This window comes from Manis javanica, chromosome X (assembly GCF_040802235.1).
Source record: "Manis javanica isolate MJ-LG chromosome X, MJ_LKY, whole genome shotgun sequence".
NCBI classification, from domain to species: domain Eukaryota; kingdom Metazoa; phylum Chordata; class Mammalia; order Pholidota; family Manidae; genus Manis; species Manis javanica.
This window is the reverse complement of record NC_133174.1, coordinates 97943757-98055122: the sequence shown is the minus strand read 5'-3', so window position 1 is coordinate 98055122 and position 111366 is coordinate 97943757. Positions and strand designations below refer to the sequence as shown.

The 111366-nt window shown below is 37.0% G+C and overlaps 1 protein-coding gene across 5 annotated transcripts; it reads right to left on the bottom strand.

Moving 5' to 3' along the window:
• Positions 1 to 29220: 29220 nt before the first annotated feature.
• Positions 29221 to 110242, bottom strand: TBC1D8B (TBC1 domain family member 8B). Of its 5 annotated transcripts, none has more exons than XM_036991435.2 (21): positions 109940 to 110242; positions 89711 to 89821; positions 87544 to 87662; positions 86805 to 87030; positions 85913 to 86153; positions 80055 to 80262; positions 79274 to 79441; positions 72262 to 72411; positions 71333 to 71483; positions 70632 to 70846; positions 56728 to 56845; positions 55052 to 55337; positions 53996 to 54125; positions 52872 to 52970; positions 39031 to 39099; positions 38627 to 38867; positions 37816 to 37881; positions 36280 to 36363; positions 35034 to 35090; positions 33562 to 33659; positions 29221 to 32116 (listed from the first exon to the last, which is right to left on the bottom strand). In XM_036991435.2, the coding sequence occupies exons 1-21, from the start codon at positions 110067 to 110069 to the stop codon at positions 31739 to 31741; spliced, it is 3345 nt and encodes a 1114-aa protein (XP_036847330.1). In that variant the 5' UTR covers positions 110070 to 110242; the 3' UTR covers positions 29221 to 31738. The 5 variants fall into 5 exon arrangements, 4 of the variants coding, with proteins under 4 accessions (XP_036847330.1, XP_073083443.1, XP_073083445.1 ...); XM_073227342.1 differs by lacking the exon at positions 109940 to 110242 and adding an exon at positions 100885 to 101105; XR_005053905.2 differs by lacking the exons at positions 29221 to 32116; positions 33562 to 33659; positions 35034 to 35090 and having other exon boundaries at positions 36309 to 36363; positions 38580 to 38867.
• Positions 110243 to 111366: the final 1124 nt, after the last annotated feature.

Below are 111366 nucleotides of genomic sequence, written 5' to 3'. Positions count from 1 at the left end.
TATGGCCAGCAATTTAGTGCCTGGTGGTTATGCAGACAGGCACTGGACTCAACACAAGGTTGCCAAGAGTCACGACTGGATCCCAAAATCTTGTGTTGAACCATGTGCTTTTCTACCAACCCTTACAATCGTATAGGGCCCTGAGCTCTGGCTAAGAATAAAGCATCTATAACCCCAGAACATGGTTCATTATTTGGAGGCCACATCACTGCACTCTAACAACAAGTTTTCTGCTTCTACTGAGGCTAAAGTTGTATCCCCAGTAAGCTATTACACTACCATTCTTCTCCTAAAAGAAATGACAGCAGTTACTAGGACTGGTAACTCAAGACAGCCACATCTCCAACATGTGTCAAGAATACAATTAAATGCTAGATGACAGGTTTGAGGAGAGATGAACATTATATCCCCAGCCAAGCTGCATGCACTGCTGAGAAATTAACTGCTGTCCTGTACTCATAGCCAGCTTGATTTAGCCCCTCATCTCATGTTGGACATACCCCTCAGGGGCTCAAAATGACAACTCTGTCCTTAGTCAGTACAAAGATTGGGAGGTGGTGTGTGTCATCAGCATGGTCCTAAGGGCAGCATCTGTTTGCAGGCACTGAGGGAAGCAGCATGACAATAGCTCTCTGTGTCACGTGATATGACTCTCGGGGTAGAGAATGCAGGCTTCACTGTCAGTACCAGAGGCTGGACTCCTCACACTCCAGCACACGCACTGCGAAGATGACAAGTCACTGAGCCCAGAGAGCCTCTCCTTATCTCCTTAGCCCCCGTGTGACATGGAAGCAAGGGTAAACTTGGTTTTGCCAAGAGGGGAAAATTAGTACTTCCTCCAGGAGCACTGACTGTCTGGGTGACACTGAGTTTCTCTTTCTGCTGTCACTTGATCTTCACTCTCTCCTCACTATGGCAGCTAAAGAGAGAGAGCCAGCACTGAAATCAACTCTTCCCCAGCAGACATATGTGGAACAGCCAAGGTACTCTCTCTCTAATATTAGAGAAGGGGAACATTTTTAACTCCTTCTCCATGCATCAGCCTTGGTCCGTGGTGGAGAGCCAATACTTTCATCTGCAATTCCAGGTGTTTTGATATTCCTCTTTATTAGATCTTCTTGCAAAGGAGCTACTAATTTGATTGTCTAATATCAATTTTAGGATACATCTCACCAGTGAGCAGGGTCATCATAGCAAAAAGTGATACACATCTGTGACTAGTCTGTTCCACCTGCTCTGGATAATTAGGTCAGGCCAAATTTGTTATGAAGACTTTAGCTTCTCAGATTCAGACAGAAAGGAGTAGCTTAAGTTGTTTTCCAACCCATTTTATTTTGTAAAATAATTTATTTAAGGGAGGTTTTAAAATCAAGTGTACACCACAGTGGTTCAACAGTTCCCCCTGCCTCTCCCATCTCCAGTCTTTCATTGTTTTTCTTTAAATGAGAGAACCCTGCAACAGAAAGGTTGAAGGAAGGCTTGTGGGGTTACCAAGCACATACTGAATTCTTGAATCAAGATCTCATTAGTAAATGACATTTTGCTTGCTATTCTACTTGTTCCTTGAACATACAGCTTTCTCAGCAGAAAGCCTTGAGGAGAATAAGGGTAAGTGATAAAATTGAAGCATGGAAAATCCTCCTGGAACCCACACCGCAGAAGGTTTGCTCAGGGTCAGTCTTGTCCCAGCCCATGTCTACACTGGGCAGAGAAGGTACACGCCTTCAATTTCCTCATCTTCCCCTGATCTCTTGAGAATCTGAGGAGCAAATTCAATTTAAATGCAAATTTCATATTGAGGTTCCTGTTGCCTGTAACCCTTTCATGGACACCCAGAAGTGACCTGACTTTTGGTGCAGTGAGATTGTTAGCCTGGGAGTTGGGACTTTGCCTTGGGTTAACAGTGAAAATTTCCTATGTTCAAACAGATGTTGAAAACTTGTTTAATTATTGAAGCACTTTTGGAAAATTGATGTAATTTTCCATAGGTAAGGAAAGTTTAAAATAAAAATCCATTCTTTGTAAACTTCTCAGATTTTATTGATGGCTATTTAATATATTTTAGAGGTGGGAGCAATGTTGCGGGAAGGAAAGAAACCCAGTATTAGGAGGCTTGACTTAGGTACTTGTTCAGGTTCTGTCACCTATTATCTCTACTGTCTTGGACAATTGGCTTGGTTCCTCATCTCTAAAATGGGGACAGTCTTTACCCTATCAACCTCTTAGCTTTGTTGAAAATGAGGTTTGAGTGGATAGTTATATGATGAAACCACTCTGAAAACTGTAAAATGTTACACACAGTTGTGTTTTAATAAGCACTGTGAAAGGAACTTCAGTATAATAATCTGCCTTTCAAAATGCAGGCACAAGCCCCAGAAATTCCTGGGAAAAACTGTTAGAGATCTGGTATAAAAGCCCTTCAGGTAAATTACTAGAGAAGCTAATGCTTGTGGCTTCACTCCTAGCCATAGCTGAAATATTTCTGTTTTTCTGTCTGCCCACCTTTCTTGGATACTGTTTCCTAATCAAACATGGGGAAGTTGTCCAAGAGGTTCTGTATACAAAACTGTGAATATGGGAGCAGTAGCTTTCCTTGAATTTCTAGGAGAGGTGAATTTTGGTAGTTGCCATTGGCAATGGCTTACAAAATCCTCAGTTCATGTTATTTTTCCGGAACTAGGCTGCCTGAGCATTTGGGCAAAATGAACATATTATTGCATTCTGAAGGCACTCAGCATGTTAGGAAAATGTTTTCTTTTTCCTAGGAACCACTTTAAGGATTCATACTATCTAAATTACAAAAAGATACTGGAAATTAAAATTTTTTTCTCTAAAATGGTGGGAAATTTTACAAATAATCTATAAAAGAATTACCACAGGCATAAGAACAATACAAAAAAATGGTAGGAGAAATCCCAACTGACCAAAACATTTGCTGAAATATAAAAAGTAAAATGAGGGCAGAGTCATGAAAATAAAAATAAAGTTATTAAAAGTAAGAGAGTTTTATTTTACCTTTAAAAAAGGGTGAATATACTAGTCTTTATGTAATGTATTATACAATTTTGTGCACTCCTCCCCTCTTAGGCATATATAAAACCATAAGTAGGTACATAAGGAGTTAGTAGAAAGGAAAATGTTTTTCTGACTATTGAATAGAAGGTAAGAATTATAAATGTAGATGTTTGGAAGGCATCCTTCTATATATTTTTGTGAATGCAAGAATATTACATTTGGTTGGAGACACCATGACTGAAAACAGATAGAAGAAAGTATGATTAAAAAGAGAAATAGGCAGAGGACTAAAGAATTAACCATCTTAAAAATGCTTGCAGAAAATAGTATCCAAAAGTACAAGCTTGTGGTTTACTGTGGTAACATTAGATGTGATTTTACTCATTTTCTCTTTTTTCCAAATGCTCCTTAAAAGAACATACATTGTTTTTAGACTTTTAAGTTAAGGATTAAGGCAGTTAGAAAAAAAAAGGAAAGATTAACTTCAAAAGAGCAATAAAACTGACAGCTTAACAGAAACAGGAGAAGTTAAAAGACAATGTGATTGATACTGTCAAATTTCTGGAAAACACAAAAACAAAAACAAAAAAGCACTCTACAATTTCATATCCAGCAAAAATATCTTTCACAAATGAAAGTGAACACACTCACACAAATATGTTCAAGTGATTTTTGACAAAGGTGCAAAAGCAATTTGAGGGAGAAAGCCAGACTTTTCAAAAAATGGTGCTGGAAGAATTGCACACACTGAAGCAAAAAAATGAACCTTGACCTAAACCTCACACTTTATACAGAAATTAAGTCAAAATGGATAACAGAAAAATGTTAAACATAAGTGATAAAATGCTTACAGAAAACCTTAGCAGTAAATCTTTGGGATCTACAAATATTTAAATAATCTTTAGACCTGACACCAAAATCACCATACTATAAAGGAAAAATTGATAAATTGGGCCTCATCAAAATCCTGTGAATTACATGAAAAGAGAATCTACATACTGGAAGCAAATATTTGCAAACCATGTTACTGACAAAGGACTATCTAGAATATAAGAAGAACTTGAAAAAAAAAGAATTCAGTGTGGGGGTGAGGGATGAATAGGCAGAGGACAGAGGAGTTTTAGGGCCATGAAAATACTTTGTATACTATTATAATGCTGGATACATGTCATTAGACATGTATCCATATAGAATGTGAACCAAATAACACCAAATATGAAGCCTAAGGTAAACTATGGACTTTGGGTGATTATAGTATGTCAATGTAGGTTCATCCTTGTTAAAAAAACATGCCATTCTGGTAAGTGATGTTGATAATGGGAGAGGCCATGTATGAGTTGAGGCAGAGAGTACATGGGAAACCTCTGTATCTTACTGTTAGTTTTGCTGTGAACCAAAAACTGCTCTAAATAAAGTCTAAAAGAAGTCTTAAAATAACTCCAGTAAAAAATATCCAATTAGAAAATTGGCAAAAATATGGTCATTTCACTGAAGACTATGCACATGAAAAGATGTTCAACATCATTACCTATATTGGTTTGCTAGGGCTGCTGTAACAAAATACCACAGACTAGCTTAAACAAATGACATTTATTTTTTCACAGTGATGGAGGCCAGAAGTCCAACATTAATGTGTTGGCAGGGCTGGTTTCTTTTGAAGCCTTACTCCTCGGCTTGCTGATGGCTGCTGTCTTCTGGTCCCTTTACATGGTTGTCCCTTTATGCATGCAATGCCCCTGGTGTCTCTTTCTCTTCTTATAAGGACACTACTCATATTGGATTAGGTTTCTATCCTAATAGCCTCATTTTAACTTAATCACTTCTTCAAAGACCTTATCTCCAAATACAGTTACATTCTGAGGTACTAAAGATTGAGATTTCCACATGTACATTTTGGGGGAACATAATTCAGGCTATAACATTAATCATCATGGAATGCAAATTAAAGCCACAATGAGATACCAATACATGCTTATCAGAACAATAAAAGATAGTTTGTTGGTAAATCTAGTATTGACTATATAAATCAACAACAATAATGTCATATAAGGTCAACAATATACAGAGAATTAAGTTATGTATCAACAACAGCAAATACATCCAAGAAGAATAAATTTAAAGGGTTCATGCAAGAAGCGTAAACTAGAGATAACAAGGATCATTTCAATAATGACAAGACTCAATCCACCAGGATGGGATGAGATTTAAAAAATTTTAAGGTACACAATACCCTAAGACTCAAAAATTTTTAAACACCACTTGATAGATATGAAAGTCAATACATAGGACACTTATACCATACTTCTTTCTGTAAATGACAGAACAAGTAGACAAAAATTGGTGAAGCTATTGAACTGTGCTGTCCAATACAGTAGCCACTGGCCACATGTGACAATTTGAGTACTTGAAATGTGGCTAGTCCAAGTTAAGATTTTTCTGTAAGTGTGAATATACACTGGAATTTGATGATATAGTATGAAGAAAAGAGTGGACAGTGAGAAGTAGAGATGGGTGAACTGGGGTGAGGGGTCAGGGGCAGGCAGCAAATCCTGTCCTACAGAGACCCAGAATCCTCTTCACGGTTGCCAGTGGCCTGGCCCAGGCCCAGAACCAGCAGCAAACCCCAGCCCCTTCTATGATCTGGTGGCAGTGATGGTAGCCACTCTGAGCTGGACTGGTCAGCCTCAGGGTCTCCAGGCAAAACACTGCCAGGCCTTAGGGAAGCCCTCCCCAAGCTACTGAGGACACTGACTGGTGTGGTAGGGTAGAAAGAATGATGGCTACATAAATATCATGGAAGGTAATTCAAGGCTTCAAGGGCCCAAAAAGGAGGGTCTAGTTGGACATAAGCTCAGCTACTTCCTCAGGCCAGAGCCGTGCAGATCCTGCACCTCGGGTGACTGCTATGTTTCAACTGAACAAGACTCTACCTCATGAATTTTGGGGGGTACACAATTCATCCCATAACAGCTAGTAAGAACAGAAAAATGCTCAAATTATTAGCACCAGGGAAATACAAATCAAAACCACAATGAGATACCTCTTCACATCAACTATGGTGACACAAAAGGTAAGTCTTGGCAAACATGTGGAGAAATTGAAAAACTTATACATTGCTGGTGGAAATGTAAATCAGTGCAGCCACTTTGGAAAACAATCTGGCATTTCCTCAAAATGTTAAACACAGAGTTACCATATGACCCAGCAGTCCACTCCTGTATATATACTCAAGAGAAATGAAAACTTATGACCACACAAAAACTTGTACCACATGTTCATAGTAGCATTACTGTTAACAGCCAAAAGTGGAAACAATCCAAATGCACAATTGTTAAATATACAGATTGTGATATTTCTATACAATAGATACTACTCAAAAATGAAAAGGAACTAACTCCTGATAGTTGGTTTTCACATGAATGAACCTTAAACATTTTATAAGTGAAAGTAGCCAGATGCGAAAGACCAAATATTTTATGATTCTATTTATATGAGATGACCAGAAAAGACAAATGGAGAAATAAGCAGTAGATTAGTTGTTACTTGAGCTGGGAGGGTGAATGAAGATTGATGACTCTGGGACGATGGAAATGCTTTAAAACTGTATTGTGCTGATGGTTATACTACTCTGTAAATTTACTTAAAACTTGTTATATTCTATGTTTAAGATGGGTGAATTTCACAGTCTGTAAATTGTATCCCAGTAAAGCTGTTTTTAAAAGCATATAAAAATTAAGAATAAAATCATATAAAATGAAAAAGGCTATAAACTGTATGATAAAATTTATATGAAATTCTAGAAAAAGCAGTTAAAACTAAAACCATAATGATAGAAAGAAAATCAGTGTTGCCAAGAGCAAGAAGTGGAGGGAGGGTATTGTTTCAAAGGGGCGTAGGGAACTTTTAAGGCTGATGGAAATGTTCCGTATCTTGACAAGAATAGTGGTTATATGGGCTTAAACTTTTTTCCAAAACTCCTTAAACTGTTTGAAATCAGTAGGTTTTATTGTATATGATTTAAACCCCAATAAAGCTGATTTTAATTTTTCCAAAATCAGTAAAAGATCCTGTGGGGTAAATGGCAAATTTCCAGAAACTCCCACCTAACCTTAATCCATTTGTGTATCAATGGATGATTCAGAGCCTCTGGTCAATCTGGGGCAAGGGGTTGAGAGAAAATGGACAATCTCTCTTCCCCTCCATTCCTGGTACCTAACTGGTCTGGTGCCACTCAGTCACCACGGCTCCACCCATGGAGTTCCTGCTGGAAGGGGCAGGCATGGGGGAGAGCACGAACCATGGCTGGAGGGGACAGATGGAGCCTGCCCTGGTTAGTTACTATAAGAAATAAAAGCCTTTCTCCCAACCTGACCTTTTACCTTGACTGACTTCAGTTTCACCAGATTCATTGGTGACTCAACCCAGGCCAGGAACACCCTTCCCAGCCGAAGCCACACCTGGCATAGAATTGGCAAGATCTGGTGAACCCAAAATCTGTCCTCATGGGTGCAATGTTTGAGCATATTGCTCCTATAGACTGTGGAAAAATACCCTTGGATCCCCCTAGAGGTGGTGGGAAGACACCTGGGGATACCCACGTGGGGATGTGGTCTGGCGTAAAGTGCTTCCTAGAGCAGTGGGCCCTGCCCCAGAATTGGGGAAGGGTGGGGATGCTGGAGGCAGTGGAGTTGGCCCTCTGCAAAATCGAGGACTCCATAGGGGAACTGAGTGGCCATGAGGCAGCAGGAAAAGTGCAGTGGTGTTTCTCGTGGCATTAGAAAGGGTTACTAATGAGGGAAATGCCTTTTGGTGGCAAGTGTCAGAACAGGAAGATGATTTGTGGTGTGTTCTGAAAAAGGAACAAAAGCTATTAAAAACTGAGGCCACACTACTAAGAAACATACTAGTAGTGTGGGAAGGGGCAGCAGAAAAATGTGAGCTGCAAGAGGCTGTGGAGATGAAGGAAGGGGTGATGTCTTTAGCTCCATAAATGGTAGAGGAGACATCAGGGGAGGAGAAACCCGGGAGAGAGCTAGGGGGTGGGGCCAAGGGTGGAACTGTTGCCAAGGCCACCGCCTGAGGCACCAGCCCCTCCTGTATTGAAAGCCTGCCCAGTTGTAGTTAAGAAAATAAAGACACAGCAACCACAAGTTCCTTAGGGATAGGAGGAGCCCCTCCCCAGGTTGTGGAGTACTCCAGGCCAAGCTGGTAGATTTGAGCACCCAGTTTTAGCAGAAGCCCTCGGAGCCTCTGCCCACATGGCTTTTGCTTTGCATCTTTGGGATTTAGTAGAGGGCATTGTTCTGTCTGGGTCAGATATGGGTAAACTGGTTTCCCTGATGACTCACCCCTCTCTCTGGAATTGGTTACAAAATGCCCATCAGACCCCAAGGAATCATGCGCTTTTGTATTGGCTGACAGTAGCCCTCAGGGAAGTTTGGCCTAATCTGGGTTATTTGCCACACTTCCCCACTAGCTGGCAAACATATGCAGAACTCAAGCAGGTTTTACAGGAGTTGGGCATGTAGAATATTATCTATAACATGGACCCTCAGGGCCCCAACGAGGAATTGTTCACCATGGGGATTAGAAACCTGGTGTTCCATACTCCTCCCGAATCGCTCTGTGGGTCCCTACTAACTATTCTTGCCTCCCACGTAGGGCAACCCATAAGTGAGGTTCCTCATACTATAGCAGATCTGGGGGAGGTTGAAACAAGAAGAGCATGGAAGGAAATACGGTCTGCTACTGAGAGGAGATGTTCAAATGGCTCTGTGAAGGTCTCAAGGACCCAGATATGGGGTGATTTGATAAAGGAGGGGTCAGTGAAAGAAAAACTTGATGGGCAGCCCAATAGAATCTTGTTAGAGCTATGGCAGCAATTAAAGCCAGAGCAGCAGTTCCAGCCACTGAGGTCCAAGACACGTAAGCCAGAGGCAAAGCCCTATGTCCAGACCGTGTGCCTGCAGGACTTCCTGGGGAAGAGTACTTAGACCCTGACTCAGCAACTGCCCCCACAGGAAGGCAACTGGATGTTGCACTTTGAAGAGGTTGTCAAAGCCCTCACCTTGGGGGATGTAGTGGGAACCAGAGGCGACATGTAGAATTAGCAATTCATTGATTCCCAGTGAATGTACAATATGTCTTGGTACTGGTGGACACAGGAGCTGAATATTCTCTGATCCCCTGCTGTGATAAATGGTTATGGAGGTAAGGCAATTAGAGTGAAAAAAGCCCAAATCCCACTGGAAATAGTGTGTTTACCCCCAAAGGAGTATACTGTGTATATTTCTCCCATCTCTGAATATATTTTGGGGGTAGATATCCTGCAGGGCCTGTGGTTACAGACCACTGCAGGTGAGTTCAGACTGAGGGTACATGTGGTAAATGCAGTTCTGAGAGGACATGCTAAATACTCACCTGTAGCTCTGCCTGTACTTCGGTGGGTGACGAAGCAATATAAATTGCCTGGGGGCACAAAAAAATTGGAGAAACTTTACAGGAGTTGGAGAAGGTGGGCATCATAAAGCCCACTCATATTCCTTTTAATTGCCCAGTGTGGCCAGTGAAAAAGCTGGACAGCTCCTGGCATATGACTCTGGGCTACAGAGAATTGAATAAAATCATACCCTTTCTGCATGCTGCTGTCCCCTCTATAGCAGCCCTTATGGACACCGTCAGTCATGAACTAGGGACATATCATTATGTTATGGACCTTGCTAAAGCTTTCTTCTCTACTGACATAGCACAGGAAAGTCAGAAACAGTTTGCCTTTATGTGGGAAGGCTGGCAGTGGACATTCACTGTCCTTCCACAGGGATATCTCTACAGTTCTACCACGTGTCACAGACTTGTAGCCCAGGACTTGGCAGCATAGGAGAAACTGCCAATTGTGTGGCTGTATCATTATATTGATGACATTATGCTCATGTCTGATTCTCTTCCAGATCTAGAAGGTACAGCACCTATACTGCTGCAACATCTACAAGAGAAAGGATGGATTGTGAACAACACCAAAGTTCAGCAAACTGGTTTGTCAGTAAAGTTTGTGGGGGTTGTCTGGTTGGGTAAAACTAAAGTTATTCCTGAAGCAGTCATAGACAAGGTCCAGGCTTTCCCTACCCCTACAAACTGTGGTAGTGTTACAGGAGTTTTGGGGTCTTTTGGGCTACTGGAGAGTGTTTATCTCACACTTGACACAAATTCTGAGGTCTTTATATCACTTGGTATAAAAGGGCATCAGGTGGGACTGGGATGAAACATGTGCAGTTGCTTCCACTGCTGCTAAGTTAGGCAGTCAAGGCCTTACAGGCCTAGAGTGTAATGGACTCAACAAGGCCCTGTGAGCTAGATGTTCAGGTAACCAAAGATGGTTATGGATGGGGCCTTTAGCAGCAGCTTGAAGAGACTGCCAACCTATTGGATTCTGGTTACAACTCTGAAAAGGAGTAGAGGTCCAGTACACCTTGGTAGAGAAGCAAACTGGCTGCTCTGTACCATGCCTTCCTGGCTATGGAGCCCATCACTGGAATAGCTCCAACCAAGGTAATAACCACATATCCCATCATGGGGTGGGTGCAAGACTGGACCCACAGGCCACAGAGTGGCATGACACAGATGCCTACATTGGCCAAATGGAGCACATATTTACAGCAGCATAGCGCTGTCTCCACTAGCCTTGTAAGTGGAGAACTCCAACACTTACTGGGGCCAGTGACATAAAACAGTGGAAAGCAGAAAACCTTGCTTTGGAGCCATTGGTAGCTGAGAGTCCTTATTAGGATGGAAAAGCCCCTATACCTGAAGATGCTTGGTATACAGATGGCTCCAGTCATGGGCAGCCCCCAAAGTGGAGGCCTGTGGCTTTCCATCCTGACTTAACAATATGGATGGAGAATGGGGAGTGGATGAACAGTCAATGGGCAGAGTTGCAGATAGTATGGCTAGTGATCACCCAGAAGCCCTCCCAGTAGTTGTCTGCATGGATAGCTGAGCCATCTATTGGAGCTTGACCTGTGGTTACCAATGTGGTACCATGCCAACTGGATGGTTGGTCATCAGCCCCTTTGGGGGCAAGAGTTGTGGCAAGACCTATGGGCCTCTGGTCAGACTAAGACTGTGACTGTATATCATGTGACTGGCCATTTGCCTTTGGCATCCCCAGGGAATGATGAGGCAGACACATTGGCTCAGGTGCACTGGCTAGACAGAAAGCCTGCGTCTGATGTGACCCAATGGTTAGTTTGAGATTTGTTGTATGTGGGGCAAAAGATAACGTGCGCTGTAGCCCATCGGTGGGGCTTGCCATTGATTGACTTTTGAAGAAGTCAGCAGAGCCCAGAAGGAGTCCCTTGCGTGCTCTAAGAGGGAGCTACACCGAGTTCTGCAGCAACATGGGACAATAGTTAAGAAGCCAATACCCCTTGTCAGGTGACAGACAGACTAATTGGGCCTCTGCCCATATCAGAAGGGTACTGGTATGCCATGACTTGTGTGGACACAGTTACTGGACCGTTGGTTGCCTTGCTATGGAGTCAATCTGAGTAGGACTTTGAACCTAGCTGGATCCTCAGGTTTGAGGATTGTCATGATTTTATTGCTATCTGTATCATAATTTATGTTGCTATCATGTTATTAGTTAGTTTCAGTGCTCCAGCTTTCTCCCACACAGGTCATTGTGGAAGATTCAGGGCATGTAGACTGTAATGTGAGAATTCTGGAGGGGTGGGTTGTGAGGTAAATAGCAGAATTTCCAGAATCTACTGCCTGGTCTTAGTCCATTTATGTATCAATGGATGTTTCAGAGCCTCTGGTCGATCCAGGGCAATGGGTTGAGAGAAAATGGCCATACTCTCCTCCCCTCCATTCCTGGTATCTAATTGGTCTGCTGTCACTCAGTCACCATGGCCCCACCCATGGAGTTCCTGCCAGAAGGGATGGAAATGGGTAGGTATAGTGAGAGCTGCAGCTGGAGGGAACTGACAGAGCCTGGCCTGGTGACTGTAAGAAATAAAAGCCTTTCTCCCAACCTGCCATTTTCCCTTGACTTATTTTGTTTCCCTGGATTCACAGGAGACTCACCCAGGCTAGGAACACTCTTCCCCCAGAGCTACAGATTGTAACAGACTCTTTACAAAACATGTAAGAATGGCCCATAAGTTCATTAAATGATACTGAACTTCATTAGTCATAGTGAAATGCTAATTAAAACTGCAATATGAAATACTACTACATACTCTCTAGAATGGCCAAAATTAAAAAAGCAAAATTTAAGAATGCCAGTGCTGGCAAGAATGTGGAGCAATTAAGGCTGTCATATATTGCTAGTAGAAATGGTAGTTAATCTGGAAAATGATTTGCAAGTTCATTATAAGGTTAAAAATATATTTTATGTCCCATTTATCCCATTTCTGGGTATTTAACCTAGAAGAACAAACATGTTCATAAGAAGACCTGTATGCAAATGTTTCTAGCAACATATTTCTAATAGCCAAAAACTGGATGCAATTCAAATGATGATGAACAGGTGAATGGTTGTACAAATTGTGGTATGTTCATACTAATGGAATACTAAAAAAAGAATAAACTTCAGATATAGGCAACAGCATGTGCAAATCTTATAGACATGCTAAGCAAGAACTGACAGACATAAAAGAGAGCTTACTGTATGACTCAATTTCTATGATACTCTAGTAAAGATAAATTTAATATATGACAGAAAACAGTCCAAAGGTTGTCTGGGCCTGAGGGCAGGGAGGACAGTGTGACTGGGAAATAAGGGAACTTTTAAGGGTGGTGAAAATATTCTATACTTTGGGTATGGTGTAGTTGGTTACTCAAGTGTATAAATTTGTCAAACTTGTCAAAATGTACACTTAAATCAGTGCATTAATTTGTATGAAAATTATACCTCAATAGAGTTTATTTTAAAAAGTAATTAGGAAAATGTAAATTAGAACTGCAACAAGACACTATTATACACCCACCAGAATGGCTAAGATGAAAAAAGGCAGACCACTCCAAGTGCTGGTGAAGATACAGAGCTACCAGAACTCTTATTCACGACTGATTGAAGTTAACTGATAAAGCCACTTGAAGCATTGTTTGGTGTCTCCCAAAGATGAACATAAATATACTCTAGTGACACAATAGTTCCACTCCTAGATATGTAAATATATACCCCAAAGAAATACATAAATATGGATACAAAAAGACAAACACAAGAATACTTGAAACCACATTATTTATAATATTCCAAAATTGGAATCAAGCCAAATGTCCATCAATGGTAGAATGGATTTTAAAAAATGTAATATAGCCATACAATGTAATACCACACCACAAAGTCAATGAACTGTTGATATACTATATTAATGCATTCTACAATGTTGAACAAAAGGAGCTAAACACAAAAGAATGCATATTGTATGATTCCATCTACATAAATATTTTAAAGAAGCAAATCAAATCTGTGGTCTTAGAAGTCAGGATTGTGGTTTTCCCTGGGAAGAAGGGAAAGAGATAATGACTGGGAGGGATAAGGAGGGATCAGGAGGGAGCCTCCTGGGGTGCTGGCAATATTCTAAAACCACCCTGGGTGGTGGTTGCATGAGCATGCTCACTTGGTGACAGTTCATCTGAATGTATAATTATGTTACATTTTAATAATGTTTTATAAAAATTCAATACATAATAAGGTGAACAAAGAATAAGAATGTTTCTTCATTTATCAGATTGCCTTTCTGAGGAAATCACTGCATCTTATGTACTTTCTAGACATGTTCTGTGCAGTACAAAAAAAATTTTTTTTTGACAATTTTTATTTTTAAATCACCATACTGTAAAACTGACTTTTTCATTTGCTGCAGTTCTACTAGTTTTAACACATGTATAGAATCAAGATACAGAATAGTTCCATCAGTTCCTCCAAATTCCCTTTATTAATTGCTCCCTCCCTTGCCACTAACCCCAGCAGCCACTGATGTACTCCCCATCAATATAGCTTTGTCTTCTCAAGAATATTTGTTTGTTTTTATTATTTTAAAAAATCTAATAAATTTGAAGAAAAAGAAAAGGTTGGGCAATACTATATTTTTGTCTTCTTAAGTCAGAACAAGATCTTACACTGGAAGTTAGAAGTTGGAAGTATCTAACTTTTGGACAGAAGAAACTAGTCCACTGAAATATAAACCAAAGGAAATTGTGATAGTTCTTTACTTAAAGAAGCTGGTCAAAGAGGTCATGTCCTTTTGTTATTATTTTGGTATCATTAATCTACAATTACATGAGGAACATTGTTTACTAGGTTCTCACTTCACCAAGTCCCCCCCACATACCCCATTAGTCACTGTCTATCAGTGTAGTAAGATGCTATAGAATCATTACTTGTCTTCTCTGTATATACTGCCTTCCCCATGCCCCCACCCCTACATTATGTGTGCTAATCGTAATGCCCCTTTGTCCCCCTTATCCCTCCCTTCCCACCCATCCTGCCCAGTCCCTTTCCCTTTGGTGACTGTTAGTCCATTCTTGGGTTCTGTGAGTCTGCTGCTGTTTTGTTCCTTCAGTTTTTCCTTTGTTCTTATATTCCACATATGAGTGAAATCATTTGGTACTTGTCTTTCTCCACCTGGCTTATTTCACTGAGCATAATACCCTCTAGCTCCATCCATGTTGTTGCAAATGGTAGGATTTGTTTTCTTCTTATGGCTGAATAATATTGCATATTGAATAATATTGCATTGTGTATATGTACCACATCTTCTTTATCCATTCATCTACTGATGGACACTTAGGTTGCTTCCATTTCTTGGCTATTGTAAATAGTGCTTCAATAAACATAGGGCTGCATCTGTCTTTTTCAAATTGGTCTGCTGCATTCTTAGGGTAAATTCCTAGAAGTGGGATTCCTGGGTCAAATGGTATTTCTATTTTGAGCTTTTTGAGGAACCTCCACACTGCTTTGCACAATGGTTGAACTAATTTACATTCCACCAGCAGTTTAGGAGGGTTCCCCTTTCTTCACATCCTTGCCAACATTTGTTGTTGTTTGAAAGAGGTCATGTCTTTTGTAAATAGTTAAAGTGATAATGAAAAAGTGTGATTACTGAAGAGAGAAGGAATAGAAAATTTGTGGATGACAATTTCAGTCCTGCTGTATTTTTTCACTTTTCTTTGTTTCTCTACAAACTGGTGATCAGACAAAAGTCATATCTTTGATTTGGGTCTTGGCTTAGGAAAGGAACAATTATCTTGGACATTGAAAATTACTAAACAGGAAAAAGAGAGCCATAGCTAATGACAAATTTCAATTTTAATCATGTGAAGAGATTCCTCCAGGAGTGGTGAGCAAGAAAATGAGAAAGTCTCACTAGTTTAATGGATATGCTTAGGATACCATTAATCAGTAATTAAGGAATAGGTAGCAACTCTTCAGAAGTTCCTGAAATAACAGATATGAAAAAAGCCAATTCCCTTAGGTGGGGATGAACAAAGTATTTCTTATGTCTTGTATAAAGTGATTGGTATTTGTCTCCTCCTTTTCTTACTCCTTTTGCAGACACAAGAAAACTAGCTACTTGAGAATTGGATTAAAGATGGCAGAATAGGAAGGCAAGGCAGAAACCTCCTCCCAAAAACACATAAAAGAAGACAATACAGCAAATACAACTAAACCTGAAAATAACCTGAAGACTGCAGAACAGATCACCTACACCTGAGGAGGAAGAGCACACAGAAAAGCATAAAGTGGCAAAGCGAAGACTGAGTGGGACCCAAGCCCTTCCCCCACCCCAGCCCACAGGCAGGAGGAAGAGGAATGGAGCAGGGAGGGAGTAGGAGCCCAAGAACACTGTACACCTGGCCCTGGAGATCTTCCCCGGGATCATGGGCTCACATTACTTTGGGTTCTGGTGAGTAGTGGGGCTGGACACCAGGGACAGGTGGAACACTCTGGGAGGCTGAGACTCCAGCCAGTGTGGAGGGCAGACACACTCTGCCAGTCCTGAGACTCAAAGCAGAGGTAGCAGTTTGAAAGACTTGCCAGCAGTACAAGGGGTACCAGAGGGTCAAGGATTGGATGGAACTCTCTCCTCAGGAGAAAAGGCAGGTAGACCACACCTCCCCAGCCCTCCCTAGGCACAACATATTGGGAACTCTCAGGAGCCCCAGATGGTCCACCCCCTTCCTGGCAACGCAGCCCCAAGGCTCCTCCCTATACACCCCGTTGAAAGACAACCCACTTGGCCCAGTGACAACATCAGACTTCATTGCTTAGCAGGCAGAGGAAGACCTTCCAGCTTGCCTGGCTCCATTTCAGTCCAACCAGGAGGTGCCTTCAGGAGCCAGCCCGGAGAGCTCCTTCCTCCCTGAGGGTGTCCAAACCCAGTGCTACATGTTTGGCTGAGGCAGAGCCACACATCACTCCACCCAACCCATTAACCCTGCAGCCCTGCCTTTGCTGCAGGCCAGGCAGAGGACATCCCCACCCACAGTGAGCTCAACAGAAACTCTGACCCAGACTTAGACCAGTACAGAAGCCAGACAGAAAGGTGGCCCCACCCATGGCATGCCAAAAGCTGTGGCCCCCACAAAATAGAACCAGGCACTAGAGAGTAAAGAATCTTGAGTTTCTGGGCACCACAGGATGCCTTCTTCATAAAGCTATTACTCTATAGGCTGAAAAGCATAGCAGAGACATCTAACACAAAGGAAGAAACACAGAAACCCTGATAAAATGAGCAGGCAGAGGAATATGTTCCAAACAAAACTATAAGACAGAACCCCAGAAAGAGGGCTAAATGAAACAGAGATCACCAATCTTCTTGATAAAGATTTCAAAATAAAAGTCATAAACATGCTCATGAATTTACAGAAAAGTATTCAAGAGCTCAGAGAGGACTTTAACAAAGAGATAGAAAACCTGAAAAAGAGCCAATCAGAGCTGAAGAATATAGTGTCTGAAATGAAACATACAATGGAGAGATTTAATAGTAGATTAGTACAGGTAGAGGAGACAGTGAAAGAGATGGAAATTAGAGAATAGAAAAACAAAGAAGTTGAAAAACAGAGAAAAAAGGATCTCTAGGAATGAAAATATGATAAGAGAGCTATGTGACCAATCCAAATGAAACAATATTTGTATAACAGGGGTACAAGAAGGAGAAGAGAAAGACAAAGGGATAGAAAGTCTCTTTAAGGAAATAATTGTTGAAAACTTCCCCAATCTGGGGAAGGAAAGATATGCAGGTCACGGAAGTTCAGAGATACCCTAACAAAAGGAACCCAAGGAAGCCAACATCAAGACATATGATAATTAAAATGATAAAGATCAAGGATACGGAGACTGTTGAAAGCAGCCAGAGAGAGAAAAAAAGATTACTTATAAAGAAAATCCCATCAGGCTATCAGCAGAGTTCTCAACAGAAACTCTACAGGCCAGAAGGGAGTGACATGATATATTTAATGTACTGAAACAGAAGGACCTCCAATCAAGAATCTTCTATCTGGCAAGAGTATCATTTAAATTTGTAGCAGGGATTAAACAATTTCCATTCGAGATAAACAAAAGTTGAAGGAATTTGCCACCATTAAGTTAGCCCTACAGGTTATGTTAAAGGGACTGCTGTAGATGGAAATGACCCTTAGGCAAAATAGCTGTTGCCAGTGAAAATAAACCCACAGGAAAAGTAAAACAACTATTTACCAAACAAGAATGAAATTAGAACAAAACAAAAGAAGCAAAAGCAACTTACACAAAACCAGTCAAGGATACACAAAAAGTGCAGATTATGCCATCAAATATGATAAATGTGGAGGAGAAAGAAGGAAAAAATACCTTTAGATTGTGTTTGAAATCTAGAGTAATCAGCAATTTAAGATAGACTATTATATAGTAAGGAAGCTATCCTTGAACCTGTGGTAACCACCAAACTAAAGCCTACAATAAATACACACACACAAAAATACATAAATTTTAAAAAGACAAATCCAATTACAACACTAAAGAAAACCATCAATAACATGATAAAAGAATAAGAGGAAGAAAGGAACAGGGAAGAGATATAAAAACAGCCAGTAAACAATTAATAAAATGTCAAAAAGTACATATTTATAAATAATCACTGTAAATGAAAATGGACTGAATGCTCCAGTCAAAAGACAGAGTGGCAGAATGAACAAGGAAACAAGACCCATCTATATGCTGCCTACAAGAGACTCATTTCAGACCCAAAGAGATACACAGAAAGTAAATGAAGGAAAGTGAAGGAAGGAAAACGTTATTCCATGCAACTAATAGGGAGAAAAAAGCAGGAGTAGCAGTACTTATATCAGACAAAATTGATTTCAAAACAAAGAAAGTAACAAGCAACAAAGAAAGACATTATATAATAATAAAGGGATTAATCCAACAAGAGGATATAACCATTATAAATATCTATGCACCCAACATAGGAGCACCTAAATATGTGAAACAAATACTAACAGAATTAAAGGGGAAAACGGATTGCAACACAATCATTTTACAAGACTTAAACACACCACTCACATGAAAAGACAGATCAACGAGACAGAAAATAAATAAGGAAACAGAGGAACAGATCAATACATAAATCAAATGGACTTTAACAGGTATCTACAAAACACACCATCTAAAAGCAGCAGGATACACATTTTTCTCAAGTGTACATGGAATGGTCTCTCGAATAGATCACATACTAGGCCATAAGAAGAGCCTCAAAAAATTCAAAAAGACTGAAATTCTACTAAGCAGCTTCTCAGACCACAATGGTATGAAACTAGAAATAAATTACACACACACACAAAAAACAAAAAGACCTACAAATACATGGAGGCTAAACAACATGTTTCTAAATAATCAGTGGATCAAAGACCAAATTAAAACCGAAATCAAGCAATACATGGAGACAAATGAAAACAAAAACACAACAGCCCAAAATCTGCAGGAGGTGGCAAAGGCAGTTCTAAGAGGAAAGAACATAACAATACAGGTTTACCTTGAGAAACAAGATCAATCCACAATAGATGGTCTAAAATCACAATGAAAGAAACTAGAAAAAGAAGAACAAATGAAGTCTAAAGTCAGTAGAAGGAGGGACATAATAAAGATCAGAGCAGAAATAAATAAAATAGAGAAGAATAAAACAATAAAAAGAATCAATGAAAGTAGGAGCTGATTCTTTGAGAAAAGAAACAAAATAGATAACCCCCTAGACAGACTTATCAAGAAAAAAAGAGAATGTACACACATAAACAGTCAGAAACAAAGAAGGAATAATCACAATGGATACCACAAAAATACAAAGAATTATTAGAGAATACTATGAAAAATTATACACCAATAAATTGGACAACCTAGAAGAAATAGACAACTTCCTAGAAAAATAAAACCTCCCAAGATTGACTCAGGAAGAAACAAAATCTGAACAGACCAATTGCAAGCAATAGAATCAAAGTGGCAATCAAAATAGTTCCAAAAAACAAAACACCAGATCCAGATGGCTTCACAGCCAAATTCTACCAAACATGTAAACAAGAGCTAATACCCACCCTTCTTAAAGTATTCCAAATCATAGAAGATGAGGAAATATTTCCAAACTCATTCTATGAGGCCAGTATCACTCTAATACAAAAACCAGAGAGACACCACAAAGAAAATTACAGACCAATATCCCTGGTGAACATACATGCAAAAATTCTCAAGAAAATATTAGCCAACTGAATACAAAAATACATAAAAAAGATCATCCATTATGACCAAGTGGGATTTATTCCAGGGATGCAAGGATGATACGGTATTCATAAATCAATCAATATCATCTACCATATTAATAAAAAGAAGGATCAAAACCACATGTTCATCTCAATAGATGCTGGAAAAGCAATTGGCAAAATTCAACATCCATTCATGATAAAAACTCTTAAAAAATGGGTATAGAGAACTAAGATACGATATGAGGAGGAGCTTCCGGCATCAGCACTCTCTGGAGGACTCGGGCGGGGGGATGATCATCAAAAAGCCTCCACAGGGATCCGGGCGATGCTGCGGTTGTGGCTGCATCCACCCCACCATTTCCTGGACTTGCCATTGGAATGAGGAGGGAGATGTCTAGGCTAGCATGTGCATACAGTGAGACAACGAATTTGACCAGATCTGTACTGTTGGAACTCAACCAGGAGTTGGGAGGGGTGCAAGTTGTAGCACTCCAAAATCTTATGACTATAGACTATCTACGGTTAAAAGAACATATGGGATGTGAACAGATCCCAGAAATGGGCTGCTTTAATTTGTCTGATTTTTCTCAGACTGTTCATGTACAGTAGGACAATATCCATCATATCATAGACAAATTTTCACAAATGCCTAGGGTGCCTAAATGGTTTTCTTGGCTTCACTGGAGATGGATGGTAATTATAGATTTGCTTTGTTTATGTCACTGTATTCCTATTATGTTAATATGTGTGTGCAAATTAGTTAGTAGTTTAAAATCTATACATACTTAAGGTACTCTACAAGAAGATATGTCAAAGTAATAATCAATCCTCCCATGTTTCCTTCCATATGCTACCTCTATAGCTTTTCTTCTTCCTTCCTAATTACAACCCTTAAATAGAATTCATGCCTCATATCGAATTTACCGAGTATCATAATTTCTCCAGGTGGTAAAGATACCTTGAGACAAGTGCTGGGCATAGAAGCCACAGGGCATAAATCTGCAAAGAAGTAAAAAGCTAACCTTTTCAAACAATATGGCTTCTCTCTCACTTACCAACTTTACATTTCCCTGTATGGCCCGGGAAGATGACTGGTTAGCCAGAGACGGGTAAGATTCCTCAAGGGAGGAACAACCTAAGACAGGCACAGTCGCAGGGGGGCCATCAGGTGAGAAATTGGGGATCAACAGAGGTGAGGCTCAGAACCTCAACCCCCCTGCTTTGAGAGAAATCTTCTGCATCCATGGATGTTTCGCTGCCCTTGTCTAGCTTGGATTAATACTTAGTCCATAGGCACACACCTGATCATCTACACTTGCCCTCTTACAGCACGAAACTATGTTTTCTACCTTTATCTTGCATCTACCTACCACTTCAGCATTTTATTAAAAATAAAAATAATAATAATAATAAAGGGAGAAATGTGGGACCAACATATAAATCAAGTATAAAAATAAAACGAATATTCATATTTGACCTGATTGTTTATAGTTCATAATGCGCGATCAAAACCGAAAGTTTCTGTGATGACTGCCCTTGTACTGTTCACCATGTAAGAATTTATTCACTATGTGAGAATTCGTTCACCATGTAAGAACTTGTTCGTTATGCTTCAGAAGATTGGAGACTGACGAGAATTAGGCTTGAGATGGATTAATGATTGTACATTGAGCATTGACCCCCCTATACTGAATTTTATTGTTGTTAACAACCATTTGATCAATAAATATGAGAGATGCCCTCTCAAAAAAAAAATGGGTATAGAGAGTACGTACTTCAACATAATAAGGGCCATATACATCAAACCCACAGCCAACATCGTACTTAATAATGAAAAGCTGAAACTTTTCCTCTAAGATTGGGAACAAGACATGGATGCCCACTCTCCCCACTTTATTCAACATAGTACTGGAGGTTCTAGCCATGGCAATCAGACAACACAAAGAAATAAAATGCATCCAGATTGGTAAAGAAGAAGTTAAACTCTATTTGCAGATGACATGATATTACACACAGAAAACCCTAAAGAATCCAAAAAACTTCTAGAACTAGTAACTGAATTCAGCAAAGTTGCAGGATACAAAATTAATACACAGATATCTGTTGCACTCCTGTATACCAACAACAAACTAGCAGAAAGAGAAATCAGAAAAATAACTCCATTTACAATTGCATCCAAAATTATAAATTACCTAGGAATAAACCTATCCAAGGAAGTGAAAGACCTTTACCCTGAAAACTACAAGACACTCATGAGAGAAATTAAAGACACCAATAAATGGAAATCTATCCCATGCTCTTGGATAGGAAGAATTAATATTGTCAAAATGACCATCCTACCCAAAGCAATCTACAGATTCAATGTAATCCCTATTAAAATACCAGCAGCATTCTTCAGTGGACTAGAGCAAATAGTTCTAAACATGGAACCACAAAAGACCCCTAATAGCCAAAGCAATCCTGAGAAGGAAGAATAAAGCTGGGGAGATTATGCTCCCAGACTTTAAGCTCTACTACAAAGCCACAGTAATCATGACAATTTGGTACTGGCACAAGAACAGACCCATAGACCAGTGGAACAGGCTAGAGAGCCCAGATATTAACCCAAACATATATGGTCAATTCATATATGATAAAGGAGCCATGGATATACAATGGGGAAATGACAGCCTCTTCAACAACTGGTGTTGGCAAAACTGGACAGCTACATGTAAGAGAATGAAACTGGATTACTGTCTAACTCCATACACAAAAGTAGACTCAAAATGGATCAAAGTCCTGAATGTAAGTCATAAAACCATAAAACTCTTTGAAGAAAATATAGGCAATAATCTCTTGAATATAAGCATGAGCAAATTTTTCCTGGACACATCTCCTCAGGCAATGGAAACAAAATAAAAATGAACAAGTGGAACTACATCAAACTAAAAAGTTTCTGTATAGCAAAGGACACCATTAGCAGAACAAAATGGCATCCAACAGTATGGGAGAATATATTTGTAAATGACTCATGTGATAAGGGGTTAACACCCAAAATACATAAAGAACTCATATGCCTCAACACCCAAAAACAACCCAATTAGAAAATGGGCAGCGGACCTGAACAGACACTTGTCTAAAAAAGAAATACGAATAGCCAACAGGCACATGAAAAGACGTTCCACATTACTAATCATCAGGGAAATGCAAATTAAAACCACAATCAGATATCACCTCACACCAGTTAGAATGGCCACTATCCCAAAGACAAGAAACAACAAATCCTGGCACAGATGTAGAGAAACAGGAATTCTCCTACACTGTTGGTGGGAATGCAAATTGGTGCAACTGTTGTGGAAAGCAGTACAGAGGGCCCTCAAAAAACTAAAAATAGAAATACAATTTGATCCAGTAATTCCACTCCTAGGAATTTACCCAGAGAAAACAAATCCCTGATTGGAAAAGATATATGCATCCCTATGTTTATCACCATACTATTTGTAATAGCCAAGATATGGAAGCAACCTAAGTATCCTTCAATAGATTAATGGAAAAAGATGTGGTACACAATATTATTCAGCCATAAAAAGAAAATAAATCCTGCCATTTGTAACAACATGGATGGATCTAGAGGGTATTATGCTTAGTGAAATAAGCTAGTCAGAGAAAAACACATACCATATGATTTCACTTATATGTGGAATATAAAAACAAAGCAAAACAGAAGGAACAAAGCAGCATTAGCCCCTTAGATCCTGAGAAGTGACTAGTGATTATCAAGGGGGAGGGGAGGGGGCAGTAAGGGTAGGGGGATAAAAGGGCACAATAATTTGCAGTCACCGTATCAGTTGATCATGGGGACTGTTGAACCACTGTGATGTACATTTGAAACCAACATAATATTATATTTTTATACTTTAATAAAAAACAATAATTAAAAAAGACACTTTATAAGATACATTAACAAATTAAGTGAATTATACACAAAATTGGAAATACATGCATATAATGAAATGAAAAAAAAATTCATTGGAATTCCAGAATAGCCTGAAAAAAATGTACATAGGACTGGTTGGCTTCACCATACAAGAAATATAGCCTAGAGCAGAGGGAGTGGGTACCATGCTTCTCTGTCATCATATGGCAGGGAGAGTCATCCATGGAGAGTGTGGACTTGTGGAAAGACATTAACTTGAGGAAGCTTCTTCAAAAGAAAGTGAGGAAAAAGACTAGGGACAAGTGAGATGGCAGATGGCCATGGGCTCTGTGATATGTCCTTTCTTCCATATAACCTCAGAAATCTTGAGGAAAAATAAAAAATTCATCATATGCTTAGTGAGTTTTGATTTCTTTTAGAAGATGGTGAGAGGGGTGGAGTGTTTGGCCAGGTTTTGACTAGAGGCCTTAGAAAGCCTGTGTGCATTTGGAAGCAGAGAATGATTGAGAGAAACACATGAAAACAGAGACAAGATCACAGGAAAACCTGAGCTTCCTGTGATCTTTGAATTGGAGTTCAAACTAAACATACTCACACACACACACACACACACACACACACACACACCCCTTTCCAGACTTCTTGTGGCTGAGGTTCTGACTGATTTGGGTTCAACGAAGCACTGGCATGAGGTTTGGAAGTTGTAATATGGCTTCACTTCATTTCTGCTACCTCTACTGACAAATACAGTCGTTGAGATGTTTGCTTCTTCTTCAGGAGGGTTAGGAGAGGTCCAAGAGTCCAGTCATTAACTCCATGAGAGTCCACTGGCAGTGCATGGGGCACCCATTCTGTGGTGCAGATTGTACTTTACATGATATGTTTTTGGAGCTGTTAGCAGTAATAATGGTTTCTTGGTTGTGGCAATAGTAACATGGTTCTGGAACCAGAAATTTCCTGACAGAATGGCTTGGTTTTGTGATATGGCTTTGAGAGTCATTCTTGAAGGTTCAACTTAGCATGTTTCTATAAGCCATTTGATATCCTGTAGTAAATTATTTCTTCCTTAAACTAGCTAGAGTGGCTTCTATCCTGTGAAACAGTCCTGACCGATAAAGGACATAGTACCAGGAGTGTGCAAAGGCAATAGTATTTCAAGAAAATGGGAAACTGAGATTGATTAGATAGCCTGATTGGATTTGAAAGCAGTGATAATTCTGTTAGTATTAGAAGATGGGGTGTTGTTAGCCCACGGCACATAATGGCAAACTAATCAAATTATCACCAGTGGGCAGCTTTAATGAAGTGCCTGTTAAAAGCAAGGCTTGATGGACCAAGTAGCTGTGACTAGATTATTTTTGGCCGTTGTAATGACCCAAGAACTGCGGAGTGGGATGACTTCTAACTATTCTAGAAGTTTAAGAAAAAATAAATGGTAATTTCAAAATTTAAATTTAAATTCTGCTTAAGGAACAGAGGATGATGAAATTGTATTCGCTTACCTCTTGTTGACATACAGCTGACATAGTTGAAAATTATTCAGTCTGATCCTATGGGTTGTTAAATTAAACATACAATGTATATCACAGCCATGTATGGTCACTTTTGTGAAAGTGAGGGCATTTATTCGGTTGGAGTGAGACCCCTAGAATAGAAATGGGGGTATATGGGTACATTCAATGACTCAAGTACTTCACCAATGAGCCTTTCTTGCCAGTAGAAGCATCCTGCTTGGTAAGACTGGTCCTGCCATGCTTCAACATCCTGAAGTTACTTGCAAGGGAATGCCAATTTTCCTCATGTACCCCTACCACCACTCATTGTTTCCAGGCCTTTAACTAGATTTAGATCACAGTATGCTCCAAGGATACAAATATAAGTTGGACTTGGGAGGAGATAATTGCAAAATTTTGCTAATTTATAATGGCAGAAATCTGGAGAATACTTATGAGAATGTATTTTGAAGATGTTATACCATGGAGAAAGGAATGTAATTTTATATTGGGCCGATTATATCAACACCTGAATACTTACCATAGATTCCAGATCTACTTACTAGTTTGCCCAGTTAGAAGTGGTTCTATTTGCTCAGTTGACTAAAGGCAAGGCTGAAAGTTAGCCCATATTAAATGAAGTTGATATGCTAGATATTCCCTGGTATAATGTAGGGGGTGTACTCCAAAGACTTAATGAAACAGAAACACTGGAGTACATTTATGATATGCAAACTACTCACCTACATTCTAACCAGGTTCCCCAATGGGACCCAGGGAAATGTACTCTTCTCCAAAGTATTGAAAAATACATTGAGAGGACAAGTGTTACTATTCTTGAAAACTTCTACAATGGTAGTCTAGTAGGCCAGTTCCTTGCCACTGAAGGAACTCATTTCATTGAGGACGATGGGATCCTAGAATGGCAGAGACCAAGCAGCAGTACCTAATAACCAGAGATGGGGAAAACATACTTAACATGATAGAAACATGACTAGAGAAGTAATCTGAATGTTTTGACCTATAGAGAAGTTTGGTAGTGGCTAATTTTCTTCAGGTCCCTTAGATGGAAATAAATGAACAGCCTACTAATTTCTACCTGGTCTGTGTAGCCAAAGTATTTCTGCCTGGTGAGGAGAGATCTAATTTGGGTTGTTATGATGGAGATTGATGGCTTCTCACCCAATTTGCAGGCCTGAGTCATTTCACGCACCCAGAGGCCCTTGAAAGGAAAGCCAGGTACCTTGAGGAAGGATTCTGTAATACCATAAGCATATGCTATAAATTTTCTCTCTAGCTTTCCTTTTTCTTTATAGCCAGAGGGGCCTGTGGCCATTTAACAGGGTAACTATGCAATGGGCAACTGGAAATTCTCATATTTTTCAGAGATTACTGGATCCTGACTCTGAATTCATACTCATCCAGGGCTGAGGGTGGAAGGGCGTTTAGAACACAATGGTCATCCACTGTTAAGAGTCATGGCTTATGGAGTCAAGAGACCACATTTTATCCTGGATATATCTACAATGGATTCAATGAATCCAGGATTTAAAAAAAGATACATAAATCCTAAGAAACCATAGAACATTGGAAAGACCAATATCTTAAAAGCAGCCACACAGAAATGGCAAATTCCCTGCAAAGTAAAACAAGTAGAATTAGAAGCTAGGAAACCTATTGCTGAATGCTTCTGGGATGAGGGAAATACACAGTTCTGATGACAGAAATGGAAGCTGCAGGATAATGTGAGATGAGGATAAAATGCCCTTCTACTGTGATTTTAAGCTTAAGAATGTAGCTACCAGTATAATTTGCTTGCATTGTCTTGAGGGATCCAGAGCTACAGGGCTCTCAGTATCACATGCATCAATCTTACTTTAAATAGCAAAAGAAACCAATTCTGGCTGGTAAAAGCAGAAGATCCCCAGAAGGGGAAAATAAAGTCTGGACATCCAAAAGCACTTGAAATCTTACCTCAGAACAAGAGTATTAATATGAAGATACCACCACTGCCTCTAGAATGTATTCTCCACTTACCCTCCTGCTTTTCTATAAAGGTTGAAGAATTCCAGGCAAAAGCATCTGATGAACCTAATCCTAGTTCATGTGGCTACAAGGGGCAAGGATTCTGGGAAAGCAAACATCTCATCTTTTACATGGTGGGCAGAAAACTGATGAGTGGTTGTTAGGGGCGGGGAGTGTGATTGTAAAGGAGTATGAGGGAATGTTTGCAGGGTGATAGAGCTGTTCTGTATTCTAATCGTGGTGGTGATAATCTAATCTAAGATGGTGATATAGGCCTGTGTTAAAATTCATAGAAGTGTACACCAAAAAGAAGTTAATTTATTGTATGATAATTTAAAATATAATAAAACACAATTATAGCCTCATGAACAGTTGCAGAAATGAGGACTGTAGTAACTACCCATAGTTTTGCCCTTTCTCTTTAGGTACATAATTATATATCACAGTTTATTTTCCTACTTTTCCTCTACTGTTTTATATAAGGTAAGTTTATGGTAATTAACTTTTTTTAGTCCACATGTTATAGGATATCAAAATGGGATAGAGATTGAATTAGGACTGGATAGCACCAATTGGTGGATCCATGTAACCAACAGATACTTGGACCCAAGCCCTTAGGAGAGAGGGTTAGTACAGTTTTGTTTGTAGGAGAGAGATTTATGTTATGATAGGCAGCAGCATGCTACTGACACTATTAGCTGTGATGCAGAAGTATGGTAAGAAGGATGTGTTGCATGGTAAAAGGGGTGAACAACATGGCTAGGTACTTGTGGTGGACATACTCTATGGTGCACCCACTATGATCCCTGTCTTTTGATGTTCATGTCTTTGTGTAATTCTCTCCCCTGAGACTGGGCACGACCTGTGACTTGCCCTTAACCAATAGAATATGGCAGAAAGAGGATGAGATCTCACCACTGTGAGATCCTGTTACATTATATAAGACACTCTCTTGCTAGCAGACTTGCTCTGGAGACTCTCCTTGCTGGATTGATTAAGTAGCGACTTTGGGGAAGTCCACTTGGTAAGGAACCATGCATAGCCTGAAGAAGTTGAGGGCAACCACTGGGAACTGAGTGAAGCCTCTAGTAGCTGAAGGTGGCCTCCAGCCAACTACCAGCAAGAAGCTGGGGCCTCCAGACTTGTAACTATAAGGAAATTAATTCTGCCAACAGCTTGACTGAGTATGGAAATGGATTCGTCCCCAGTTGAGCCTCTACCTGAAAACCAGGTTGGCTGACACCTTGGTCCCTTGGTCACAGCCTTCTGAGATCCTAAGCAGAGGACCTGGCTAAGCTGAGGCCAAGGTCCTGACCCACTGAAATGGTAAGATAATAAATGTGTGTTATAATTTGCTACACAGGAATAGGAAAAAAATACAGTGCTCAATGTTCATTCCAGCCTCTTAGTGTGCCTTCCTATACTGAAAAGGTTAAAAAGTTGAAAGAACATTTCCTAAATCACCTTGCAACTAGGATTCTGGATATATCATAGGCCAATCAGATGCCTCATTTAAAACAATTTAAATGAGGGAGAAGGGAAATGTCAGAAGGAAAGTAGAGGCTATGCTTCTGCCATTTCTGCTGGCACACATGGTTGTAAAGATGTTTGATTGCTCTGCAATTTAGTCACTAACCTGTGGGTGGTGAGATGCAGAATACTTGGCATCTATTTGGCTGGTATAAATCAACAGGTGAAGCGGTTCTGGAAGTAGCAGCTGCACTGCTGGGTTTTCATCATGGCGGGGGAAGTTTCCTAATCATAGAGATTTAGCAACTCCCTTGGTGGCCTGGTTCTATGGTATACCTTTGGAAGTTCTTGAAAGTTCAACTTAAGAGTCTGTCCTACTGATAATTCTGTAAGCCATTTAATGTCTGGTAATAAATCTTTTCCCTGCCTAAACTTAATGAATTCTGTTCTCTGCAAATGAAACAATTAAAATTGGAGGGAAGCCCTCAAGTGATAACTTAGTTAAGTGTAAATAAAACCTCATTGTGATAAATAACAGTAATATCCTTAAGTAAACCATTCTTCATGTTTACTATAATAGACTTATAATATTTATTTTTATAAAGACAAGTAAAGCCCTCTTACAACATAATTTCATGTATAAGGTGTAATGCATTGGTTCAGTTTGACACAATTACATATTAAGAAGAACCCATTGCTTAACAAGTAGTAACTATAAAATTATGTGGTTAGCGTATTTCTCCTAAAGACTGAGAAAATAAATGTCTTTTTAACTTGCATTTATAATCTTTTTGCAACTCAAAAATCTAAATATTCAATTTTAATTAACCTAAGCCAAAATATAATACTAAGTAATCTCCAATATCCTGATTTAAAAATCCTATCAAATATTAATAACATTTGCTCTTCAGAAAACATCTTATTTGTTAATACAATTGACAAAATATTCAATAAATTATGTGCAATAGTGCCTTTGTATATAAGCATAGAATCTGTGTCTTTCTAGAGCTAGTTTAGTATAATTTAACAATCATTGCTAATAGCAGATGTGTGATAGCTTATAAATAAACTGTTAACTAAACTTTAAAATTTGGACATGTTTCAGTAAATCGTTTCTGAGAAAAGGCATAGGTGCTTATTTACCAACTATCTCCTTTATCTCCTTTAACTGGTAATTCCCTTTTAAAGACAAGGTCGACCAAATTATTTTAAAGACACTACTAGTTAAGTGTTCGGCCAAGCACAATTTATGAAAATTTCAAAGGGTGAACTTGAAAATACTTGAATCTCTCTGAAAATACCATATTCTATTTGGTGATGAAGTCCTCTGTGTTAGGCATTGTTCACAGTGGATTCTTGTCAAAAGCTGACTATACCAATTCCTTTCTAGAAAGGGAGACTTCTTGAGTCACTCTAAAGGATGTCTGCCCTTTCATTGTTTCATATCTGAAAAGTCAAAAGGGTTACAACCAAAGTCTTGTGAAAGTAAGAATCCCCAATGGATGAGTTCTCTCTAAAATTTTCTAAGTCAATTGATTATTAAGTTGCTTTTGTCAAAAATAGCACTGAAGATTGGACAAGTGTCGTTTGTTGTTTCTTTAAAGTGCTAAAAAAAGCGCCAATTATCTCCAAATGGACTCTCATTGTAATGTCTGAAATATAAGCAGCATAAAGTATATAGAAATTACAAATCTAAGTCAGATAGATGTCAGCAATTCTTTCTATACATTACCTTAACAATCATTACACACAAGTATACTTTATGAACTTGCCAGACTAATACAATAACTTAGTCTATCTAATGTAACTTAAATGTGACTGGTGAAAATCCAAAATCTTAAGTTAGAACCTAAGCAGTCACAAGCTACTCTGAGACAAATGCCACAAAAAGCAAGGCTTAGGAGAATTTTAAGTAATTTCTCAGACTAATGAGAGACCTATATATTTAACTGAACTGTTTCTTAACCCCTCTGAAGAGGTTGGCTTTATCCAGCTTAAATCCAAATCCAATATTGTAGTTCCTTATATCAGCCCAGGGTTTTGAGTTCTTGATTTGTTTTTATCAGTAACAGAGTTAAAAGTGAGTCAGCACAGAGGTTTTCTTAAAAGCTGGAGCCCAGTGCTGGGGAGAATGTGGGAAAACAGTACTTTTCTGCACTGCAGGTACATATAAATAAAAAGATTGTACATTAATGTGACTTTCTTGGAAGGCGATTGGCCTGGTCACATCTTTGACCCAGCAGTCTCACTTTTTGGGGCTTATCCCAACAAAAGAATAATGGATGCAATCTAATGGCAGAGACGGAGCAATAAGAGGATGTACCGCAGCATTCTTTGTAGCATCAAATAAGTGAATGTAATGTGGAAGTCCAATAATGAGCAATTGGTTTTATAAACTATGCTATCTACCTAATGGATTACCATGAGACAATTAAAATGAAGTTGTAAAGTAAAAAAAAAAAAAAAAAAAGTGAGTCAGCAGCTTCTGAACTGCTCTGGTAGGAAGAATTGCATAAATTACTAAAAAACCCTTTGTTATTAGAAGACTAAATGAAATTAACTTTAAAAAGATTATTTCAGTTAGATGACTTGAAAAATGAGGCCCCCTTACGGTAATCTTCTAGATAATTAAGGCTATATATCTAAGAGCCTGGTTTCTAAAGTATTCTAACAGGACCGAGGCAGTTTGGAAAACAGTGTTTATCGATATGACATGTCAGCATTACTAATACTCAAACATAACACATTTTCAAAATCACCAGTAATTCATATGTAAATAGCAGCACAAACTGGTAATTTCCTTACTAAAAGTGATACAGTAGTGCCCCCTGGTGGTTCAGATTAAGAATATACCCCTGATATTGCATTATCTTGTGAAATATAAAAAGTACATTTGTATTGGAGAATATCAAAACTAGAGATTACCACAAAGAAATAAACAACTGTGCTTCCAAAAATCGTTTTTCTTAACCTTCAAACACATTGGCAACAAGATGAATCCCTGATCCCAACTCCTAGGAATCAAGTTGATAGCTCCAGGAATCTTGCTAAACTTGCCTATGATAGGCAATTCCTGTTAAGAGATTTACATCTTGGTTCTAGAACTTAACTGAGAGGTTTTTGCATTTTCTAGTTTAGCTTTTACATCTATGGGTTTCTCAAAAAACCTCACCAATGCTGGTTCATTCAACAAAGATGCAAGAATCTGTTCAAATGAAAATGACCACTGAGGTTCTTCCCTGAGAGAGGAGAGATCTTTCTCCAAGTGGCTCTCTGTATTCCCTTTACAGACTGTACCAGAGAATCCTTTGGCTGATGATGTAGGGCTATGTAGTTTCCTTCCAACTTCTTCCATCCTGAGCAAAAGGCTGGTTACAGTAGCAATGGCTTGATATAATGATTCTTCTTCAGGGTCCCCATGAAATAAGTTATATAGGGTCTTTGAAAGCTGAATAAATTGTGACTAGAAGACACAAGTTAGAAATAACACATATGATATTAGACTTCGCAAATATAAAGAGAACTCAGAAGTGAACAGTTACCTATTTAGAATTTGTACCATATAACCTTCACCATCGAAGTTATAAGAACTGATGATTAATCCAATCCCCAAATAAATCTTGGTTCTAGGAAGATGGGTATGAACCATGGAAGTTCTATTTAAGATTTCTTATTTGTTGCCTAATAGCAGTACATTATACATACAATAATTCCAGGACAATTTACCTGTCAGCATTCCTTCAAAGTTAGGTGGTACTTTTAATTAGGCAAAGTCCCATATGTCTCTACAGGTAAATCATCTATTTATTAATCAACTTTACTGAAAAGATTAAGAATGAGTTCCCTTTGGTCTCCCCAAAGAATTACAGTAGGCAGCTCAACTAGGAAGGCTTAAATTTAGGGAAGAATGTTTGGGGACCTATCTGGTAGCACAAGGTAGTTCTAAGGAGCCCATTTGGACATGTGTCTCTTTAAAGGCTGAGGGGTGCCCAAGTGGAGAAATAAACTGATTTATTTGCAAACTGTCCCTAGATAGTCCTAGACATTCCTAGAAGATATTTATCAATTAAAAAAAGATTCCAACATAAGAGTTTTGTAAGTCAACCATACCAGAAAAGTTTATCTGTATATAAAAAGCAAATACAAAAGGATATACTTTATAAAAATATATTGTATTAAACTTTTCAGTTTTCTCTTTCTTCCTTAGTCTGTTGTACTGTTCATAAAAATTTAAGAATAAAAATACTTTACTGATTCATTCTAAAAAGTATGTATTCAATGATCAAATTACCTAGCCCACTGAGAAATATTGAGTGATTTGATAGTTCTAATGTTGGTACAGTTCTGGGAATCCTCAGTATCTATATAAACAGATTAAAAAAATATATATATATAAGAACATATACAGACTGAATATTGTGTAAGGAAAAGATGGATTTAGAATTGCATCAACAACAGCCATTAGTATTATTTGAGCAGGTTCAAATACAAGATGATTAAGAACCAGGGTGTGACCTATTTTAGTGATTTCTTATTCCTAGTACCCAGCATTGGGCATGTCATCTAGTAGGCACTAAAAACATGTGTACTGAATAAGTGAACATTTCCAATAAAGCTGCAAATAGAGAACACTGAAATATATGTTATTATACATATTTTCTATGGAAAGAAATATTGTCACAGCAGAGGAGCTACAGTGAAATCCTAGATACATTTAAGTGTTTAAAGTAGAAAATCATTTAAAAATCTGCTCTCATTCTTATGTGCTCATTGGAAACTTACAAAGATGATATATAGACTTTTAACTATTTTTGTAATAATATGTTGGCTATTTTGGAGTTGGATACACCCACAGTCATAAAAAAAAAACCCCAAGAACCTAGAATTTTTTCTTTGAGAATACTATACCTGATTCATTCTTGGTAAATCTTTAATATTTTCCTCTTTTTTGAAAAGCTCATCTTGCCATTGACTTAGATATGCTTGAATATCAACTTTTCCTTTGCCTGAATGAGAGGAATGAAACCATTTCATAATGAACAGCCCACTATATTTTCTCAAGCCTCAAAAAAAATTATGATTGAAAATAATTTCACAAGATATAAGATTCCACCTTTTATAATCCAAGAAATGATTTGAATTTACCTTTTATTTTACCACCCATTCTCAGAATACATTGCCTATTTCCATTAAACTAAAACTTTCACTTTGGGATAGTTGGAGACTAGGGAAGATAGAGGGAGAGAAGAAGAATGCATTTTAGATTAAACAGTACACCTAAACTTGATGATGTACACTTCATGTAGATGTTCTCATCATAAGAGTAAATTTAAAATAGCTTCTATATGATGTTTTTAATATGCAGATACTAAAGTGGTCTATGGTGGTTCTTTTTCAAAATTTCAAAACTGTACTTATTCTTTCATTCTTCTGAAGAGTTTAATCAAGATGGTATCAATGTGACTTTATTAATAATTATTTAAGGTCCCTTGGAAAACTGGGTTGAGATATTGAACAACCTGGGGAAGTTTTCATGCTTAAACAGATCTTCAGCAATTCAATATTTGTTAACTAAATAATAATGAAAACATAAAAAAATTATGAACTTTTGGAGAGCAATCTGACAGCCTCTATCAAAATATTAAATGTGCATATTCTTTGTAATCCAGCATTCTCATACCTCTATGAATTTCTCCTATCCTAAAGATATATGTGTAAAAGTCTCCCAAAATGTATATATCAAAATGTCTGTTGCAGAACAGTTTGCAGTATAAATAACTGGATAACCTAAATGTCCATCAATATTGGTCTATTGAAATAAATTATGGTATAACTAAGCAATGGAATATTCCATACTCATTAAAAAGAATAAGATAGATTCAAATGTACTGACATGAAAAGATGTCCATGATAAATCAAAACAGCAAATTGTAGATCAGTATTTATGGACTATTTCTTTTTCAAAAAAGAGAGATGGCTATATATGTCTCTGTTTACATATAAACAGGTCTGGAAAGAATATAGATCAAAGTTTTTTCACATTTACTTCAGGGTTGGGGTTGTGTGGGGATATGAGGACTTCCATACTTTTTAAATTTTCTTTACAAGTATTATCTAATATTCTTGTAATTAAAAACAAATACTTTCAAAATAATGAAATTGAATAAATATGGGTCATTTACTGTTATATTTTTTATAACTTCTGAGACTTAAAAATCAAGAGACAAAAGAATAAATTGTTAAAGTAACACAAAGGAACTGAAAAAGCTCTCAGGACAAATCAATAGCCTTTAAAGGAAATCCACCTTTTCCCTTTGCATAGTTAACCCTATTTATAAAAATCATAACTTAAAATAAATGATAGTCCCAGATCATAGTACCTTTCTCAGGACCATTTTTTACTGATTCTCCTTCTTTCTCATCTGTAGGCTTGGAAACTAGAGGAAAAGAGGACAATTTAATTTCAAAAAATATTTTAAAAATAAATACCTTTTGGAAGTATAATATTTCATATAAAGACTTATAAGCACGTATGATTTTCTTCAATTCAGCAAATCAATTTTAGCTGACCTGACCTCCTATCATTAGAAGACAAAGTATTCAAGAACTTTTATTGTAAAAAGAACACTGATGAACAATCCACATGAAAAAAATCCTAGAGGGAAGTATACCAAATATTAAGCATTTATTTCTGAGTGGTATTTTCTTCTTTGAGGCTTTCCTCAGACTAAATTGTATTACTTTAATTATTAGGAAAAAAAACACTGGAAGTCAGAAGACTGAGAAGCTGATCCTGTTTGTGGCAATAACTCTTTGTGAAATCTTGAACAAATCACTTCTCCTTTCTGGGTCTCAGTACCCTTATTTATATAATTAGAGGTCTTGACTAGATGATTTATAAGGTCTCTTCAAACTTAATGTTCAAAAACTTAACATATAGTAACCATAAACATACATAAACATCATTGTGAAATCTTGAACAAATCACTTCTCCTTTCTGGATCTCAGTGCCCTTATTTATATAATTAGAGGTCTTGACTAGATGATTTATAAGGTCTCTTCAAACTTAATGCTCAAAAACTTAACATATAGTAACCATAAACATACATTAATAAGGATTTACCCCTCTACAAAACATTCATATTTATGCAAAAGAAGCAAAGGGCACAAAACTAAGCTCATAACACTTCCAAATTATGTCTTGAAAACAAACTCACCCCTGTCTCCTACACCTACAGTGATTTATAAAAAGTATTCAGTGTTTGAATAATAGCTATGACCTTCAATCATCAAAGATTCTATTGTCTTCACTGTATTTTAACAAGGCATGAAAATGGTCTGATACATTTTAGAAATTTCTGCAACACAAGTAGGAACAAAACGCATTTTCTTTCTAATTTTCCAATAAAAATTTCCATAAATCAAAACCTAAAATACAGCTTAGTTAGTTAAATATTTATGGGATACCTACCATGCATTTAACACTGTGCTAAGTGCTATGGTAGTACAAAAGAAGTATCTGGTATAATTAACTCAGTTGTACTAATGGTAGCTGGGTAAAGAATATTTAAGCCAGGAGATCTCTATGAGTGAAGAATCAAAACATACATTTTCAACAGTATTTACCATGGAGCTGACTAAAATGAAGTAATTCTTCCCTGGAAAGTTCATCTCCTTTTGAAGCGTCCTTAGATTTCACTTCAGTATAAGCTGAAAACAGATAACCCAAATCATATTTACTAACAATGAAGAACAGATATGGGTCCTATAATGGGACAAGAAAATCTGGAAGAAGAGAGTTAAAGGGTCTCTGTATAAGAAAGACGTATGTGAAGAAATGTGGAAGTGATACGGCTCTACTGCCTAGCACGTAAGAAGTACTTGATCACTTTGAGTTTTCTTATTTCTCCTACTTGCTTTTTTTAGTTTTCTGAGAGCCATTATAAGTTAAAATAAGAAAATATGGCATTTGGAAATCTCTGAAAATGTGACCTCAGTCATTTACAAACATCTTCAATAACAAGGAAAACATGAAATTGAGTGCTCTAGCAGATAGAGCTTTTTCTATTTGTGATCCTTCTACTGAAAGTGTATTCATTCCATGGCAATCTTAGACATTCTTTTGGCAATTTGACTTAACAATGTAAGTTCTCTCATATCTAAAATATTAGGTGGTTTGTCTTCTGTTTTTAATGCTGTGTTTGTGATTTTAGTGTGTGAGGGGTTAAAGATGGCTTTTAGATTTTTTGTCTGATAAAGAATGGTTCCTGGCTATCCTGGGAAGACTCTTTTAGATCCCAGGTGTAGTTCTAGACAAATTATGAGGCGCTATGTGCTTTTGTGAATTACTATATCTAAGCTGAAAGGTACTTTTGCAATGTTCCTTGAGTTTAAAGCCTAAAACTGCTTTTCCAAAATATGGATCAGGGCTGGGAAAGGCAGCTTAAGGTCAGTGGGAAACACTGAAGTTGACTGGAACAGTGTGGTAACACTGAAGCAGTATGATAGAATAGAAAGAAACCTGAGCTCTGGAATCAGACCTTGCTTTGAATCCCAGTTATGCAATTTATTAGCTATGTGCTTTTCAGCATATAATTTAATCTTTCTGACCCTTAGTTTCCTTATCATCAAAACTGAAAGGATAATACCATCTTTCAGGGATACTGTGAGAATTAGATAAAAGAATGCATGTAAAGTAAATACTTCAACAGAGCAAGTGCTAAATATAATATATAAAAGTACTTCCTTTTCCAAATGTTGGATATCCCTGATTGGCCTCATTTGTCTGAATAATTTGCAATATTTTACAAGTTTGGCAGTTTGTCTAAAGTTAAATTCTAACAACAATAATAAAAGTTCAACATTATACCAATATTCAAATGATAGATAGTTCTTACACACAAATGATTTATCATTAAATGGACCACTAGCAGGAAGGAAATTTGTGAACCCATCTATTACACAGGATCTCTTCCACAGATTTCACTGTAACTGTATCAGCAAAAGTACTGGTAATATGACTCATGGGCCACAATGAAGCAATGACCTTGTATCATATTGAAAACTATGTTATTTGTTAAGATGGAATTATATCTGTAATTTACATGTTAAAATGGAATCAACTTTAATGATGCATATCATTAAAAGCTGTTCAATTCTTACCTGGAGGAATATGCAGCTTAAAAAGCAGCTTAAGCTTCTCAGTAAAACTTCCATTGTACATTATGTCTGTTCAATAAAATTCAATTGCAAATAATCATGTATCCAAAGAACATTTGATCAATTCCAACAACACAGATTAATTAAGATACAGATATTAGCCAGGAATTAGGATTCAGAAACCTTCTGTTACTTAAACTAACAGTGAAACCACCCAATCAGCCAGATTCTCTTGAGTGTATAAACAAAATACCCTTTAACAGAGGGATAAAATGCTCTCCTGCTGATCTCCCTTTCCACAATCTCAATTCTTTTTTTGGAATGAGGCTTTAGCCTCATTTGAGGAGAGAACTCCTCCTCTTCAAGGGGGCAATTCCTGACAAGATAGCATCTTGGGATGTCTGGAAAAGCAAAGGAATGATAAAACTGGTGGACTATCTACAGGTACAACATGTTTGTTGGATATTTCTCTGCTACTTTTCTAGGCTATGTGGTTGAATTTTTACTGAAGGGGAAGTCCTCCTGAAGCATCCATGTGCCCAACTGTAGGAAAATTGGGACATTCTCTCTCTTCATGTTAACTATTAAAATATCCCTATCTAACAGCTTGCTTTTCTGGGAGGGTTGTGGCAAAATGAGACCAATATATTAGATTTAGCAACAAACACATTAAAAAGGTTGTTATTGTTAAAGTTGGAGAAAATCTATCACAGGGTGATAAAATCTGACTTAACTGGTAATAATAGGCAACAGTATTTTAGGGGTACCTTTATTTATTGCTTTAAGAGGAGAAAATTATTGGACATCATCCTACCAATTGCAGAGGAGAATTCTTTGAAGTTTATAAGGCAGTCAGAGTTTTCATCCAACAATCTGAATGTCCATAAAGCTAGTGAGTCTCTGTTTGCAGAATGAGCCCAGGGACTCAACAAGTGATACAACACTCTAAACTGCTGGCAGTCAATCTGATACTGTTCCAAATACGGCAGACTAGGGTCATGATGCTTCAATACTGGATGACTCAAATGCCAATAATAAGAAAAAAACAGCTCTTTCTATCAAAAACAAATGAAAAAAGGAAAATCATTAAACCAGAAAAAGTAATTTCATAAGATTTTTTTTCTTTTAAACATATCTACTAAAATAAAATATTTAAGAGTGGTTGTGATAAAATTCTATTAACAGTATTATTTTTCATTTAAAGAAGGACAACAATACCTTAAAGATGACATAGAGTTCATCCAGTTCATGAAGGCTCAATTTCACATCTTGTGATACAACACGCAGCTTTAAAAAAATTAAAAGCAATAATTTAGAATTTAATACTTCAGTATAGAAATTCTATTTGAATCCATTTAGAAAGCTCTCTGCCAAAATAAATTATTGTTCTTCTGACTTTTTAAAGGAATTACAAAGTAAATGCACCTATTTTACTCTTTCAAAAGGGTGTACATGAGCTATAGTTCAGTTTTACTCTGATACGTGGTACTTTAACCTTTGTGTCATCATACCCAAAAAACACTGCCAAAGACAGCCACTTAATGTCTATAAATATAAGCAAGTCTATTCTAAGTCTCATTCCATATATTCCTCTCCTGCCACATAAGCAACTTGTCAAGTCATCATCTGGGGTTGTCATTAAACACTTCAAAGACACTGGGAGATCTACATTTCCTCTCTGGGCCAAAAAATTAACTCCAAGAAGAATAAGTACCAATGATACAATGATTTTGGTATTTAAGAAATTTAAAAATAAGGGTAAAGATGACCCAGGAATTCTACTTCTAGAAATTTACCCTAAGAATACAGCAGCCCAGTTTGAAAAAGACAGATGCACCCCTATGTTTATCGCAGCACTATTTACAATAGCCAAGATATGGAAGCAACCTAAGTGTCTATCAGTAGATGAACAGATAAAGAAGATGTGGTACATATACACAATGGAATATTATTCAGCCATAAGAAGAAAACAGATCCTACCATTTGCAACAACATGGATGGAGCTAGAGGGTATTATGCTCAGTGAAATAAGCCAGGCAGAGAAAGACAAGTACCAAATGATTTCACTCATATGTGGAGTATAAGAACAAAGAAAAAACTGAAGGAACAAAACAGCAGCAGAATCACAGAACCCAAGAAAGGACTAACAATTACCAAAGGGAAAGGGACTGGGGAGGATGGGTGGGAAGGGAGGGATAATGGTGGGGGGTGGGAAGAAAGGGGGTATTATGATTAGCATGTATAATGTGGGGGGGAGGCACCGGGAGGGCTGTGCAACACAGAGAAGACAAGTAGTGACTCTACCGCATCTTACAACACTGATGGACAGTGACTGTAATGGGGTTTGTGGGGGGGGGACTTGGTGAAGGGGAGAGCCTAGTAAACCTAATGTTCCTCATGTAATTGTAGATTAATGATACCAAAAAAATAAATAAAAGCCTGTACCTTGCTCTCCTAAAAAAAAATAATAATAAGGGTAAAGATAAAGGATAAAATTAATGAAACAGGGGACACTTAAAAAGAAACAATGGTAGACTCAATGTAAAACAAAGAGTTGGTAATAGTATAAATAAGTAAAATAGACAAATATATATGGCAAGTGTGATAAAAGAAAGCACAAACATCACTGAGAAGTAAAAGGGTAATATAAAAACAGATATAGAGTTATTAAAAGCATCCACCAGATAGAAAGTAGCATTAAATATATGTTGAATGAATTCCCTAAACTTTATACCAACATATCTGATAGTCTAAATGAAATGGATAATTCTCTAGGAAAATATAAATGACCAAAATTAACTCAGGAAGAACAAGGTCTGAATAGACACAACTGAAAAGATCATCAAAAATCTGTCTCCCACTAAAAGGTACCAGATTCAGATGGTTTTAGAGGCTTATTCCTCAAACTTTCAGGTAATAGATAATTCCTATGTGATCTAAATGATTCCAAAGCATAGAAAAATATGATTTATTCCAAATTCCTTCTGTGATGGGAGCACAACTCTGATATAAAAACTAAAGTTAGCACATTCACCAAAAGAGAACTGTAAGCCAATGTCATTTTAACATAGATGTAAAGAACCTAACTAAACTATTTAGAAAAATTATCAAACAGAACATTACAAAATAATATAATATGACCAAATATGATTCATTGAAGAATTCAACAGAAGTCTAACATTAGGAATTCTTTCATTTATCACATTAATAAAAAAGAAAAATATATAATCTCAAGGTGTGGAAAATTAATATGCTCAAAGTTAACACAATATTGAATTTTAATAAAATGTCCAAAACCTCTTAACCTAGAAACTGAATGGAATTCACTAGTTTGGTAAAAGTCATCCCTCAGAAATCAATAGTAAATACATTGGAAAAAAGATGGCAGTGTGAGTAGTGTGGTGGAAATCTCCTCCCAAAACCACATATATTTTGAAAATACAGCAAATACAACTATTCCTAAAAGAGTGACCAGAAGTAACAGTACACCAGCCAGTCTACATCTGAGGGAAGTTAACATGTCATGGAAAAGGGTAAAGTAAAAAGCCATGACCTGGTGGAAACCAAGCACTCCCCCAACCCCAGCTCATTGGAGGGAGGAAAAGAATCAGAGCGGGGAGGGAGTGGAAGCACAGGACTGCTAAATACTGAGCCGTAGAAATCTACCCCGGGAGCACAGACCCACAGTGCATGGTGCTCTGGAGATTGGAGGGGCTGAAAAGCAAAATCTGAGATTAAGACTGCAAACAGGTTTCCACAACTGGCTGCCCTGGGACAAAAGAAAAACAGCAGCTTTAAAACTCTTAAAGGGGCAAAGGTTTAGGGAAGGAATAGTTGGACAAAATTATCCTGGCACACTCAGCCCAGCAGGCTGGGAACTTTCAGGAGCTTCAGCTGCCCTATGCCCCTGATTGGCAAGGCAGCCCCAAGGTCCCTCACCATGGTAAGAAGCCTGCCGCTCCTTGCTCCGCACCGGCACATGCGCGCAAACTGGCTGTCCCCATCATTGCTGCAGACAAGCTAGAGGGCAGCCTCGCCTATGGGAACTACATGGCTTCATGCAGAGTCTTCTCCCTGTGTGTGGCTATTCAGCCCAGACAAGAGGCTGCTTAGTGCATGCGGTGGACAGGCACAGACAGTGAAGGCAGGCACTGAAACTGGGAGGCACGAAAGGGCTTTGTTCTCATGGCAGAACCTGCACTGCTCACCCGTGACCCCTGCCAGTGCCCTGGGCCAACCTGAGTGCCGGCCCACCCTGCCCACGGCAGTTTAGGGGATTAACCCAGAGGCTGCTCCCTGTGCGCGGTTAACTAGGACGGACAGCAGAGACAGGCACTGAGACCACGAGCCACGACAGGGGTTTGTCCTCATGGCAGACACATGCACCACTCACCTGCGACCCCCATCATCATCCTAGGCCATTCCCAAGGGCCACCCTGACCATGGCAGTTTAAGCAATTAACCCAGAGGCTGCTCCCTGAGTGTGGTTAATGAGCACAGACAGCAGAGACAGGCGTGGTGACCAGCAAGCAGAAAGGGACTTTGTCCTCCCAGCTGACACCCACATCACTTGCTGGTGACCACTCCCATTGCTCCAGGATTATAAAAAGGCAAAAGAACCTTGTTCAATCCAAAATCTCTCAAATATCACAAAGAGGGCTCGGTGAGACTGAAATCACCCATCTGCCTGAAAAAGAACTCAAAATAAAAGTCATAAGCATACTGATGGAGCTATAGAAAAATATTCAAGAGCAAAGGGGCAAATTCAGGAAAGAGACAACTGTAATGGAACAAACAAAGGAGGGATTTAAAAGCAGATTAGATGAGGTGGAGGAGATTGTTAATGGAATAGAAATCAGAGAAAAGGAATACAGAGAAGCTGAGGCACAGAAAAAAAAAAGGACCTCTAGGAATGAAAGAATATTAAGAGAACTGTGTGACCAATCCAAACGGAAAAATATTAACATAGACAGTGTCACTGAGGAGGTAATTGCTGAAAACTTCCCCAATTTGGGGAAGGAGATAGTCTCTCAGGCCATGGAGGTACACAGATCTCCCAACACAAGGGACCCAAGGAGGACACCAATACATATAAGAATTAAAATGGTAAAGATCAAAGACAAGAACAGAGCATTAAAAGCAGACAGAGAGAGAAAAAAGATAATCTACAAAGGAAAACCCATCAGGCTATCATCAGATTTCTCAGCAGAAATTTTACAGGCCAGAAGGGAGTGGCATGATATATTCAATGCAATGAAACAGAAGGGCCTCAAACCAAGAATACTCTATCCATCGAGATTATCATTTACATTTGAAGAAGGGATTAAACAATTCCCAGATAAGCAAAAGTTGAGGGAATTTACCTCCCATAAACCATCTCTACAGTGTATTTTAAAGGGACCTCTCTAGACAGAAGTATGCCTAAGGCTAAATAGCTGTCACCAGAGAAAATAAAGCCACAGCAAAGAAAGTAGACCAACCAAATACTAACTAAATGCAAAATTAAATCAGCTACCCACAAAGTCAGTCAAGGGATACACAAAGAGTACAGAATATGACACCTAACATACAAAAAGTGGAGGAGGAAAAAAAAGAAGGGAGAGAAAAAAGAATCATCAGACTCTTTATAATAGTGTAATAAGTGAGCCAAGGTAGACTGCTAGATAGTAAAGAAACTGCCCTTGAATCTTTGGTAACCAAGAATCCAAAGCCATAATGGCAATAAATATATATCTACTGATAATCACCCTAAATGTAAATGGAATGAATGCACCAATCAAGACACAGAGTTTCAGAATGGATAAAAAAGCAAGACCCATCTATATGCTGCCTACAAGAGACGCACCTCAAACCCAAAGACATACACAGACTAAAAATAAAGGGACAGAAAGTAAATTTCATGCACCTAATAGGGAGAAAAAAGCAGGAGTTGCAATACTTGTATCAGACAACATAGACTGCAAAATAAAGTAAAAAGAGACAAAGAAGGACATTACATAATGATAAAGGGGGCAGTCCAATAAGAGGATATAACCATTATAAATATCTATGCAAGCAACACAGGAGCACCTACGTATGTGAAACAAATACAAACATAATTAAAGGGGGAAATAGAATGCAGTGCATTCATCTTAGGAGACTTAAAACACTCCACTCACTCCAAAGGACAGATCAATCAGACAGAAAATAAGTAAGGACACAGAGACACTGAAGAACGCATTAGAACAGATGGACCTAACAGATATCTATAGAACTCTCCACTCAAAAGCAGCAGGAAACACATTCTTCTCAAGTGCACATGGAACATTTTCCAGAATAGACCACAGACTAAGACACAAAAAGAGCCTCAGCAAATTAAGAAAGATTGAAATTGTACCAACCAACTTCTCAGATCACAAAGGTATGAAACTAGAAATAAATTGAATAAAGAAAACAAAATGGCTCACAAGCATATAGAGGCTTAACAACATGTTCCTAAATAATCAATGGATCAATGACCAAATTAAAACAGAGATCAAGCAATATATGGAGAGAAATTAAAACAACAGTGCAATGCCCCATCTTCAGTGGGATGCAGCGAAGGCAGTTCTAACAGGAAAGTATAGAGCAATCCAGACCTATTTAAAGAATGAAGACAATCCCAAATGAACAGTCTGAATTCACAGTTAATGAAACTGAAAATAGAAGAACAAATGAGGCCAAAAGTTAGTAGAAGGAGGGACATAATAAAGATCAGAGAGGAAATAAATAAAATTAAGAAGAATAAAAAAATAGAAAAAAATTAATGAAACCAAGAGCCGGTTCTTGGAGAAAAATAAACAATATAGATAAACTCCTAGCCAGATTTATCAATAAAAAAAGAGAATCCACACACATAAACAGAATCAGAAATGAGAAAGGAAAAATTACTAAGGACACCACAGAAATACAAAGAATTATTAGAGAATACTATGAAAATTTATATGCTAACAAACTGGATACCCTAGAAGAAATGGACAACTTTCTAGAAAAATACAATCTTCCAAGACTGACCCAGAAAGAAACAGAGAATCCAAACAGACTTATTACCAGCAATGAAATTGAATTGGTAATCAAAAAACTACCCAAGAACAAAACCACCATACCAGATGGATTTACCGGTGAACTTTATCAGACATTTAGAGAAGACATAGTACCCATTCTCCTTACCTTAAACTTTTCCAAAAAATAGAAGAGGAGGGATTACTTCCAAACTCATTCTATGAAGGCAGCATTACTCTAATACCAAAAGAGGCAAAGACACCACAAATAAAGAAAATTACAGACCAATATCCCTGATGAACATAGATACAAAAATACTCAACATATTGACAAACTGAAATAAAAAATACATCGAGAGGATCATACATCATGATCAAGTGGGATATATTCCAGTGATGCAAGGTTGGTACAACATTTGAAAATCCATCTATATCATCCACCACCTCAACAAAAAGGACAAAAACCACATGATCATCTCCATAGATTCTGAAAAACCATTAGACAAAACCCAACATCCATTCATGACAAAACTCTCAACAAAATGGGTATAGAGTATATAAAGACCTCATGTGCCTCAACAATCAAAAAGCAAATAATCCATTAAAAAATGGGCAGAGGATCTGAACAGACACTTCTCCAAAGAAGAAATTCAGATGGCCAACAGGCACATGAAAAAGATGCTCCACATCGCTAATCATCAGAGAAATGCAAATTAAAACCACAATGAGATATCACCTCACACCAGTAAGTATGGCCCACATCCAAAAGACAAACAATAACCAATGCTGGCAAGGATGTGGAGAAAGGGGAACCCTCCTACAGTGCTGGTGGGAATGTAAACTAGTTCAACCATTGTAGAAAGCAGTATGGAGGTTCCTTAAAAAACTAAACATAGGAATACCATTTGACCTAGGAATTCCACTCATAGGAATTTACCCTAAGAATACAGGACTGCAGACTCAAAGACATATGCACCCCTATGTTTATCATGAACAGTATTTACAATAGCCAGGATATGGAAGCAACCTAAGTGTCCATCAGCAGATGAATGTATAAAGAAGATGTGGTACATATAGTCAATGGAATATTATTCAGCCATAAGAAGAAAACAAATTCTATAATTTGCAACAACATGGATGGAGCTAGAGGGTATTATGCTCAGTGAAATAAGCCAGGCAGAGAAAGACAAATACCAAATGATTTCACTCATTTGTGGAGTATAGCAACAAAACAAAAACTAAAGGAACAAAACAGCAGCAGACTCACAGAACCCAAGAATGGACTAACAGTTACCAAAGGGAAAGGGACTGGGGAGGGTGGGTCGGAAGGGAGGGATAAAGGGATTAAGGGGAATTATGATTAGCATACATAATGTAGGGGGGGCACAGGGAAGGCAGTATAATACAGAGAAAGCAAGTAGTGACTCCATAGTATTTTACTATGCTGATGGATAGTGACGGTAATGGGGTACATGTGAGGACTTGATAATGGGTGGAATCTAGTAACCACAATGTTGGTCATGTGATTGTATAGTAATGATATCATAAAAAAAGTTTTGTATAAAACCACTGCATATACATACTAAACAATAATCCAAAATACTAGAGGCATTCCGATTAAATTCAGTAAGATAAGGAAATCTGCTTCCATTCCTATTATTTAATACCTCTGTAAAGATCCTACCCAATACAATAACACAAAAGACCTAAAAGAGGTATAAATCTTATGAAGGGCAAAAACTCTAATATTAAAAATAATATGATTGTCAGGGGTTAACATCCAAAATATATAACGAACCCACACACCTCAACAAACAAAAAGCAAATATCCCAATTAAAAAATGGGCAGAGGATATGAACAGAGAATTCTACAAAGAAGAAATTCAGATGGTCAACAGGCACATGAAAAGATGCTCCACATCGCTAATTATCAGGGAAATGCAAATTAAAACCACAATGAGATATCACCTCATACCAGTTAGGATGGCAAACATCAAAAAGACTAGGAACAACAATTGTTGGTGAGGATGTGGAGAAAGGGGAACCATCCCACACTGCTGGTGGGAATGCAAATTAGCTCAACCATTGTGGAAAGCAATATGGAGGTTCCTCATAAAACCTAAAAATAGAAATACCACTTGACTGGGGAATTCCACTCCTAGGAATTTACCCGAAGAAAACAAGTTCTCAGATCCAAAGCATCCCTATGTTTATCACAGCACAATTTACAATAGCCAAGATATGGAAGCAACCTAAGTGTTCGTCAGTAAATGAATGGATAAAAGAAGATGTGGTACATATACACAGTGGAATACTATTCAGCCATAGGAGGAAAACAAATCCTACCATTTGCAACAATATGGATGGAGCTAGAGGGTATTATGCTCAGTGAAATAAGCCAGGTGGAGAAAGACAAGTACCAAATGACTTCCCTCATTTGTGGAGTGTAACAACAAAGCAAAACTGAAGGAACAAAACAGCAGCGGACTCACAGACTTCAAGAAGGGACTAATACTTACCAAAGGGGAGGGTTGTGGGAGGTTGGGTGGGGAGGAGGGAGGTACTATGAGTAGTACACATGGTGTAAGAAGGGTCAGGGGGAAGACAATGTAGCACAGAGATGACAAATAGTGACTGTGGCATCTTACTACACATAGACAGTGACTTCAATGGAGTAGGGGGGAGGGACTTGATAATATGTGTGAATGTAATAACCACAATATTTTTCATGGGAAACCTTCCTAAGAGTGTATATCAATACCTTAATAAAGAATAAAGACTCAGAAAAAGAATAATGATTGTCTATTTACAAAACTCAACAAATGCAACTGAAAAAAAATATTAGAATCAATGTAAGTCAGTAACATAGCCACTGAATATAGCAACATATGTATATCCATAGTTTTTGTATATAGCAATTAAAAAATTAGAAAGTGTAAAGGAAAAAAGATCTCATTCATATTAGCAAGAAAACTATAAAATACATAGGATTAGATAAATCCAACAAGAATTTCATAAGATGTATATGATGAAAACTATAAATGCTTACTAAAAGACATTTATAAAACCTCAAGGAGCTAGAAAAAGAACAAAGCCTAGTTAGTAGAAAGAAATAAATAATAAAGATCAGAGTGGAAATAAGTGATTTATAAAACAATACTTGAGATCAATGAAACTAAGGGCTGGTTCACTGAAAAGATAAAATTGATGAACCCTTTAGCTAGACTAATGAAGAAAAAGAGAGGACTCAAAATCACAAATGAAAGAGAAGTTATAACTGATAGCACAGAAATACAAACTATTGTAAGAGAATCTTATGAAAAGTAATATGTCAAGAAATTGAACAACCTGAAAGAAATGGATAAGATATTAGAAACATGCAATCTTTCAAGACTGAACCAGAATGAAAAAGAAATCTGAACAGACTGATTACTAATGAAACTGAATCAGTAATGAAACAAAAAAATTGTTACCAAAAAAAGTCCAGGACCAGATGGCTTCACCGGAGAATTCTACCAAACATTTAATTCTCAAACTATTCCAAAAAATTGTTAATTCCTATACATCTCGAACTATTCCAAAAAATTGAAGAGGAAGGAGAGTTTCCAAATTCATTCTATGAGGCCAGCAACACCCTGATACCAAAACCAAAGACACTATAAAGACAAAGAAAAAAAATGAAAATTAAACACCTGTATCTTTGGTGAATGCAGATGTGAAAATCCTCAACAAAATATGAGCAAGTGGAATTCAAAAATACATGAAAAAGCATTCACCATGACCAAGTGGAATTTATTCCAGAGATGCAAGAACGGTTCAATAACCACAAATCAATGTGATACACAGCATTGAATAAATGATTAAAAACTATATGATCATGTCAACAGATGCTGAAAAAGCATTTGACAAAATTCAGTATCTACTTATGATCAGAAGTCTTAACAAAGTGGTTATAGAGGTACATTATGTCAACATAATTAAGTCCACTTATGACAAACCTACAGCTAACATACTCAATGGTGAAAAGCTGAAAGCTTTATGTCTAATATCAAGAACAAGACAAGGGCGCCAACTCTCACCACTTTTATTCAACATAGCATCAGCCATCAGACAAGAAAAAGAAAGAAAAGGCATCTAAATTCATAAGTATAAAGTAAAACTGTTACTACTTGTAGATGACATGATATTATATATAGAAATCCCTAAAGTCTCCTCCAAGAAACTATTAGAATTAGTAAATGAATTCAGTAGTCACAGGATACAAAATCAATACACAGAAATCTGTTGTATGTCTATACAAAAATAATGAACTAGCAGAAAGAGAAATTAAGAAAATAATACCATTTACAATTGCATCAAAAAGAATAAAATACCTAGGAATAAATCTAACCAAGGAAGTGAAAGACCTGTACTCTGAAAACTATAAAACATTGATGAAAGGAACTGAAGATGACATAAATAAATGGAAAGATATTCCATGCTCATGGATAGGAAGAATTAATATTGTTAAAATGGCCATAGTACCCAAAGCAATCTACATATTCAATGCAATTCCTATCAAAAGACCAATGACATTTTCCATAGAACTGAAGTAAATAATCCTAAAATTTGTATGGGACCCTGAATAGCCAAAGAAATGTTGAGAAAGATGAACTAAGCTAGAGATATCACACTCCCTGATTTCAAACTATACTACAAAGCTATGGTAATGAAAACAGTACAGTACTAGAATAAAAATAGACACATAGATCAATGGAAACAAATAGAGAACCCAGATACAAACCCACACTTATATGGTCAATTAATATATGACAAAGAAGACAAGAATATACAATGAATGGGAAAAAGATGGTCTTTTCAATAAATGGTGCTGGGAAAACTGGATATCTACATGCAAAAGAATGAAACCGGATCACTTACTGTCCTACACCATACATAAAAATAAACTTGAAATGGAGTAAAGACCTAAATATAAGTTATGAAACCATAAAACTCCTAGAAGAACACATAGGCAGTAAAGTATTAAACATGAGCATTAGCCATTTCTTTTCTGGATATGCCTGGTAAGGGAAACAAAAATAAACAAGTAAGACTACATCAGTAAAAAACTACCCAGCAAAGGAAACCATAAACAAAATAAAAAGGCAACCTACCGAATGGGAGAATATATATGCAAATGATATATCCAATAAGGGGCTAATATCCAGAATATATAAAGGACTCATACAACTCAACACCAATAAAACCACAAATAACCCAATTAAAAAATTGGCAGAGGATCTGAAAAGACATTTTTCCAAAGATGACATACAGATGGCCAACAGGCTTAAGAAAAGATGCTCAACATCACTAATCATTAGGGAAATGCAAATTAAAATTATAATGCATATCACCTCACACCAATCAAAATGGCTAGTATCAACAAGACAAGAAAACAAGTGTTGGCAAGGATGTAGAGAAAAGGGAAAATGCATACAATGTTGGTGTAAGTATAAATTGGAGCAAACACTATGGAGGTTTCTCAAAATACTAAAAATACTCTAAGACCCAGCAATTCCACTTTTGGGAATTTACCCAAAGAAAACAAAAACTCTAATTTGAGAAGCTATATGTACGCCTATGTTTATTGCAGCTTTAGAATAGCCAAGATATGGAAGCAACCTATGTTTCCATTGATAAATGAGTAGATAAAGATGTGGTACAAATATACAGTAGAATATTACTCAACCATAAAAAGAATGAAATCTTGCCATTTGCAACAACATAGACGGACCTAGAGAGTATTATGCTAGGTGAAGTAAGTCAAAGACAAATACCACATGATTCCACTTATACGTGGAATCTTAAAAACAAAACAAATGAACAAACAAAAAGGCAAAACAGAAATAGACTCAAAAACTCAGATACTGACTAGCAGTTACCAGAGGGGAAGGGGATGGAAAGATCAGCTAAATAGGTGATGGGGATAGAGAAGTACAAAAAGAGAGAGAAAGACATCATTAAAATAGATATTAGAAAATAATTTTAAAAACTTTACCAGATTAAAAATGGACTATAATGCCACAGTAATTAAAACAGTGTGCTGGTGTTGTAGCACAAAAAGACTCCAGGAATAAACCCACATATGTGTATGTGTATTTAGCATATGAAAAAGGCAGAGTACAGTAGAGTAAGGATGGATTCAATAATGGTATTCTAACAATGGGCTATTTCAGTTGTAAAACAGCAGCATTAAAATCCTATTTCATACTATAAACAAAATATATACTCTATATTAAAGATCTAAATGTTAAAAAAACCAAAGGATTACCAGTACTATAAGCCAACATAAGAAAGTATCTTTATAAGTTATATCATTTTATATAGGGGAGGCCTTGCTAAGTTTGACATGAAACCCAAACAACATGTAAGCAAAAAGATTTGACTTCATAAAAATTTGTAACATACACTCTGAAATACACCATAAAGAAAAAAGAAAGAACAAAATTGGGGGAAATATTTGCCACAAATATAACTGACAAAGAATTAATACTACTAATATACAGAGAGCTCCTAGGAATCAATAAGAAATAGACAAACCACCTCATAGAAAAATTGGCAAAGGATATGAATAGGCAGTGAAGAGAAGAAATGAAAAAGGTTAATAAACACATGCTATCAGTAAAATGAAAATGTGAGGTTTAATTTTTTAATCTATCAAATTGGCTCAAATCAATGATTTTTAATATCTGATTAAAAATATTAACTTTTTGGGTCTGAGTGGGAAAGGGCATTCTTACACACTCTAGGATTCTAATTTGGTACAAATCTTTCAGAGGATAATTTGATGGAACCTGTCAATTTGTAAATGGACACATTCTTTGATCCAGCTTACACTTCCAGGAATCTACCTTACAGAAATATTCTTACAAATGTGTAAGAATAGATCTACAAGGCTGTTTAGATAAGGTATTACTTGTAAAAGCAGAAAAACAGAAGAAACATAATAAATGTATATCAACAAGGAATAATTATAAGTTACCATATTCATAAAACAGCATTCTATTCAGTACTTGAAGAAAATGAGGTAGCTCAATGGACAGATATGCAGTGACAATGATATATTTCTGAGTGAAAAAAGTAAGTTGAAGAACAAAGTAACAGGTGTGATCTTGTTTTAAAAACTGTATTACACCCCACCCAAGTACACATACATACACACTTATGTCTATACATATACCAGAAAAAGTTTTGGGAGAATATATGCCAAACAATTTTAATATTAGTAACTCTTGGGGCAGGGAACATTTACTTTTTTACATTTCTGTAATATTCGAATTACTTACAATGAGCATGCATTACTTAAGTATTTTTTTAAAGTTAATATACAAAAACTAAAAAAGGGGGCTGTGTACTATGTCACAGTAAATCACTTTATTATTTAACTGAAATCTAAACCTGGGATTATCAGAAATGTCAATCTTCCGTGATTTGTATCTCTGAGGACTTGGTTTTTAAGCAAGTAAGTTTACAGAAACAATACATGCTTATGATAAAAGCTCTAACAGTACAGAAGGGTATACAGCAAAGTAAAACTCTTCCTCTCTGACCAGCATCTATTAATCTTATCAGAGACAACTAATTTATTAGCCATCTGAATATTAAAAAGGAGAGTATTTAAAACACACTTTTTATACCTTTTACACTTTACCTTAGGTATCTAAGGAAAATAATATATATCAGCAGCATCAACTACATTGTATGTCAGCTGTTTTAACTGATGAAGCACATCACATACATGTTATGCATAAACTCCTATGTCATAGTTTTCAATATCAAATAACAAAATATTTCAGAGAAACCAACATAATTCAACCTGAAGAAAAAAACATATTTCTTCTAAAAAATTTACAGTAAGCAAAGCTGAGGCAAGAATCTACCTCAGAAGTGTGGTTATTTTCATCTTCTTCACGCAAGAGTGACTGTTTTTTAAAGGATGTTGATGAAACAAAGTTACTCCAATTGCTTTTCCCCCATTGGGTTTGTGGGTAGGATACTCACCACATTCTGCTTTGTCGTTTCCTCTAGGGTCTGTATCACATACAACCTATTTCGACAGCGCATGCTGTATATATCTTCATAGCGAATATTGCCATATTTCTGCAAGAAATATGATTTCAGTAGATACTCATTCATGATAAACATCCATTTCTCTTACAATTGAATTTCATCAGACTCAATTCTCAGAGGCCTTGGTTCTATTTCTAGCTATTTTCCTACTGTTGTTCAGTGATTATGCAATTTTTACCTCCCACATTTCAGTTTTTCTATGTAACTGGAGAGAATTCCATCTACTATGGGTCTAGACTAAGTACAAGAACATTGTTAACATTCTCAGTCTTTACGAAGAGAATAATTTTCACCTTTCTATACAGTGACAGGTATTTAAAAGTGGCCATTATTTATGAAAGCAGGTGAATATATTTTTATTTAATGAAAAGCAAACTAAAGCAGAGGTTATAGAACCTAGGAACAATTCACAGAACTCATTTTTATACAGTGGAATATTACTTAGCCATAAAAAAGAATGAAATCTTGCCATTTGCAACATGGATGGACCTTGAGGGTATTAGGCTAAGTGAAGTAAGTCAGACAAAGACAAACTACTACATGATTTCTCTTATGTATGGAATCTGAAAAAAACAAAACAAACAAAACAAAACCCAGACTCATAGAGAACAAGAGTGGTAGTTGCCAGAGGGTTGCAGGTTATGGGAGTGAAATGGGTTAAGGGGATCAAGAGGCACAAACTTGCATCATAAAATAATATAAATTAAGTAATAAAATATAAAATAATATAAAATAAGTCATAGGGATATAAAGTACAGCATTGGGAATATAGTCAATAATATTGCATTAACTGTGTATGGTGACAAATGGTAACGAGACTTATTGCGATCAGTTCACAATGTCTATAAATGTTGAATCATGGTGTTGTACACATGAAACTAATGTAATAATGTATGTCAATTATACTTCAAAATAAATAAAAAGTGAAGATGGATTTTAAATTATATTTTTACTTGTATTATCTTACTCTTAATATACCACTAGAGATACAACTATAGTATTAATCATTTAAAATACACCGTATTCATTATATTTATGGAATAAAAAATACATACCTCATTTGATTCTCTAATCAAATCTGTAATATCCACTCTAACATGACTGCTTTTTTCATCACTCACATTTGAACCCTGCTGAACACTTGAAGGCAATGGGCTATCCTTATTAGTGACATTGTCAAAGAACCTATCCAAAAGTGAGAGTAACACAGAATTACTGGAAGTAAAATGCGCAGAAAATGACAGCTAATTTCTCCCTAGTTAGGGTTAATTCAACTGAGAGGACAAGGGATGGTCTTATGAAGAAATGGAATTTGAAGATGGTTGTGAGTTAGGAGGACACAGGAACACGTAAGGGGATGGTGAAGAAATTATTTCAGAAGTAGGAAGGGAAGCATGAGAGAAGTGAACAGGCTCAGAGAGTACTCAAGAAATACCACATAGCCCAGTAAAGATGGAATATAGGATAGGTATGTAGAAGCATGTATGAAAATATAAAAGAAGTACATTGAAGACTTAACATAGAGTTCTGAATGCCAGACTGAGGTGTTTATATTTTACACTGCACATAATGGGATTTGACACATCATTACAAAATTTACCCAAACATTCATTCATTTAACATACACATAGTGTACACATACATACACAACACACATGTGCTCCAAAACAAAACAGCATTCATAGAAAAGGCACTAGGAAAATAAAGCTCAGCCTACCTGATTAAAACCACTTGGAAACCAGAACAATCACCCCACTGGATATTTAACATTACTAACTACCTCTCCCCGCTCAACTTACTTTTACACAATGACACTAAAGTGCAAACTGGGACTATCAAAGTCCCAGCATACCGAATCAACAATATTAGTGTAAATGCATATGAAACCCAGTGGTTTACTTCAAAGTGATTTACTCTTGTTATATTCTATGTGGAAACAGAGGAATGGACTTTAGGCCTAGCTTTTTCATTCAACGAGCTTTGTGATCTTTGGCAAATTGTTTAAAGTTTCTAAGAAAGGGTTCAGTTTCCTCATTTCTAAGTAAGAGGATTGAAGAACACAGTCTCTTTAAGAGGATCTCCAGATTTAAATGTTACGCTTCTTACAGTACCTGTTTAAAGCTGTCACGGCTTCAGCATCATCTTTACATGCCAGCAGTTTGTCTAAATTATAGTCAAGTATTGCCAATCCCAGTTGTAGAATGGCCTTTATTCCATCATAGAAGAAACAGTCTACCACATTCACTGCACTTTCAATAGGTAGCACACTAATAAAAAGTGTGAGGAACCATGATAGAGAAACTGAGGAAAAGAATGTCATATCAGTCATGTGTTCTGTCAGCTGGAGAAAGTGATCCCTGATAAGTTCTTCAAAGACTGCTTGATCTACCAAGGCTCCTGGAGAATATAAAAAAATTTTTTTAAAATGAACACCTTTCAAAAGGACTTGTTTATGATACCGTTTCACGTCTTGTTAGTATGCCAATATATCTAATTTCTCATCCTTACATTATGAACTCCTGCAGTGCCTTTTCTGTATTTCACACGTTTATTTGCTAGCAGTGTCATGCATGAAGAAGCAACTGAAAAAATTCAAATTCATCTGAATATTTATTGAATCCTTATTATATGCAGAAATCTATAATAGGTGCTATAAGAGATACACCAATTAATTAAATGCTCTCAACTTTAAAGAGCTTAATATTTAGTAGAACTTGAGATAAATACACAAAAAACTGTAATGAAAGACAATACAATTAATAACCTGGCCATGATACTGAAGGTAGCAAGGAGAGACCACTTATGGGACTTAAGGTAGGGGGATCATAGATATATAAATATTTGATGACTGAAAAAATTATTTTATAATTAACAAACCAAGAACTTGATCCTACTTTCCAACCTTGCAAATATCTACAGGCATACCCTGGAGGTATTGTGGGTTTGGTTCCAGAGCACTGTATAAAGTAAATATCCCAATAAAGTTGAGTCAAATGAATTTTTTGGTTTCCCAGTGCATATCAAAGTAAGGTTTACACTATATTGTAGTAACTGCAATACCATTATATCTAATAAACAATGTATATACCTTAATTTAAAAATTATTGCTAAAAATGCTAACCATTACCTGAATTTTCAGTGACTTGTAATTACTGATCAAAGATCACCATAACAGATATAATAATAATGAAGAAGTCTGAAATACTGTGAGCATTACCATAATTTGGTAGAGACACAAAGTGAGCAAATGTTGAAAAAATTGCACCAACAGATTTGCTCGATACAGGTTTGCCACAAGTCTTCAATTTGTGAAAAACACAGTATCTGTGAAGTGCAATAAAGTGAAGCACAATAAAATGAGGTGTGCCTGTATATAATTAATGTGAATGTGGAGATTTTAAGCTGTTTAAAAATCTCTCATCAAGTAACTATTACAAATTTTCTAGTAGCTCTGGGTACTTCAGATCACCATTGTTTTAGCAATACAATTATTGCTATATAAAAAATTAGAGACCACAAATTTAAAATTTCTATTTTAATAAGAAACAGACCAGGTGCTTTATTTTTAAAGAGGCAACATATTTATCAACCTTTCCAATCATATATTCAATACAAAAAAGCTCTTTATGAGCATGTCAGTGAATATGACATTTTGATATTGCTTGTATTTTGTATATTTCAAAACATAAGTGATCAGTTCTTCCATTGGACAGACAAGAGCGCTATCAATTGTTTAGAAAAGAAATATGTGTTTGTGTATGTGTGTGTGCGTGTGTGTTTTTTTTACCAATGATTCGACGATTAAAATAATCAGGCAACATTCGTTCACATACAGCAACCAGAAGCCAAAAAGCTTCTTCCTCTTTTGCATACAAAAGCAACACTGAAGTCAAAATGTTCATTGCCTAGAATTCATAGAAAAATAAAAAAAATTAATGTTGTTCAGGAAAAACTGCATTTCTTATTCAAACATAGTAGTTTTCAGCAAAAACAACTATGAGAATAATCATAAAGGAAATGAGATCTCTGAGTCAGTCCAGAGCAAAAAGTCAGGTGAACATTTGCTAATCAGTTATACAGTAAATTCAATGAAAATGAAGCAGTAATTTGAATATAAAACACAATAAATAAAAACTCTCTGAGACTAATCTTAATGAGTAAGAAATTTTAATTATCACAAATCTGGGGCAAAAAACAAGAAATTTTCAAGAACATACTAAAATTGGAGAAACAATCTGTATTTTCAATACTTACAGAACAATCCCTTAGATGTTCATCCTCAATTGTGTCCAAAACTAAACATCTTTTTCCCCTATTAATTAGGATTCTTTTCTTTGCTATCCTAATTTTGATGATGCTAGAAATCCTTTACCTGTCACATCCAATTTGTCTTCATATCCTAGAGTTTATTCTTAACATTTGGCAGCAGGCCTTACGATAAAGGTAATAAACCCTTAATGTACAGGCATGCCTTGGGGACATTAGAGGTTTGGTTCCAGACCATTACAATAAAGCAAGTTGAACAAATTTTTTTGGTTTCTCAGTGCATATAAAAGGTTTATACTAAACTATAGTCCATTAAATGTGCAATAGCATTATGTCTAATAAAATGATGTACATACCTTAATTAAAAAATGCTTCATTGTTAAGAAATGCTAACCATTATCTGAGCTTTAAGCAGCTCATAATCACTGATTATCATAACAAATATAGTAATAATGAAATTTTGAAAAATTGTGAGAATTACCAAAATGTGACAGAGACAAGAAGTGAGCAAATGTTGGAAAAATAGCACCAACGGACTTGCTAGAAACATGGCTGCCATAAACTTAAAATCTGTACAAAAATGCAGTACCTGTAAAGCACAATAAAGCAAGGTGTGCCTGTATAGAATTTGAAAAGAATGGGAATGTGTAAAGAAAATTAAATCTCCTGTATCCTACCTACCCAGAGATCATCACTGTTAACAAGTTGACAGGTTTTTGTTGTTTTTATTTCCTTCCTTTTTCCCTTTCTAGAATTTTGAACAAACTGTACATTAAAGTTTGATTTTTTTCACTTAGCATTATATTATACATTTTCAATACCATTACATAAGTCTTCTAAAACTTTTAATGACTGTAAAATAATCTAATAAGTTGAATATACTACAAATTACTTAACTAGTCTACTATTGCTAGACATTTAGGTTAATTCCAATTTTTCACTATTACATATAACATTACGCTATATATATTTGTATATAAATCTTCATCCACATGTTTTACTGTTTTCTCAGAAAATATATATAGAAATGAAATTATTTGGTCAAAGAATATTATTTTTGTTTTGATATTTATTGAAGTATAGTTGATATACAATATTATATTGGTTTCAGTGCAATAACATACCTACAAATAGAAATTTCTACCTATTTCACTCTAAACCCCTTTCCCCTATGGGAACCACCAGTTTGTTCTATTTATGGGTCTATTTCTGTTTTGTTTGATCATTTGTTTTATTTTTCAGATTCCACATATAAGTGAAGTCATGTAGTATTTGTCTTTCTCAGTCTGACTTATTTCATTTAGCATAATACCTTCTAGGTCTATCCAGTTGCCACAAATGGCAAGATGTCACTATTTTTTATGGCTGAGTAATATTCCATCGCATGTTTGTACCACCTCTTCTTTATCCAGAGAACATTATTTTTAAATTACTTGATATTACTGCCAAATTGTATTACAGAAAGACTGCACCAACTTATATATCTGACCAACAGTGTTTGAATGTTTATTTCACTGCTTCTTTGCCAATAATAAGAATTGTAATAATTGTAATTGTCTTTGCTGACTTATTAGTGAAAATGCTATCTCATAGTTTTGATTTAAACTTCTTTAAGGTTGACCTTCCTTTCTTAGGCTTAGTTTTCAATCTGTATTTTTTGTTTTATGACATATCTTTTCATGTCCATTGCTCATTTTTACATTTTAATACTTTTATTTTATAAATAAATACTTTTTAATACAGATTTGTATATTAAGTATGGCAGTCCCTTGACAGATCTGGCACAATACGTGACCCCAAGCTCAGGTTTTTTTCCCCTCACCTTAATGTTCAAGAAGCCATCATGGATGGGGATGTCAGTGAAAATGGCAAAAATCAATCAGAACCAATTTTTCAGAACTCTGAAAGTTAACTAAAAGCTTACAGCAATTCAATAAGCATTTATTTAGTAAAATGACTGGATCTCAGTAAAACAAGTGAGGTTTGTGACATTTTAAACTGCCTTATTACCATGCTCCCTCCTCAGCTTCACAGTAGCCTTAAAAATGAACACTGAACAGTCATGGGAAACCATGAACACCAGGTGCATGGGAAAACCAGCACCTGGCAGCCACCAGCAGAAGAGATTGAGATTGCAACTACTTCAAAGACCCATTCCCAGAGAATTGTCATTATTTGACCTGTCTGGTGGTTTCCTGGATGGCCCCACTCATAAGGCTGTCTTTAGCCTGACAGCTCACCCAAGGTAAACAGCCTTTCACCCAGTGTTCTTTGAGAACAGAGGCTATTTTTTAACATGTAGCTGCCTGAGGTAGTGGGTAACAGTTGGGCCAAACAATAGGCTAATAAATGGTTAAAATGAAAGCTGGGAAAGAGATATGCATGGGAGGGGGGGGGTCTTTGGAAAACTCTGAAATATTCCCAGGAATCTAGAAGGGTCCTGTGCATGATATGGCTTCATGCATGCCCAGAGCAGTATGTATGCTCAGGAGAGAATAAAAAAGTCCCTACACTTTCATCTCTGGCTAATCTTGAGGCTTTTCACAAGCAGAAAATGACAGATATAGAGAAAAACAGGGAAAAATTAACAAAACCAAAAGCTAGTTCTTTGAAAATATTTTTTAATATTTTAAAAACCCTGAAACACATTTAGTTTAACGAAAACGATTAGAGAGAGGGCTTAAATTATTAAAATCAAGAAATAGACAACATCACCTACTAACCTTAACAGAAATAAAAGTATTATAAGGGAAAATGATGAGGAGTGGTATGTTAACAAGTTAGATAATCTAAATAAAATGGAAAACTTCCTAGAAAATCAGCAACTACTGAGACCAATTCAAGAAGAAACAGAAAAATTTGAAGAGACTTATGAAAAATTTGAAGAGACTTATAACAACTAAAGAGACTGATTTAGTAATACAAAAACTTTACACAAAGAAAACTCTAGAAACAGATGGCTCCATTGGCAAATTCTACCAACCATTTAAGGAAGAATCTTAATACCAATTATTCATAAAACTTTAAAATAGGAGAGGAGGAAACACTACCCAGCTCATTCCATGAGACCCTGATACCAAAATTGAAGACATCACAAGAAAAACTATGGGTCAAGATATTTTATGAATATAAACACCAAAACCCTAAACACAAAATGTTACTGAATCCATTAACATATAAAAAGGATTATAAACCAAGACCCAGTGAGATTTATCCTGGGAATATAAGAATGGTTCAACATAAGAAAATCAATGTAATACATGGTATTACTATAATAAAGGGAAAAAATCATGATTATCTCAAAAGATACAGAAAAGTCATTTGACAAAATCCAATATTCTTTCATGACTACAAAGAAAACCTTAACAAAATGGTATTATAAGGGAACTTCCTAACCTGGTAAAGAGAATCTAAAAAACCCCATTGCTAATGCCAAACTTAATGATGAAAGAATGATTGCATCCCCCTAAGATATGTAAGTTAGGAACATGCTTTTCTCACCGCTTTTCTTTGACATTGTACTAAAGATTCTAGCCATGCCAATTAGGCAAGAAAAGAAGAAAAGACATCCAGATTGGAATGTAAGAAGTAAAAATATCACTATTCAGATTCCATTATCTTGCATATAGAAAATCCTAAGGAATCCACAAAAAAACTACTAGAACTAGTAAGCTCAGCGATGTTGCAGGATACAAGAGATAGATATATTTTTTAAATTGTATTTCTATATTCTGGCAATAAGCAATCCAAAAATAAAATCAAGAAAACAATTCTATTTAGTATAATATCAAAAAGAAATTAACAAAGGAAGTACAAGACTAGCACACTGTAAACTACAAAACAACCTTGAATGAAACTTAAAAATAACTAAATAAATGATAAAGAAAGACATCTTGTGTTCCTGGATTGGAAGACTTAATATTGTAAAATATACAGTATTCCCCAAGTTGATCTACATACAGATTCAATGCAATGATGATCAAAATCCCAACTGGCTTTTTCTACTTTTTCCCCAAATTGACAAGTTGATCCTAAATTCATATGGAAATGCAAGGGACCCCAAAGAGCCAAAACAATCTTGAAAAAGAGTAAGTTAAAATATTCACATTTTGTGGGACTACATCAAGCTGAAAAGCTTCTGTACAGCAAAGGACACCATCAATAGAACAAAAAGGTACGCTACAGTATGGGAGAATATATTCATAAATGACAGATCCAATAAAGGCTTGACATCCAAAATATATAAAGAGCTCATGCACCTCAACAAACAAAAACCAAATAATCCAATTAAAAAATGGGCAGAGAAGAGGCAGAGCAAACATTGCGGCGTGAGTAGGACAGTGGGAATCTCCTCCCAAAAACATATATATTTTTGAAAATACAACAAATACAGGTAATCCTAAAAGAGACCAGAAGACATAGGACAACAGCCAGACTACATCCACACCTGCGAGAACCCAGTGCCTGGTGAAAGGGGTAAAATACAAGCCCCGGCCCAGCGGGACCTGAGCGCCCCTCACCCCAGCTCCCGGTGGGAGGAGAGGAGTCGGAGCAGGGAGGGAGAGGGAGCCCAGGACTGCTAAGCACCCAGCTCTAGCCATCCGCACCAGAGCGCACACACAGTGCATGCGTGGAGGGCTGGAAACTAGGGAAACAGGACAGCAAGACCTGTGAGCGGGTCCCGAAGCTGGTGCCCCTGTGACAAAGAAAAGTGAGTGCTTTTTGAAAGTCTTAAAGGGACAGGGATACCACAGCTGGATGGAAGCATCCTCGGTCACAGTCCAGCAGCTGGAAACTCCAGGGAACTCCGGGCGCACTAACCACCTGGGCAACAGCTCTGAGACCCCTCACGGAGGTAAACAGCCAAACAGCCCCCCGTCCATTACCCCTCCAGGGCCCCGCCATAGCAGAGGAGCAGCCTGCAGCTGGCCACGCCCTCATCAAGGGAGCTTCCTCCATACCGGCCGGGCAAGATACAAAGACCCAGTCTACACACAATTGCCCAACATGAGCCACTAGGGGTTGCAGTTGTCCCAGTAAAGAAAGGGCAGGAGCAAGTGAAAAGCCTTGGCCCTCCCAGCTGACAGAAAGTCAATAGCTCACCATTGCACCTATCAACATGCAAAGGCAAAAAAATTTGATCCAGACAAGACTAACCCAGACAGCTTCGACATCTGCTACATCTTCCCCTGAGAAGGAACCTGGGGAGATAGATTTAACCAGTCTTCCTGAAAAAGAATTCAAAACAAAAGTCATAACCATGCTGATGGACTTGCAGAGAAATATGCAAGAACTAAGGAGGGAGAAAAGAGAAATAAAACAAGCTCTGGAAGGACTTCAAAACAGAATGGACGAGATGCAAGAGACCATTAATGGACTAGAAAACAGAGAACAGGAACGCAGAGAAGCTGATGCAGAGAGAGATAAAAGGATCTCCAGGAATGAAAGAATTTTAAAAGAACTGAGTGACCAATCGAAACGGAACAATATCTGCATTATAGGGGTACCAGAAGAAGAAGAGAGAGAAAAAGGAATAGAAAGTGTCTTTGAAGAAATAATTGCTGAAAACTTCCCCAAACTAGGGGACGAAATGGCCTCTCAGACCACAGAGGTACACAGAACTCCCACGACAAGGGATCCAAGGAGGGCAACACCAAGACACATAATAATTAAAATGGCAAAGATCAAAGAAAAGGACAAAGTACTAAAGGCAGCCAGAGAGAATAAAAAGGTCACCTACAAAGGAAAACCCATCAGGCTATCATCAGACTTCTCAACAGAAACCCTACAGGCCAGAAGAGAATGGCATGATATACTTAATGCAATGAAACAGAAGGGCCTCGAACCAAGATTACTGTATCCAGCACGATTATCATTTAAATATGAAGTACGGATTAAATAATTCCCAGACAAGCAAAAGTTGAGGGAATTTGCCTCCCACAAACCACCTTTACAGGGCATCTTACAGGGACTGCTCTAGATGGGAGCACTCCTAAAAAGAGCACAGAACAAAACACCCAATATATGAAGAAGGGAGGGGGAGGAAAAAGATGGGAGAGAAATAAAGAATCACCAGACTGTGTTTATAATAGCTCAATAAGTGAGTTAAGTTAGTAAGACAGTAAAGAAGCTAACCTTGAACCTTTGGTAACCACAAACTTAAAGCCTGCAATGGCAATAAGTACATACCTTTCAATGATCACCCTAAATGTAAACGGACTGAATGCACCAATCAAAAGACATAGAGTAACAGAATGGATAAAAAAGCAAGACCCATCCATATGCTGCTTACAAGAGACTCACCTCAAACCCAAAGACATGCACAGACTTAAAGTCAAGGGATGGAAAAAGATATTTCATGCAAACAACAGAGAGAAAAAAGCAGGTGTTGCAATACAAGTATCAGACAAAATAGACTTCAAAATAAAGAAAGTAACAAGAGATAAAGAAGGACATTACGTAATGATAAAGGGCTCAGTCCAACAAGAGGATATAACCATTATAAATATATATGCACCCAATACAGGAGCACCAACATATCTGAAACAAATACTAACAGAATTAAAGGAAGAAATAGAATGCAATGCATTCATTCTGGGAGACTTCAACACACCACTCACTCCAAAGGACAGATCCACCAGACAGAAAATAAGTAAGGACACAGAGGCACTGAACAACACACTAGAACAGATGGACCTAATAGACATGTATAGAACTCTACATCCAAAAGCAACAGGATACACATTCTTCTCAAGTGCACATGGAACATTCTCCAGAATAGACCACATACTAGGCCACAAAAAGAGCCTCAGTAAATTCCAAAAGACTGAAATCCTACCAACCAACTTTTCAGACCACAAAGGTATAAAACTAGAACTAAATTGTACAAAGAAAGCAAAAAGGCCCACAAACATATGGGGGCTTAACAACATGCTCCTAAAGAATCAATGGATCAACGACCAAATTAAAATAGAGATCCAGCAATATATGGGAACAAATGACAACAACAACACAAAGCCCCAACTTCTGTGGGATGCAGCAAAAGCAGTCTTAAGAGGAAAGTATATAGCAATCTAGGCCTATTTAAAGAAGGAAGAACAATCCCAAATGAATGGTCTAATGTCACAACTATCAAAATTGGAAAAAGAAGAACAAATGAGGCCTAAAGTCAGCAGAAGGAGGGACATAATAAAGATCAGAGAATAAATAAAATTGAGAATAAAACAATAGCAAAAATCAATGAAACCAAGAGCTGGTTCTTCGAGAAAATAAACAACATAGATAAGCCTCAGGCCAGACTTATTAAGAGGAAAAGAGAGTCAACACAAATCAACAGAATCAGAAACACGAAAGGAAAAATCATGACAGACCCCACAGAAATACAAAGAATTATTAGAGAGTACTATGAAAACCTACATGCTAACAAGCTGGGAAACCTAGGAGAAATGGACAACTTCCTAGAAAAATACAACCTTCCAAGACTGACCCAGAAAGAAAGAGAAAATCTAAACAGACCAATTACCAGCAACGAAATTGAAGCGGTAATCAAAAAACTACCAAAGAACAAAACCCCCGGGCCAGATGGATTTACCTCGGAATTTTATCAGACATAAAGAGAAGACATAATACCCATTCTCCTTAAAGTTTTCCAAAAAATAGAAGAGGAGGGAATACTCCCAAACTCATTCTATGAAGCCAATATCACCCTAATACCAAAACCAGGCAAAGACCCCATCAAAAAAGAAAACTACAGACCAATATCCATGATGAACGTAGATGCAAAAATACTCAACAAAATATTAGCAAACCGAATTCAAAAATACATCAAAAGGATCGTACACCATAACCAAGTGGGATTCATCCCAGGGATGCAAGGATGGTACAACATTCAAAAATCCATCAACATCATCCACCACATCAACAAAAAGAAGGACAAAAACCACATGATCATCTCCATAGATGCTGAAAAAGCATTTGATAAAATTCAACATCCATTCATGATAAAAACTCTCAACAAAATGGGTATAGAGGGCAAGTACCTGAACATAATAAAGGCCATATATGATAAACCCACAGCCAACATCATACTGAACAGCGAGAAGCTGAACGCTTTTCCTCTGCGATCGGGAACAAGACAGGGATACCCACTATCCCCACTGTTATTCAATATAGTACTGGAGGTCCTAGCCATGGCAATTAGACAAAACAAAGAAATACAAGGAATCCAGATTGGTAAAGAAGAAGTTAAACTGTCACTATTTGCAGATGACATGATATTGTACATAAAAATCCCTAAAGACTCCACTCTGAAAATACTAGAGCTAATATCAGAATTCAGCAAAGTTGCAGGATACAAAATTAACAAAAATCTGTGGCTTTTCTATACACTAACAGTAGAAAGAGAAATCAGGAAGACAATTCCATTCACAATAGCATCAAAAAGAATAAAATACCTAGGAATAAACCTAACCAAGGAAGTGAAAGACCTATACCCTGAAAACTATAAGACACTCTTAAGAGAAATTAAAGAGGTCACTTACAAATGGAAACTCATCCCATGCTCTTGGCTAGGAAGAATTAATATCGTCAAAATGGCCATCCTGCCCAAAGCAATATACAGATTCGATGCAATCCCTATCAAATTACCAACAGCTTTCTTCAATGAACTGGAACAAATAGTTCAAAAATTCATATGGAAACACCAAAGACCCCGAATAGCTAAAGCAATCCTGAGAAGGAAGAATAAAGTGTGTGTGTGGGATCTCACTCCCCAACTTCAATCTCTACTACAAAGCCACAGTAATCAAGACAATTTGGTACTGGCACAAGAACAGTGCCACAGACCAATGGAACAGAATAGAGACTCCAAACATTAACCCAAACATATATGGTCAACTAATATTCGATAAAGGGGCCATGGACATACAATGGGGAAATGACAGTCTCTTCAACAGATGGTGCTGGCAAAACTGGACAGCTACATGTAAGAGAATGAAACTGGATCACTGTCTAACCCCATACACAAAAGTAAATTCAAAATGGATCAAAGACTTGAATGTAAGTCATGAAACCATTAAAGTCTTAGAAAAAAGCATAGGCAAAAATCTCATGGACATAAACATGAGTGACCTATTCTTGAACATATCTCCCCAGCAAGGGAAACAAATGCCAAAATGAACAAATAGGACTATATCAAGCTGAAAAGCTTCTGTACAGCAAAGGACACCATCAATAGAACAAAATGGTATCCTACAGTATGGGAGAATATATTCAAAAATGACAGATCCGATAAAGGGTTGACATCCAAAATATATAAAGAGCTCACACACCTCAACAAATAAAAAACAAATAATCCAATTAAAAAATGGGCAGAGGAGCTGAATAGACAGTTCTCTAAAGAAGAAATTCAGATGGCCAACAGACACATGAAAAGATGCTCCACATCGCTTGTCATCAGAGAAATGCAAATTCAAACCACAATGAGATATCATCTCACACCAGTGAGGATGGTTACCATCCAAAAGACAAACAACAACAAATATTGCCAAGGTTGTGGAGAAAGGGGAACCCTCTTACACTGCTGGTGGGAATGTAAATTAGTTCAACCATTGTGGGAAGCAGTATGGAAGTTCCTCAAAATGCTCAAAATAGAAATACCATTTGACCCAGGAATTCCTCTTCTAGGAATTTACCCTAAGAATGCAGCACCCCAGTTTGAAAAAGACAGATGCACCCCTATGTTTATCACTGCACTATTTACAATTGCCAAGATATGGAAGCCACCTAAATGTCCATCAGTAGATGAATGGATAAAGAAGATGTGGTACATATACACAATGGAGTATTACTCAGCAAAAAGAAAAAAACAAATCCTACCATTCGCAACAATATGGTTGGAGCTAGAGGGTATTATGCTCAGTGAAATAAGTCAGGCGGAGAAAGACAAGTACCAAATGATTTCACTCATATGTGGAGTATAAGAACAAAAGAAAACTGAAGGAACAAAACAGCAGCAGAAGCACAGAACCCGAGAATGGACTAATAGTTACCAAAGGGAAAGGGACTGGTGAGGATGGGTGGGAAGGGAGGGATAATGGCTGGGGGGTGGGGGGGGGAGAAGGGGGTATTACGATTAGCATGTAAACTGTGGGGGGCATGGGGAGGGCTGTGCAACACAGAGAAGAGAAGTAGTGATATTACAACATCTTACTATGGTGATGGACAGTGACTGTAATGGGGTTTGTGGGGGGGACTTGGTGAAGGGGGGACCCTAGTAAACATAATGTTCCTCATGTAATTGTAGATTAATGATAACAACAAAAAAATTCACATTTCCCAATTTCAAAACTTACTGTACAGCTGTAGTAAAAAAAAAGAAAGAAAGAAAGAATGTGACACTGGCATAAGAACAGAAATAAAAATCAAGGGAGTAGAATTATGAGTCTAAAAATACACCCTAACATTTATGATCAATTGATTTTCAACAAATGTGCCAAGGCAATTACATGAGTGAAGGAACAGTTTTTTCAACAAATGACACTGGAGCAATTTGTTATCCATAAGTAAAAGAATAAAGCTGGATCCCTTCCATATAGCATACATAAAAATTAATACAAAATAGCTCAGAGATCTGTATTTAAACATTAAAACTGCAACTCTTAGAAGAAAACGTAGGAGTAAATCTTTTTGACCTTGGATGAGTCAACAGCTTCTTTGATATGACATCAAAAGCACACACACAAAAAAGAAAAATAGACAAATTGGACTATATAAAAATTAAAGCTTTTGTGCTTCAAAAGTCACAATCAGGAAAGTAAAAAGATAACCTACAGAACTGGAGAAAAATTTTGCAAATATATCTGATAAGGGATTGGTGTCCAGAATATATAAAGAACCATTACAACTCAACAATAACGAGATAAATAACCAAACTTAAAAATGGGCAAAGGATTAGAATAGACATTTTTGCTAAGAAGATATGCAAATAGCCAATAAGCACATTAGAGAAATGCAAATAAAAACCACAATGAAAGAGCAGTTCACATTCATTAGGATGGCTATAATCAAAGAGACAGTAATTGGAACCCTCATACATTGCTGGTGGGAATTTGGAATGGTGCAGTCTTTTCGAAAAATAGTTTGGCAGTGCTCCAAAATGTTAAACATAGTTACCATATAACTCAGCAATTCTATTTCTAGTACATACCCAAAAGAGTAAAAAATGATGTCCACACAAAAAGCTGTACATGAATATACATGGTAACATTATTCATAACAGCCAAAATCTATAAATAACCAAAAATGCCTATCAACTGTTGAATGAACAAAATGTGGTATATCCATAAAATGGAATATTATTTAACCATAATAAGGAATGAAGTACTATTACATGCTGCAACATGGATGAACCTAAGTGAAAGGAGGGAGACACAAAATACCATATATTGTATTATTCCCTTTAAATAAATTGTCCGTAACAGGTAAGTCAACAGAGGCAGATAAGTATATTAGTGATTGCCCAAGGCTGGGGGAAGTGAGAATGGAGAGTAACTGCTAAAGGATATGGGGCTTTTGGGGTAACGAAAGTGTTCTGGAATTACATGGTGATGATGGTTGCCTGCCTTTGTAAATACACTAGAAAACACTAAAGGGTGGAATTTGTGGTATGTGAATTGGGAAGGGAAGGAGGAAGGAAAGAAAAAAGGAAAAAGGAAATAGAAAAGAAGAAAAGAAGGAAGAAGACAGATCAGATAGATGGAAGGAATGGAGTGAGGGAAGTGGGGAAGAAGGAAAGATAGATAAATAAAGCCGGTCAGCCAGCCAGCCATAAGTCAGTATGGCTCACATGGGTTTTTAATCAAAACCTGCTTACCATATTAAATTCAAACTTTTCCACAGGCTTGAGTGATTCTCCATGATCTTATCCCACACAGACTTATTTACTTGATTCCAACATGAATCTAGCCAGTTTCATTTCCACAGCAGGCTTATTCTTGCCTGAATGGTATTGCTCATATTGTTACCTTAACTCAGAATAACTTTCCTCTTCCCTGCCATGTTTCTTACTTCATTCTCATCTTTTAGAAGTCAAAATTAAAATTAAGTGCTGCCTACTTTGAAGTTGCCTCTGAACTACTACATATGGATAACACTGCAGGTTTTTTGAGTGTAAGCTCTTTGAGAAAAAAAAGCAGTAGTTTTCCTTTTAGAGATCCTAAAAAATGCTCAGTACTTGTAATTTAGGTGATCCATTCACTTAAATTGCTTTTCAAAAAAATTCTTTATTGTTAAGTTTCAATAGATAGATAGAATTGATATGTAATCATTACGGGTGTTCAACCCATTATAAATGATTATGTGTCAGAGTGCTGGCTATCTACCATAGTTCAATTTCCCTTCTTCCATAGTATCTGGACATATTTGTATGAAGTGATGTATGTATCTTCCAGGGCTGGCCAATAAAACCTGCCATAGTTTTTTTTTCATGCTCTCTCCCCCTTCCTTTGAGTAGTAATGGAAATGAATGAGCACCTTCGTAGCCATGTTTTGAAGATGACAGAGCCTGCTGTCAGCATAAATCCCTGAATAATCTTATGGAGGAGAGCTGCCTACTGACCTAAATACTCGCTCTTCTCTGTTTAGTCCTTTAAGTAAACTTCTATTGTATTTGAGCTATTGCCTGTTTGAGATTATTTGTGTTAGCAGTCTAGCATCCCAAATTAATATAGTGTACTCCTAAAGGATTTTTCTTTCAATGATTCCTCCACGGCCTACAAAATAAACTCAAACTCCTCACCTACTCTGATCTACCTTACTGATTTTTTGTCCTCCAACTGCTTGGCTTCATTCATCCTACATTTCTACTATACAGAACATGGTTCTATAGATATTCCACATTTACCTCTGTGTTCGCTTGGAATGTTCTTTCATTCCATCTTCATACATCCAAACTTAATCAGTTTTTAAGACCTGCAAATGCTACTTCTTCCAAATGAAGCCTTCTCTGATTCCTCCAGATAAAAATAATTTATCCCTATTATAAATCATATGATTTTATATTTCTCTCTCATAATAGGTCTCTTGTTTTTCCTTTACCAATAAATGTTTTAATATCTACTGGTCTATATACTTTTAAGGGAAGGATCCCTATCTAATTCATGTTTATATAGTCTTAAGTACCTAGTAAAGTATTTTTACAGAGCAGGAATTCAATAAATATTTATTAAATGTAAAAGAATAATGAGTTAATTGAATATCAATTCTCCTAAATATTCCTACTACCATCCAACTCAGATTAAAAATATCCACTATGAATATCAGCACAAACTGTCCTTATTATTACAATTTTCAAATTAGTAGAACTGGATTTAATGTGATTTTATCATTTGGATCATACACACAATTGGGCTCATAATAAAGTCATACCTGGCAGTATCCAATTTTGGGATTCCTATATGCATAAGCAGTGAGTACCCGCCTCAGAGCAGATATGCCAGTGTCACTCTGAAAGGCTGGGTGTTCAGGCAGGGAGCGACGCAAATCACGCTCAATTTCTTCAGTAGCCAAGTTGCAGGTCCCTAAGGACAGCTCAACCACTTCAGCATAATAGCCAGGATTAGCAGCCATGTCATTAATGGCACCTGAAAAGATGACTGCATTAATATACAAAAGAAGAGGAATATAATAAAGCTACTACTTGCATACATGCATGAAAAATTGGATTACCTTTAAGTTTAGATTTATACTTAAGTAATATTCAAGTCAACAAAAGAAAAGAAAAAGCTTTACGCTAGAATCTGTAATACCAGGATAGCAATCTTATCCAACACAATAACATTTCCATGGACTATTTTTTTCCTCTTAACTTTCCTCTGACAGTGGAGACAGAGATCACCTCCTCCCCCATTAGCCATATCTTGCCTAATAAACTAATCTGCTCAGACATGGATGTGTGGATATATAGGTGAGTACATATAACTACCATACTCTCTATCACGGTCTAAATTCATGATGAGGAAGACTTTGTCCTAGCCATCTCTGTAATTACTTTTATTTAGCTTAGTGCATAACTCCTAAAGGAGCATAGTTAACATCTGTTAAATGCATAAAGTGAATAAATGTAACACCTGAAAAAAGCATCCACAGCTCTCCTCTTAAGGTCTCTGGAATCCCTCTTACAACCAGATCTTGAGTCTTTTTGGTCCGAAACATGCTAACACCACGCCCACATTCTGCAAATAGGATGTTCCATGACTGTTCCTTCATCTTTTCTTTCAACTATAACACATATTCAAAGCAACATGGAGAGAAATTAATTTCTTTCAAATCACTTGATAACTCATCACCATGAAACAACATCTATTGTTGAAAGTCAAATTCAGGATTCACAGAGAAGCCAAATACCAGACCACTGTTACCACAAAAATCTTTTAAATCCATGTGAGCATAACAGTTTTAATTTACTATTTTAATTCTTCAGCAGCTAAACACATATAAAAATGGGAAAAGCATTACACATAGGAGGTAAAGCTTTGGAACATCATTCTCACAAAAATCACCTTGATATTAGGATTGGTTATTGGAAATCCATGCAAATAGGACCCAATGTTCAACTTTCATCTGTTGTCTTAATTCTTGATAATAGTCTTTGTGTAATGGAATCAAACAAGTCACACACTAGTTGAAAGGAAAAGAGGGGATGCAAATTCAACAGTCCAAGCAGGTGTCTCTTATAGAGTAAGTGGCTTTTTATGGCCAGGTTTTTGGTGGGCTTTTTGAGGGGAGGGATCAGGGAAAAGGTGGGTTTGTGGCTTGCTAATGTGTCCTCTGGAGAATGCTTGAAGCCTGGGTAAGATGAAATCTAGGTCTCTCTGGGATGGTGGATGGGCTTACTCAAAAAGGGGTACTCATGTCCAGATTCTATCATTAGTACCTGCTAGAAGACCTCTTCAGCTACCCCCTCAAAAATTTTTCAGTTGTGGTACCTACTAGTCTGCTCTAAGATTTTTATTTTTGACCGTTTCAGTCCACAGATTTAAACATTTTGTTTTCCTACCATTTTGGAATTAAGAGTCTCCAAATTCTGAGGGTGAAATACTGTCATTAAGGCTTCGGTGTTCACAGTTCTACTGCATTCTCTCTTACATGTCAGAGATAGGACCTCAATATTATCAGATGGGTCTGCAGAATCAGAACTAATAGGAACCTGAAAAAGAAAGAATGTAATTGGCCCAAATGTATGTTTAAAAGTTCCTGCAAGAAGAAAAAGTGCTAATGTTTTAGCTATCATTTATAAACCACAATCTATATACATAACAAATACTGAAGCAATGTCTCCTTGTTTTTCTTTGAAAATTAGAGATGTCAACAAACCAAAGTCTAAAACAGCAAGTTGAGGACTTCAGTGAACCCACTCCCCCACAAAAACAACAAAATATTGGGAAAAGTTTTAAAAATAAAACAGTTCAGATCACCAGAAGACAGCAAAACTGAGAAGCATCAATTCAAGTAAAACTAATGAATGTTGGTTAAGAACACCATTCTCTGAAGTTTTAACCTGAGGCTATTCCCTTTTCATCTTTCTCCCAAACTCAGAAGTGTGGTAGTCATGAAAGTCAGCATTATCACAGCCAATTGATCTTTTGGAGCTTCATTAAAATCTCCACCCCTAGAACACAGTCAGTATTCTGAGCAAACTAGTAGCTCCTTGGAAAATCTCCATTCTTAGGGTATTATTATCACTTGATTTGATATGGAGCTCAGCCCTATGAAATAAGCCCTGTCCCGAGGGCATTTTGGAAAACCTGAGCATTCTGCTGATAACATCACAGCTGCCTAAGGCTGTGATTTCAGGTGGGGCAAACAGGAGCCTGGCTAAAAATTGAAAAGACCTGGAGAACCAAATGGCTACAGGGAACTTTAAAAGGTTCCAACATATTCTTTGGGATCTAAAAGTGTGCATGCATGTTCAGGGTGCCCAGGAAAAAAATGACATAGGAGAAACCCCCAGTCACTCAACTCTGGCTACCTTTGGAAGTAAGAAATGAAAGCTAAGGCTGATTTATAAACTGCCTAAAGTTTAAGGTATACCTTCACACAAAGATCCCCTTGGTAAAAAGTAGAAAACTTAATGTTCAAGTCACTTAAGTAACTCTTCTGACCCATTATTGGATGATGACTAATTTATACTGCCTCAGGGGGTGAGGCAATATAATTAAAACAAGGCATAAAAATAAAAACTAGAACTATAAAAGAGAGAAACCAACAGAAAATGTCCCTGAGGTGTCCCAGTTGTTGGATTTTGTAAACTAGGAATGTAAAGCAGGTATTATAAATATATTCAAAGAACTAAAGGAAACTATGTTTTAAAGAAATAAGTACCCAGTTAAAAAGTGGACAAAAGATCTAATGAGAGACCTAACCAAAGAAGATATAGAGATGACAATCATATGAAAAGATGTTCAACATCATGTCATCAGAAAATTGCAAATTAAAGAAACAATGAGATACCACTGCACACCTATTAAAATGGCTAAAATCCAAAACACTGACAAGACCAAGTGCTACTAAGGCTGTGAACAAGAGCTCTCATTCACTGCTAAGGGAAATGCCAAATAGTCCAGCTACTTTGGAAGATGGTTTGGCAGTCTTACAAAGCTAAACATAGTCTTACCACACTATTCAGCAATTGTGCTCTGAGGCATGTATCCAAATGAGCTGAAAACGTATGTCTACACAAAATCCTGCACAGGAACGTTTACGGCAGCTTTATTCATAATTGCCAAAAATTAGAAACAACCAAGATGACCTTCAATAGGTGAATGGATAAACACCATGGTATATCCAGATTATGCAATGTCGTTCAGCAATAAAAAGAAGTGAACTATCAACAAAACTGAGAATTGATTTTTTTAAAAGACAAAATCGACAAACTTTTCACAAAACTTACCAAGAAAAGAGAGAGGACTCAAATAAATACAATTAGAAGAGACAGTATAATTGGTATCACAGAAATACAAAAAATCATAGAGACTTCTATGAATGATTTTATGTCAACAAATTGGACAACATAGAAAAATGGACAAATTCTTAGAGACATATAACCTACCAAGACTGAATCATAAAGAAATAGAAAATTTGAACATAACAGTAACATGTAAGGAAATTAAATCTGAATCTAAAACCTCCCAACAAAGAAAATCCCTGAACCAGATGGCTTCATACATGAATTCTGCCAAACATCTAAAGAATTAATGCCAGTCTTTCCCAAACTCTTCCAAAAACACTGAAGTGGATGGCAATGCTTCCAAATCACTTTACAAGGCCAGCATGCCCCTAACACCCAAGCCAGATAAGGGTACTACAAGAAAACTACTGGCCAAAATCCCTGATAAATACAGATGCTAAAATTCTCAACAAAATATTAGCAAACTGAATTCAACAGCACAGTGAAAGGATCATACACCACGATCAAATGGGATATATCCCGGGAGGCAAGGATGGTTTAACAAAGTGGTTATAGAGAGAATGTACCTCAACATAATAAAGGCCATATATGACAAGCCCACAGCTAACACCATAAAACATGGAGAAAGGCTGAAAGCTGTCCCTCTAAGATCAGGAACAAGATAAGGGCACCCGCTCTCATCACTTCTATTCAACATAGTACTAGAAGTCCTAGTAGAGCCATCAGTCAAAATAAGGAAATAAAATGAGTCCAAATCAGGAAGGAAGAAGTACAATTCTCTGCTGATGACATGACCTTGTATACAGAAAACCCTAAAGACTCTACTAAAAAACTGTTAGAACTAATCAACAAATTTAGTAGTTTCAGGATACAAAATCAATGATGCTTTTATATACTAACAGTGAACTATCTAAAAAAAAAGAAATAGAGGAAACACTCTCATTACATTAGCACCAAAAACAATGCAATACTTATTTATAAATTAAACCAAGGATGTGAAAGATCTGTACACCAAAAATTGTAAAACACTGATGAAAGAAACTGAAGACACAAATAAATGGATGGTATCTTGGGCTCACGGATTGAAAGAATATTGTTCAAAAGTCCATACTATCTCAAACCACCTAATAAATTCAAGGCAATCCCTACCAAAATTCCAATGGGATTTTTTTCTTAAAAAACAACACATTTATTTAGAAAAATAAACTGAAAATGCTGTTTGGTATATTTTCCCATGAAGCATAGATAAATGGCTATAAAAAACTGTTATATGTCAAATACAAATTACAAATGATATTTTTAATTAAGAGAACAAATAGATGTCTGACACAAATGTTTAGGGTACAGTTCACTGTACTTGACTTCTTGGCTATTATGATATAAAAAGATCTTCACTGAAAAAAACTCTAGATTCCTTTGTCATTCATTTGACCACACAGATGCTTTTTCATCATTATTCTGTACTTGTTTATTAATCTGAAATAAGTTCATTTTTTACTAGATAACTGATTTTTTATAGGAGAATGAGAAATTGATATTTGGAGATTTTTAAGTGTTCGCTTTTTGCACTCTTCAAAGAAACTGCCTGTTGTGGCCTCAAAACTCCTGGGACTATCTGTGCAAATAACAGCACACATCATTACCCTGAATGGAAGTGACAGTGCAAATATGGAAGTGAAGTGAGAAATAATCAGTGAGAACTGACCTCCCCCTCTCTCAACCAATATTGGCTGAAGGACTGAGTGCAGAAACTTTTCAAGCAATTGACAACAATGGTGATATTCCATTATGGCTTTGAGGGTGTACATGAGCTGGCAAACATCCTCTCTGCAAACAGCAACATTGTGTCCTAGCACTGTGCATTACTGCAATGCTCCTCTGTTGTTTTCTTCTTGTCTACATATTTTGAGATGCTGAGTAATTCTGGCTAGAGATACTTCTCTCTATACTCTCACCTTCCTAAAAGATAAATCAATTTATAATTTACTAGCTTAATAGTTGAATATACATTTTCTAGGATTCAAATATGGAAATATTTATTTTCATGGTTGAAATAAGATGGGTTTGGTTTGGTTTTGGTTATTATTTTGGTTTGGTTATTATTACGGGCTTGCTTGTTTAGTTGTACTTGTCATCTATTTTTTTTAAGTATGGGGATTTTTCACAGAAATAGAAACAAAATCCTAAAATTTGTATGAAACCAGAAAAGTAATCCTGAGAAAGAAGAACAATGTCAGAGGCATCATACTTCCTGATTTCAAACAATTCTACAAAGCTATAGTAATCAAAACAGTATAGTGCTGGCATAAAAACAAACTCACTTGTAACAGGAATACATTTGATAATCAGGCATATAGTGTCTGAGCAAAATCCCATCACATGAGGAAGCAACACAGATTGTGGACTCTCTAACAGGTATTCTTAGACTTGTTTGGTTTTTGGTATCTGCCTCTGGCATTAGAAATAGCATATGGCTTCTAATAGTGAAGGAAAGGCAGGGTGAAGATTATTATTTCTTTATGTGTTAAACTTTTTTACAAAATACTAGATTGAAATTGGAATATCTCATAAACTCATCGGAGTTGACCTGTAAAACCAAAAATTACAACCAAAAATGCAAAGAAATGGCTAACCTAAATATCAGAAGCTTATGTTAAAACAGGCTCCTGTTCATAGTCTGTAATTTAAAATTAGTACTAATTTTATTTTCAATAAAATTTCTGGTTTCCTAACTGAAATAAATCTACACCCCACAGCTAAAACATCTATGTCTAATTTATATTATGATCACAGGAAACATTACTTTATCCTTATTAAAGCAAACAAAAACCAGTTGTATGGGTTAAACTATTATTCTTATCTACATTATTGTGTAGGATTAGGAACCCATTACTTCTAATTAAGAAATTTAGAGAGTTAAGATAGTGATAGTTATGAGAACTAATGAAACAAATGTTTATATATGCTTTGACAATCTGTAGAAAATATTTGCCCTTCTAAATACTTTAAGGAATAGCTCAATTTGTACTTCTTCTTGACTTTCATAGTTCCTATGATCCACTTACAATGCAGTTCCAAAGCATTAAGGGACCTTCAGCAGTACTTTCTCCTCTTCTGTTGCTTTGCTTCAAACTAAGCTAAAAGGGCCCATTTTTCTTTCATTTGGTAGTTTTGAAAAATTACCATATCTAGTAATATTTCTTGAGTATATGTGTCAATAAAAAGATTAATGTGTTTCCTAAGCACTTACTACAATTTTTTAAAACCTGTGTACATACCCAGATTTTAACATAACTTAATAAACTGTTAATTTTAATGGACACATTTAAAAATTTGGACAGACCTACTATTAATGCACAATCCCAATTACTTCTGGGAGCATATGTCCTTTATATAACATTCTTAATGCACTCACAGGAAACATTTCCTAAAGCTCTTCCTGTATTCATATTTAGATTTCTTGATTTAGACTTCTTTTTGAGATTTAGATTGAAAAGTCTTATTGTCTGTGCAAAATTTACCAGATTTGGTAAAATCATAGAATATGATTTTTCCTTCTTCTTTTAGTGCTCTAGGTGTAGCTATAGAATAATGTAGCTACAATTCCTGTCATTCAGAAATCAAACGTAACTAGCTCTTATTTAAAAAATCTTCTCTCTACTAACTTTTAAAATGTACTATCATTAAAGCTAGATATATATGGATAATGCTAAAACAAATCAATATTCTTCATCATTGCTAAGATAATAATTAAGTGAAAATAGAATGTTGTAACAATTAAAGAAAATAAATATGCAAGCAAACCAGTATACTATTATTTTCTACTTTTCATTATTAAAACCTCTAATAAAGGGTAAAACAAACTAGAAAACCTTGGGACTCTTTGACATACATCTGAAAAGATAGTAAACTCATTTTGAAACAAAATTCATGACAACTGATCACACCCGCTACTAGAGGCATCTAAGAGTTTTCAGGGAAAACATTCCAGTTCTTCAGGTTTAAGAGACACAGGTAAATTAAAGGAGAAGGGAAAATAAGTAGAGCATTAAGTCTAATACACTGACCAAGTCTGAAATGAAACAGGACAGGAAAAATAGTGATATAGGAGCATCAGTAGAGAAACAACCAAGATTAAATCAGATTTTACTTGTTTCCTCATATCAAACTAAGGAATATCCTTGGCACATACTTGAAGAAAATGAAAGATTAGAAAGTTGGGGCATGAAAACTCTTGATGGCCAACATGAAGGTTCTGTGTCTGGAACTGAGGTATATTACATGGTTTCATAGTACTTTTCTATTATCAAAAGGAAAGTTAGTCTTACCAATACTGCATTATAATTGACTTGACCTAATTTTGCAGTCTCTATTCTGGAATGAGAGGTAAAAGCCTCCGTGATCTGATCCAAGGAAAATAAATAAAACCTGTAAAGTCAATGTTGATTTTTTATTCAATTTTAATTAAAATATTGTTACAATGTGATAAGTTTAATCAATCGACTAAAACATGGACTTCCTAAGCATTGAAAAAGAAAATGAATTTGAATTGAAACTCATACATTTCTATGAAAGACACATTAAACATCAAAATCTGGCTGTTAACCACCCTTTGCCAAGAATATTTGCCTTCTCTTATATTTTACTAGTAAATGCATATGCCACTACTTTGCTTGATGCTAGATTATGTAAATAAGGCTGACTTAATCAATATTAAATAAAAGATGTACTTAAAATTGCTGTCTTCTACAGCACTGAGGAGAGTGTTTTCCAAGGCCTTTTTGAATTCTCAAATATAGCTTGAGTTGTCAAAAGCCATGTTATGTGAAAGCGTAAGGTATATACATGTGATAAGCAGCAAATATAGTTAAAAAAGATTAAATGATAATTTTTTTAAAGTATGAGTTCCTAAAAAAGACAAAGTCCTTAATTCTTACTTCTTTTTATGATGTGATTTAGAGAATATAATTTCTTTGGTTTTAATCTTCAAAAAAAAGAACCTAAGTAGGAATAGATAAGTTACTATGAATTCCTTTTGAAGGAATGGACCACACAAAACACAAATGTTTTTTTCAAAATGATTTGATCGCTATATAATTACCTCAGTGCTAATATCATGATATTGAGTTGAAGCTGCCCCACACTTGAGCCTCAGTTTTGCCACCAGTTTCTCGAAGTCCTTAACTTCACTGAAGCGAAAAGCTGTTTTTCCTCTGATGCTAATGATGACAGGTTTGCTGGAATCATTTGTCTTGTCTACCGCTAAGACCTGAAGGGTGAAAACAATTTATAAAAGAATCACATTTTCCCTTGTTGCTGTGGCACCTTCAGACACAATGTTTAGCTTACTTTTGTGGCTAAAGTTTTGGTCTATGGAATGATTTATTAAGAAACAGACTTTGGATACTCACTGTACTACTAATACAAACGACCTCAGTGCAAGTTACTTTACTTCTCAAGGAAAAGGTTTAATAAACATGTATCCTTTAAATGATAATAGAAATGTAAGATTTCAGTGTTACAATGCTGAGATTTTATTTCTGACTTACACAAAAGTTATCAATCCTATTCTTTCTTACTGTATATACCAGATGTAATAGTCTGAGGTTTGGTATTCATGTCATAAATGTCTGAGTGATCATGCTCCATTTTAAGTTATCCTAAACCCTTATCTTGCTTATAAATTTTTAATTTTTGTTTGTTTTCACTTTCAATAAAAGCTAATAAGGCTCTTATCCTGAAAAAATAATGCTGAACTTAAACAATGGTTATTTTTAAATGAAAAGATGTTACATACTGAGTTTTTAATAATTTACAGAATTACAGGACATTTTACTCTGTGAATGACAGATTTTTCAAACTAAAAACCAAATTTATATTACCTCTCGTAGTGGAATGATTACATTACATAGATTGCCATCTTGGCTAGCAAAGCAGATATAGTTTTCTGAGATGCACATTTTTCCAAGAGTATTGAAGTGGCTGAATGGTACCCATAAGAAACACTCATGTACTTCTTTCAAAGTCTCTTCTTTGGGCAGCCTAAAAAAAGCATTAAACTGCTCACTGTGGGCTCGATTTTCCAGACCTCTGTAGGAAAGAAAAAAGACGGGAGGCTCCAATGGTGACTTCTGAACTATATGCATGCTTACAATGATTAATCTATATGGACTGTAAAGCAGGAAGATTAAACACTACATGCTATGTTCTTCAACAAATTATGAAATGGAAGAAACACACTGACTCCTAATAAATTCATTTTCTTTGTTCTTTTTTCCAGTTTTGTCCTATTACTAGATTATAATGCACAAAAGAGATGACATTGCTCTTCATACCATCTGTTAAAGGCATGATTTGCTGGAATATTATTATAATACTACTCTATATTCATAATATGTGAATATGGCTAAAACTGATCTTGGCAAACAATATTTTCATATCTAGTCATCAGAAAATCAAAACACCCAGTTCAAACAAAACAAATCATGGAAATTTATGGCATCAAAATTTAGATGGGAAGAATAGTGCAAAAAAGTATTTTTCAAATTAAGCAAAATTTTAAATGAATATTTCAAAGAAATCCAAAGTAGAGGCAAGGTAAAGCAATGAATGCACAGTATTGGGCACAGGATAGGTATCAATAAATGCAGATGACTTGTTATTGATACATAAATATATAAATAAAAAACAATCACTTAAAATAGTACAATTTCTCTAGAAACACTAAACACCTGTGCTAAGCAGTGATGCTACATGGGGTAGCAAGTAAATATGCAAGTTTTAACTCAAAGCCAACCAAGTTGAAACTAAAGTCACCCTTCTAGCATATACTATTTGAATATGTGGCATGTAATGTCTTTCAAAGTAATTCTGATGCATATGAACAGAAAACCACATAAATTTTTACCTCACAAAATTGTAATTTGGTAGGTTATTCCACTATTATTTAAAAGGATAAGGTCTATTTATATGAATGAAAGGATGTTCATGATATATACATATATATTTTTTTGGTATCATTAATCTACAATTACATGAGGAACAGTATGTTTACTAGACTCCCCCCTTCACCAAGTTCCCCCCACATACATTAGTCACTGTCCATCAGTGTAAGATGCTGTAAAATCACTTGTCTTCTCTGTGTTGCACAGCCTTCCCCGTGCCACCAACACATTATACATGCTAATCATAGGCCCCCTTTGTCCCTGCCCTCCTTCTCCGTCCCTTCCCACCCATCCTCTTCAGTCCCTTTCCATTTGGTAACTGTTAGCCCTTTCTTGGGTTCTGTGATTCTGCTGCTGTTTTGTTCCTTCAGTTTTTCCTTTGTTCTTATATTCTACATGAGTGAAATCATTTGGTACTTGTCTTTCTCTGCCTGGCTTATTTCACTGAGCATAATACCCTCTAGCTCCATCCATGTTGTTGCAAATGGTAGGATTTGTTTTCTTCTCATGGCTGAATAATATTCCATTGTGTATATGTACCACATCTTCTTTATCCATTCATCTACTGATGGACACTTTGGTTGCTTCCATTTCTTGGCTATTGTAAATAGTGCAGCGATAAACATAGGGGTGCTTATGTCTTTTTCAAACTGGGCTGCTGCATTCTTAGGGTAAATTCCTAGAAGTAGAATTCCTGGGTCAAATGGTATTTCTATGTTGAGCTTTATGAGAAACCTCCATACTGCTTTCCATAGTGGTTGAACTAATTTACATTCCCACCAGCAGTGTAGGAGGGTTCCCCTTTCTCCACAACCTCGCCAACATTTGTTGTTGTTTGTCTTTTGGATGCTGGTGATCCTTACTGGTGTGAGGTGATATCTCATTGTGGTTTTAATTTGCATTTCTCTGATGACTAGCGATGTGGAACATCTTTTCATGTGTCTGTTGGCCATCTGAATTTCTTCTTTGAAGAACTCATGATATATTATTTTAAAGGAGAAAAAAGCAGATTGTAGAATAATATGTGATGCTTAGTTCCATTCATGCTTTTTGAAAATATTTTTAATTCATGCATTAAAAAACCTAGAAAGATATATACTGAACTTAACTATTATTATTATGCTTCTGTATTATTTATAAATTATAGAATACATATTTGTAGAAACAATAAGCTGAAGCAATGAAAATACACCCTTTTAGAAAATAGTAATTTGGGAACTAACTCTAAATAAGCTATTGCTTTTTTTACTAGAATCAAAGGATTTAGATACAGGCTGTCTTAAAAATGCACATGGACAAAAATAGATTTTCAATATCTCATTTAAATACATACTTGGTAATAAGTAACTCATTCACAGAGAGCCTTTTAGAGGATATTTTAAGGGAAATTAAATGGCTAAAAAGTTTATGTTTATGGTGGCAAATCAAGGTCAGTACAAAAACAAACTCCGAACTATGATATAAACATAATTTTTTTTTTCTTATTTGTATTTATTTATTTATTTATCTTATTTATTTATTTGCTTGTTTGCTTATATATATATATATATATTTTTAACTTTTTTATTAAGGTATTATTGATATACACTCTTATGAAGGTTTCACATGAAAAAACAATGTGGTTACTACAATTTACCCATATTATCAATTCCCCACCCATACCCCATTGCAGTCACTGTCCATCAGTGTAGTAAGATGCCACAAATTCACTGTTTGCCTTCTCTGTGCTGCCCTGTTTTCCCCTTGACCCCTCACAGCATGTGTACTAAACATAATACTCCTTAATCCCCTTCTCCCTCCCTCCCCACCCACCCTCCCACACCCCTCCCCTTTGGTAACCACTAGTCCCTTCTTGGAGTCTGTGAGTCTGCTGCTGTTTTGTTCCTTCAGTTTGCTTCATTGTTATACTCCACAAATGAGGGAAATCATTTGGCACTTGTCTTTCTTCACTTGGATTATTTCACTGAGCATAATGTCCTCCAGCTCCATCCATGTTGTTACAAATGGTAGAATTTGTTTCTTTCTTATGGCTGAATAGTACTCCATCATGTATATATACCACATCTTCTTTATCCATTCATCTACTGATGGACACTTAGGTTGCTTCCATATCTTGGCTACTGTAAATAGTGTTGCAATAAAAATAGGGGTGCATATGTCTTTTTGAATCTGACAACTTGTATTCTTTGGGTAAATTCTAAAGAGTGGGATTCGCAGGTCAAATGGTATCTCTATTTTTAGTTTTTTGAGGAACCTCCATATTGCTTTCCACAATGGTTGAACTAGCTTACATTCCCACAGGCAGTGTAGGAGGGTTCCCTTTTCTTCACATTCTTGCCAGCATTTGTTGTTCTTAGCCTTTTTGATGCTGGCCATCCTTACTGCTGTGAGGTGATATCTCATTGTGGTTTTAATTTGCATTTCCCTGATGATTAGTGATGTGGAGCATCTTTTCATGTGTCTGTTGACCACCTGAATTTCTTCTTTGGAGAAGTGTCTGTTCAGCTCCTCTGCCCATTTTTTAATTGGATTATTTGCTTTTTGTTTGTTGATGTGTGTGAGCTCTTTGTATATTTTGGATGTCATCCCCTTATTGGATATGTCATTTAGGAATATATTCTCCCATACTGTAGGATGTCTTTTTGTTCTGTTGATGGTGTCCTTTGCCGTACAGAAGCTTTTTAGTTTGATGTCATCCCATGTGTTCATTTTTGCTTTTGTTTCCCTTGCTCTGGGAGATGCGTTCAGGAAGAAGTTGCTCATGTTCATATTCAGGAGATTTTTGCCTATGTTGTCTTCTAAGAGTTTTATGGTTTCACAAATTACATTCAGGTCTTTGATCCATTTCAAGTTTACTTTTGTGTATGGGGTTAAACAATAATCCAGTTTCATTCTCTTGCATGTAGCTGTCCAGTTTTGCTAACACCATCTGTTGAAGAGGCTGTCATTTCCCCATTGTATGTCCATGGCTCCTTTATTGTATATTAATTGATCATATATGGTTGGGTTTATATCTGGGCTCTCTAGTCTGTTCCATCGGTCTATTTTTCTGTTCATGTCCCAGTACCAAATTGTCTTGATTACTGTGGCTTTGTAGTAAAGCTTGAAGTTGGGGAGTGTAATTCCTCCAGCTTTATTCTTCCTTCTCAGGATCGCTTTGGTTATTTGAGGTCTTTTGTGGTTTCACATGAATTTTAGAATGATTTGCTCTAGTTCATTGAAGAATGCTGTCAGTATTTTGATAGGGATTGCATTGAATCTGTAGATTGCTGTATGTAGGATGGCCATTTTAACAATATTAATTCTTCCTATCCATAAGCACAGGATATGTTTCCATTTATTAGTATCTTCTTTAATTTCTCTCATGATTGTCTTGTGGTTTTCAGGGTATAGGTCTTTCACTTCCTTGGTTAGGTTTATTCCTAGGTATTGTATTCTTTTTGATGCAGTTGTGAATGGAATTGTTTTCCTGATTTCTCTTTCTGCTAGTTCATTGTTAGTGTATAGAAATGCAACAGATTTCTGTGTATTACTTTTGTAATCCTGCTGAATTCAGAATTAGTTCTAGCAGTTTTGGAGTGGATTCTTTAGGGGTTTTTATGTACAATATCATGTCATCTGCAAACAGTGACAGTTTAACTTCTTCCTTACCCATCTGGATGTCCTTTATTTCTTTGTGCTGTCTAATTGCTGTGGCGAGGACCTCCAGAACTATGTACAAACACGATTCTTAATCCTTATAAAGTCCTATATATAAACCATGCATACTGGGACCTAATTTTGGTAATAAGGTATAAAAAATTCACCTTTTTGATCTATTTTCCAGAAAAGCATGCAGGCTCAGAAAGGTATCCTTATGTATATAGATTTTAGGAATGGTTGAGGAATCAGTAAGAACAACTGTACCCATTTAGGGCTATGTGTAATCATACAACCCTCTAGGTCACTTGTTCTGGTCTGCTCATAGAACTGCAGCTTAGGTTCCTCTTACACTTTCCCATACAGTCTATATATACCCTTACTCTCCTTGCCACAAGCTGCTTCCACTAGCTATTTCTGCATCCTCTCCTCTCTCCCTCCCCTTTGTCATCCTCATTTCAGGTAACTGTTCTGAGTGTTGAACAGCATGAAAGGGCTCTGTTCAGTTTCAGCAAATCGAATATAGTGGCAAACAGCTATCAGAGATATTTTTGATGCAGGCACCAAAAATGATTAACATTTATCTAGTGCTTTGTATTTTACAAAGCACTTTCATATGCTACATTTTTTATTCCTCACAAGTGCCCCCGAAGTAGAAATGACAGAGGAGGAAACTGAGGTCCTGAGAGATTATGACTTGTCCAAGGATTACTATATTCTCATGCTAAAGACCATGCTCCACTAACTTGCCTCTTCATAAAAAAAGACTCTGTTTATAGATTGTTTAAAGATAAATAATACATTTAACAATTTCAGACCTGAAACTATCCAGACTATTCATATAGAAATTTAGAATTAGACTAACCACCCCTACAAAAATCTCTACATTTCAAAAGCACTGCAGGGCAAATCATACTGGGATCTCAAGAAATAATTTTCAAGCTTAACTTAACTTCTATTACTTCTTAGGATTGAATTTCATAAGAGAGGACACTATTTGTGAAAAACATATGAATGAAGTAAAAAAAAAACCACACTGATATTAACTCCAAAGGAAAACTATCATAGAACAGTTTAACTTTTTAATGCCTATCAACACTACCATTCTTCGGTCAAACGATACTTTAAAAAGTAAGTATTAATTCAGTTTTGAATACCTTTTGGTGATTTGTAGAGGATCTTCAAGGATTGGGTCATTATCAAATGTCTCCTTATCAAAAAGTCTCTTTATAGCATAGTTTGCCAGCTGTTCCATGAGAAGGTATGTTTGGTTAATATGCAAGAACATTGAAAAGTAGTGATTCTCCCCTTGGGAACACACATGAATACTCTCTGTTAGTATAACATTTGAAGTCTTTTCAAGTTTTGAGACTGCATCCCAGGAGATAATGAGTTTTACTGCAAATAAGGGTTATAAGCAGATATAATTAAATTTCTCAGTACTGATTAGTGTTTATCAATCAGGTGTTTTGAAACAATAATTAGCCACTTAAAAATGCGATGAGCAACTAAAATACTTTAGAATTCAAGATTAGTTAAAATTTTGAAGCATAAACATGCACATACAATAATTGATAATTCTAGGAACAGATATAACCTGAAAGAATTAAAAAAAATGATTCTGGTATTTAAATGTTACTTTACATAACTATGTAACCACTGATGTAAAAGTTATTTCTGTGCACCGTTTGATTCTTCTTTGTAGCTGTGTACTACAGCTTCTATATTTTCATTGTATGTTATACCATGGGCTGAAGAAAGTAGCTAGTTTAGAACAAGGGAAAGAAAGGAGTTAAATGCCAAATCACCATTGTCATTTAACATTCATTCACTTCCTACAATATGCAAGGAATTTGATACATACATCTAATGGTTCCTATGTTAAGCAAACAGTCTTAAAAGGAATTCTTTCTTTAGTGAAGGAAACTTTTTAATGCACACATTAATTACCCTTAATATCAATCCTATTATTTTATGTACAACCTAACATTACAGAGTTGATAGGTCAGTCAGCACAAGTTCAAAGTCATGGTAACAGAAACAACTTACTTTCTGATCCCAACAAATAAGAATAGAAGCTCAGAAAGTTGGTGCTAAGATAGAGCCAGCCCTGACAAGGAACCCGTCCTTTCCAATAACTGCATGAGTAATAAGTCACTAACTTCTCCTGCTCTGGTAAACCAAAACATTTTTCAAATTTCAAAAGGGCTTCTCGGAATTTCTCAGGATCATCTTCTTTTGCAAAAGAATGTTTTCCCTCCTCAGCAATTAATCCCTAAAGGAGAGAAAATATTTTCTTAAAATTAATCATTACCTACCAACAAAAATTTATTTCATCTCTTTAAACAGTTTATTGAATACAACTGTGTACATCTACACAGGTACATCTATTATATGCATATGTGTGTGCACATACATACTTCTCTTAGGACATAGGTGAACAGATTTTCTTTAATTTTGTAATTAGGCATTTTCTAATGCCTTACAAGTTGCTACCACAAATACAGGTGTGAAATATTCCTTCAATTGGGTTGAAGAGTTCATACAAATTCTAAACTCAAGAGATACTGAAATTAATATATCCCAAATAGCACACACAAGGGCACCAAGGACTAACCAATACCTTTACAATTTTCTTTAGCACTGATTCTGACATTCATTTGTGCTTCTGACAATCCTGAAAGGTGCCAGTAAAACAATGAATGACCTTCCATGCAGCCTTTCATCCTCAAATAAAATGGTCAAAGATTTTAGTATTCTGTTTATAAAATATATCCATGCCACTTACTCTTATCTTTCCTTGGACAAAATTAGTAATATCTTCATTTGAATCAAACACAGATAAAGTCTTCATGATATTTTGTTCCAACCAATCCCAATGTTTGGTTATTTCTTCTCTGTTGGCTCCTGATTAATAAGAGAATAAAATAATAGACTCAAGAGAAACTCCACAGCAAAATTGCTCCAATATTCTGAAGCTTAGTTTAAAAACAAATAAAATCATATTTCCTCATTTTCAAAAATGATCATAAAGTAATAAAGGTATCACATTTATTCTCTACTTCTTCACTATATATGGACATGAACACTATTTTTCATTATAAATAGAATAAAATTTTAATGGAAAAGGAGAAAAGTCAATATAATTCATGAGAAAAGATATAAAATTCTGAAAACAAGATGCCAGTACTCATATCTGCAGTAACCAGTATCTTTTAAGAGAATATACAGAATGCCAGAATGTAAATATATGCAATTGAATCCTTGGTCTTCAAGCAATACTGTCAGTACTGTGCCTATAATTTGTGTGACTAAAAACAGCATGCATGTGGCAATCCTATGCACACTGTATAAATGTGGATTTCAACTGTGGCAGCTCTACTAACCTCAGAAAGTCTGGAGCCTTTGCTCAGAATCACCCCTTTCATTTAAAGGTCTATCAACTTAAATTTCATGAAAGAGGTTACAAACCCTGTACCAAGGTTAAATCCATGTACCAACTGAATCAGTATTAGGTGGCTTGTTGAAGGTCAGATTAAATATTAAAGTTAGTTCTGGGTTGCTTTGGCTTGAAGAACATTTCATTATCAATCTCCCCCATAAACCACATACCTTTATGATCTCCCCAGCACTGTGGATTATACACATTGATTCAAAAGAAATATCTTGACTTCTTAGTATGTTTTAAGTTATATGGAGAGTGACACATTAAAAAACTTATTGGACATGCAAAATTACCTATTTCCTACAATTGTTAGAATTATGTTACTAAAGTCACCATACCACATGTAATAACTTTCTTTGATGAACCACAAATAAAAGCCATAGGGAAATTTTAAGGCCTTTGTTTTGGTCCTTTAGGTATAATGAAGCTTCATTAGTAGGTAATTACTATATTTTTGGGTCAGGTTAATTTTGGGGGGAGTAAGTTATATAGTCATCCTCTCCTATTTTTTAAAGTAGAAATAACAGTTTTTCTTTCTAAATAATTTCTACTGACTGATTTAAAATTGAGGTTACAGATGTCTTTTGACACCAGCAGTTTTAGTTTAAATGTGGCATTCCATTTAATAGAAGCAGGGGAAAACATTCACCAGCAACACTAAAATTTATAAGAAAATGCAAAAAACAAGCCACATATCTTAAAAATTTAATTGTATGCTGCATGTTCACACATATGAACTATCGAGAAATTCATAAGGTTTTGTTGTTGTTGTTAAAGTATATCGACTTGAGAAGAGAGGGGAAGAAGAAAGAGAAAAAGGCAGTCTTTCAACATTAAAAAGGCCAGAAATCTGGGACTCTAATTTGGACCAATATTACAATGGCATCAATAAAAGAAGTAATAAACTGTCATTGTGGGGTTTTTTTTTAGTTGCTTTATTAGGAAGAATTATCCTTATTCCTTTTCTGCCCACAATATATATGTATGTGGAAACAGCTGATTTACCCCAGCATGAATGAATACACAGCATTACCTATAAGACATCCACTCACAGTTCAAGGATTGAACTTTTGTGAGGATGTAGGTATGTAACTAAAAAGTGTTGAATTTTTCAGGCTTATACTTTCTTAGGGGACAAACTTTAAGTTCTGGGCTTATTCTCCTCATCTGAGTTTATCAGAAATGAAACAAAGTATTTTATGGTAAGTTCTCATCTTCCCAGCAATTGGGTGAAGCAGGATAAGTAAATGGAGAATGTAGTCATATAGCATATAGATTTTGACCAAAATTTGCTCTGAATCAGCACTGCTGGAACATACACTTCAAGTCCCTCACAGTAATGGACTTTTTACAAATTGTAATAATCTGTAATCCTTAAACAATTAGATGTCTTGCTATTCTTTCAAAGTAGGTGCACATTTCACTTTTTCTAAATAGGGAGTATTAATAAATACAATATTTATCAGTATCCTTATTTGTTTGAATTATAGGTTTTCAAAACCTTACTCACCACATGCAATTGACAGGTAAACCTGAGAATCTGGTGTCTGGTGTAAGATGCGAAACGGAGCTACTTTAGCAGTGGAGTCTAAGACTGAATCAAGAGTTCCAACGATAAGCCCTGTTGTAATAAAGGGACTGATGAAATAAGGATTTTACAAGAGAAAATAAGTATCACTTCATACGACAAACAACTAATGAATTTTTTAAAAATTTTCATTAAGGTATGATTGATATACACTCTTCTGAAGGTTTCACATGAAAAAACAATGTGGTTACTACATTTACCCATATTATCAAGTCCCCACCCATACCCCAATGCAGTCACCGTCCATCAGTGCAGCAAGCAACTAATGAATTAAAAAAAAAAATTCTAGCCCGAAGTTTCCTCAGAGATTTTTCGTGAAGAAAAATACATTCTGGATTAAGAGATGTTCTGATGTGAGTAGTGCTTGAGAAAATTATCTTTCATTAAAAGAGTAAGTCAAGGTTAATTGCCCAAATCTCACAATATATTTGGAGCACTTATATACCTCTTTTACAAGGTTGTGTATATAGCAGGTAAGAATATAGATTCTGGTACCAGAGACTATGCGGGTTTGAATCCTGGCCCTGTCACTTACTTGTGTCAACTTAAGCCAGTAGTACCTTTTTATCCCCCTCATTTGTAAAATAAGGGGGATAAAACAAAACCTACCACAAAGGGTTGTTGTGAAGATGAAATTAGTTATTATTACATGTAAAACACTTAGAAGAATGTTCAGCACATAGTAAAACACTCAACATTAGCTAATATCATTATTAAAGAAAATTTTGGACTTTAAAACCTTGATTAAAATACTCAGGTAAAGGGGTTTTCTTTTTAAAACATAATTCTTAGTCCCTCAATTTGTAATTCAATGCTTTTGCTCGATTAGTTCCTACTGAATTACCTGACTACATTTCTTATTTCTCCCTGGAACAAAATTTGCTGTTTTCTTAAATAACCAATGAATTTCTCTCTTAGGGTCTTTGCTAAACATTCCTTTTTTTTTTTTTTTTTTTTTTTTTTACCTAGAAAGGCTAACGCAAGCCTTCTATCCCAGTCCAACTAATCCACATTCTACATTTTCCTCAAGATCCACTTCCTCTGTGAAATCTTCAGCAGCAACCCCAAGCAATAATGCCTTCCATTTCTTCTGATTACTTATAGCACTTAAAGTCTATACAACACAACCTAGCATATTAGGCTAGTTATTACAACTACTTTCTAAGTGCTTCATGTATATTAATCTCTTCTTCTTATCTAGATTATTAGCTTTCTGAGGGCAATAACCATTGTCTTCTACCTTTGGGTTTGTATCCTTAACTTTCAATATATTGGTGGGCACAGAATGAACAAAACTGATTTAACAATCAAAGAGGAGGCTGAAATATATATAAATCTACCTTTCTTTTCTGGAAGTTTTCATTGGTTGGTTGAGCATTGGTTTTGCTTTATGAGACATTTCTCTTTAATTTAGCATACAGAATTTTCAGAAAAAATTAAATCAGTTATAAAGCAGACTTTTAGCTATTTTCCTATCTTTACCCACTTAAAAGGAATTAAGATTTCAAGCAAGCTTTGAATGAGAATATAGGTAGGTTGGCAGATGTGAGGTAGGAAGTTATTATAAGCATAGAGGGTGGCAAATTAGAAGAGTAGGAGATAGAACAAAGAGATAAAGAGAAATTTGGCTCATATTAAAGGAAGAGTGGGAGAGTATATGGAGGAATAGGTAAAGAGTAAAAACGGGGCTCACAGATACAGCATAATATCAATTAGCAATGTGACAGTTTTGATAGTGGGGGTAAAGAAGTGAGAAAGACTTTGGGAATGAAAACATGCAGATTATAGAGAAAATAAGTTATCTGATATGAAAAAAAACTTTATAATGGGAATTGAAGGCTTTGTTTAAGAAACAGAAATAAGAAAATCCAGACAAATATGAAAGAGGGGGTACTGCAGAAGAAAGAATGTGAATGAGAAGGAAAGACACAGGAAGTAATATTTCAACTAATAATGAGGGAATTACTGGAGGGTATGGAGATAAAAGGAAAAATAATTCCGTCATTTTCAGTGTGAAGTGACTATGAGAAACTGGAGATTTGGCTAAGAGATCAAAGATAAAGTGGGAGTTGCTCAAAAATAAATAAAGAAAAGTGGAAGTTAAACATACATATACAGATTATCTCTTCAGAGCTTGCGATTTAAATTATTCAGGAAATGGAAAAAAGGAGAATGTTCTCAGTTTGAAGACAGGAAAGTGAAAATACTCAAAAGAAAGATAGAAGAGTGGTAGTCAAAGACAACCAAAAGAGGTAACCTTTCATGTTGAAAAACAGAATCAAGTGTATGAATCTATGTATATATACATATAATAACTTGACAAATTTGTCAAACTAAAGGAATTATAACTTCAAATAAAAGCACCATTGAACACAGTACTGTTTAAGCAGCTAGATTTGCCTTCCAATAATTTAAATTTTAAAAAAGGTTTCAAGAAAGTTATTTTTAAATTTGCCAAGGAAAAATCATTAATTTCACCCTTACCACATTTTGAATAAAGCTAACTCAAATCTTATTTCCTTATTTATACACACAAGAAAAAGTAATATTAGAAGAACAGGTTAGAAAGAACAAAGAGGTAAGGAAAAGTTCAGTTTCACTGAAAGTTTACAGTGGGAGTGTGGATATGTGCAGAAGCAGAGAGGAAAGGAAAAGCCACAGATAAACTCTTGAGTAATAGTAACAATTAGTTCTCTGAATGAAAGTTTTAAGATCGAGGACAAAGTGCTTAAAATCACTGGCAAGAAAGGTCACTTTTTTTTTATGTTTTTTTTAAATTTTTTATTTATTTTTATTTATTTATTTTTTTTATTTTTTATTTTTTGAGAGGGCATCTCTCATATTTATTGATCAAATGGTTGTTAACAACAATAAAATTCAGTATAGGGGGGTCAATGCTCAATGTACAATCATTAATCCATCTCAAGCCTAATTCTCGTCAGTCTCCAATCTTCTGAAGCATAACAAACAAGTTCTTACATGGTGAACGAATTCTTCCACAGTGAATAAATTCTTACATGGTGAACAGTACAAGGGCATTCATCACAGAAACTTTCGGTTTTGATCATGCATTATGACCTATAAACAATCAGGTCAAATATGAATATTCGTTTGATTTTTGTACTTGATTTATATGTTGATCCCACATTTCTCCTATTATTATTCTTATTTTTATTTTTAATAAAATGCTGAAGTGGTAGGTAGATTCAAGATAAAGGTAGAAAACATAGTTTAGTGCTGTAAGAGGGCAAATGTAGATGATCAGATGATCAGGTGTGTGCCTATGGACCAAGTATTAATCCAGGCTAGACAAGGGCAGCAAGACATCCACGGATGCAGAAGATTTCTCTCAAAGCAGGGGGGGTGAGGTTCTGAGCCTCACCTCTGTTGATCCCCAAATTCTCACCTGATGGCCCCCCTGTGACTGTGCCTGTCTTAGGTTGTTCCTCCCTTGAGGAATCTTACCCGTCTCTGGCTAACCAGTCATCTTCCGGGGCCATACAGGGAAATGTAAAGTTGGTAAGTGAGAGAGAAGCCATATTGTTTGCAAAGGTTAGCTTTTTACTTCTTTGCAGATTTATGCCCTGTGGCTTCTATGCCCAGCACTTGTCTCGAGGTATCTTTACCACCTGGAGGAATTATGATACTCGGTAAATTCGATATGAGGCACGAATTCTATTTAAGGGTTGTAATTAGGAAGGAAGAAGAAAAGCTATAGATGTAGCATATGAAGGAAACATGGGAGGATTGATTATTTCTTTGACATATCTTCTTGTAGAGTACCTTAAGTATGTATAGGTTTTAAACTACTAATTTGCACACACATATTAACATAATAGGAATACGGTGACATAAACAAAGCAAATCTATAATTACCATCCATCTCCAGTGAAGCCAAGAAAACCATTTAGGCACCCTAGGCATTTGTGAAAATTTATCTATGATATGATGGATATTGTCCAACTGTACTTGAACCATTAGACAAATTAAAGCAGCCCATTTCTGGGATCTGTTCACATCCCATATGTTCTTTTAACCATAGATAGTCTATAGTCATGAGATTTTGGAGTGCTACAACTTGCACCCCTCCCAACTCCTGGTTGAGTTCCAACAGTACAGATCCGGTCAAATTCGTTGTCTCACTGTATGCACATGCCAGCCTAGACATCTCCCTCCTCATTCCTATGGCAAGTCCAGGAGACGGTGGGCTGGATGCAGCCACAACCGCAGCATCGTCCGGATCCCTGTGGAGGCTTTTTGATGATCATCCCCCGGCACAAGTCCCCCAGAGAGTGCTGATGCCGGAAGCTCCTCCTCATATCGTATCTTAGTTCATTTTCTGGGTATCCAAGCTAGGCCTTGATCTTCTGCATAGAAACAAACAGACCCTTTGCCCACACTTTGACATGCCCTCTATACCACTGTGCAGAACTCATTGGAGGTCAGCACACAATAACTGCTTTTTTTTTTTTTTTTAATTAAGAGAAAGGAATATTATCAGAAAAAAGTACCTCCATAGCTGATCATCTGACACCCTTTAAGTGATCAACATTAAGGATATTTAAAGCATGCGTTGATCTTTGATTTACCAATAGTTTTATCCTGTTAAGGAGTAATCCCCCTTTTCTTTCTTTCTTTCTTTTTCTTTTTCTTTTTTTTAATTTTTAATCTACACTTACATGAAGAATACTATGTTTACTATGCTCTCCCCTATATCAGGTCCCCCCTAACAACCACATTACGGTTACTGTCCATCAGCTTAGCAAAATGTTGTAGAGTCACTACTTGTCCTCTCTGTGTTGTGCAGCCCACCCTCCCCTTTCTCCCTCCCCCCATGCATGGTAATCTTAATACCCCTCTTCTTCTTCACCCCTCTTATCCCTCCCTGCCCACCCATCCTCCCCAGTTCCTTTCCCTTTGGTACGTGTTAGTCCATTTTTGGGTTCTGTAATTCCACTGCTGTTTTGTTCCTTCAGTTTTTTCTTTGTTCCTATACTCCTCAGATGAGTGAAATCATTTGGTATTTCTCTTTCTCCGCTTGGCTTATTTCACTGAGCATAATACTCTCCAGCTCCATCCATGTTGCTGCAAATGGTTGGATTTTTTCACTTCTTATGGCTGAGTAGTATTCCATTGTGTATATGTACCACATCTTCTTTATCCATTCATCTACCGATGGACATTTAGGTTGCTTCCAATTCTTGGCTATTGTAAATAGTGCTGCGATAAACATAGGAGTGCATCTGTCTTTCTCAAACTTGATTGCTGCGTTCTTAGGGTAAATTCCTAGGAGTGGAATTCCTGGGTCAAATGGTAGGTCTGTTTTGAGCATTTTGACGCACCTCCATACTGCTTTCCACAATGGTTGAACTAATTTACATTCCCACCAGCAGTGTAGGAGGGTTCCCCTTTCCCCACAGCCTCGCCAACATTTGTTGTTGTTTTTCTTTTGGATGGCAGCTATCCTTACTGGTGTGAGGTGATACCTCATTGTAGTTTTAATTTGCATTTCTCTGATAATTAGTGATGTGGAGCATCTTTTCATGTGTCTCTTGGCCATCTGTATTTCTTTTTTGGAGAACTGTCTGTTCAGTTCCTCTGCCCATTTTTTAATTGGGTTATTTGTTTTTTGTTTGTTGAGGCGTGTGAGCTCTTTATATATTCTGGACATCAAGCCTTTATCGGATCTGTCATTTTCAAATATATTCTCCCATACTGTAGGGTTCCTTTTTGTTCTATTGATGGTGTCTTTCGCTGTACAGAAGCTTTTCAGCTTAATGTAGTCCCACTTGCTCATTTTTGCTGTTGTTTTCCTTGCCCGGGGAGATATGTTCAAGAAGAGATCACTCATGTTTATGTCTAAGAGGTTTATGCCTATGTTTTTTTCCAAGAGTTTAATGGTTTCATGACTTACATTCAGGTCTTTGATCCATTTTGAGTTTACCTTTGTATATGGGGTTAGACAATGGTCCAGTTTCATTCTCCTACATGTAGCTGTCCAGTTTTGCCAGCACCATCTGTTGAAGAGACTGTCATTTTGCCATTGTATGTCCATGGCTCCTTTATCAAATATTAATTGACCATATATGTTTGGGTTAATTTCTGGGGTCTCTAATCTGTTCCACTGGTCTGTGGCTCTGTTCTTGTGCCCGTACCAAATTGTCTTGATTACTATGGCTTTGTAGTAGAGCTTGAAGTTGGGGAGTGAGATCCCCCCTACTTTATTCTTCTTTTTCAGGATTGCTTTGGCTATTCGGGGTCTTTGGTGTTTCCATATGAATTTTTGAATTATTTGTTCCAATTCATTGAAGAATGTTGCTGGTAATTTGAGAGGGATTGCATCAAATCTGTATATTGCTTTGGGCAGGATGGCCATTTTGACGATATTAATTCTTCCTAGCCATGAGCATGGGATGAGTTTCCATTTATTAGTGTCCCCTTTAATTTCTCTTAAGAGTGACTTGTAGTTTTCAGAGTATAAGTCTTTCACTTCTTTGGTTAGGTTTATTCCTAGGTATTTTATTCTTTTTGATGCAATGGTGAATGGAATTGTTTTCCTGATTTCTCTTTCTATTGATTTGTTGTTAGTGTATAGGAAAGCTACAGATTTCTGTGTGTTAATTTTGTATCCTGCAACTTTGCTGTATTCCGCTATCAGTTCTAGTAGTTTTGGAGTGGAGTCTTTAGGGTTTTTTATGTACAGTATCATATCATCTGCAAATAGTGACAGTTTAACTTCTTCTTTACCAATCTGGATTCCTTGTATTTCTTTGTTTTGTCTGATTGCCGTGGCTAGGACCTCCAGTACTATGTTAAATAACAGTGGGGAGAGTGGGCATCCCTGTCTGGTTCCCGATCTCAGAGGAAATGCTTTCAGCTTCTCGCTGTTCAGTATAATGCTGGCTGTGGGTTTATCATATATGGCCTTTATTATGTTCAGGTACTTGCCCTCTATACCCATTTTGTTGAGAGTTTTTATCATGAATGGATGTTGAATTTTATCAAATGCTTTTTCAGCATCTATGGAGATGATCATGTGGTTTTTGTCCTTCTTTTTGTTGATGTGGTGGATGATGTTGATGGATTTTGAATGTTGTACCATCCTTGCATCCCTGGGATGAATCCCACTTGGTCATGGTGTACGATCCTTTTGATGTATTTTTGTTCTTGGGTAGTTTTTTGATTACTGTTTCAATTTCTTTGCTTGTAATTGGTTTGTTTAACTTTTGTGTTTCTTCCTTGGTCAGTCTTGGGAGGTTGTATTTTTCTAGGAAGTTGTCCATTTCTTCTAGGTTTTCCAGCTTGTTGGCATATAGGTTTTCATAGTAGTCTTTAATAATTCTTTGTATTTCTGTGGAGTCTGTCGTGATTTTTCCATTCTCATTTCTGATTATGTTGATTTGTGTTGACTCTCTTTTTCTCTTAATAAGTTGGGCTAGAGGCTTATCTATTTTGTTTATTTTCTCAAAGAACCAGCTCTTGGTCTCGTTGATTTTTGCTATTGTTTTATTCTTCTCAATTTTGTTTATTTCTTCTCTGATCTTTATTATGTCCCTCCTTCTGCTGACTTTAGGCCTCATTTGTTCTTCTTTTTCCAGTTTTAATAATTGTGATGTTAGACTATTCATTTGGGATTGTTCTTCCTTCTTCAAGTGTGCCTGGATTGCTATATACTTTCCTCTTAAGACTGCTTTCGCTGCATCCCACAGAAGTTGGGGCTTAGTGTTGTTGTTGTCATTTGTTTTTATATATTCCTTGATCTCTATTTTGATTTGTTCATTGATTCATTGATTATTTAGTAGCATGTTGTTAAGCCTCCATGTGTTTGTGAGCCTTTTTGTTTTCTTTGTAGAATTTATTTCTACTTTCATACCTTTGTGGTCTGAAAAATTGGTTGGTAGAATTTCAATATTTTGGAATTTACTGAGGCTCTTTTTGTGAGCTAGTATGTGGTCTATTCTGGAGAATGTTCCATGTGCACTTGAGAAGAATGTATATCCTGTTGCTTTTGGATGTAGAGTCCTATAGATGTCTATTAGGTCCATCTGTTCTAGTGTGTTGTTCAGTGCCTGTGTGTCTTTACTTATTTTCTGCCTGGTGGATCTATCCTTTGGGGTGAGTGGTGTGTTGAAGTCTCCTACAATGAATGCATTGCAGTCTATTTCCCTCTTTAGTTCTGTTAGTATTTGCTTCACATATGCTGGTGCTCCTGTATTGGGTGCATATCCTCTTGTTGGACTGAGCCCTTTATCATTATGTAGTATCCTTCTTTATCTCTTGTTACTTTCCTTGTTTTGAAGTCTATTTTGTCTGATATTAGTACTGCAACCCCTGCTTTCTTCTCACTGTTGTTTGCCTGAAATATGTTTTTCCATCCCTTGACTTTTAGTCTATGCTTATCTTTGGGTTTAAGGTGAGTTTCTTGTAAGCAGCATATAGATGGGTCTTGCTTTTTTATCCATTCTATTACTCTATGTCTTTTGATTGGTGCATTAAGTCCATTTACATTTAGGGTGACTATTGAGAGATATGTACTTATTGCCATTGCAGGCTTTAGATTCGTGGTTACCAAAGGTTCAAGGTTAGCTTCTTTAGTATCTTACTGCCTAACTTAGCTCGCTTATTGAGCTATTATATACACTGTCTGGAGATTCTTTTCTTCTCTCCCTTCTTATTCCTCCTCCTCCATTCTTCATATGTTGTGTGTTTTGTTCTGTGCTCTTTTTAGGGGTGCTCCCATCTAGAGCAGTCCCTGTAGGATGCCCTGTAGAGGTGGTTTGTGGGAAGCAAATTCCCTCAGCTTTTGCTTGTCTGGGAATTGTTTAATCCCGCCATCATATTTAAATGATAGTCGTGCTGGATACAGTATCCTTGGTTCAAGGCCCTTCTGTTTCATTGCATTAAGTATATCATGCCATTCTCTTCTGGCCTGTAGGGTTTCTGTCGAGAAGTCTGATGTTAGGCTGATGGGTTTTCCTTTATAGGTGACCTTTTTCTCTCTAGCTGCCTTTAAAACTCTTTCCTTGTCCTTGATCCTTGCCATTTTAATTACTATGTGTCTTGGTGTTGTCCTCCTTGGATCGTTTCTGTTGGGAGTTCTGTGTAATTCCATGGTCTGTTCGATTATTTCCTCCCCCAATTTGGGGAAGTTTTCAGCAATTATTTCTTCAAAGAGACTTTCTATTGCTTTTCCTCTTTCTTCCTCTTCTGGTATCCCTATAATACGAATATTATTCCTTTTGGATTGGTCACATATTTCTCTTAGTGTTGTTTCATTCCTGGAGATCCTTTTATCTCTCTCTGTATCAGCTTCTATACGTTCCTGTTCTCTGGCTTCTATTCCTTCAATGGCCTCTTGCATCTTATCCATTCTGCTTATAAATCCTTCCAGGGATTGTTTCACTTCTGTGATCTCCTTCCTGACATCTGTGATCTCCTTCCGGACTTCATCCCACTGCTCTTGCATTTTTCTCTGCATCTCATCCCACTGCTCTTGCATTTTTCTCTGCATCTCATCCCATTGCTCTTGCATTTTTCTCTGCATCTCTGTCAGCATGTTCATGACTTTTATTTTGAATTCTTTTTCAGGAGGACTGGTTAGGTCTGTCTCCCTCTCAGGTGTTGTCTCTGTGATCTTTGTCTGCCTGTAGTTTTGCCTTTTCATGGTGATAGAGATAGTTTGCAGATCTGGTACAAGTGACCTCTGGAAGAGCTTCCCTTCTTGTTGGTTTGTGGCATTCTCCTGGGAGAATAGCGACCTCTAGTGGCTTGTGCTGGGCAGCTGTGCGCAGACAGGGCTTCTTCTTCCTGCCCAGTTGCTTTGGGGTTTATCTCCGCTGTTGCTGTGGGCTTGGCCTGGCTGGGGCTGTTCCTCCAAAATGGTGGAGCCCCGTTGGAGGGGGAGCGGCCGGGAGGCTATTTATTTCCGTAAGGGGCCTCTGTGCTCCCTGCTGCCCAGGGGGTTAGAGTGCCCAGAGATCCCCAGATTCCCTGCCTCTGGTCTAAGTGACCTGTCCTGCCCCTTTAAGACTTCCAAAAAGCACTCTCCAAACCAAAACAACAGCAGCAATGAGAGAGGGAACAGAAAGGAAAAAAAAAAGGAAAAAACACGCGATTTTTTTTTTTTTTTTTTTTGTCCTCAGGTGCCGGTCCCAGGCACCCGCTCACTGGTCCTGCTGCCCTGTCTCCCTAGCACCAGGGTCCCTGTCCTTTCAAGGCTTCCAAAAAGCACCCACCCACCGGTCCCGCAGGGAAGGAACGCTCGATATTCTTTGTCCTCAGGCGCTGGTCCCAGGCACCCGCTCACCAGTCTCGCTGCCCTGCCTCCCTAGCACCAGGGTCCCTGTCCCTTTAAGGCTTCCAAAAAGCACTCGCCAAAAAGAGAGAAAAAAAGGGGAAAAACGCGCGATTTCCTCCGTCCTCAGGTGCCGGTCTCAGGCACCCGCCCACCAGTCCCACAGGGAAAAACGCGCGATATTCTTTGTCCTCAGGCACCAGTCCCAGGCACCCGCTCACCAGTCCTGCCGCCCTGCCTCCCTAGCACCAGGGTCCCTGTCCCTTTTAGGCTTCCAAAAAGCACTCGCAAAAAAGAGAAAAAAAAAAGGGGAAAAACGCGCGATTTCCTCTGTCCTCAAGTGCCGGTCTCAGGCACCCGCCCCCCCGGTCCCGCAGGGAAAAACGTGGGATATTCTTTGTCCTCAGGCGCCGGTCCCAGGCACCCGCTCACCAGTCCCGCCACCCTGCCTCCCTAGCACCGGGGTCCCTGTCCCTTTAAGGCTTTCAAAAAGCGCTCGCCAAAAAGAGAAAAAAAAAAAAAAGGGAAAAACGCGCGATTTCCTCCGTCCTCAAGCGCCGGTCTCAGGCACCCGCCCGCCGGTCCCGCAGGGAGAAACGCGGGATATTCTTTGTCCTCAGGCGCCGGTCCCAGGCACCTGCTCACCGGTCCCGCCACCCTGCCTCCCTAGCAACAGGGGCCCGTCCCTTTAAGGCTTCCAAAAAGCACTTGCCAAAAAAAAAACCGCTCCGGTTTCTTTCCACCCGCCAGGAGCCGGGGGGAGGGGCGCTCGAGTCCCGCCGGGCCGGGACTTGTATCTTACCCCCTTCGCAAGGCGCTGGCTTCTTGCAGGTGTGGATGTGGTCTGGATGTTGTCCTGTGTCCTGTGGTCTCTATTTTAGGAAGATTTTTCTTTGGTATATTTTCATAGCTCTATGTGTTTTTGGGAGGAGATTTCCACTGCTCTACTCACGCCGCCATCCTGGCTCCGCCCCTCCGAAAGGTCACTTTTTTGCAGCAGAAATGTTTGCAAGATTATAAATGCCCTACACTGTGTAGAGAGGAAATTGTTCAGTTTTTGTAAGTGCATTAAATCAGGCAGTTATTGTAAAACTATGCAACACATAATTTGGAAGTTAGTACTAGAATACATTTCCAGTCACTTGGGGAACTCTTCCAGCTCATTAAGCTACAATCCTCAGCACATCCCTGCAAGTCATTCAGGAATTAATATGTGCCAATATCTGGGTTCTAAAAGCACAAGAAGAGCAGCAGATAATTTTGGGTTGCTTGTTCCACATACACAGAGGTTTATCATCTGACTGTCTGAAAATCCAAGCTCATCAATCAGCCTAAACAATAGGAAGTTCTATAGTTACAGTAAATTGGGAAGAGAATAAATACTGTTTGTCAGCTGCATGACAGAACAAGAGATTTAAATATATCAAGAACTTCAAATAATCTTTTGAATGTCTTCAACTGAGTAAGGTACCAATGTTCTGGACCTTGATACAGATTTATGGGATTTTGGTAGCATCCTGCCATACAAAAGTAACACCAAACTTCTTAAATTCACTGAAATTGATGTGAAATACTTTTTATTAAATAGTATAGCAACATAACAAAAGAGTAAAGTTCCATTAATTTTTTAAAAAATAAGCAGTTTGCAGATAATGATTATTGCTCATAAACCAATTATTTTTGGCTGGACAGAGATAAAGCACCATTGACTTTAGAAATGGAAAATCTCCTACAAAGCCATTAAGTCTAACCTTCAACACATTCATCTACTCTGTAAACAGTATTTCTGATAGAAAGCCTAGTTTTTTCTAACTCCAGAGAGTTATTTCTCCCAAGGCAGCCTACTGCATTGGTGGTAATTTCTATTAATTAGAAAGTCCTTTCTAAAATATGAAAGGATTTATATATATCCAAAGGTTATAGTCAGGGCTGGCTTCATGGGTTTGTGACCTGTCCATAGGACCCCATGCTCATAAGGACTCTGCTTGGTTTAATGCTCTGCTGTCATGGTCTTGAAATTCTTAACTTTTGAAGAAGAGCCCTGCATTTTCACTTTCCACTGGGGCCCACAAATTAGGTAGTTGATACTGGCTTATGGTGGTTATCTCTGGGCAGGGGGATGATGGCTGACCATTTTCTTTTTTATACTTAAACATATTTTCTGAAATTTTTACAATGAACATATTTTTAACCTTTAATATAGAAAAATAGAACTATTTCTTACACAGTTAAAAAAAAAAGAAAAAGGAATGTCTTTCTTAGGATAAATAAAATGCTACTTCCTTCCAACTTTGGGACAACCCAAAACATACTCTACTCAACATTAGTCAGTATTATGATTGTACATATCTTTTCTCCCCTTGCTTATTCTTCTCTTCTAGCTTAAAACATACCTAGTTCTTTCAACTGTTGTAAGAGATTGTCCTCTTATTCTTCTACCATTCTCTTTATATACCTATTTGTCAAAGTCTTTTATAAAATGTGCCAATCAAACCTGAATACTAAATGTGTTCTGAACAAAAGCAGGTTTTTTATATGATGGGCTCCATAGTTCTATTAATGCAGTCTAAGAGCATACTAGCTTTTTTAAGCTACTATATCATATTACACTAAACTGTGACCAAGTAACCTACTTTGATCTTCTTCACAAATATAAGCACCAACCTGGGTAGTCTCTGTCCTGTACAGCTGTTGTTTTCAAAAACCTAAATGTCATTTACATTTACCCATGTTAGATTTTCTCACTGATTTCACCTGTGCATTCTAACTTGTCCAGACATTTCTGAATCTTGATTTCATCTTCTATGACAGTGATTCTTGACCCAAATTACAAATCTGAATCATTTGGAAGAGTTTTTTAAATTATTCAAGCTCAAGTTTTTGAAACTACTAAAGCCCAGAGACTCTAATTTAATTTATATAAGGGTAAGGCTTGGGCGTTCTATTTTTTCCTTAACTTTGCATTACAAAAATTTTCAAACATAAAAAAGTAGAGAATAATACTGAAAATTTTATGTTCCCATCACCTGACTCAATAATTGCATCATTTCTCCCTCCTAGAGTATTTTAAAGTAAATCCCATACATCATATAATTTTACCCACAAATACTCCCAGGTAATTTAGTTTGCTTTAAAAGATTCTTTGCTGAATCTAATATGCAGCCAGTGTTGAGAAAATTGCTCTTAGGTAATAATCATCCCTTTCAATTTTCAGACATCTGCAAATGTGATAAACATTTCTTTTTCGTATTAGGCCAATGAGAATGATGAACAGGTAGGACGAAAGGCTGAGTGGTAGAGGGGAGGCCATTAAAACTGCCAGAGCTTGAAGGTGGTACTCATCAGTGTGCTAGTTTAGTCCACTTTAGCTTGACAAGTGGCTCTTTCTGCCTGTAAACTAGATTGAGGGCCCTGTGTAAGGCAACACTGCTCTAGGGGCAGAAGAGTCATTTAAATGAACTTCCTAATTACAAACAAGATTTATTTCCATTCTAAGTAAAATGTTCAACTATAAATTTGGCCCTAAAAATCATTGCTGGAACTTTATTGTGGATTCCCTATCTTATCATAAGTTGCCATGTTTACAAACTCAAACGAGTACACCTTTACTGAATTTTTTATAATCTCAACTGGATTAAATGTTAATGAACAAACTAATCAGTAAACTACCAACACAAAAATGTAGGAAATACATTCAAATAGGAGAAAGTAGTGTTCTCAGTAGAGGTTGTGAGTTTTCTATTACTTTAGCTACCAGATCTAAGTCCTTAAAACAGGACTGTGAATGCTTATTTTAGAATAATCCAATAGCCACAGTTGGCATTCTGAAAATTGCCAACTTTACACTAAGAATTTTGGAAAACAGATAATAAAAATAATTCTTCTTTTGTCCTGTTTTCCCTCTCCCTGCATTCTTCTAACGACATTTACTTGAAAACTGGATATCTGTAAGCACTCATTTCCTTCCTTAACTGAAATCTTTGTTCATTAAAGGATTTAGACTTTTTTTTAGGGGAAGTAACTGATGCCACAAATGGCAGATTATAACGTCATGTGGGAAAGAAGAATTATCAATCAAACCCAGTACATTTCCAAAATTAAAACATAGGGAAATAAGAGAATTGTTACCATCTCTATTTATACCCAGTACATTTCCAAAATTAAAACATAGGGAAATAAGAGAATTGTTACCATCTCTATTTATACCACTTTCTTATATTTCAAGACTTACTCATCAATGTACAAAAAGAGTAGCCCTCAAATAATTAAATAAAATGCAACACCTGAATTCCTAGGTGCAAAGCAACAAGCAAGCGTGGCAGCAAATCAAAGAACTCATATCCAATACTTGAAAAAGATTATTTAGAAGAACTGCATCTGGACATTATTTTGGTCAGTTTAAAACAGAAGACAACTAATGCAATGATAAAAAAAATTAACAAATGTGATTATCCCTGGTTTTAACATTCACTTCTTTATACTGAAGTAAAGGAGAAAAAACAAAACCATCTAGGGTAGAGCTGAAAGAACAATGAAGACAAAAGACAAAAATTTAATTCTCAGGTTCTTTTAATTCTCCATCTTATGTTTTCCTTTTCTGTAGATGAGGATATTGCTCTTCAGGAACCTTTTCTAGGTGCTAAGGCCACTATAGCTTGAGTCTCATATTTTCATAAATGAATCTGGAATACTTGCTGTGTTCCCAACAACTGCCATCTTTTGCTTTTGCACTGTCATATTATTCCTCCCACTTAGAATGTCCTCCCCACTTCTACCAAACCACATCCCAGATATTATTAGTGCACATAGATGGCTGATTTAATTCAAAAGCAATCCAAACTAGTTTTTTTTGACAAGATGCTCCACAGATGTCACACTGGAATTCTGCCACCAGAATACCACCTATTGTTATTAATCACTACTTTGATGAAATCTTTGTATCATTTAACAGGACATCTTGATAAGTATACTTTATACCAGAGCTGACCTTGGAAAATTGCTTTGGGGGTTTCAAATACCCCTCATTCATATAACTAAGATAACAAGTTATATGTAATCTTCCACAGCACTCAGTAAGACAGCAAGTGATGCTTATATCTGTAGAAACACTGCTTGAGAACTTCTAGGTTTTAGGCAATTGTAGATAAAAAAGAAATGGTGTTTTGATATTTTATTCTAATACTGTACATCATTCTGATTATAAACCATAAACGGGGAGGGAGAGGGAGAGGGAGAGGGAGAGGGAAGTAGAAAGGAGAGGGAGAGGGAGAGGGAAGGAGGGAGAGGGAGAGGGAGAGGGAAGGAGGGAGAGGGAGAGGGAGAGGGAGAGGGAAGGAGGGAGAGGGAGAGGGAGAGGGGAAGGAGGGAGAGGGAGAGGGAAGGAGGGAGAGGGAGAGGGAGAGGGAAGGAGGGAGAGGGACAGGGAGAGGGAAGGAGGGAGAGGGAAGGAGGGAGAGGGAGAGGGAAGGAGGGAGAGGGAGAGGGAGAGGGAGAGGGAGAGGGAGAGGGAGAGGGAGAGGGAAGGAGGGAGAGGGAGAGGGAAGGAGGGAGAGGGAGAGGGAAGGAGGGAGAGGGAGAGGGAGAGGGAAGGAGGGAGAGGGAAGGAGGGAGAGGGAGAGGGAGAGGAAAGGAGGGAGAGGGAGAGGGAAGGAGGGGGAGGGAAGGAGGGAGAGGGAAGGAGGGAGAGGGAAGGAGGGAAGGAGGGAGAGGGAGAGGGAAGCAGGGAGAGGGAGAGGGAGAGGGAGAGGGAGAAGCAAGCGCAGTGTTATCAACAAGTGCCTAAAAAAAGTCCTAAGGCTTAATAGGTATGCAGTCAATAATTCTTCCACTACTGCCAAAAAAAAAAAAGTTGTGACATCGACCATCCTTCATTTCTCAAAACCTACTACAAAGCTGTCTTTTCTAATTCAGAGATCTTTATTAAAGTAATTTTTAAATTGATTTCACACATGCATCAAAACATTCCCGGGAGGGAGTGTGGGAGGGGAGCACACATGTAAATTGCCCTTCCTAGGGACTGCCCTATGGGATTTTTCTCTTTAATAAGCCAAAATGATATTTATTAATTTATAGTGCCTGAGAGGAGTGTGGGGGGAGGGTTGGTATTCCTTACCTAAGATGAAATATCATGGCCACCATTTTGGCACCCCAGTCCCAGTAATGCGGTACTGGGAGACTAAAAATTTTATCATGTGAGCATGGAATGCAGGGATATTTTACTAAGAAAAATGTAATGAGAACATTTTCAGAGTTGGGCTCCTTTACTTGGGGGTGAGGAAAAAGGAGAGAAAAGTCTTTGAGGAATGGTCATTAGGAAGTTTTTAAAAAGGCTACCTTATTGTTTTTTATGTATGTGTTTATGGCAAATCATTTACAGAGATTTGATAAGTTTACATAAATACCACAAAACATTTTGAAATGGACAGCTCATTTCAAACATTATCATGTTCTAATTTTTACAGATGTTTTAATTTCTAAATAATGATGCCAAGATGAAAGAGGAAATAAGGGAACAGAATCTAAAACTTTTCCATTTTACTATGTTTTTTTCCTTAATCTTGTTCTACATCACAAAAACCAGGTCTACTGAGGGAGATTATCAATCCAACACCCAAGGTCCTGCTTACACTATTCAGATGTGGATTCAAGAGTTAAAACACTCAAAACAAACTATCCAAATTAAAGCTTCCAGATTGTCAGGTCTTCCTAGGTCTCATACACTAGACTTCGTAATAGAATGTACCCCATAATTCCACTCATATAGTGGCTCCACTCTGCCAAGCAGAACAAACTGCTGATCTATGCTTAATAAAGCAAATATGCATAAATTATTTGTAATTACATTAAACCAAGTGCTAAATTTAGGTGCCATAGAAAAGTCATTACCCTTATCAGCCAGGAGGAACAAGGAATAATGAATGTAACTGCAAAACTCTAAAAGAGTGAATTACTTCTCTAAATTGAAGAAAATCACTTCAGCTGCAAAATAATCTTATGGTATCACAAAAATTTCCATAAGATATTCCACCCAGCTGTAAACCAGGACAATTAAGATAACGTTAGGCAAATGAGACATAACGTATTAGATATCCACTGAAAGTGCTTCAGAAATTTAGACAAGGACCTCAGATTTTAACTTACAAAATAGTCTCCTGCTATAACCTTCTTAGGGTTGCCTTTTGCTCCAATTCTATTATTAGAAAAAAAAGAGTCAACTAACTTCACCAAGTCCACAGCTAAATTACATTACTGGTATTTACTGCTAATTATCACATGGCAAAGAAATGAAATCTTAAAGGAAGTACAACTATTAACATATCTAAATAGTTATTACCTTTTCATCATTAAATAAAATGTATAAACAAATCTCTTAAAGGGGTAGCACGTAACACTGGATTTCAGAAAACAAAAGTGGACAAAGGCAAGCTTATGCTGGCATACAGTCAAGCTCCTGTGAGAACTAATCCATTTGTGGAAAGCACAGCAAAGCTTTTGGCTTCAGTTTTAAGTAAGAATACAATAACTGACCAGCTCTGAAAATCACCACACACTTTTGCTCTCAACCAGAAAGAACCCAACAAACCTTAAAAACATGTCTTTGCTTCTTTCTCATAGATTTTGTTTAATTTATATAACATACAGCTCTCATGTGGAATTTTCAAGCACTTTGACAATACCCCAGGTAAAAGTTAATGCTGAGATATAAATTGACCACAAAAATGGGACTATATCTGATCTCAACATACACGTGTGGTAGAAATCTTGGTTTATTTCTTCAGACAAATCTCTTACTATAGAGATATGGGGAACAGTAATTGGTAGTGGGTGGGATAGAGATAAGAAACTGGTGCAATTGGCCCAAGCTTTAAGAAAGAGTGTCAAATAATAAACCAAACACAGAAAACAAGACGTGATTATTTAAAGGAAAGTTGCAAAAAGTAAAAAAAAAAATTAATCCTACATCACAGTGATTGGATCTCAAGAATCTGATTTACATATTTTTCAGAAACAGTTGTACAAAGTGAAATAATACTTCCTCAGTAAATGTGTGCAGGAGCACCAGAAAAATTCTGGGAAACTAAAATATGCTGTAACACAAGGCTATAAGATCTATTTTAAATAATTGACCTGTTCTCAACGGACTCAAGAGGATGAATTATATCACTGGGCAATCATGAACACTGATTTTCAATTTTTAATCTGGAAAGTATATGCATCTTTTAAACAGAAGGACTCCTCTGCAAAATAACACCTGCAATTTAAAAAAATCAGAAAATGACAAAACGTCAAGTTTAACAAAGCAATTTTTGTTACCATGTTTTAGAAAGGGCCCTTTTAGAAGCTACTGAGTAAGATGAATAGGTCTCACAAGATTCTTTTTTTAAATGGCCTGTGGAACCTCAGAATTCTCTCCACCCTGGTGGCTTGGAAATAAAAAAGGAAATAGCACATGTTTATCACCATTTTAACAACATACGTTGATTTGGCACCTATTATTTTTCATCTTATCGTCTTAACTTTGGGAGGTAGACACCATCTTACAAAAGAGGAAAAGCAGTGTCATCACCTCCATAAATCTTTACCCAACCCTTAAGTTATTTGGTTCTAATTATAATTTGCCTAGTTAACTAGTTACTGGGTATAATTATAATTTGCGTGGTTTACCGGTCACTTCCTTCCAACACAACCCTTTCCCCCTTATTCAAAGGTGGGGACCTGAACCTTAATTGTCTTTGTACTGTACCATTCCATGTGGCACATAGTAGGCGCTTATGGTTGAATAAATCTGTCGAATGTCACTCAACAAGAGATAAGAATGGGACTGAAATACAAATTTTTGGACTCTTCCCCCATCCCGCTACATCCAGCTGCCTAAATTAAGCCTGGTCCACAGCTTCAAGGCCTTAATACCAAAGCAGAGTGGTCATGAAAAAGATCTCTGGTCTCCCCAGTGTCCAAAAGTTGGAATGCCCCTGCCCAAGACGAGTGGTCTCAAAATAAAGTTCTTTGTAGGCTTTAAACATTTGATCAAGGAATACGTTCTTGTCAATCAAATAGCTGAAGGCAGGGTGGATGAGACTGGAATAAACTTCTGTTTAATTGGTTTGCTTACAATCATGGCTTTAAAAGAAAGGGCAGCGCCAAACACTCCAGATAAATAAATTACGTCGGTTACTTTTGAGAGGGAATCTCAAGGTTAGAAAACCTGGCGACCAAGTAAAAGGTGCTCAGTTGGAAGAGGTCAGCAATTCTGAGACCTATTCTTCGCCCTCTCCCCACACCCACTTCCCCCCACTATCTAATCTCTCATTCAAAGCCTATCCCTCCGGATGTAATTGGGGCTCCTCCCTTTCTCCTCACCATCCTCATCTCCGACACCCCACCAACACCATTTACATTCCCGGGGAGGGGTTGTGTGTTGGGGGGTGGTGATTATCGATAGGTGGATTTGTGAAAAAAGTTCGGTCCACAAAAACGAACTGGCCCCTGTCACCAGCCTAAATGCGACCTGTGGAGGTCTAACATTCGTAATCAGCCCCCTCCCCCATGGGAAGAGACAGGGCAGGTACTTTGCCTCAGAAGGAACCCCTTCTTTTCCTCTGATTCTTCCTTTGCCCTAGAAAGAACCCCTTCTTCCTTTCCCTGTCCCACCCAAAGGGCAACTGCTGGTCCCGTGAGGCATTCTCAGGACTCGGGGAGGGTAATGGAAAAAGGCGGTGGCGGGAGCAGTATACCGTCCCTCCGCTCAGGGTTTGGGATCCGGCGGCGGGTAGCGACGAGTAACTGTTTTCCTCATCACCTTTTAAGTACCAGCTAACACGGCCCCGCGGTGGGTCGGAGTGGCCGGCACAGCTTACCTGTGAGCCCCCCTCCGCCTTCCTCCCCGTAGCCCCGACGCCGTTGCAGCACGAAGTAGTCGTTGGACCTCTCCATCAGCCACAGCTTCAGCGCATTTTTCAGGAGCACTTCCTCAGGCTTCAGCCACATTGCGAAGAACTTTGTGCTGCCCAGGAGCAGCGACCCAGATGCTCTGCTCACCTCACCCTCTACCCCTTTCTTCCCTTCTACTTCTCCCACCAAATCTTTCTCAGGCAGCAGCGGCTCGGGTTCAGCTTTTCCACACTTCCCCCAATCCGCCCTTCTCTCCCACGTAGGCAGCGAGATTGCCAATTCGCTCCCACAGTGCTACCGCCCGACTGGGAAATAGTCTCGCTTCTTCACCTCCTGGGAGTTGTAGTTTGCTACTCGCTTTTCTGTACTCAAGCAACTGGAGCACAGGACTACACTTCCCACAATCCACTGGGGTTGAGAACTGAGTGGGGGTGCTTTCAAAGCGGGTCCCGCCACTAGTTAAGTGTTTGTTGCCTATCTCAAGTTGAAAGCAGTTTTTTTTTTGTGTGTGTGCAAATAAGTGAGCCCCAGGTATAAAAGTGTTGCTTCTTCTCATGATTTTACAACCGAGGGTGTTAACCTGTGGAAAACAAAGTTTCCGGAATTTTGGAGTAACAAATGGCACATTCTGGGAAGCACTAACTCGCATTTAATGAGCTCTTACGTACTAAGGCAATTTAACGTATCATGTTTCACATAATCTTTAGATAAGTCTTGTGAAATAGTTTTATTCCCCACTTTGCACATAAACAAAAGTGCAGACGGGTAAGGTGACTTTATCTAAGGTCACACAATAAGTGGAGTCTGATATGATTCCTTGTCTAATTCGAAATCTTCCTTAGATTAAGCTTTTAGATTAATCTTCCTTAGATTGAGTTTTTTTCTGCCTGTACAGGAAGAATATAAAATCGCCAGAAGATGGGCAGTTTTCTTCATGTCGCGCGTCCCTCCCTTCCCCCACCGCCTCCTCAAATCTACTGTAATCAGTCACAGAATACGTCCGACTAAACGGTTTATTATTATTTTTCTTTCTTAATCTCTTTAAGAAACACAGCTTCTTAAACACTTAAGGTGTTGAATGAGGTCTGTGATTTGCATGACATCGCAGTGAGGAATTATTTGAGGGACGTTTTTATTGCAATAACTAAGTCCACCAGAATAAAAGAGTGCACTAAACTAAAACAAGGTTATAGGAAGGAAGGAGTACAAAAACAAGGGGCTCTTGGCAAGCTATTCTGAGAATAAAGCCTCAAGGCCATTTGACTAAAAATATGGGGTGCGGCACACTCAGATGCCAAGTCAAGCAGCTGAAGAACGGCCTAGGAGGAGCATCTCTGGTTTAACCCTCCCAAGATGCTGGGCCGGCTCAAGAAGGTGTACTACAAGCAGGGAT

Excerpts from the sequence above, each read along its gene's own strand:
- TBC1D8B (XM_036991435.2), bottom strand. The coding sequence starts at position 110,069 with ATGTGGCTGAAGCCTGAGGAAGTGCTCCTGAAAAATGCGCTGAAGCTG. Across the intron at positions 72,412-79,273 it reads ATCATGATATTAGCACTGAG|GTTCCTATTAGTTCTGATTC; the intron begins GTAATTATATAG and ends TTTCTTTTTCAG. Across the intron at positions 32,117-33,561 it reads ATTTACCAAGAATGAATCAG|TCACAATTTATTCAGCTTTC; the intron begins GTATAGTATTCT and ends TGTGTCTTCTAG.